At 45.8% G+C, this 144,179-nt stretch overlaps 4 protein-coding genes and 1 long non-coding RNA gene across 15 annotated transcripts; 3 read left to right on the top strand and 2 right to left on the bottom strand.

The window, feature by feature from the left end:
- Positions 1-42,990: 42,990 nt before the first annotated feature.
- On the bottom strand, positions 42,991-44,692 carry LOC542080 (knotted interacting protein 1). 2 transcript variants are annotated; one of them, NM_001111714.2, is made up of 4 exons: positions 44,115-44,692; positions 43,613-44,019; positions 43,459-43,519; positions 42,991-43,330 (listed from the first exon to the last, which is right to left on the bottom strand). In NM_001111714.2, exons 1-4 carry the CDS (start codon positions 44,568-44,570, stop codon positions 43,190-43,192), a joined length of 1,065 nt encoding a protein of 354 aa, NP_001105184.2. In that variant the 5' UTR covers positions 44,571-44,692; the 3' UTR covers positions 42,991-43,189. The 2 variants fall into 2 exon arrangements, with proteins under 2 accessions (NP_001105184.2, XP_035816863.1); XM_035960970.1 differs by having other exon boundaries at positions 43,015-43,330; positions 43,455-43,519; positions 44,115-44,684.
- A 23,941-nt stretch (positions 44,693-68,633) lies between these two features.
- Positions 68,634-74,976, bottom strand: LOC100281572 (BEL1-related homeotic protein 30). 5 transcript variants are annotated; one of them, XM_020551250.2, is made up of 6 exons: positions 74,108-74,976; positions 73,021-73,123; positions 71,411-72,352; positions 70,229-70,605; positions 70,086-70,146; positions 68,634-69,636 (listed from the first exon to the last, which is right to left on the bottom strand). In XM_020551250.2, the coding sequence occupies exons 3-6, from the start codon at positions 72,254-72,256 to the stop codon at positions 68,965-68,967; spliced, it is 1,956 nt and encodes a 651-aa protein (XP_020406839.1). In that variant the 5' UTR covers positions 72,257-72,352; positions 73,021-73,123; positions 74,108-74,976; the 3' UTR covers positions 68,634-68,964. The 5 variants fall into 5 exon arrangements, with proteins under 5 accessions (XP_020406839.1, XP_008675010.1, XP_008675002.1 ...); XM_008676788.3 differs by having other exon boundaries at positions 73,021-73,080; positions 73,170-74,951; XM_008676780.3 differs by having other exon boundaries at positions 73,818-74,943.
- Positions 74,672-76,096, top strand: LOC103643758 (uncharacterized). Its single transcript, XR_561266.3, has 2 exons — positions 74,672-75,008; positions 75,693-76,096. It is a non-coding gene; the product is annotated as an uncharacterized lncRNA (long non-coding RNA).
- Positions 76,097-79,470: 3,374 nt separating this feature from the next.
- Positions 79,471-80,932, top strand: LOC100383768 (uncharacterized). Its single transcript, NM_001176403.1, has one exon. It carries the CDS (start codon positions 79,487-79,489, stop codon positions 80,339-80,341), a length of 855 nt encoding a protein of 284 aa, NP_001169874.1. The 5' UTR covers positions 79,471-79,486; the 3' UTR covers positions 80,342-80,932.
- Positions 80,933-89,979: 9,047 nt separating this feature from the next.
- On the top strand, positions 89,980-135,440 carry LOC100274014 (uncharacterized). 6 transcript variants are annotated; one of them, XM_035965033.1, is made up of 23 exons: positions 89,980-90,480; positions 91,777-91,888; positions 92,371-92,631; positions 93,238-93,503; positions 93,804-94,026; positions 103,465-103,633; positions 103,721-103,798; positions 103,890-104,124; positions 104,826-106,910; positions 110,514-112,344; positions 112,503-112,603; positions 115,459-115,815; positions 115,929-116,047; positions 121,749-122,001; positions 122,090-122,311; positions 123,922-124,055; positions 124,266-124,338; positions 130,961-131,059; positions 131,335-131,520; positions 133,340-133,693; positions 133,770-133,937; positions 134,414-134,780; positions 134,877-135,440. In XM_035965033.1, the coding sequence occupies exons 7-23, from the start codon at positions 103,785-103,787 to the stop codon at positions 134,975-134,977; spliced, it is 6,699 nt and encodes a 2,232-aa protein (XP_035820926.1). In that variant the 5' UTR covers positions 89,980-90,480; positions 91,777-91,888; positions 92,371-92,631; positions 93,238-93,503; positions 93,804-94,026; positions 103,465-103,633; positions 103,721-103,784; the 3' UTR covers positions 134,978-135,440. The 6 variants fall into 6 exon arrangements, with proteins under 6 accessions (XP_035820926.1, XP_035820928.1, XP_035820930.1 ...); XM_035965035.1 differs by having other exon boundaries at positions 93,238-93,542; XM_035965037.1 differs by having other exon boundaries at positions 93,238-93,542; positions 103,873-104,124.
- Positions 135,441-144,179: the final 8,739 nt, after the last annotated feature.

Genomic DNA, 144,179 nt, shown 5'->3' with positions numbered 1-144,179 from the left:
ATTCGAATTCGAAGAAAAATATAAAAATAAATATGCTACAATCAATATCCGTTCGTATTTGATTTGATTACACTCCTAACTGTTGCTACTAATGAGTATCCATGTTTTACAGTTAACACACACTGAACATCATCTATTTGACCCCTACTTTGCATGTAGACTACATCTGCACCATAATTTAATTTCTGTCATATTTTTATTTGATCTATCTACTTAACATGCCCCGTTATGTTGTATATACCGCTACTCTTACTTATTTGTTCGTTAGGGATGTAGGGATTGGTTGTTGTTTGCTCTGGTTCTGTGCCAAATCGCTTAGTGCCAACCCTCCATTCTTTTTTATTTGTCGCGGTTTAGTTTAAAACTAATTTAGCGGACGACAAATATTTAAAACTGGGTAGTATAATATATATACAGATACTGATAAAATCTTTACAAACAGATTTACAAAATATTTAATTTCTAGCGCGCGCAAGCGCGCCCATTACTAGTTTTACTATAATGAATGACAGACGAGATACCATATGGGAGTCTTGGCTTGCATAGTCTTGCTACGGTTTAATTAAGTTAATTTAGTGATCAATGATTTAAAAATGAACTTTATTCTAGTGGTGAAAAATATGGGATGTTACAGTCAACGATATGTCTATTTTCCTAGGCGTGTAGAGCAGCTACGACACGGATCCTTGACCTCTTGTGGAGTTGCTCGAGGTCGAAGGTGACGCTCGTTATCTAGGAAATGAAAACATACCATGAAAAATGTAAAATCTATCTCGCACAATGAATATTTGCATAGGCCACTAAAAACCGTGTATCTCATGATTGTCTATCAGTAGCATGTACGAAAAAAGTTATGCACTCACTATTCATGACGTATAAAGTTTAATAGTAAGTGATTCTAGTCCCCTACAAGCCCCTTCGGTTTTGTGGCTGTCAAACTAATTTTTAATCCCTCTATATTATCTTATTTTAGTCCTTTAATTGTTAAATATAGAAACTCAAACATCGTATTTAATAATTTAGGGACTAAAATGAAATAAAATAGAGAGACTAAAAGTTAGTCTCTAGAAACCAAACATCCCCTAAATACGAAAACTAAACTAGCAATTTTAGTTTTCGGATTTAAAATGAAATAAAATAGAGGGACTAAAAATGAGTCCCTAAGAGCAACTCCAATAGTTATGTAAATTTTAGCTCTCTAAATCATAGATTTAAGAAGTTGCTAAATGGCTATTGGAGTAAAAAAATATGAGTTCTCCAATAGTTCTCTAAATATAGGTTGTAATTTTGTTTTGTATCTATTCACATAAAAAAATAAGTCACAAAACTACATAATGCAGTCAATATTTTTATTTAGGGAGTTTTTAAATGATTGCCAAATGTAGAGAGAAAATGAGGTTAGATGACAAGTTGTTAAATTTAGAAAGTTCATTTAGAGAAATGTTGGAGAATAATTTTTATGTTAACTACCAAAATTATTGATTTAGGAAGTCTTTTAGAGAACTACTGGAGTTACTCTAAACAATTTAAATCTAGCAAGTTGTTGCTAAAAATGTAATTTTGTTTCTAAGTAAGCGAAAAGAAAATTTCTAAAATTTAGTTATATGGACTTTATTTTTATTAAAATGATGGTTATTGTATATATTTTATATTAACATTATAATTTTTAGTTAGTTGCAATTTCAGTGCCCTATAATATGTAATTTTTAGTTTGAAAAATATAAATGTTAGACAAAACCATAGATATAACAAAATCTGATATGTATTAACATAAAAAATAGTGTGTAGTTATTTTTAAATAGTGTGTAGTTATTTTTATAGTCAGATAGTAACAAAAATTGATATATCACAATATAAAGACAAATAATAAAACATAAAGGTTATAATTTACATACATTGATTGGTGGTAAGAGTGTCAACTAAAATCATTCTAAAATTTAGACAGCTGAAATATAGAGAAGTAATTAATAAAGCTCTCTTTTCTTGAAAAAACAATGTGTGTTGACCTTAGCAAGAATGGAATCAAGTTAAAGGAAATAAAATCGTAATTAACCTTCAAAGCATGAGAATGAAAAATATCACCCAAAGCGGTGCTAGCAAACTCTTTTAAACTATACTCTATGAACAATAGATAAACATGATCTGTTGCAATGCAACATATCATATACTTATACGATGCTCACATGCACATTTTAATTTAGAACATCCGTCTCATATATCCAACAGTAGCATAAATTTTATAAAAATCTCATTTCCCTCTCTCCTCTGGCATGAGAGTTTCTTCGTAAAACTAGTTGGTGTCATTGAATACAAGATGTATATCACAAATCAGTGGCGGATCCACGGGGTATGCCGGGCATGCACTGACATGCCGTGCAAAACCAGCACAACACATAGTATATATAAACATGTAATATATAACTAGATATGTGCCCGTGCGTTGCCACGAGAGTTAAAAATCTGTATAAAACATGATATGTAACAACAACTATCACTATGATATGTAAAATCTGTGTAGCAAAATATCACCTTAACACTAATTTATACTAAATATAGACTGAATGCTTTGGTATCTATTCACAGTCGAAGATTTAACTGGAAAACTTGATTAATTATTCACTGCCCAGATGCAACTGAGAACACAACAAAGAACCTAATTTAGAAGGACGAGAAAGAACCAAATGCATATGGTTCAGCTCATCCTTCCGAATTGAACATCCATCAAAGCTAGCATAGCATAGATATATGCATTGATAAGTAGGTTAAAATAGCTCAAACAATTTGGGAGATAAATAATGTACTCCTGTGAGTAGCTAACACGACATTTGATATTAGTTTCATATACTTACTTTTCACATATGAGCATTCATATCTGCTAGTTATAAGCAGCATGTTGTAAAAGTGTTGTGGAAATGATTGAGTAAATTTGACAGTAGTTGATAGTTAGTCACCATTTTCTATATATTGTGCACAAAGAGAAGTATGCCTAAGAATCTGGGTATATCTATTAAAAAAACTTGACTAACATAGAAGGGTTTTAAATTAAGAACACATCCAAAAATTTGCCTCGACAATGACTTGGACTTGAGGGGTCGAGTCTGGGAGTACATGCATACTATCGACCAACTGAGCTACACTCAACTTCTTCAAATTTTTATTTTAATTAAGAACACATGCAAAAATTTGTCTCGACAAGAACGCATGCAGCGCGAGCGGAGGGAGCCACGGGGCCTATCTTTGACGGCTTCCATGCAGCATGAGTGGATGAGGGGGGGCACCCGTAGCTTGCATAGTTGCATGCTTGCATGCAGCGTGAGTGGGAGAGCAGGTGCATGCTCCGTGTGATAAGGTGAGCGGGGGCATGTCTTGGTCTACGTTACCTTCTTAATAGTTAGCTACTCACAGGAGTACATTATTTATCTCCCAGATTGTTTGAGCTATTTTAACCTACTTATCAATGTATATATCTATGCTATGCTAGCTTTGATGGATGTTCAATTCGGAAGGATGAGCTGAACTATGTGCATTTGGTTCTTTCTCGTCCTTCTAAATTGGGTTCTTTGTTGTGTTCTCAGTTGCATCTGAGCAGTGAATGATTAATCAAGTTTTCTAGTTAAATCTTCGACTGTGAATAGATACCAAAGCATTCAGTATATACTTAATATAAATTAGTGTTAAGGTGATATTTTGCTACACGAATTTTACATATCATAGTGACAGTTGTCGTTTACATATCATATTTTATATAGATTTTTAACTCTCGTGGCAACGCACGGGCACATATCTAGTTAGTAAATTAAGCAACCGGCATGACCAATCCCACCCTCCGTGTGATCCCGTCCCATCCTATCCCATGTGGTAGGCAAAAACAACTACGCAGGAGGTCGACGAAACTGATGATGCCCGTGGGCGGTGTGTGTGGGGGATGGATATCCCACAGGTCCACCGGAAGGATAAAAGACCTCACGAAAGGCCCGTGGGCCCAATAATTCGCAAGGTCGTCCCTTCGTGGGCCTGGGGAGGAACGTCTAGTGAAGCGGATTGACACAAGACCGGATCGACGCAGGCCCAGACGGCCCGATGAGTTTGAATGGCAACCGCAACAGGGACCCGACCTTCCCGCGCAGGGGCCTCATACATCGGAACTGAATAAGGGATAGGTCGGCGAATTATAGGAAGATAGGCTCAGTTGGTTCACTATTACTTAGGCGCACATTGTTATCATATCCACATGTAATGCCCCACGGTCGAGTATATAAGGCCTAGGGGGCACCCCCTCGAAAGCATCTCATTACTTAGCCATCCACCCGGCTCTCTAACATCCTCAACGCTAGAGAGCCTCCTTGTAATCCACCGCATAAAGTACTCACGCCAGGACGTAGGGTGTTACGCATCTCAAAGCGGCTCGAACCTGTACAAAACTGTCCACTGTCTCTCGTGCATCTAGCGCGAACCATCGAGCTACAGTCGGTAACACCGTCCTACTCCAAAAAGCACCTTGAGGGCAACCCCGGGTGCGCGTTCGGACCCAAAACACCGACAGTTGGCGCGCCAGGTAGGGGGTGTGTCACGGATCCAAGCTAGCTCCATGGCCGTCACTTTCCAGCACAAGATCGTCCTCCGCCCCGGGTCCATGTTCTGTTTCGGAACCATTTCGTCCATAGCAGATGAAGAAGGAACTCTACATCGCATCGCGGATCCGCCGGAGAGAAAGTCTTCCTCAAATATCTCCGAGAAAATCGGAGCGAAGCAGGAAAAAGCGCAACCTCCAGCGCTCCGGGCAAAGACCACCATCCGCAAGCTAGGAGCCGAGAGTCTGTCTACCTGGAGAACTCCGTTGTCCACCTCTTCGACGGAAAAATGTACACGGATCACAAGGAAAAAGGAAGCAAACAAGGCAAAGGATTGTCAAACTGCTCTTTCGGTGCCTTCGTCCTCAAAGGAGAACGGAAAGAAGCTCGTCACAACAGCAGTTCCATTCTACCCTGACGTCCTCTTCATCGAGAGAGTGGAGTCACCCCCCATCTCCGACGATGAACCAACTGCACCCGGGGAAGAACCTCCTCAGCGGGAATCCCACCGACGAAGGAACCGACGCTGAAATGTTCAGCGACATCACGAGGCCGGAGAGCGAGACCCAGCGCAGCCCGTATCACGAGACAAGGTCTCGGAGATAGGAGAAACTCTAGAAGAAATGGTCTTCAGGGAAAGGAGGAATTCCCGACGACGTGACCGTCGGCAAGCTCAAGAGCAGGCTGAGCAGGAAGCGAGGCAACACCGAGAGAATCCACTTTTCGGACGCAACCTGAACCCTGACTTCATCTGAGCCATGAACACACCGAGTGAAGTTGGTGGAGTATTGGCTCGGATAGCCGATGGCCTCCCCCGGACTCCAGACGATGAGGGCTATCGGCGGCTGTTCACTCAAGCAGCCAACCACCTTCTACCTCTCGCTCATCCGCCGAGCGATCTACGGCACGCCACCAATAGTCGGCGAGACGCGCGGAGCTCCATCAACGCCTCGCGCGCACGACGACACGAGAACAAGACCGGCGCCGGGAAGAATATGACCGGGATCACGGCATCCCTGCGCGGAGTCAGGCCACCAGAACTGAGTCGGCAACGGCTTTGACTGGTGGCACAACCCGGGGACGGTCGAGGCACCGCGACAACAACTCCCCTCCCCGAGACAGACATCATCATCGACGACAGGAGGACACGTGTGGAGTATCGGCACTCACTCCACGCCTCAGGGCCATTCAATGGCCCCCTAACTTCAAAGTCTCCAACGTCGACAAGTACGAGCCTAAGCAGGATCCGGGAGGCTGGCTGGCCGTCTACACCACCGCCGCCCAAGCCACTGGGGCAACCGAAGACGTGATGATTGCATACTTACCTATCGTCCTCGGGCAAGATGCACTGCAATGGCTGCGACATCTACCCCGACACTACTTCGACGACTGGAGCGATTTCAGTCAGCGCTTCACCGCCAACTTCCAATCTCTCTCCGACAAACCGGCGCAGCCATGGGACCTCAAATCCATCAAGCGCCGAGGGGATGAGACTCTCCGGTCATACCTCAAAAGATTTCAGACCATGAGAAATCATATCCCCGAGGTCGCAGAAGCAGCAGTGATCGAGGACTTCTACCAGGGATCTAATGACTTGGCCTTCGTCCGCGCCATACTGCAGAAAACGCCGACTACCTCTGAGCAACTGTTCCGGGAATCCAACCTCTACATCACCACCGACGAACGAGCTCAGGACCTCATCGGAGGAGCAAAGCCTGCACCGGCGGCGCCGCGACGCGACACGAACCAACAACCCGACAAACGTTGGGAGAAGAGGCCTCGTGAAGAAGTCCACGCCGCCGGACCACCCGCCTCTCGCGCCCGAGGAGGACCTCGTGGAGGCAAACGCACGCTGGACGACATCCTCGACGCCCAGTGCCCGTACCACAAGGACATGTGCCACACCCTTCGGAACTGCAGAGACTTCAAGCATTCCGTGGGGAACGGTCGACCCTTCCAACCTCTGCCGCCTCCCCCCCCCACGATGAAGACCTGGAGAACCTCGACAACCCCAGCAGGAGGAGGGGGGAGGAGGTGGAGCCTTCCCACGCGTCGACGGAGAAGTCAACGTCATCTTCGGCGGACATGGGTCGCAAGAAAGCAAGAGGCAACAAAAGCTCAACGACCGTCAGATATTGGTGGCGACCGTTGGACCTCCTGCCCCGTATCGATGGTCCGAGCACCCGATCACCTTCGCTCGGGCGGATCAGTGGCTCAACTTTGACCACCCGGGCAAGTACCCGCTCCTCGTCGATCCGGTGATCCGAGAAAGCAGGGTAAAAAAGGTACTAGTGGACGGGGGAAGCAGCATCAACGTCACCTTCCCTCAGACGGTCCAAGGCTTGGGAGTTCCCCTCAAAGAGCTCCATGAGTCGGACACTCATTTCTTTGGCATCGTGCCGACTGAGGGAGAATATCCACTGGGACGCATCTACATGTCGGTCACCTTCGGAACTCCAGAAAACTACAGAACCGAGTTCCTGAGGTTCGAGGTGGCAAACTTCAACTGCGGGTACAACGCCATCATCGGCAGGCCAGGATTGGCAAAGTTCATGGCCATTCCACATTATACGTACATGATATTGAAGATGCCAGGACCACAAGGAATCATAATTGTGTGCGCTGACTTCCAAGGCGCCGCAGAATGTTTCCGAGTAGCCATTCAGGCGGCCCTCGCCACTAAACCGTTGGCGGCTTCTTCTGCGCAGGCGATCTCAAAGCCTGAGGAAGACCTCGCGGTACCCGCGAATGAAGCTCAAGTCGTGACCTCTATGCGGCTGACCGAAGAAACCAAGAGAATCAACCTCGGGTTCGCCGATGAGCGCAAGACTGCCATCATCAGTTCCAGCCTGAATGACAAATAGGAAGGTGTGCTCGTCCGGTTCTTGCAAGATAACCGAGATGTATTCGCATGGCAACCTGCGGATATGCCGGGAGTCCTGAGAGAACTGGCCGAGCACAAATTGAAGGTCTACCCCCAGGCGAGACCGATCCGACAAAAATTACATCGCTTCACGCCCGACAAGAGAGAAGCCATCCGTGCAGAGTTGGCTCGCTTGGTCGCAGCCGGATTCATTAGAGAAGTGTTACATCCTGAGTGGTTAGCAAATCCTATTCTTGTACTCAAAAAGAATAAAGTGGATTGTCGCATGTGCGTCGACTATACGGATCTCAACAAACATTCTCCGAAGGATCCCTTCGGACTCCCTAGAATAGACCAGGTGGTAGACTCAACTGCTGGGTGTTCTATGTTGTCTTTCTTGGATTGCTACTCCGGGTATCATCAGATCAACCTGGCAAAAGAAGACGAAGAAAAAACAGCATTCATCGCCCCGTTCGGAGCCTTCTGCTATACCTCCATGCTGTTTAGCCTCAAAAACGCTGGAGCGACTTACCAGAGGGCATGCTTAGCCAACCACTGGGGCAAGCGTGTGGAAGCTTATGTGGATGATGTGGTGATCAAGACAGAAAACTCAGAAATTTCATTGAAGATTTATAGCTGGTCTTCAACAGTCTACGGCAATATCGATGTAAGCTTAATCCTAAAAAATGTGTCTTTGGAGTACCAGCAGGAAAATTGCTCGGGTTTATTGTCAGCCACCGGGGAATTGAGGCCAATCCAGAAAAGATCGAGGCTATCATGAGAATGGAAGCACCACGATCACAGAAGAAAGTACAAAGACTTACTGGATGCATGGCAGCTCTAAGCAGATTCATATCAAGGCTGGGAGAAAAAGGCCTACCGTTCTACAAGTTTCTCAAGAAGGTAGATATATTCCAGTGGACTTCAGAGGCTCAAGAAGCTCTAGATGCACTGAAGAAATTCCTGACAACACCACCAATGCTGAAACCGCCGCGCCGAGCCACGCCGATTCAACCGGCTGAAGATTTGTTGTTATACATCTCTTGCACGACTCACGTGGTGAGCACCGCGTTAGTAGTCAAACGAGCAGAAGAAGGACACACATACCCAGTGCAACATCCTATCTATTTCATCAGTGAAGTCCTGGGTCCCTCGAAGAAGAAATACCCTCAAGTTTAGAAACTATTATATGTAGTACTTCTAACTGCACGCAAGCTCTGTCACTACTTCGACGATCACAAAGTCATAGTAGTCACTAGATTTCCAATAGGGAATATTCTCCACAATAAAGAAGCCATCGGAAGAATAGCCAAGTGGGCCTGTGAACTGGGAGCTCATGACATTGAGTTTTGACCTCGTACCGCAATAAAGACAAAAGCACTAGTTGACTTCGTATCAGAATGGACCGAGCAACAAGTGCCAGATAACCCGGAAACTGTGGAAGTATGGCGAATGTATTTCGATGGCTCGTTGAAGCTGCAGGGGGCAGGTGCAGGGATCCTCTTCATTGCACCTGGAGGTGAACAACTCAAATATGCTCTTCAATTGCTATTCTAGCGTCCAACAATGCAGCAGAATACGAAGCTTTGATTCATGGACTAAACATTGCCATATCACTGGGCATCAAGAGACTGATGGTATATGGGGATTCTCTGGTGGTCATAAGTCAGATAAACAAAGAATGAGATTGCTCGAATGATTCCATGGGGAAATACTGCACTGCCGTCCGAAAGCTAGAAGACAAGTTTGAAGGTTTGGAATTTCATCATGTGGAGAGAGACCGCAACACGACAGCTGATGCATTGTCAAAGCTAGGATCCAATCGGACTCAGGTCCCGCCTGGAGTTTTCATCCAAGAAGTACTGCACCCGAGCATTTCACTAGATCGGGTAGAAAATGCAATATTCTGAGCCAACCAAAGTCAGACTCTTATGACTGGAGGGAGCCAATCATTAGGTACAAAAAGAATGAGGAGGAGCCGGATGACAAAAATGCAGCAAAGTGCATTGCAAGGCAGTCATCTCATTATACTCTCATTGGGTAAACGCTATATAGAAGGGGCGCATCAGGAGTCCTCATGAAATGCATTCTTTCGGCTACTAGGAAGCAACTGCTAGATGAGGTCCATACTGGGCAATGCGGGATACACGCAGCATCCAGGACTCTGGTTGGGAAGGTCTTCAGGTCTGATTTCTACTGGCCAACGGCAAAGAGTGATGCAACCGAGTTAGTCCAGAGGTGCGAAGCTTGTCAGTACTTATCAAAACAGCAGCATCTACCAGCACAGCAACTGCAAACCATACATGTAACTTGGGCGTTCGCGTGCTGGGGACTGGATATGATTGGACCTTTCAAGAAAGCTCAAGGAAGATACACTCATGTACTGGTTGCTATTGACAAATTCACTAAGTGGATAGAATTCAAACCCATTGCTTCTCTAACTTCAGCTAAGGTAGTGGAATTCATACAGGACATAATATTCAGGTTCGGGATACCGAATAGCATCATAACCGACCTGGGATCCAATTTCACAAGCTTAGAGTTCTTCGATTTCTGTGAACAAAAAAGCATTCAGATCAAATATGCCTTGGTGGCGCACCCAAGAGCCAACGGGCAAGTAGAAAGAGCCAACAGAATGATACTGGAAGCACTCAGAAAGAAAGTCTTCGACAAGAATGAAAAGTTTGCAGGAAAGTGGATCAAAGAGTTGTCGTATGTGGTCTGGAGCCTAAGAACTCAACCCAGCCGAGCTTTGCATGGAAACACTCCCTTCTTCATGATCTATGGTTCGGAGGCAGTACTACCCGCTGATCTCAAGTTTGGGGCACTGAGATTAATCTTTGAAAACATAGCAGAAGCTGAGGCTACTAGACTGGATGATGTTGATATACTAGAAGAAGAACGATTGAATACGGTGATTCAGTAAGCCCGGTACCAGCAAACTCTGAGGCGCTATCATGATAAGGCCATACGACATTGATCCTTCACAGTGGGAGATCTTGTCCTCCGCCGAATTCTAACGGGGGAGGGACGGCACAAATTGTCGCCACTATGGGAAGGGCCATTCATAGTAGCAGAAGTCACTCGGCCTGGATCATATCATCTTACTCAAATGGATGGCACGGAAATTGGGAACTCATGGATTATAGAACATCTCAGGAAGTTTTACCCCTAGCTAGATTTCAAAAGCTATTGGGACGGCCTTGTATTCTGTAAATTCGGAAATACATCATCAATAAAAAGACTTTATTCTCAAAGGCACTCAAACTGTTTACTGTCAACATGCATGCTTACTCGACTCAGGGTGACCACTATACCCTACTAACGGAGCAATCGACTTAAGTCGGCGACGACTTAAGGCGGTGTGACATGCTCACGCTTACTTAACTCAGGGTGACCACTATACCCTACTAACGGAGCAATCGACTTAAGTCGGCGACGACTTAAGGCGGTGTGACATGCTCACGCTTACTTAACACAGGGTGACCACTATACCTTACTAACGGAGCAATCGACTTAAGTCGGCGACGACTTAAGGCGGTGTGACATGCTCACGCTTACTTAACTCAGGGTGACCACTATACCCTACTAACGGAGCAATCGACTTAAGTCGACGATGACTTAAGGTGGTGTGACATGCTCATGCGTAACTCAGGGTGACCACTATACCCTACTAACAGAGTAGTCGATTTAAGTCGGTAGTGACTTAAATCGGCACGGCGTGCTCACATCTACTCGATCCAACACAAGCATGTTTGCGATTACTCATCTTAGGGCGATCTCTATTCCTCGTGAAATAAGAAGAAGTTTCAAAATCATCACACTGCATTTACTTCCGCAATTATAACTACTGTTGGATTCTAACAACAGGAAAATAATAATGGCACTCAGTACTGAAAACACTTTCTGACAGAATATTCGAGCACACTAACTACAAACACAATGCATTCAGTGTTTCTACTTGGTAATGTTTTTCTCAGGGGCGACCGATGAAGAAGGGCGACTCGAAGAATCAGGAGCAGCATTCACATCTGCAACTATGTCATCAGGAACAATCACACCAGGTCTCCTCATCAAGATTCGCCCCGCACAAATGGCTTTATCCATAGCCTTGTCGCGCTGGGCCTTCAAAGTAGCGGAAGTGTCTTCAGCAGCCTTGACAGCAAGCCGAGCAGCTTCTAGCTCCTGGACGACTGATCTCTTGGAAGCGCGCAGATCCTTGATGATAGAATCTTTGCTCGACACCAATTGCCTAAGACGAATCATATCATCCAAGGACTCTTGTATCTTGTAACGGTGATTATCCAAGTCCTCCATGGTGAACCGATGGCTCCTCTCCAAGATAGTCGAAGAATTGCTGGCATCGCGATACAACTTGTCAAGGTTGTCACGAGAAGTCGCAAGGGCACGTTTTTCCTCATGCACACAAGAATCAGTTCTTAAACATCATGCAGGCAGTAAGAACACAACAGAGAAAGTCAAGAAAAGCTTAATTCATTGGTCACCTTTTCAGAGCCAAGCTGAGCATTGAGAGAGGAATTCAACATGTTGGCATCATTCAGGGAAGCAGAAACCCGGGCCAAGTCCGTCTGACCTTGAGAATATTTCTCTTCAAGATCAGAGTACCGCCGGGCCATGTCTAGCAAGAAACGGTTAAACAAGGATAGTCAGCCAAAAAGCAGATTAATCAAGTAGCCAATGAGGAAACAAAGGGCACTAACCAGCATTTGCCATCTCCAACTCAGATACTCGCTGCTGAAGCAGCACAGGATTCCAATGTGTTAGAGACAGAGCTCCTTCCGGGACAGAGGCTCCCTGTGATCTCAGCTGACCAGCCATCTCATCAACCAAAGCCTGACATTGGAAACAAATGAGTGCAAGGACAGCATTTCACCCGGAGTATAGTCAGATCAGGAAAAGCCAAATTACCTGGAGATTGGAGAAGAACGAAGGAAGCCCCAAATCAGGGGAAGTCAGTTGGTGACTTGACGAAGGATCACCAACCGAAGCAATCTGCAGAGCATCATTGGGGACCAATCCAGCATCACCAGCAGAAATCAAAACTCTAGCAACAGGTGCGCCGGCCTCTAAGGCAACTTCCTGACCCAAAGCTTGTGCTACAGCCACGCAACCAGAATGTGGAGGAGAAGACCCGACGTGGACATCCATGGAAGTATGAGAAGGGGAACCCGCTCGGACACCCTCGGGGGCTGGGTCATAGCTCACGCTGCCCACCCGAGCCGGATCATCACCGGCAACACCCTCAGGGGCTGGGTAAACGCCAGCGCCATCCTCAGGGACTGGGTTCTCTGTAGCAGCCACCTCTAAGGCTGAAGGATTTTCAACCACTTCCATGGGGACGGAGCAATCTAGATCAGCCTCTTGACTCTTAAGACCGCGCTCCAAGGTTGATGAGGCACGAGACGCTGCTCGGGATAACTCTAACCCGACATCACGCATATCAGCGCAAACTTCCATCATTCCACCATCTATCGGCTAGGACAGCAGATCCTCAGGGACCATATCTTCGAGAGTCTGATCAAAATTTGCCAGAGACAATTCTTGCAGACCAACGAGAGCAGACAAAGCTGGAGAAGGAACACCACTACTCTCCCCACTGACTATATAACGATGACTGTTTTTCTGAATTAAAGGGATTCCCTCCTCTTCCTCATCCTCGTCAATAATACTAACAACACACCCATTGGGATCAACTCTGGCCGGATTGCACCCATTGGGATCAGCATCATCAAGGTCACACCCATTGGGGTCAGCATCAGCCAGGTCACACCCATTGGGTTCAACAATAGTAAAAATTTCCACTGGCACTTCCTCGGCAGCAGGAGCAGAAGGGTCGGCATCCTGATTCAAGCATGACACTCGTCGAAGCCGTCTCTTTTTCTTTTTCTTCCCCTCAACAGGAGAAGTTGGATGACTGGCCTGGCGAGGACGCTTCGGGCGAGTGCTATCAGATCTTTGAATGTCCAATGTCTTTCCATGCTCTGGGATAGGTGCTACAGCTAGTGTTTCAGCAGGGACCGAAACAGAGGAATCCTCAGCCAACATGTCCAACATAGCACTTATTTCTGCGTCGCTCGGGTTTATAGGCATCTCAAAATGAACCTGCCTCTCGTCATTGGGGATTTCACCAAGCGAAACAACCAAAGCCTCAACCTCTTCGGGAGAGGGTCGCACTCTAAGGCCCAAACCACTATCACCAGCAGGAGGATTTGACACAAAACTGATGAAAGTCTTGGAAGGAGGCAGATTCCAGGTTGAATACGCAACAGGAGCACCGATATTCGACACCTTGCCTCTAAGAATCATTTCAAGCCGGCTTACCAGATCCACAGCAGGAATCCTTCTGTTGGTAACCTGGGTCGAGTCAGTGATGCCACGATACAGATAAGCTAGGTACGCTCTGTCCTTCAGTGGCTGAATGTTCTTAAAAACAAAATCGGCGACCACAGCTTCAGCAGTCAGACCTTTCTCCTTCAACAAGCCAACCTCGGCAAGCAGAACCCTGGCCTCGGCTATCTCCAAGTATGTGGGGGATTCAGTCCAACTTAGAGCGCGAACATCCGGTTGTCTCCCTGACCGAGGGGGTAGAGAATTGTCGTGATTCTCTACAATAAACCATTCCAGGCGCCATCCTTTGATGTTGTCCTTGAGTGGGATGTCGAGGTACTCTGTCTTCCTCCCATGGTGCATCTATAAACTCCCTGGGTGCCTTCTGCAAGGACCGACGAGGTCCAGACCCCACACAGCAAACGGCTAGGTGATGGGTATTGTCTGCAGGGTCTGAGCGGGCAAGTGCGTCTGTCTCACGTAGAATTGACACCCTTGGCAGGAGCGTACAATCCTAGTGGCGTCGGCCACCGCGGTTGGCCAGTAGAAGCCTTGTCGGAAGGCGTTCACCACGAGGGCTCGAGGTGCTGCATGGTGACCGCAAGCCCACGAGTGTATTTTTGCAATAGCTCCTGTCCTTCGGCGATGGATATGCATCGTTGGAGAATGCCTGAGGGGCTGCGGTGGTAGAGCTCATTTTCATCACCCAGTAAGACGAACGACTTGGCGCGCTGCGCCAGTCGCCGAGCTTCGGCCTTGTCGAGGGGTAGCTCTCCTCGGAGGAGATATTCCAGGTACGGGGCCTGCCAGTTCGGGTTAGTTGTGACCCCATTCCGCTCTCCCTCGACGCGCAGGGCCTCACCCTCGGCGACCGAGGATACCTCGGGATGGGCCGAGGCCTCCTTAAGCTCGGGCGTGTCGTCGATCTTGACGGAGGGTTGATGTATGTCTCTGGAGAAGATGTCAGGGGGAACCGTTGTCCGCCCCGAGGCTATTTTCGCCAGCTCATCCGCAGTCTCGTTGTACAGTCAAGCGATGTGGTTGAGCTCCAGCCTGTAGAACTTGTCTTCCAGGCATCGAACTTCATCGCAGTAGGCCTCCATCTTCCGGTCACGGCAGTGGGAGTTCTTCATGACTTAGTCAATGACAAGTTGCGAGTCGCCACGAGCATCGAGGCGTCGAACCCCTAGCTCGATGGCGATGCGCAACCCGTTAACCAGAGCCTCGTACTCGGCCATGTTGTTTGACGTCGGGAAATGGAGGCGCAGCACGTAGCGGAGATGTTTCCCGAGGGGTGAGATTAAGAGCAGGCCAGCACCTGCTCCTGTTTTCATCAGCGACCCATCGAAGTACATGGTCCAAAGTTCCGGTTGGATCGGAGCTGTTGGCAATTGGGTGTCCACCCATTCAGCCACGAAGTCCGCCAAGACTTGGGACTTTATGGCCTTTCGAGGAGCGAATGAGATTGTCTCGCCCATAAGCTCCACTGCCCACTTTGCTATCCTACCCGAGGCCTCTCGGCACTGGATGATCTCCCCCAGGGGGAAGGATGACACCACAGTCACCGGATGAGACTCGAAGTAGTGTCGCAACTTTCGCCGCGTCAGAATTAGTAGCTTCTGAATTCGCGGGTAGCGGATCTTGGCCTCGGATAGCACTTCACTGATGAAGTAGACCGGCCTCTGGACGAGCAGTGCATGCCATTCTTCTCGTCTCTCGACTACGATCGCGGCGCTAACCACCTGAGTGGTTTCGGCTACGTAGATCAAGAGGGCTTCTCCCGCAGTGGGGGGGACCAAGATGGGCGCGTTTGTAAGGAGCGCCTTTAAGTTTTCGAGGGCTTCCTCAGCCTCGGGGGTCCAAGTGAAGCGCTCGACCTTCCTTAAGAGGCGGTACAAGGGTAGGCCTTTTTTGCCGAGGCACGAGATGAAGCGGCTCAGAGCCGCAAGGCATCCCATGACCCTTTGTACTCCTTTCAAATCTTTGATAGGCCCCATGTTGGTGATGGCCGCGATTTTCTCCGGGTTGGCCTCGATGCCCCGCTCGGATACGATGAACCCCAGGAGCATGCCTCAAGGGACTCCGAAGACACACTTCTCGGGATTGAGCTTCACGCCCTTCGCTCTCAGACACTTGAGTGTCGTTTCAAGCTCGGAGAGGAGGTCGGAGGCTTTCCTCGTCTTAACAACGATGTCATCGACGTAAGCCTCGACCGTTCGGCCGATCTGCTCTCCGAACACGTGGTTCATGCACCTTTGGTATGTTGCACCTGCATTCCTTAAGCCAAATGGCATAGTAGTATAACAGTACATGCCAAAAGGTGTGATGAAAGAAGTCACGAGCTGGTCGGATTCTTTCATCTTGATTTGGTGATAACCTGAATAGGCGTCGAGGAATGACAGGGTTTCGCACTGTCGATGTTTTGGGTCTGACCACGCACCCAGGGTTACCGCTCAAGGTGCTTTTAGGAGTAGGACGGTGTTACCGGCTGTAGCTCGATGGTTCGTGCTAGGCGCACGAGAAATAGTGGACAGTGATATACAGGTTCGGGCCGCTTTGAGATGCGTAACACCCTATGTCATGGCGAGAGTGCTTTATGTGATGGGTTACAAGGGAGTTCTCTAGTGCTGGAAAACATAGAGAGCGGGGTGGATGGCTAAGTAATGAGTGATCGTTCTGAAGGGGTGCCCCATAGGCCTTATATACTCGACCGTGGGGCATTACATGCAGATATGATAACAACGTGTGCCTAAGAAATAGTGAACCATCTGAGTCTATCCTCCTATAATTCAGCCGACCCATCCTCGCTTGGTTCCGTTGTACGGGGCTCCTGCGCGGGAAGGTTGGGTCATTGTTGTGATTACTGCTCGAATTTGTTGGGCCGTCTGGGCTTGCGCCGACTCGGCCTTACGTTAATCTGTTCCACTGGTCGTTCCTCCCAGGCCCACGAGGGGATGACCTTACGAATTATGGGGCCCTTGGGCCTTTCGTGAGGTCTTTTATCCCTCTAGTGGACCCAGGGGATATCTGTCCCCCACAAGCCCCCGATCTTTGGGTTGATTTTGAAATAAACGGCCCAAAGATCCTAGGTCCAGCTTGCAGTCTTTGATTTTAACAGGGAATGCTTTGGAAATAAGTCTGTCGGGCCACTGCTTCTGAATTCTGAGTGATTCGGTTAAGACGATTTTTTACTGTCTTCTTCTGCCATTATTCCTCGAAATTTGGTGTTGTCTCAGGTTCATGCTTCGAAGGTCAGCATTTTGTATTGTTGGACTTCGAACTTCATTGGGTGCACCGAAGGTGCACCCAATGGGTGTAGCCCCTGAGCTTCGAGTGGATTTTTGGAAACAATCCACTCAAAGGTCTTCACTTCAAGTATTATCAGAAATCACTTTTATCTTCCACTTGTGCTTTTTCAGAGGTCAGCCTTGTCTTAATTTTGCCTTATGCTTTAGAGGTCAGCATTTTGCTTCTTCGGGGATGATGATTCATTGGGTGTAGCCCCCGAGCTTCGAGTGGATTTTTGAAAATAATCCACTCGAAGGTCTTCATTTCATGCCTTTTTCTGGGAATCATCCTTTTCTTTTGTCGAATGCCTTTAGAGATCAGCATTATATTATTAACACTATGCTTTAGAGGTCAGCACACATTTTTGTCTTTGAGGCTGAGTACGCGATCTGCCCATATCTTGCTAGGTCCTGCAATTTATTTGATTTGCGACTGATTGGACGTTCGATAGATGGCCCTTGACTAGTCTTCATGTCACTTCGTGCTTTGATGCTTCTGTCGATTAGACTTGTACCTTATCGGCTATATTTGGCTTTCCTTTGATCCTTGCTGATATCTCTCTTCTGTCTTTGAGTATTCATTGCATATACTGTACGAATGTGATAGTTTTGGAAAATATACTGATAATTCCTGGGCGTCCCCCCAATGGGTGTAGGCAAGGGACGGCTTGGTACACTGAGCATTTAGCAAACTGCTTCTGAGTAGTAACTTGATGTGACCGCGGGTGTAATCATATTGCCCGCACAGTTGACTGGAGTCCCAATGGGTGTCGTGTTACGTGAAACGGCGTCAGCCGCCTGACGTGTCTTCAGACGGTTTGAATTGCATATTGAATTTTTGCGGCTGTTCAGTGGCCGTGGTAGGAGGTGAGCGGTTGCCTTCTTCTTCTATAAATAGTGTTCTTGCTTCTCCGGCATTTTCACATTTCTTGTTGCTGCTTGTTGTTTGATCTCCTCTTCTTCCTTCCACTCCACCATGGGCAAGAGCAAGAAAGGTGCTGGTTCTTCGCATCATTCCGGCGACAAGCGCAAGCGCGAGCCGACTCCCCCCTCGGAGGACTTCGGCGACTCGGAGTACTCGGAGGAGGAGTTCTCCTCCGAGTCCGAGGGCTCTCCGGCTCCTGCCTCTCCTCTGGCGTCGTCTGATGATTCAGACGACTCCCAGGGGATCGCTGCGGAGGTAAGGACTTACATCCGGGCTGTCGAGCGCGCCGGGCTCGAGGGCTCGGATGAGTCGAGTACTCCTCAGACGGGGAGAATTCCTCCGACCCGTCCGAGGAGGGCAGCGGCGGCGACGGCGGTGGCGGCGACGGCGGTGACGGCGACGACGACGGAGGCGACGGTGATGGCGGCGACGGCAGCGGCAAGGGTGGCAGCGGCGACGGTGGCGGCGGCAGCAAGGGCAGCAACAAGGCCAGTGGCTAGACGCCACTGGTTTTAGATGTTAGTGTAGATTAGTAGAAATAGTATAACCGAAATAATGTAGTAGTAGCTAGTAGTATAGTTAGTGAAATGTAATGTAGTAGTAGGGAAGGCATCAGCTCATAATGAGTTAATTTGTAAATTCAGTAACGCTTCCCTTATGAAGAATGATTTCTCCCCACTTCTGTGTGTATTATTTTGCCTTCTGGTCAGTCGTCGATCGTTTTAATATTTACCGCCAATGATGTTTTCTGTCAGCAACGCTTGAGTAGCAACTTGGGGTCATCGGATCATGCTTCAGACTGCTTTATTTGCGATGTCAGTGCTTTGGTGGTAGCGGCCGAGTTATTATTGGCGATGTTGGCGCTTTTGAAGTAATGACCAAGTGATAGCGGGCCACGCCGGTGTTTTAGAAGTAATGACCGAGCGGTTACTGGTGATGTCGGTGTTTTAGAGGTAACAGCCGAATGCTTTGGAGCCACGTTACCGCTTTTAGGAATAACAACCGAGTGACTGATGGCAACATCGGCGTTTTATAGGTAACAGCCAAGTGATCGATGGCGACATCGGCGTTTTAGAGGTAACAGCCGAGTGATAACGGGCCACGCCGACCGCTTTGGAAATAATGGCCGAGTGAAGTCTGGTAACGTCAGCGTTTTTAGAAATAACCGCTGAGTTAAAATGGGCCGCGTCGACCATTTTGGAAATAACGGTCGAGTGACGATGTGGCACGCCCGCGTTTTAGAAATAACGGCCGAGTGATGACATGGCGTGCCCGCGTTTTAGAAATAACAGCCGGGCGATGACATGGCATGCCAACATTTTGGAAGTGGCGCCTGGCCCGGGAAAACCCCATATGTACTGCACTGTCGCACGCCTCCGCGTTCAGTGCTCTAGTTTTTGCTTTTCTGCATCCAGGCCTTCTGTGCTCTCCTGCAATATTGCTTCCGCTCCGCTCGCTAGCAAGGTTGAGATGGCGCCCAAGCGGAAAGCTTCGAGTTCGTCTGTCGCAATCATTCCCCCAATCGATCCCAACAGTCAGTTGCCCTTCGCAGGTAACCATATGTCCATTGTCTCTAAATCCGACCTTCTTCATCTCGTATCCATCGGAGTTCTTCCTCCGAAGGAGCTCTGTTCCTGGCGGATCTGTCGTGGGGTTACTGTTCTAACAGAAGACACCCACGAATCCGTCATTTATGTTCCTTTTCTTATCTGCGGCCTTGCTCTTCCCATTTCTCCTTTCTTCCGCGGTCTCCTTGATTTCTATCGCTTGAATCTGACCCACCTGAATCCCAATTCCATTCTGCAAGTTTCTGTTTTTGTCCATTTATGTGAATCCTTCCTTGGCGTTTTGCCTCACTTCGGCCTTTGGAAGCATTTGTACCACTGTCGGCCCACCAGCTTGTGGGGGCGCGAGTTTGGAGATGCGCCGTGGGAGGAAGACTAACTATCTCGACATCCCACTCAAGGACAGCATCAAGGGGTGGCGCCTGGAATGGTTCATCATGGAGAATCATGGGAATTCTCTCCCCCCACGGTCAGGAAGACAGCCAGATGTTCACACTCCAAGCTAGACCGAATCCCCCACGGACCAGGAGGTGGCTGAGGCAGGGGCTCTGCTTGCTGAGGTTAGGCTGCTGAAAGAAAGGGGTTTGACTGCAGAGGCTATGGTTGCCGATTTCATTTTCAAGAACATTCAGCCTCTGAAAGACAGAGCATACCCCGCATATCTGTATCAAGGCCTGGCTGATTCAACCCGGGTAACTAACAGAAGAATTCCTGCTGTGGACTTGGTGAGCCGGCTCGAGATGATACTCAGAGGCAAGGTGTCGAACATCGGCGCTCCTGTTGCATACTCGGCCTAGAATCTGCCTCCTTCCAAGGCCTTTACCAGTTTCGTGTCAAATCCTCCTGCTGGTGATAGCGGTTTGGGCCTTAGAGTGCGACCCTCTCCCAAAGAAGTTAGTGCTTTGGTTGCCTCACTCGAAGAAATTCCTGACGACGAGAGGCAGGTTCATTTTGAGGTGCCTTTGAATCCAAGTGACGCAGAGATAAGTGCCATGCTGGATATGTTAGCTGAGGATTCTTCTGATGCCGCTCCTGCTGAAACACTGGTGGTGGCGCCCATCCCTGAGGCCGACAAAGCTTTGGATGCTCAGAGGTCTGACAGTGTTCGCCCGAAGCGTTCTCGCCGAGCCAATCAGCCCACTTCTCCTGCTGAGGGGAAGAAAAAGAAGAAGAGACGTCTTCGTCGAGTGTCTAGCTTGGATCAGGATGCCGGTCCTTCTGTTCCTGCTGCTGAGGAAGTGCCAGTGCCTACATTTGCTGAAGCTGACCCCAATGGGTGTGACCCAACTGCTGTGGATCCCAATGGGTGTGACCTAGATGACATTGAACCCAATGGGTGTGATCTGGCCAAAGCTGAACCCAATGGGTGTACTGTCCGCGTTGTTGATGAAGATGAGGAAGAGGAGGATGAAATCCCTCTAATTCGGAAGAACAGCTGGCGCTACCTAGCCAGCGGGGAAAGTAGTGGTGTTCCTTCACCAGCATTATCTGTCCTCATTGGTCTGCAAGAATTATCTCTAGCGAATTTTGATCAGACTCTTGAAGACATGGTCCCAGAAGATCTGTTGTCAGAGCCAGCAGACGGTGGCATGATGGATGTTTGCACTGATGTGCCTGATGCTGGGCTGGAGTTATCCCGGGCAGCGTCCCGCGCCTCATCAACCTTGGAGCGCGGTCTTAAGGGTCAGGAGGCTGGTCTGGATTGTTCTGCTCCCATGCAAGTGGGTGAAGGTTCTTCAGCCTTAGAGGTGGCTGTTACAGAGAGCTTGGCCCTCAAGGATGGTGCTAGCGCTTACCCAGCCCCCGAGGGTGTTGCCGGGGATGACCCTGCTCGGATGGGTAGCGCGAGCTATGACCCAGCCCCCGAGAGTGTTCAAGTCGGTTCTCTCTCTCACACTTTCATGGACGTTCACGTAGGGTCTTCTCCTCCACATTCTGGTTGCATGGCAGCAGCCCAAGCTTCGAGTCAGGAAGTCGCCTTAGAGGCCAGCGCTCCTGATGACAGAGTTTTGACCTCTGATGATGATACTGATCTGGTCCCCACTGATGCATTGCGGGTTGTTCTGGTTGGTGATCCTTCATCGAGCCATCAACTAACTTCCCACGACTTGGGAGTTCCTTCGTTCTTTTCTAACCTCCAGGTAACTTGGTTTTTACTGATCTGGCTGTACCCCAGGCGTGATATTGTTCTGATATTCATTTGCTTTTAATGTCAGACGTTGGTTGATGAAATGGTTGGTCAGCTAAGGTCACAGGGTGCTGCTGTCCCAGAAAGGGCTCTATCTCTGGCACATTGGAATCCAGTGCTGCTTCAACGGCGGGTGTCTGATTTGGAGATGGCAAATGCTGGTTAGTGCCCTTTGTTTCTTCTTTGATTACTTGATTAATTCTGTTTTTTAACTGAACACCTTTGCTTGACTATTTCTTGACAGATATGGCTCGGCGGTATTCTGATCTTGAAGAAAAATATTCTCAAGGTCAGACTGAACTGGCTCGGGCTTTTGCTTCTCTGAATGATGCTAGCACGCTGAGCTCCACCCTCCGTGCTCAGCTCGACTCTGAAAAGGTGACCAGTGAATCTTGGCTTTGTTTGCTGTGTTTTTATTGCTTGCTTGACATTTGGAGAAACTGATTCTTGTCTGCAGGAGGAAAACTCGCCCTTGCCACTTCTCGTGACAACCTTGACAAGCTATACCACGATGTCAATAACTCGTTGACCATCTTGGAGAGGACTCATCGCTTCACCAGGGAAGAGTTGGGTAATCATCGTTATAAGCTGCAAGAGTCCTTGGATGATGTGATTCGACTCAGGCAGTTGGTGTCGACCAAAGATACTGTCATCAAGGATCTACGTGCTTCCAAGAAATCAGTCGTCCAGGAGCTAGAAACTGCTCGGTTGGCTGTCAAAGCTGCTGAAGAGACTTCTGCTACTTTGAGGGCCCAGCGCGACAAAGCTATGGATAAAGCTATTCACGCGGGGCGGATCCTGATGAGGAGACTCGGCGTGGTTGTTCCTGACGACATAGTGGCTGGCGTGAATGTCGCTCCTGATTTCTCGAGTCATCCTTTTTCGTCAGTTGCTCCTGAGAAGAACATTACTAAATAGAAAACACTGAATGCTTTGAATGTGTGGTTAATGTGCTCGGATGTTTTGTTAGAGAACACTTTTGAATACTGAATGCTACTATTGTTTTCCCATTGTTAGAATTCAACAGTATCTACAATTGTAGAAGTAAATGTAGTGTGATGGTTTTGAAGTTTCGTCACGGGGCATAGAGGTTGCCCTAAGATGGGTGATCGCAAACGTGTCGAGTGTGTCGTGCCAATTTAAGTCAGTGCCAACTTAAACCGACCGCTCCGTTAGTAGGGCATAGTGGCCACCCTGAGTTAAGTAAGCGTGAGCATGTCGCACCGCCTTAAGTCATTGCCGACTTAAGCCGATTGCTCTGTTAGTAGGACATAGTGGTCACCCCGAGTTTAGTAAGCGTGAGCATGTCGCACCGCCTTAAGTCATTGCCGACTTAAGCCGATTGCTCCGTTAGTAGGGCATAGTGGTCACCCCGAGTTTAGTAAGCGTGAGCATGTCGCACCGCCTTAAGTCATTGCCGACTTAAGCCGATTGCTCCGTTAGTAGGGTATAGTGGTCACCCCGAGTTTAGTAAGCGTGAGCATGTCGCACCGCCTTATGTCATTGCCGACTTAAGCCGATTGCTCCGTTAGTAGGGTATAGTGGTCACCCCGAGTTAAGTAAGTATGCCAATTGACAGCGAACAATTTGAGTGTCTTTGAAGTCTTTTTATTGATGATATATTTCTCAATTTACAGAATACATCGTCGTCCCAATAGCTTCTGGGATGTAGCTAGGGGTAAAACTTCCTGAGGTGTTCTATGTTCCATGAGTTGCCAATTTCCGTGTCGTCCATCTGAGTGAGACGATATGATCCCGGCCGAGTGACTTCTGCTACTATGAATGGTCCTTCCCATAGAGGTGACAATTTGTGTCGTCCCTCCCCCGTTAGAATTCGGCGGAGGACGAGATCTCCCACTGTGAAGGATCGATGCTGTATGGCCTTATCATGATAGCGCCTCAGAGTTTGCTGATACCGTGCTAATTGGATCACCGTATTCAGTCGCTCTTCTTCGAGTACATCAACATCCTCCAGCCTAGTAGCTTCAGCTTCTGCTATGTTTTCAAAGATTAACCTTGGTGCCCCGAACTTGAGATCAGCAGGTAGCACTGCCTCCGAACCATAAACCATGAAGAAAGGTGTGTTTCCATGTAGAGCTCGACTAGGTTGAGTTCTCAGGCTCCAAACAACATACGACAGCTCTCTGATCCACTTTCCTGCGAACTTTTCATTCTTGTCGAAGACTTTCTTTTTGAGCGCCTCCAATATCATCCCGTTAGCTCTTTCGACCTGCCCGTTGGCTCTTAGGTGTGCCACCGAGGCATATTTGATCTGAATGCTCTTTTGCTCGTAGAAATCGAAGAACTCTGAACTTGTGAAATTGGATCTAAGGTCGGTTATGATGCTATTCGGTATTCCAAACCTTAATATTATGTCTTGTATGAATTCTACGGCCTTAGCTGAAGTTAGAGAAGAAATGGGCTTGAACTCTATCCATTTATTGAATTTGTCGATAGCAACCAGTACATGAGTGTATCCTCGTTGAGCTTTCTTAAAAGGTTCAATCATATCCAATCACCAGCACGCGAATGGCCAAGTTACAAGTATGGTTTGTAGTTGCTGTGCTGGTAGATGTTGCTGCTTTGATAAGTACTGGCAGGCTTCGCACCTCTGGACTAACTCGGCTACATCACTCTTTGCTGTTGGCCAGTAGAAACTCAACCTGAAGACCTTCCCAACCAGGGTCCTGTATGCTGCGTGTACTCCACATTGCCCAGCATGGACTTCATCCATAAGTTGTTTTCCAGTAGCTGAGAGAATACATTTCATGAGGACTCCTGATGCGCCCCTTTTGTATAGCGTTTCCCCAATGAGTGTATAGTGAGCCGACTACCTTGCAATGCGCTCAGCTGTATTTTTGTCATCTGGTTCCTCTTCATTCTTTATATACCTGATGATCGGCTCCCTCCAGTCGTCAGAATTTGACTCTGGTTGGTTCAGAGTGTTACATTCTTCTACCCGATCCATTGAGATGCTCGGGTGCGGTACTTCTTGGACGAAAACTCTAGGCGGGACCTGAGTCCGACTGGATCCTAGTTTAGACAATGCATCAGCTGCCGCGTTGCGGTCTCTCTCCACATGATGAAATTCCAAACCTTCAAATTTGTCTTCTAGTTTCCGGACAGCAGTGCAGTATTTTCCCATGGCGTCATTCGAGCAGTCCCATTCCTTGTTTATCTGACTTATGACCACCAGAGAATCTCTATATACCATCAGTCCCTTAATGCCCAGTGATATGGCAATGTTCAGTCCATGAATCAGAGCTTCGTATTCGGCTGCATTGTTAGATGCTGGGAATAACAATTGAAGAGCATACTTGAGTGGTTCACCTCCAGGTGCAATAAGGAGGATCCCTGCGTCTGCTCACTGCAGCTTCAACGAGCCATCAAAATACATTCGCCACACTTCTGCGGTTTCCGGGTTATCCGGCACCTGCTGCTCAGTCCATTCTGATACGAAGTCAACCAGTGCTTGAGTTTTGATAGCAGTGCGAGGTCGAAATTCAATGTCATAAGATCCTAGCTCACAGGCCCACTTGGCTATTCTCCCGATGGCTTCTTTGTTGTGAAGAATATCTCCTATCGGAAATACAGTGACTACTATGATTTTGTGGTCGTCGAAGTAGTGACGGAGCTTGCGTGCAGTTAGAAGTACTGCATATAATAGCTTTTGGACTTGAGGGTATTTTTTCTTTGAGGGACCCAGGACTTCACTGATGAAATAGACAGGGTGCTATACTGGGTATGCATGTCCTTCTTCTGCTCGCTCGACTACCAATACGGTGCTTACCATGTGAGTCGTGCAAGAGATGTATAATAGCAGATCTTCAGTCGGTTGAGTCGGTGTGGCTCGGCGTGGCGGTTTCAGCACTGGTGGTGTTGTTAAGAATTTTTGCAGCGCATCCAGAGCTTCTTGTGCTTCTGAAGTGCACTGGAATTTTTCTACCTTCTTGAGCAACTTATAGAATGGTAAGCCTTTCTCTCCCAGCCTTGATATAAATCTGCTCAGAGCTGCCATACATCCGTTAAGCCTTTGAACTTTCTTCTGTGATCGTGGTGCTTCCATCCTCATGATAGCCTCGATCTTTTCTGAATTGCCTTTAATCCCTCGGTGGCTGACAATAAACCCGAGCAACTTTCCTGTTGGCACTCCGAAAACACATTTTTCGGGATTAAGCTTCCATCAATATCGTCGTAGACTGTTGAAGAACAGCTGTAAATCTTCAATGAAATTTTCTGAATTCTCTGTTTTGATCACCACATCATCCACATAAGCTTACACACGCTTGGCCCAGTGATTGGCTAAGCATGTTTGAATAGCTATCTGGTAAGTCGCTCTAGCGTTTTTGAGGCCGAACGGCATGGAGTTATAGCAGAAAGCTCTGAATGGAGTGATGAATGCTGTTTTTTCCTCGTCTTATTTTGCCAGACTAATCTGATGATACCCAGAGTAGCAATCCAAGAAAGACAACACAGAACATCTGGCAGTGGAATCTACCACCTGATCTATCCTAGGAAGCCCGAAGGGATCCTTTAGACAGTGTTTGTTGAGATCTGTATAGTTGACGCACATGCGCTAATCCACTTTATTCTTTTTGAGTACAAGAACAGGATTAGCTAGCCACTCAGGATGCAACACCTCTCTAATAAATCCTGCCGCGACCAAGCGAGCCAACTCAGCACGGATGGCTTCTCTCTTGTTAGGCGTGAAGCGACGTAACTTCTGTCGGATCGGCCTCGCCTGGGGGTAGACCTTCAATTTGTGCTCGGCCAGTTCTCTCGAGACTCCCGGCATATCCGCAGGTTGCCATGCGAATACGTCTCGGTTATCTTGCAGAAAGTGAACGAGCGTGCCTTCCTATTTATCATCCAGACTGGAACTGATGATAGTGGTTTTGCGCTCGTCGGCGAACCCGAGGTTGATTCTCTTGGTTTCTTCAGTCGGCCGCATAGAGGTCACGGCTTGAGCTTCATTCGCGGGTATTGCGACATCTTCCTCAGGCTTAGAATTTGCCTGCACAGAAGAAGTCGTCGATGGTTTGGTGGTGAGGGCCACCTGAATGGCCACTCGGAAACATTCTGCGGCGCCTTGGAAGTCAGCGCGCACAGTTATGATCTCTTGCGGTCCTGACATCTTCAATATCATGTATGTATAATGCGGGATGCCCATGAACTTTGCCAATCCAGCCCTCCCGATGATGGTGTTGTATCCGCAGTCGAACTTTGCCACCTCGAACCTTAAGAACTCGGTTCTGTAGTTCTCCGGAGTTCCGAAGGTGACCGGCATGTAGATGTGGCCCAGTGGGTATTCTCCTTCAGTCGGCACGATGCCGAAGAAAGGAGTGTCCGACTCGTGGAGCTCTTTGAGGTGAACTCCCAAGCCTTAGAGTGTCCGGGGGAAGGTTACATTGATGCTGCTCCCCCCGTCCACTAATACCTTCTTTACCCTGCTCTCTCGGATCACCGGATCGACGAGGAGCGGGTATTTGCCTAGGTGGTCGAAGTTGAGCCACTGATCTGCCCGGGTGAAGGTGATCGGGTGCTCAGACCATCGGTACGGGGCGGGAGGACCGGTAGCCGCCACCAGTATCTGACGGTCGTTGAGCTTTTGTTGTCTCTTGCTTTCCTGCGACCCGTGTCCGCCGAAGATGACGTTGACTTCTCTGTCAACACGCGGGAAGGCTCCATCTCCTCCCTCCTCCTGCTGCTGGGGCTGTCGCGGTTCTCCTGGCCCTCCTCGCGGCAGGGGAGGAGGTAGAGGTTGGAAGGGTCGATCGTGCCCGACGGAATGCTTGAAATCCCTGCAGTTCCGGAGGGTGTGGCGCATGTCCTTGTGGTATGGACACTGGGCGTCGAGGATGTCGTCCAGCGTGCGTTCGCCTGCTCGAGGTTCTCCTCGGGCGCGAGAGGAAGGCAGTCCGGCGGCGTGGACCTCTTCACGAGGCCTCTTCTCCCAGCGCTTGTCGAGTTGCTGGTTCGTGTCGCGTCGCGGTGCCGCTGGTGCAGGCTTCGCTCCCCCGATGAGGTCCTGAGCTCGTTCGTCGGCGGTAATGTAGAGATCGGCTTCCCGGAACAGCTGCTCGGAGGTTGTCGGCTCCTTCTGTAGTATGGTTTGGACGAAGGTCGAGTCATTGGATACCCTCTAGAAATCTTCGATCACTGCTGCCTCCACGACCTCAGGGATAGGATTCCTCATGGTCTGGAATCTTTTGAGGTATGACCGAAGAGTTTTGTCCCCCCGGCGCTTGATGGATTTGAGGTCCCATGGTTGCGCCGGTTTGTCGGAGAGAGACTGAAAGTTAGCGGTGAAGCGCCGACTGAAGTCGCTCCAGTCGTCAATGCAGTGTTGGGGTAGGTGTCGCAGCCATTGCAGCGCGTCTTGCCCGAGGACGATAGGCAAGTACGCGGTCATTACATCCTCGGTTGCTCCAGCAGCTCGGGCAGCGGTGGTGTAGACGGCCAGCCAGCCTCCCGAATCCTGCTTAGGTTCATATTTGTCGACGTTGGATACCTTGAAGTTAGGGGGCCATTGAATGGCCCTGAGGCGCGGAGTAAGTGCCGATACTCCACATGTGTCCTCCTGTCGTCGATGATGTTGTCTGTCCCGGGGAGGGGAGTGGTCGTCGTGGTGCCTCGACCATCCCCGGGTGGTGCCACCAGTCGAAGCCGTGGCCGACTCGGTCCTGGTAGCCTGACTCCGTGCTGGGATGTCGTGATCTCGGTCGTACTCTTCCCGGCGACGGATCTCGTTCTCATGTTGCCGCTCGCGTGAAGCGTTGATGGAGCTCCGTGCGTCCCACCGACTGTTGATGGTGTGTCGTAGATCGTTCGGCGGGTGAGCGAGGGGCAGAAGATGATTGGCTGCTTGAGTGAATAGCCGCTGATAGCCCTCGGCGTCGGGAGTCCGGGGGAGGCCATCAGCTATCCGAGCCAATACTCCACCAACTTCACTTGGCGTGTTCATGGCTCGGGCGAAGTCGGGGTTCAGTTTGCGCCCGAAGAGTGGATTTTCCTGACATTGCCTTGCCTCCTGCTCGGCCTGTTCTTGAGCCCGTCGACGATCGCATCGTCGGGAATTCCTTCTTTCCCTGAAGACACGTTCCTCCGGAGTTTCTCCCATCTCCGAGACCTCGTCTCGCGATACAGGTTGCGCCGGGTCCCTCTCTCTGGCCTCGTGATGTCGCCGGATATTTCGGCGTCGGTTCCTTCGTCAGCGGGATTCCCGCTGAGGAGGTTTCTCTCCAGGTGTGGTCGGCTCGTCATCGGAGATGGGGGGCGATTCCACTCTCCCGATGAAGAGGACGTCGGGGTAGAATGGAGCAGCTTTCACGGCGATCTTCTTTCTGTTCTCCTTTGAGGATGGAGGCACAGAAAGACCAGCTTGATGATCCTTTGCTTCCTTTTTCCTTGTGATCAATGTCCATTCCTCCGTCGGAGAGGTGGACAGCGGAGTTCTCCGGGCTGAAGGACCCTCGGCTCCTAGCTTGTTGAGGGTGATCTTTTTTCAGAGCACTGGAGGTTGCACTTTTTCTTGCTTTGCTCCGATTTTCTCGGAGCACTTTGAGGAAAACTTTCTCTCCGGCGAATCCGCGATGCAATGCAGAGTTCCCTCCTCATCCGCTACAGATGAGATAGTTCCGAAGCAGAACATGGATCCGGGGCGGAGGATGATCTTGTGCTGGAAGGTGACAGCCATTGAGCTAGCTTGGATCGATGACACACCCCCTACCTGGCGCGCCAGCTGTCGGTGTTTTGGGTCCGACCGCGCACCCGGGGTTACCCCTCAAGGTGCTTTTAGGAGTAGGACGGTGTTACCGACTGTAGCTCGATGGTTCGTGCTGGGCGCACGAGAAATAGTGGACAGTGATATATAGGTTCGGACCACTTTGAGATGCGTAACACCCTACGTCCTAGCGAGAGTGCTTTATGTGATGGGTTACAAGGGAGTTCTCTAGTGCTGGAAAACGTAGAGAGCGGGGTGGATGGCTAAGTAATGAGTGATCGTTCTAAAGGGGTGCCCCCTAGGCCTTATATACTCGACCGTGGGGCATTACATGCAGATATGATAACAACGCGTGCCTAAGAAATAGTGAATCATCTGAGTCTATCCTCCTATAATTCAGCCGACCCATCCTCGCTTGGTTCCGTTGTACGGGGCTCCTGCGCGGGAAGGTCGGGTCACTGTTGTGATTACTGATCGAATTTGTTGGGCCATCTGGGCTTGCGCCGACCCGGCCTTACGTTAATTCGTTCCACTAGTCGTTCCTCCCAGGCCCACGAGGGGATGACCTTACGAATTATGGGGCCCTTGGGCCTTTCGTGAGGTCTTTTATCCCTCTAGTGGACCCAGGGGATATCTGTCCCCCACAGCCTCCGCCTCCAGCTCATCACAGAGCAGCTGAAGGTCCGCCACCTCGGAGCTCCGTTGGGCTAGGCGTTCATTAGCCTCGGCAAGCGCGGCCCTCTAGGACCGCAGCGAACCCTAGACGCCGCTCTCGCGGCGGATGAACAGCGACTTGGTGGTGCTCACATCCGCTAGTTCCTGAGGAAGGGAAGCAGGGTGTTACAAAGAATGCCCTGGTCACGCTAGGGGTATGCCTAAAATCCTTACCAAGAGGACCCTGGGAACGTCCCTGGAAAGGATTTCCATGGTCGACCGAAGCGACCCCATCGCCGCCTCGGCATACTCACGGAGCTCATCCCGAGACTGCTCCTCCCGCTCATCGTTGAGGATGAAGAGGGGTTCCGAGGCGCTGCGGCTCCAGAACCGGAGCGCCTGCCCACACTACTCATTAGGGTTGCGCCGCGTGGGGATAAGGTCGCCGCTCCCCAAGATGGGTCGCGGTTCTGTGTGCCCCTCATCCAAGGCGTCGGGACCCCCTGCAGTCGACGCATCGGGTACCATCGCTGTCGACGTACTGGGCCTCCCCTCGGCTAAGGAGGCGGGCCTCCGATCACCAACCTCGGCAACGGCGGTCGCCCTCTCCTTATGGCCGAGACTGGGGAGGTCGGGGACGACCTCGAGCAGTGGCACCTCAGCCATCCCAACATCAGCGGCGACAGGCGGCTCCACGGGCAAATCAGTGACGGCCTCGGCAGGAGCTGATGCCGGCGTCGGCAACACGTCAGGTGGGCTCGAGGCCGCGACCACGTCAGCAGCCTCCTCCAGCACGATGGCTGCCCCAATGGAGGGGTCAGCCTGGGAGGCTTGCCCCATGGCAACTCATGCCGCCTGGGCCCCCGCTCGAGGGCGTCTTGTGCGGAGGCCAGCCAACCGGCATGGCGCGCTGCGGCACTGGCTGCAGAAGTCGGCACTGTCTTAAGGGCCTTCCAGGGGGCCAGACCGGCTGAACCCTGCCTCCATTTGCTGAAAGGAAAATATAAAGCAGGATCAGGGCACACGGAGAAAGAGCCAAAATAGAGGTATCCTCAGATACTTATCCGCTCTGGACCAAGGCCAATCGTGTCTGCGGGGAGGCCCCTCGGGCCTCGGTCCCCGCAGGCGCTGCTGAAGATTGCCCCGCTGCTGGCTTCGGCGCCGTTCCTGCCTCGGGCGCCCGAGGCGCCGAAGGGACGACCTGCCCAGGCGTCGTCACGACGGCCCGAGGATCAATCTCCTGTATAGCCAGCGCGGGCGCTTGCTCTTGCGGAGCGAGCGGATCGACCTGACTCCCCAAAGTCACCTCAAATACTTCGGCCAAGGGGTCAAGTACCCCCCGGCCTGCCTCCGCTCCTCAGACCGGGACCTTGATGTTTCAGCCCCAGATGCTGATGGCGCCAGCCCACTTGGCTGGCTCGGCGACCCCTGGCCCAGCCTCAGATCCGGGCTGAGGCCAAGACGGGCCGCCATGTCGTTGCCCTCGTCATCATCATCATCATTGTCATCATCGCCAGGCGTCTCCGGCGACGGCTCCCTCGGGAGCCCGTCCCTCTCCTGCCTCCGACGACGCTTCTCCAAGGCTGCCCGAGCCCGCATCCGCTCGTGGGCCCGGGCCTTTTCGCGTCCTTCTTCTCCTTTTTCTTGTCCGCAGCAGTCCTCCGCGCGGCTCGGTCCACCGCGTCCTCCGGGACCGGTGGCAAGGAGGGTTTGTAAAACCTCAAACCCTGAGGACGAACAAAAGCCCCAACAGTAAGAATCAAAGGCGACTCGATGCAAAACAGAAGAAGGATCGGGCACTTAGCAGAGAAACGTACCCGTGGTCGGGGCGCATCGCGGGCTGGGTAAGGGCGCCAGCATCCAGCCTCCCTACCGTACCCGCTACCCGCCTGCGGAGGTCGTCGACGGGGAGGGAAGCCGAGGACGTCTGCGAGCCCTCCAAATCGACCCCCGGCTTCATCTCCGAAAGCGGCAACCGCCGCTCCGCCAAAGGAAGCACCCTCCGGCGATGGGTAGCGGCAACGACCCCCGCGGCGGTAAGACCCCCATCTCGTAACCTCTGCAAGGCCTCCAGAAGAGGCTGGAGCTTCTCCTGTTTCTCGCGTGTGGCCCCCCAGCGCCAGTTGCTGTCGGCGGCGGTCACCACTCGTTGAGAAAACGACGGGAGCCTTCCGTCGTCGTTCCGGAGGTAAAACCACCGGCGCTTACACCCCTTGTTCGAAGACACAAGGATGGCGGGGATGTACTGCTGCTCGCGCCCCTGCCTCAACTGGAGGGTGCAGCCACCGGCCCGCACCGCCATGCAGACCTTCTTTTCCCCCATCGTCAAGGCGAAGAGCTCCGCAGAGAAGAGATGGGTCCACAGATCCCAGTAGGGGTCAATCCCCAAAAAACCCTCGCAAACCGCCGCGAAGATGGCCGCTTGCGCAATGGAGTTGGGGTTGAAGTTGTGCAGCTCCACCCCGTAGTAGTGCAGGAGCGCCCGCATGAAACGGCTCGCTGGCACTCCGAACCCCCGCTCGTGGAAGGAGACGAAACTAACCACATACCCCGACGGCGGAGTCAGGTCGGCCTCGCTCGCAGGGGCCATCCACTCCGGCTACGGGTCACCGGAGAGGAGACGGAGCAAACCATCGGCAACGAGGGCCTCCAGATCGTCCACCGTGACGGTGGAGAAAGGCCACGGATCGCGCGGCGGAACGACGGTCACCTTGTCAGCCATCGCTGAACGAAGGGGGTGGAGGCGGAGGGGGACCAAGTGCGTGGTTTTCTTTTCTCTGGCTATTCTCTTAGGTTGCGGAAACCAAAGCAGAAGGCAAGCGCAAATGGCAGAGTAAAGAACCACCGTCGGCCCCTCTTCCGGGTATATAAAGGCCCGGGCGAGATCCATTCAAAACTTCGCCTGAACCCGCCGCGAAATTCAAACTCGAAGGCAAAACGCCCGTTCCTCGAACGACTCGCGCACGCGCAACGGCCACCCCACGAATCGCCTGTCCCGTCGCATTAACTCCTCGGCAGGGCAAGCGACACCTTTAGCAGGCAAAGCGGGCGTCGTTTCACCTCCGCCATAATGACCACGTCAAAAAAGGTGCGCCACACCATTTAAATTCATATCCTTTTCCTCTTCCCCTTTCTCTCTCTTTGCTACAGGGACCGGGAAAGGGGATATTTCGAAAGGGATCCTTCTCCGTGAAGGAAGCGGGCCCCGAGCCCTCCTACTGCTCAGGGGTTCGAAAGCTGGCCCCTCGGAAGGGTTCGACAGCCGCCCTAGAGCACTCGGGCTTCAAGCTCATTACTCTGATCAGGGGTTCGAAGGCTGGCCCCTCGGAAGGGTTCGACAGCCGCCCCAGAGCACTCGGGCTCCGCGCCCACTACTGATCAGGGGTTCAAAGGTTGGCCCCTCGGAAGGGTTCGACGGCCGCCCAGAGCACGCAGAGTGAGGGATGACTCTAGGTACGTCCGTTACATGGCCGAGGCTCGGGCTACGCTCCCGAGGTACCCTAGGACATTTCCGAGACCAGTAGGAGCGATTTTGTAACGAAATCCTACCAGAGGGAGGCATCGAGCCCTCGGACCCTATCGAACGGGTCCGGGTGCGGCAAATCACCTGCAGGTACTTTTGGAGCGCGCCTCTGGGCCACCGGCCGACCCTTATCGAACGGGGCACGGGCGTCCACTTGGATCACCCGTTAGCAACTCATTGGAGACACCATGTTCGGCGCCCTCCGAGGGCAACATGGCGCTTCCCCCCCCCCCCTTCCTCCTTGCGGAAAGGCGACAAAGGGGCGTATAATAAAAGTCGAGACAGTCCTTGATCGTCCTCTCGCTCCGTGCAGAGGCTCGGGGGCTGCTCTCGCAACCCGGCTACGGCCAAACCGTTGACAGCGTCAACAAACCACCCTAAAAACTCGGAACCTGACCATGCACCCAGGCTACAATCAGGTCGCATGAGGGAACAACCAGGCCGGCCAAGGCATCACGAAAGGCATTAAGACCTCAGAGGAGTCAAACCACTCCTCCGAGGCCTCGGGGGCTACACCCGGCGGGTGCGCTCGCGCGCACCCACCGAAACAAAGTATAACCGAGAAAGGTCGCTCCCCTCGCAAAAAAGTGCGGCAAAGCCTCCAAGCGAGTACCAACACTCCCTTCGAGGCTTGGGGGAAACTGTTGCGTAGCATAATTAGGGGTACCCCCAACACACCTAAACACGGCTGGTAACCACCATCAGCACAAGCTGCAGAGACTGATGGGCTCGATTCAGGTCAAGGATTCGTCTACCCAAGGGACGCGATCTCGCCTCGCCTGAGCCCAGCCTCGGGCGGGAACTGTAGTCCCGGACGAAGTTACGTCTCGCCCGAGGGCCTCCACGGGCAGTGGGCGAACCCTCAGCACGCCTGAGGCCCAACTCGGGCAGGCTTCGTCGCGAAGCAACCTTGGCCAAATCGCCTCACCATCCGACCGTATCGCAGGCGCATTCAATGCGAGGATCGCCTAACACCTTATCCTGACACACGTGCCTCAGTCGGCAAGGTCGAAGTGACCGCAGTCACTTCGACCTTTCACTGACCGACCTGACAGGAAAACAGCGTCGCTCGCCCTGCTACGACTGTTGTGCCACCCACCATTGTGAGGCTGACAACAGCCAAGTTCAGCCTCGGGCGCAACAGGAAAAGCCGCCTCGCCCGACCTTAGGCCTTGACCTCGGAAGGAGGTCTCCGCCTCGCCCGACCCTAGGGCTCGGCCTCAACCTCGGCCTCGGAAGGTGGTCTCCGCCTCGCCCGACCCCAGGGCTCGGCCTCAACCTCGGTCTCGGGAGGAATCGCGTCCTCGCCCGACCCCGGCCTCGGCCTCAGGAGAAGTCTCCGCCTCGCCCGACCTTGGGCTCGGACCGACCGCGCCACGGGGGATACATCATTACCCTACCCCTAGCTAGCTCAGGCTACGGGGGAACAAGACCGGCGTCCCATCTGGCTCGCCCCGGTAACAAGTAATGATGGCTCCCCGCGTGCGTCAATGACGACGGTGGTTCTCAGCCCCCTACAGAAGCAAGGAGACGTCAGCAAGATCCCAGCAGCACCGACAGCTCTGCTTCTACAGGGCTCAGGCACTTCTCCGACGGACATGTTACCGCGTACACAGGGCTCTAGCACCTCTCCGACAGCCACGTTGGCATGTACACAGGGCTCAGACACCTCTCTGCCAGACACGTTAGCGCATAGCTACACCCCCCCATTGTACACCTGGACCCTCTCCTTGCATCTATAAAAGGGAGGTCCAGGGCCTTCATGCGGGAGGGTCGCGCGGGGGAACGAGCTGACGAACAGGCTCTCTCTCTCGCGCGAACGCTTGTAACCCCTACTACGAGCACACCCCCTGGTGCGAGATAACACGAGTCGCGTTTCCCTCTTGTGTTCCATCTTGCGCTAACCCATCTGGGCTGGGACACGCAGCGACAAATTTACTCGTCGGTCCAGGGACCCCCCGGGTCGAAACGCCGGCAGATGGCATACTGGCGAAGCCACAAATCATAATGGCAAAATGTCAATGTCTCAGCCCATTACATAGAGAGGTATACAGGTAATTGCAAGGGACTAGCCCCAAAACCCTAACAAGGTTCTAATACCTAGACTCTCTGCCAGCCAACCAAGCAATGTCCTCCTTTTATATCCTTTCCCCCTTTCCACAAAAAGCATCTTCTAATGAGAATTTTCCACTGGTCATTTCTTCGACCTGTTTGGGAGCACACAACACGGGGGGCACAGCCCAACCCCAAGCCTTTACCAGGGTAAAGACGCTCGACCTATCGACACCGAGAAGCCTTCCCCGTTGACCGTCCCTCTCATCTCGCGTGCTGGAGGCCTTCACCGTTCCCTCTGTGACCTCCTGCGTCGTCCGCTCCCTCCGCGTCTCCTTGATCGCTCGCTCTGCGAGCTCCTCTGTCGTACACTTCACTGCCGCCCGGGTGAGTTCATGCAAGTTTGTGTGAGCGGATAGTTAATTAGCGCCACACGTTTCTTTGTTTCTTTCTCCCTACACTACACGGACACCTCGTGACCTATCAGTCTCCCAAATGGCCACATGGTATTTTCCCTAGAAAGGCCTTTCCACACGGGGAAACGAATTTGCGTGAAAATCACCCGGTGAGGTTAACTTCCCTGGGTTAATTAGCCAGTAGCTACCAAACTAGAACCTGTTGTACAACCTCAATCTGCTACGCCTCACATCTAATTGGGGTAATGGTACTTTCCTCATGTTTATGACCAAACCAGTAACCTCTCCAAAAAAAGTTGAGTTTTTTTTTACCAGCAGTAACTCATTGTCTCGTGGCTGCATGAACAACACCACACCGTCTGCATATAATGAGAGCCTCTGCCCCCACTCAATAAAGGCTGCAGCAGACCAAGCTCAGCCTTCAAAACCAAGGAGTTCAAGACATCCATAACCAAGATAAAACGCATAGGGGATAGAGGATCCCCCTGCCTAAGGCCCACATAGGTGGTAGATTAAGTCCCCTAGTTCCCCATTGACAAGAACACGGGTGGAGAAAGAACACAATAACTTGGACAAGCTGTTGCACCAAATGGGACCAAAGCCTAGTTGCCTCAACAGTTCCATAAAAAAGGCCAAGAGACGGAGTCAAAACCCTTACTAATATCAAGCATGAGGAGCACTCTGGCTTCTGAATATGAAGCACTTTGGCAGTTTGTCGCCCTAACATGAAATTACCATGTATACCCCTTCCTTTTACAAACGCGCTTTGATTTATCTTCGCGAAGCTGTGGATTAGGCATATGGTGCGATAATCTTTAACTTCCAAAGCATCAACCGACTTGGGCAATAGAGTGACATATGCTGAGTTGATAGGATGGTTTCATGGGTTTGTTAATTTGCTGCTCATGTTTTCTTTATGATACAGAATAAGTTAAGTGATGAAGATAGGAAGGGTCAGCTGAAATTACATGGTGGACAAGCAGTTAAAGAAAAGGACTATGTCTGTGCTTTAAAATTGTACACTGAGGTATACCATTTTATACTGTATTTTTCTAAGCATTTTTCAGTTACATATTATAGTGCAGAAATCACACAAATAGGTGAATAATAAATAAATTGAAGTGAATAACCACCTAGTTGATGGTGGTGGTGTGGGCACGACCCTGGCTAACGCTTGTCGGCACTGGGGGAGGGGACGTCACGCGCGTTGCTGGGTAAGGGGAAGCCGCGCTCACCGGTATTTGTGGAGGGGACGCCAGCCGCGGAGGAGCCGGTCAGTGCAAGGCTAGCACGAGGGTAGGAAGGTGTGCCATTGCGTAGAGCAGAGGAACGGGGCGTAGACGTGGGCGCGGTATCGAGCACGTGCGCCGACGTGGGGGGAGGTCGGGCCAGGCGCGGGGAAGATTGAGACGGTGGGAGGCGAGCATGTAGGCGTGGCTGTGGACGCAGGCGATCGGACCGAAGGCAAAGGTGTCGGTCCAGGTGGAGACAAACAGTGGTGAATCTAGGATTTAAAGTTAGGGTAGTGCAATCTTATAAAAATCAATAAATAAATGAGTTTGCATTTTAAGTTCTACAACAACGTATGAGAATCAAAAGAAGCAAATAAATCAAAATCATCGATATAATTTAGCAGGACCAAATCGGAGGGTGCACCCTATCCACCCTCTAGATCCGCCAATGGAGACAAACCGCTGTGAGTCGGAGTGCGGGACTGCAGAGTTGCGCTTGCACGCATGCGCCTATTAGTTGTTGAACTCGACGTGGGAGTGTGACGTGGAACTAGAGCCAGCCGCGGCAGAGAAGCACGTCGGGGGTAAGCGGGCACGTGCGAGCGCCTAGGAGCTTGACCTCCTTGCACTCGAGCAGCTGGAAGCCCGGGTGGTCCCGCAGCAAGTCGGTCGTGGCCGTTGGGGGAGGGAGCAGCAATAGGGGGCACGATGGGGGCTGCGCAGGGGACACGTCGGCGGCCACCCCTCATCATGGGGAAGGTGACCAGCGGCTGTTGCTGCTAGGAGAGAGGGTGAGAGAGAAGAGGAGTGAGGCTTGATAGAAGTAGAAACTCTAAACCTTAATCAGGGTAGACATGTATATACATATTAAAGAGTAAAATGCACTAGCGGTTCTTGAACTTGGCACATTATGTCACGTGGGTCACCGAACCCAGAAAACCAGCAAAACAAGTTCTCTAACTTAGTCGGCCCATACAAAACTGTTCAAAACTAGGTTTCCTTAAACTGGATGTTGACGTGGCATGCCACGTTGGAGTCACTTGTGTCCCTGGACTTGACATGTTGTGTCACTTGGCTCTCCGAACTTGGCATATTGCGTCAGTTGGGTCCCTGAACTTTGATTAGTGTCATCTAACGTGGCACGCCATGTCGGCATCCGGTTTGAGTCATGTTTTGCATGGGACAACTAAGCTAGAGGACCCGTTTTTCTGGTATTCTGAGTTTGGTGACCCAAGTGACACACCGTATCAAGTTCAAGTACCGTTATTGTATTTTACTCTATATTAAGAGTATATGGGCTGGGCCTTAGCCCATTACAAGAGATAACTGTATACACTAATCCAACACTTACATAAAGGATGATCATTCAGATTTTACTCAAAAAGGATCATACTGTGATAAGTATTAACAAAATCGATATGGCCAGTTTGATTTTTGGGTGTTCTCTCACGATTTGATTTAATCAGGCAATCATGTTGGACCCTGCCGATGCCACACTGTATTCAAATCGGAGCTTCTGCCATCTGAAAATTGGCGCAGCCAGGGATGCTCTGGTTGATGCTAATGCTTGCATAGGCCTGCAGCCTGACTGGCCAAAGGCTTACTACCGTAAAGGAGCTGCCCTCATGTCGCTTAAGGTCAGATGATGCAATTCCTAGTCTAGTTCTGCTTTGGACACTGCTCCCCTTGTTGATCATATCCTCCATTTTTTTTTTGTTCTTAGGAGTACAAAGAAGCACGGGATGCATTCATGGAGGGGTTGAAACTGGATCCTTCAAATTTGGACATACAGAATGCTTACAGGTACAATTCTTCCTACCGCTTTTCATATGTGATATTCACTACTCTTGAAAGGTTGCTTGAAATGGCATTCGACATTTACATTTCAACACCAAGCTTGTGTAATCAAATGAAACATGTTTCAAAAATCGTAGTTCTTGTTCGCTTTGTCATGATATATTGTTGGTGTAAAGTGTGAACCTATGATCTATGTGGACATTCTTTTGCACAAGATTGTAAACTGGACATATTGAGCAGAACGCAGTCGATTTTCAAGGGTTTTTTAATTGCTGATTTTTTTCAGGGAGGCAGAAGAGGCAATGATCAAGAATCATTCTACTGGACAAAGTGTCGAGCCACTCGAGTAGGGTTGGGCGAGTCACCTGTTTGTTTCACGTGTTTGTCGTACTTATAAGGGGAAAGTGATACGCTCTTATGTTACCTGAAATGTCTTTCTGTTTGTCGGACATGCTCGCATACAGAAGGTGTTTCTGAACAGTGCCTGCACCTGTGTTTCTGCCGCATTCTACTCGACGGTCTCCTTTTGCAACCAAAGAACTTTATTTTTAACATGATGGGCAGACGGTTTATTGCTTCACTTTACATTCTGTGGCTTGGATGGCTACCATGCGATTCATCATCGTATCGTTCGTGTGCGAGTGCGACAGAAGAGCTGACGTCACCTCCCTTAGCTTTGGTATGTTTAGAAGTGTTAAACTAATTCATTATTGCTTCACTTATTAAGAAGGTAAGAGTAGTCTGTCGTTCTGCCCTCCCGCGTTCTGCCGTTCTGCCCTGCCTCATTCCGCGTGCAGAAAAAAAAATTAAATTGTAGCTACTCAAGGATCGAACCTTGGATCTATTGAGATACAACTTCAACTAAGACGTCTTTTGTGTTTAACCCGACGGCCACTCTGTATGCTCACTGAGTCTAGAAAAACATTTATAGCTTGGCCCCTGATCTTTCTGGAATTTGGGACGCAGTCCAGGAAATAAAGAAAATAGGGAAAAGGAGTTTAGAAATTGATTTTTAGTTTAAAAATAATTGCAGAAACACATTTAATTCATGGAAATTTCATATTAAATTCAAATGAGTTCATTCCAATTTCTATAATTCTATAATATTATTTTTTATCACATAATACCTCTATTTTGTCATGAAAACAACAATAAAATTGATTTCCTAATTAATCCTATATCAAATACATAGAAACTTTGGAAATTCGTAACTTCCCTATTTTAATTCCAAATTGAACCGTTCCAGTTATGTTAGTCTCGTATGAATATTTACTACGCAGTAACAACATTGATTATACCATGTTTCATACTTTTATAATTAGATATTTATTTATCCTATGTTAATTGGGTTAATCTATCTCTATTGGATTAATTTATTTAATATATTAATATAGTATTCTAACTTTATGGTTATACGATGTTTGACCATTAGTCTTGCAAACACACACACTTACCTTTTTGTTTAAGCAAAAGCGTATGGTGGTACGTGTCCGATGACTAACGATGTACGAGGGAATTTCTTCCGGTATGTGTGAAACGTGCTCTCCAATAATGAGACCATACAAATCGTGACATATATCGAAGTCTGCATGATACTGATGGTTGCAATGTAGTGGTGAAACAGATAGATTATAAATAACAAAATTTATGTATGGTCAGAATCACAAATTGATTATGAAACATTTTCTCATAACGGTATAACACATATTTTGTATATAAGTTATCGTAGTATACTGGTATTATATATTCCCGTTGCAACGCACGGGCATTCAGCTATGATTGATATAGACATATAGAAACAGTAATATCTACTAACTATTAAGAATTTACTGTAGAATGCCCCCGCCTCCCTACGCCCGCCCACCCGCACGCCGCAAACCTGCAAACCCCGCCGCGACCAAGGCGAACCGTCCTCCCGCCCGCACACTGCAAGCCCGCAAATCCCGTCGCGACCATGACGAACCGCCCCTCCCGCCCGCCCTACCGCCCGCACGCCGCAATCCCGCCCGCCCGACGCATGTCGCACGCCCACCTAGCACGACCCGTGGAACCCTGCAGCCGCCCCCGAACCAGCCCAAAGCGAGACCGGAGGGGCACGAGCGCCACCTCCTTGATCCCGCCCGCTCCTCCCCAGATCTCCTTGCCGCCCTACTGCAGATCCCTATTTCTTATAAATCTTATCTCTACTATTCCATTCACCTCTCTCTCCTCTCCCACATTTAAACGGTAAAAATCTAAAATTATGCAAAAATAAAGATTAATAATTTGTGAGTGGTGGCAACGCACGAGCACCTGAGTATGTTTGGTTAATGCATGTCTGATTTCTATTGACGAGTGTTTCAAACAACAGCTGTAGGTTTAGGGCAGTCAACTTGTGTAGGCATTGGTGGTGACCCGTTCAATATCACATATACACATTTTGAGATTAAGGCCTCATATTTTAAGCAAAAGCCTTCCTTTTTTAAATCTATTATGAAATATCTTGTCATGGATTTTGTACTTTGCTCTGTGGAATTAATCCCTTGTCTGACATTATCTGGTACTTGAATACTTAAAGTGTATTTTTTTTATTCCAAATGCTACATACATATGTTTTTCAGTCAACACAACTCCATCTCATTTTGTAGTTTTCTTAGTGTTCAATACTATTTGGATTCTATTAAGTCAGAAATAGCAAAGATAACATAGAAATGTGGACTTCCAAATGCAGAAGCAATTAGAAAATTGTACATCTTATGCAACTTGATCGAACTGTTATATTTTAGATCTTTTGTTTAACATTTTTTAATCCACATGTATTTCTCTATCATATAAAACTCTATATTGATTCTTTAAAATAATTTATATGAATTTGATAATGTTTGTCACAACTCACATGAATTCTGTATATCATAATGAATTGATGGTTGAGAGACTATGCACGAGACATGCAAATTAACAAGACTCATACAAGCGTCGAACAGTGTGCTGATGATGATCAGAGACACAAGGGCAGCACATGATCAGGTCTTAACATGTTTGGCTTCTGAACAGGCTTTCCTCTAGATCCCCAAGGAAGAAGAAGATCCGGTCAGATATATGTCGATGCTCATCCCAACATACATAAGCTATCAATGGTATTATATGTTCCCGTTGCAACGCATGGGCACACAACTAGTTCATTATACAGATGAGAACTATAAAAGGCAAGACGAACACATTAAGCCTAAATAGTCTAATAGTCTATGATTTGTCTGTGTGATGCTGTAATAAATATCTGCTAATCATATATTACTTAGGCTTAACAATAGCATAATAGCTTAAGTATATAGGAACTGACTCCGAGAGTCTTAGCCAGATACAACCATATTTAAACTAAATTCTACTATATCTTAAAAATAGATCTATTCAATTACAATTCCTCGTTCCTACACAATACTCCCTACATCTTATAAAATAAAGTGTATATTTTTTGATAAAATCTTTAGAGCGAAACATTGACCATTAATTTCTTTTAAAGACACCAAAAAAATACAAATTGTGTATCATATTATAGTTTTTTTGAATACAAATTCAAATATATAATAATCATACACTATAAATATATGTTTTTCTGAATTGTTGATCAAAGTTTAAAAATATTGACTTTTTAAAAAAAACATGCACATCTTATTTTATGGGATAGAGTGATTGTCTTAACATATTTGGATGTTAAATAGGCTACTATTCAAAAATGGCGATAAAAGGGCTCCAACATAGATTATGCTATGTTTCCTCTTATTCATTTTTTTATGCGACGTCACATGGCGAACATGAACATCGTGATATAGAATGCCTCAGTTGAGAACACAAAAACGAACGCTTAGTTATGGGCTTATAGCATTGCACATGAATTCGAAAAGTCGCTAGATTTTGAAGGAGTATGTCCTTTTCTAAAAAAAATACAAGAGAGGCACATGATTAAGCATGGATATAAATAAATTAATATAATCCCAAAGCAACAGGACCAATCAACCGAGTGATGAATTAGCTAGATAAACGCTCTCGAGGGCGAGGTGGTCAAGACTCAGGAGGATGAGGAGGCGCCGCTGGCGCTGGCGTCGTCGTAGCTGGAGACGGCGGAACCGTCGGAGAACTCGTCCTTGTACATCTCCTCGATCATGGGCTTCCACAGCCGCACGCGCGCGTTGATGAACCAGTTGGATATCTGCTCATCAATCATAACCACCCAAGCGTGCAGCCGGTTAGTTATGCAGCTAATCCCGACGCCAAATGCAGATCAACTCATCTATGGAGTGCGTGCTCGCGTCGTGTCGTGCAAGGGCACTTACGGACCTGGCGCCTGCTCAAGCCGGTGGTCACCGCCAGCCTCAGCTTCTCGCCGTCGTTGGGGTACCTGTTGCGTCACAGGACGATGCGCCGTGGATTATTATGCCGCAGTGCGAGCACAGGTGACGACGGGGTTTGGTTTCGTGCACAGTGCACTTACGGGTGGAGGAAATGGTCGAAGAGCCACGCCCGGAGCACGGCCACGGAGCCATCCGGCAGACCACGCAGCGGCCGCCACGCTTGCTCCGCCCGCGCCGCCGCGGCCAGCTTCGTCCGCCGAGCCAACCTGTCCACCAGCTCCTCGGTCACCTCGCCGTCGCCGTCGCCGTCGTCGTCGTCGTCGTCGTCCTGGTCCTCGCCGCCGCGCCGCAGAGACCTCCTCGCCGCAGCGGCGGCTTGGAGCCTGAGCCTGCGCAGTATGGCGCGGCGCAGGTTGCCGAAGTGGCGGCCCATGGCCCGCGCCATCAGGGTTGTGTACGCCGCCGCCGCGCCGCCGCCCAGCGCCGGCTCGAACGACGACACCACGCGCTCCAGCTCGCCGAAGTAGCGCTCCCGCCTGCTCTCCAGCTGCGACGCAACAAGCGAACACCAATCAGCATTCAGTAAACACAAACGTCGCAATGTATGCAATGCAAACGATGCAAGGCAGCGTCCGCACGGACCTCGCTGAGCAGGTAGAGGAGCTTGGCCTGGACGCCGTCGCCGTCGTTCCCGGCCGCCCGACGCGCCGCCCGGTGACCGCCGCCCTCGAGCCGCTCCGCCGCCTGGTCCTCGTCTTCGTCGTCGGCAGCCGCCAGGTCGGCCACGCGCACAGCCTCGCCCAGCAGCTCCTGCGCCGGCCTCATGTACCGGGACCCGCGGAGGACGGCCACCGTTGCGGGCGCCGCCGGCGCCGGCGCCGGCGCGACACCGCACGAGCAACGGGGGCCGGCGGCCGAGCCGAGCGGGCCGAGAGTCAGGTGCAGCGGGCCAGCAGACCCAGCAGCATCCATGGACTCGTCGTCGGCCTGACGGTGGGCATCGTCGCAGCGGCAACACTGCTCGAGCCGGAACGGCGCGGGCTCATTGCGAGCTTGCTTCGGCAACCCCTTGTCATGGTGCTGCTTCGCCATGACCATTGGTAGCAAGTAGCAACACCAAGGTCCACGGCACGCACGCCTATTTATGAACTGGTACCCACAGACATCCTAAACGGCAGAAAGTTATCATAAACAGTAGAGCAACTAACCACATCTATCCGGGTGCTGGGAGAACCGGTGTTGGCGATTAAAACTGTACTTATATCTCTACTACTTAAAACATCATCAGTTTCATGCATTGTGTGCCACGTGTAAAGAGCGTCCTCACTTCTCGATAATAATGGGCTGTTACATTATAGATGGGACCTGAAAAACCAATCAAACCTAACATAACAAGAATCCACATACAGCGTAGCGGCCCACGTAATACCACATTGCTAACTCAAGAAACACGAGCAATCTATAAAAAAGAGGTTGGGTTCTCTTTCAACTCATACATTTTTCGGCCTAACTAAGATAATATGTAGTATTTTTTATCAGTCTAATATATGATATGTGAACAAATTAAATTTATTTTTATTTTATTTTATGAGTAAAAAATGTGTTTATGTGCTGGTGTAACGTACGAGCATTATACTAGTTAAGGATTTGAGGCCAATTGTTTCCTAGCTTCACTTAAACATTTTTTTATTTTTTGACAGAAAATGACTCCTAAAATAGGTGAAAAAAACGTGTCAAACTGAATCAAATATCAATAGATGCGTACAACATTACCTTTTTCTTCGGTGGAGAATGGTAACAACTAACAAAGGACTGGGGACTAGAGGGGAAACTGGGGAAGGACCGAAGGGAGTTTCTTTGGAACCAAGCAGCTTTCATTACTGGGCTTCTGAAAATTAGTATCCCGAACGTGGTAATTGAGATTGTAGTATTATAACACCTTCTGTCTTGTTCTTTTGGTACTCAAACGCGCTTTGATTCCTCTACCTGTGAATTGTTCGTTTACTAGGAGGTGTTACGCCATGGTTTATCTGACCCGCTCCACAAAACGGATCGGCTCCATTGCTCCTCGCGGCAGGACGTTATCTTCTTCCTCCTACATTGCTCCCCGCGGCGCTTGTTTCTGGCGACGCTGAGTTCGGCGGCACTTGCTGGTTTCCGTCATTTGGTCCTCCTCGGTAGCACTCGCTCGTTTCCCCTCTGAGTCTTGCCCCCTCCATTGCTCCTCCTCGGCAGCTGTGAGGTCTTCCCCGCCGCGCTAATTTGTTGTCGTCGAAAATGGATACCCCGACTGAAGAGCCGCCGCTGGTATCGGCTCTGGGCACAGCTACCGTGGGAGGCCCGCTGGACACGAGTAACATTATTTATGGCACTAGCAGATTACGTCTGCGCCATCTACTCTCCAGCACACATGATCCGGTATGTTGTTTAACCTTGTTTGCAAAAGTAAGATCTGGTGTAACAATAATATATAAAGAGTGGACTATTATGAATTCATAGTTTTTTTTGCAGGCACAGAGACCCTAGTGAAACTCATTCTTAGTTTTTTGTAGGCGCAAAGATGTTTGGAATGGTCTTCTCTAGACACCATTGAGAGCACCTAGAGGGGGGGTGAATAGGTGATCCTGTAAAACTTGAAAACTTAAGCCACAAAAACTTGGTTAAGCGTTAGCACAGTAAATGCCAAGTGGCTAGAGAGGAGTCTCAACAAAACACAATAACCACAAGAAATCAATCACAGAGATGGCACGGTGGTTATCCCGTGGTTCGGCCAAGACCAACGCTTGCCTACTCCACGTTATGGCGTCCCAACGGACGAGGGTTGCAATCAACCCCTCTCAAGCGGTCCAAAGACCCACTTGAATACCACGGTGTTTTGCTTTCTTTTCTCAATCCCGTTTGCGAGGAATCTCCACAACTTGGAGCCTCTCGCCCTTACACTTGAAGTTCACAAAGAAGCACATAGCAAGGAAGGATTAGCAACGCACACAAGACACAAGAATCAGAGTGTCAACACGCACACAAGTCGCAACAAGAGCTCGCAACACAACTCAATGAGTTCACAACTCCACTAGAGCTCTATATGCTATCACAATGAAACAAATGCGCGGAATCGAGGTCTTGGTGCTTAGGAATGTTGTAGGAATGCTTGGTGTCCTCCTCCATGCGCCTAGGGGTCCCTTTTATAGCCCCAAGGCAGCTAGGAGCCGTTGAGAGCATTCTAGGAAGGCTGATCTTGCCTTCTGTCGACTGGCGCACCGGACAGTCTGGTGCACACCGGACACTATCCGGTGCCCGATTTCCTTCCAAAAATGGCGCAGTCGACCGTTGGTAGCCTGAGAGCCGTTGGCGCACCGGACATGTCCGGTGCACACCGGACAGTCCGGTGCCCCCTTCTAGTCGTTGGCTCGGCCACGTGTCCCGCGCAGATTGCGCGGCCGACCGTTGGCCCGGCCGACCGTTGGCTCACCGGACAGTCCGGTGAATTATAGCCGTACGTCGCCGGTGAATTCCCGAGAGCGGCCACTTCGCTCGAGCCAGCCTGGCGCACCGGACACTGTCCGGTGCACCACCGGACAGTCCGGTGCCCCTAGACTCAGCAGAGTCTTGGCTGCTCGAGCCAAGACATTTTCAATTGGTTTTTTTCTGTTTCCAGCACTTAGACACAATACATTAGTCCATAAAACAATGTACTAAGTCTGAGAAACATACATTTATCCTTGATTTGTACTTTGTCCACCTTTTTACACTTAGGCACTTGTTGGGCACTAAATCACCAAAATACTTAGAAATGGCCCAAGGGCACATTTCCCTTTCAATCTCCCCCTTTTTGGTGATTTATGCCAACACAACATAAAGCAAGTAGAACAAGTACAAAATCAATTTAAATAAGAACCCAAAATTGTTTTGATTCAATTTTGACATATATGGATCATCCTTTGCCACCACTTGGTTTGTTTTTGCAAATCAAACTCAAATTCCTATCTCTAAGTCAAATCCACTTGTAGAGACATAAAGAGAGGTATTCCAAAGAAATTTGATCAAGGATTTCAAAAACTCCCCCTTTTTCCCATAATCAACACTTCTCCCCACAAGAGGCCAACTTTTGGCATACGAGACAATAAAAGAGTTTTGACAAACCAAAAGCTCTAATCTACTATTTTCAAAATTTCTCAAATGGTAGCTGATCCATCTATTGCTTTGGCCTTTACTTTCTCCCCCTTTGGCATCAAGCACCAAAACGGGATCGATCTTGGCCCTTAAACCCCATTGCCTTACCAAAATCTTTAAATAAGAACACAAAGGCAATAAGAGTACATGAGATGAACTTGGAATAAGTTACCCTCTCATCGGAGTGCAGTGGAAGTCTTTCATGGTCCAAGTCCACCTTTTCCCTTTCAAACCTCCTTTGAGACTAAATCAAGCAAACTCAAGCAAACGGTTAGTCTCAAAGGGTCAAGTTGTAGTACAGCTCCCCCTAAATATGTGCATCACTTGCAAAAAGGACTTGTTAGGTCTAGGGAGTGTTTGTACAACTTGAGCACCATAGTAAGCAACAAAATGCATAAGGAACATGATCAAAGGCATAAACACATGTATGCTATATATCAATCCAAGTTCCGTGAATCTAGGATATTTAGCTCACTTCGCAGCCTGCAAAAGGTCTTTTCATCTAAAGGCTTAGTGAAGATATCGGCTAGCTGGTTCTCGGTGCTAACATGAAACACTTCGATATCTCCCTTTTGCTGGTGGTCTCTCAAAAAGTGATGTCGGATGTCAATGTGCTTTGTGCGGCTGTGCTCAACAGGATTTTCCGCTATTCGAATAACACTCTCATGTCACATAGGAGTGGGACTTTGCTCAGATTGTAGCCAAAGTCCCGGAGGGTTTGCCTCATCCAAAGTAGTTGCGCACAACACTGTCTTGCGGCAACGTACTCGGCCTCAGCGGTGGATAGGGCAACAGAAGTTTGTTTCTTAGAGTTCCACGACACCAGGGACCTTCCTAAGAATTGGCACGTCCCCGATGTACTCTTCCTATCGACCTTACATCTAGCATAGTCGGAATCTGAGTATCCAATCAAGTCAAAGTTAGACCCCTTTGGATACCAGATCCCGAAGCAAGGCGTAGCGACTAAATATCGAAGAATTCGCTTCACAGCTACTAAGTGACACTCCTTAGGATCGGATTGAAATCTAGCACACATGCATACGCTAAGCATAATATCCGGTCTACTAGCACATAAATAAAGCAAAGAACCTATCATGGACCGGTATGCTTTTTGATCAACGGACTTACCTCCTTTGTTGAGGTCGGTGTGTCCATCAGTTCCCATCGGCGTCTTTGCGGGCTTGGCGTCCTTCATCCCAAACCGCTTTAGCAAGTCTTGTGTGTACTTTGTTTGGGAGATGAAAGTGCTGTCCTTGAGTTGCTTCACTTGGAACCCAAGGAAGTAGTTCAACTCGCCCATCATCGACATCTCGAATTTCTGCGTCATCACCCTGCTAAACTCTTCACAAGACTTTTGGTTAGTAGAACCAAATATTATGTCATCGACATAAATTTGGCACACAAAAAGATCGCCATCACAAGTCTTAGTGAAAAGAGTTGGATCGGCTTTCCCAACTTTGAAAGCATTAGCAATTAAAAAGTCTCTAAGGCATTCATACCATGCTCTTGGGGCTTGCTTAAGTCCATAGAGCGCCTTAGAGAGCTTACACATGTGGTCGGCGTACCGTTCATCCTCGAAGCCAGGGGGTTGCTCTACGTACACCTCCTCCTTGATCGGCCCGTTGAGGAAAGCGCTCTTCACATCCATTTGGTACAACCTAAAAGAATGGTGAGCGGTATATGCTAGCAAAATACGAATTGATTCTAGCCTAGCCACAGGAGCAAAAGTCTCCACAAAGTCCAAACCTGCGACTTGGGCATAACCTTTTGCCACAAGTCGAGCCTTGTTCCTTGTCACCACCCCGTGCTCGTCCTGTTTATTGCGGAACACCCACTTGGTTCCCACAACATTTTGCTTGGGACGAGGCACCAGTGTCCAAACTTCATTGCGCTTGAAATTGTTGAGTTCCTCCTGCATGGCCAACACCCAGTCCGGATCTAGCAAGGCCTCTTCTACCCTGAAAGGCTCAATAGAAGAGACAAAAGAGTAATGCTCACAAAAATTAACTAATCTTGAACGAGTAGTTACTCCCTTGCTAATATCACCCAATATTTGGTCGACAGGATGATCCCTTTGGATCATCGCTCGAACTTGGGTTGGAGGTGCCTAAGGTGCTTCTTCCTCTTCAACTTGATCATCCTGTGCTCCCCTTGATCATGCGCCTCCACTTGAGGTACCTGTTCGTCATCTTGGGTTGGGGGATACACCATAGTTGAGGAAGACGGTTGATCTTGCTCCAATTGTTCCTGAGGCCATACATCTCCAATCGCCATGGTGCGTATCGCGGCCGTTGGAACGTCTTCTTCATCTACATCATCAAGATCAACAACTTGCTCTCTTGGAGAGCCATTAGTCTCATCAAATACAACGTCGCTAGAGACTTCAACCAAACCCGATGATTTGTTGAAGACCCTATACGCCTTTGTATTTGAATCATAACCTAATAAAAACCCTTCTACAGCTTTGGGAGCAAATTTGGAGGTTCTACCTTTCTTCACAAGAATATAACACTTGCTCCCAAATACACGAAAATAAGATACATTGGGTTTGTTACCAGTCAGCAGCTCATATGAAGTCTTCTTGAGGAGGCGGTGAAGGTAGACCCTGTTGATGACGTGGCAAGCCGTGTTCACGGCTTCCGACCAAAAGCGCTCGGGGGTCTTGAACTCTCCAAGCATAGTCCTCGCCATATCTACGAGTGTCCTGTTCTTCCTCTCTACCACACCATTTTGCTGAGGTGTGTAGGGAGCAAAGAACTCGTGATTGATCCCCTCCTCCTCAAGGAACTCCTCCACTTGAAGATTCTTGAATTCGGACCCATTGTCGCTTCTTATCTTCTTCACCTTGAGCTCAAACTCATTTTGAGCTCTCCTTAGGAAGTGCTTGAGGGTCCCTTGGGTTTCAGACTTATCCTGCAAAAAGAACACCCAAGTGAAGCGGGAAAAGTCATCAACAATAACTAGACCATACTTACTTCCTCCTATGCTCAGATAGGCGACGGGTCCGAAGAGGTCCATATGCAGCAGCTCCAGAGGTCTTGAAGTGGTCATCACATTCTTGCTGTGATGTGCTCCTCCCACTTGTTTACCTGCTTGACAAGCTGCACAAGGTCTATCTTTTTCGAAATGTACATTGGTTAGACCTATCACGTGCTCCCTTTAGAAGCTTGTGGAGGTTCTTCATCCCCACATGTGCTAAGCGGCGATGCCACAACTAGCCCATGCAAGTCTTAGCCATTAAGCATGCATCTAGACCGGCATCTTCTTTTGCAAAATCAACTAAATAAAGTTTGTCGTCTAGTACACCCTTAAAAGCTAGTGAACCATCACATCTTCTAAAGGCAGACACATCTACATTTGTAAATAGACAATTATATCCCATATTACATAATTGACTGACAAATAGTAAGTTATATCCAAGAGACTCAACTAAAAACACATTAGAGATAGAGTGCTCATTAGATATTGCAATTTTGCCTAAACCTTTCACCTTGCCTTGGTTCCCATCACCGAATATGATTGAATCTTGGGAATCCTTATTCTTGACGTAGGAGGTAAACATCTTCTTTTCCTGAGAGCACCTAGAGGGGGGGTGAATAGGTGATCCTGTGAAACTTAAACTTATCGCCACAAAAACTTGTTAAGTGTTAGCACAATAATTGCCAAGTGGCTAGAGAGGAGTCTCAACAAAACACAATACCGCAAGAGATCAAACACAGAGATGACAAAGTGGTTTATCCCGTGGTTCGGCCAAGACCAACGCTTGCCTACTCCACGTTGTGGCATCCCAACGGACGAGGGTTGCAATCAACCCCTCTCAAGCGGTCCAAAGACCAACTTGAATACCACGGTGTTTTGCTTTGCCTTTCAATATCCCGTTTGCGAGGAATCTCCACAACTTGGAGCCTCTCGCCCTTACACTTGAGATTCACAAAGAAATACGGAGTAAGGGAGGAACTAGCAACGCACACAAGACTCAAAATCAGAGCAACAGCACGCACACAAGTTGCAACAAGAGCTCGCAACACAACTCAATGAGTTCACAACTCAACAAGAGCTCTAGATGCTATCACAATGAACCAAATGCTCGGAATCGATGTCTTGGTGCTTAGAAATGTTGTTTGAATGCTTGGTGTACTCCTCCATGCGCCTAGGGGTCCCTTTTATAGCCCCAAGGCAGCTAGGAGCCGTTGAGAGCAATCCAGGAAGGCTGATCTTGCCTTCTGTCGACTGGCGCACCGGACAGTCCGGTGCACACCGGACACTGTCCGATGCCCGATTTCTTTCCTTAAATGGCGAAGCCGACCGTTGGCCGCCAGAGAGCCGTTGGCGCACCGGACATGTCCGGTGCACACCGGACAGTCCGATGCCCCCTTCTAGCTGTTGGCTCGGCCACGTGTCCCGCGCAGATCGCGCGGCCTACCGTTGGCCCGGCCGACCGTTGGCTCACCGGACAGTCCGGTGCACACCGGACAGTCCGGTGAATTTTAGCCGTACGTCATCGGCGAATTCCCGAGAGCGGCCACTTCGCTCGAGCCAGCCTGGCGCACCGGACACTGTCCGGTGCACCACCGGACAGTCCGGTGCTCCCAGACTCAGCAGATTCTTGGCTGCTCGAGCCAAGACATTTCCAATTGGATTTTTCCTGTTTCCAGCACTTAGACACAATACATTAGTCCACAAGACAATGTACTAAGTCTGAGAAACATACCTTTATCCTTGATTTGTACTTTGTCCACCTCTTTACACTTAGGCACTTGTGTTGGGCACTAAACCACCAAAATACTTAGAATTGGCCCAAGGGCACATTTCCCTTTCAATCTCCCCCTTTTTGGTGATTTATGCCAACACAATATAAAGCAAGTAGAACAAGTACAAAATCAAATCAAATTAGAACTCAAAATTATTTTGATTCAATTTTGACATATATGGATCACTCTATGCCACCACTTGGTTTGTTTTTGCAAATCAAACTCAAATTTCTATCTCTAAGTCAAACACACATGTTAAGACATAAAGAGAGTCATTCCAAGAGAAATTGATCCAAGATTTCGAAGACTCCCCCTTTTTCCATAATCAATACTTCTCCCCACAAGAAGCCAACTTTTGACAAGAGAGACAACAAAAGAGTTTTAACAAACCAAAAGCTCTCTTCTACTGTTTTCAAAATCTCTCAAGTGGTAGCTGATCCATTTATCGCTTTGGCCTTTATTTTCTCCCCCTTTGGCATCAAGCACCAAAACGGGATCTATCATGGCCCTTTAACCCCATTGCCTCACCAAAATCTTCAACTAATAGCAAATAGGCAATGAGAGTATAAAGATGAACTTGGAAGAGTTACTCTTTTCATCGGAGTGCAGTGGAAGTCTTGCATGGTCCAAGTCCACCTTTTTCCCTTTCAATTCTCCTTGGAGACTCAAACAACCAAACTCAAGTACATGGTTAGTCTCAAAGGGTCAAGTTGTAGCACAGCTCCCCCTAAATATGTGCATCACTTGCAAACAGGACTTGTGAGGTCCAGGGAGTGTTTGTACAACTTGAGCACCACAATAAGCAACAAAATGCAGAATGAACATGATCAAAAGCATAAACACATGTATGCTACATTTCAATCCAAGTTCCGCGAATCTAAGATATTGAGCTCACTACGCAGCCTGCAAAAGGTCTTCTCATCTAGAGGCTTGGTAAAGATATCGGCTAGCTGGTTCTCGGTGCCAACATGAAACACTTCGATATCCCCCTTTTGCTGGTGGTCTCTCAAAAAGTGATGCCGGATGTCAATGTGCTTTGTGCGGCTGTGCTCAACAGGATTTTCCGCTATTCGGATAGCACTCTCATTGTCACATAGGAGTGGGACTTTGCTCAGATTGTAGCCAAAGTCCCAAAGGGTTTGCCTCATCCAAAGTAGTTGCGCGCAACACTGTCCTGCGGCAACATACTCGGCCTCAGCGGTGGATAGGGCAACGGAGGTTTGTTTCTTAGAGTTCCACGACACCAGGGACCTTCCTAAGAATTGGCACGTCCCTGATGTACTCTTCCTATCGACCTTACATCCAGCATAGTCGGAATCTGAGTATCCAACCAAGTCAAAAGTAGACCCCTTTGGATACCAGAGCCCGAAGCAAGGCGTAGCAACCAAATATCTAAGAATTCGCTTCACCGCCACTAAGTGACACTCCTTAGGATCGGATTGAAATCTAGCACACATGCATACGCTAAGCATAATATCCGGTCTACTAGCACATAAATAAAGTAAAGACCCTATCATTGACCGGTATGCTTTTTGATCAACGGACTTACCTCCTTTGTTGAGGTCGGTGTGTCCGTCGGTCCCCATCGGAGTCTTTGCGGGCTTGGCGTCCTTCATCCCAAACCGCTTCAGCAAGTCTTGTGTGTACTTTGTTTGGGAGATGAAGGTGCCGTCCTTGAGTTGCTTCACTTGAAACCCAAGGAAGTAGTTCAACTCGCCCATCATCGACATCTCGAATTTCTGCGTCATCACCCTGCTAAACTCTTCACAAGACTTTTGGTTAGTAGAACCAAATATTATGTCATCGACATAAATTTGGCACACAAACAAATCACCATCACATGTCTTAGTAAAAAGAGTTGGATCGGCTTTCCCAACCTTGAAAGCATTAGCAATTAAGAAGTCTCTAAGGCATTCATACCATGCTCTTGGGGCTTGCTTAAGTCCATAGAGCGCCTTAGAGAGCTTACACACATGGTCGGGGTACCGTTCATCCTCGAAGCTAGGGGGTTGCTCCACATACACTTCCTCCTTGATCGGCCCGTTGAGGAAAGCGCTCTTCACATCCATTTGGAACAACCTGAAGGAGTGGTGAGCGGCATATGCTAGCAAGATACGAATTGATTCTAGCCTAGCCACAGGAGCAAAAGTCTCCTCAAAGTCCAAACCTGTGACTTGGGCATAACCTTTTGCCACAAGTCTAGCCTTGTTCCTTGTCACCACCCCGTGCTCGTCTTGTTTGTTGCGGAACACCCACTTGGTTCCCACAATATTTTGCTTGGGACGAGGCACCAGCGTCCAAACTTCATTTCTCTTGAAGTTGTTGAGTTCCTCCTGCATGGCCAATACCCAATCCGGATCTAGCAAGGCCTCCTCTACCCTGAAAGGCTCAATAGAAGAGACAAAGGAGTAATGCTCACAAAAATTAACTAATCGAGATCGAGTAGTTACTCCCTTGCTAATGTCACCCAAAATTTGGTTGACGGGATGATCCCTTTGAATCACTGCTCGAACTTGGGTTGGAGGTGCAGGTTGCGCTTCTTCCTCCATCACGTGATCATCTTGTGCTCCCCCTTGATCACTCGCCTCCTTTTGATGAACCTGTTCATCGTCTTGAGTTGGGGGACACACCGTTGTTGAGGAAGAAGGATGATCTCGTTTATCTTGTTCCTGTGGCCGCACTTCTCCAATCGCCATGGTTCGTATAGCGGCCGTCGGAACATCTTCTTCATCTACATCATCATAATCAACAACTTGCTCTCTTGGAGAGCCATTAGTCTCATCAAATACAACGTCGCTAGAGACTTCAACCAAACCCGATGATTTGTTGAAGACTCTATACGCCTTTGTATTTGAGTCATAACCTAACAAAAACCCTTCTACAGCTTTGGGAGCAAATTTAGAATTTCTACCCTTCTTCACTAGAATGTAGCACCTGCTCCCAAATACACGAAAGTAAGATACATTGGGTTTGTTACCGGTTAGTAGCTCATACAAAGTCTTTTTGAGGAGGCGATGAAGGTAGACCCTGTTGATGGCGTGGCAAGCCGTGTTCACGGCTTCCGACCAAAAACGCTCGGGGGTCTTGAATTCTCCAAGCATCGTCCTCGCCATATCGATTAGCGTCCTGTTCTTCCTTTCTACCACACCATTTTGCTGTGGTGTGTAGGGAGCGGAGAACTCGTGCTTGATCCCTTCCTCCTCAAGGAACTCCTCCACTTGAAGGTTCTTGAACTCGGACCCGTTGTCGCTCCTTATCTTCTTCACCTTGAGCTCAAACTCATTTTGAGCTCTCCTGAGGAAGCGCTTGAGGGTCCCTTGGGTTTCAGACTTATCCTGCAAAAAGAACACCCAAGTGAAGCGGGAAAAGTCATCAACAATAACTAAACCATACTTACTTCCTCCTATGCTTAGATAGGCGACAGGTCCGAAGAGGTCCATATGTAGCAGCTCCAGGGGTCTTGATGTGGTCATCACATTCTTGCTGTGATGCGCTCCTCCCACCTGTTTACCTGCCTGACAAGCTGCACAAGGTCTATCTTTTTCGAATTGTACGTTAGTCAAACCTATCACGTGTTCTCCCTTTAGAAGCTTGTGAAGGTTCTTCATCCCCACATGTGCTAAGCGGCGATGCCACAGCCAGCCCATGCTAGTCTTAGCAATTAAGCATGCATCTAGACCGGCCTCTTCTTTTGCAAAATCAACTAAGTAAAGCTTGCCGTCTAATACACCCTTAAAGGCTAGTGAACCATCACTTCTTCTAAAGACAGACACATCTACATTTGTAAAAAGACAATTATATCCCATATTGCATAATTGACTAATAGATAGCAAATTATATCCAAGAGACTCTACTAAAAACACATTAGAGATAGAGTGCTCATTTGAGATTGCAATTTTACCTAACCCTTTTACCTTGCCTTGATTCCCATCACCGAATATTATTGAGTCTTGGGAATCTTTGTTTTTGACGTAGGAGGTGAACATCTTCTTCTCCCCCGTCATATGGTTTGTGCATCCGCTGTCAATAATCCAGCTTGAACCCCCGGATGCATAAACCTGCAAGGCAAATTTAGGCTTGGGTCTTAGGTACCCAACTCATGTTGGGTCCTGCAAGGTTAGCACAAATATCTTTAGGGACCCAAATGCAAGTTTTGTCTCCCTTGCATCTTGCCCCTAATTTTCTAGCAACAATTTTCCTATCCTTTCTACAAATAGCAAAGGAAGCATTTAGAGCACAATAAATTGTAGAAGGTTCATTCACTACTTTCCTAGGAGCATGAATAATAGCATTTCTTTTAGACATATTTCTATCATGCATATAGGAAGAACTAGAAGCAACCATGGCATGAGAGTCAAAATCATTATAAGCATTATAACTCCTATAAGCATTTCTAGTTTGTCTCCTATCATGATACATAAAAGCATGGTTCTTTTGCACACTACTAGCCATAGGGGCCTTTCCTTTCTCCTTGGCGGAGATGAGGGCCTTATGGCTTGTCAAGTCCTTGGCTTCCCTCTTGTAGCCAAGTCCATCCTTAATTGAGGGGTGTCTACCAATCGTGTAGGCATCCCTTGCAAATTTCAGCTTATCAAAATTACTCTTGCTAGTCTTAAGTTGAGCATTAAGACTAGCCAATTCATCATTAAGTTTGGAAATTGAAACTAGGTGTTCACTACAAGCATCAATGTCAAAATCTTTACATCTATTGCAAGTTTCAACAATTTCTACACAAGATGTTGATTTACTAGCTATTTCTAACTTAGCATTCAAATCATCATTAACACTTTTTAATTTAGAGATGGATTCATGACAAGTAGATAATTCACTAGAGAGCATTTCATTCCTTTTAATTTCTAGAGCAAGAGAATTTTGTGCACTAACAAATTTATCATGCTCCTCATATAAAAGATCCTCTTGTTTTTCTAGTAATCTATTCTTGTCATTCAAAGCATCAATCAACTCATTAATCTTATTAATTTTAGATCTATCTAATCCCTTGAATAAGCATGAGTAATCTATCTCATCATCATCACTAGACTCATCCTCACTTGAAGAAGCATAAGTACTAGTATCATGAGTGCTTACTTTCTTCTCCCTTGCCATGAGGCAAGTGTGATGCTCGTTGGGGAAGAGGGATGACTTGTTGAAGGCGGTGGCGGCGAGTCCTTCATTGTCGGAGTCGGAGGAGAAGCAATCCGAATCCCACTCCTTTCCGATATGTGCCTCGCCCTTGGCCTTCTTGTAATGCTTCTTCTTCTCCCTTTTGTTCCCCTTTTCCTGGTCACTTTCATTATCGGGACAGTTAGCAATGAAATGACCAATCTTACCACATTTGAAGCACGAGCGCTTCTCCTTTGTCTTGGTCTTGCTTGGCTGTCCCTTGCGACCTTTAAGCGCCGTCTTAAAGCGCTTAATGATGAGAGCCATCTCCTCATTATTTAGCCCGACCGCCTCAACTTGCGCCACCTTGCTCGGTAGTGCCTCCTTGCTCCTCGTTGCCTTGAGAGCAATGGGTTGAGGCTCATGAATAGGACCGTTCAACGCGTCGTCCACATATCTTGCCTCCTTGATCATCATTCGCCCGCTTACGAACTTCCCCAGAACTTCTTCGGGCGACATCTTGGTGTACCTAGGATTTTCACGAATATTGTTCACCAAATGAGGATCAAGAACGGTAAAGGACCTTAGCATTAGGCGGACGACGTCGTGATCCGTCCATCGCGTGCTTCCGTAGCTCCTTATTTTGTTGATAAGGGTCTTGAGCCGGTTGTATGTTTGAGTTGGCTCCTCGCCCCTTATCATCGCGAACCGTCCAAGCTCGCCCTCCACCAACTCCATCTTGGTGAGCAAGGTGACATCATTCCCCTCATGAGAGATCTTGAGGGTGTCCCAGATCTGCTTGGCATTGTCCAAGCCGCTCACCTTATGGTACTCGTCCCTGCACAAAGAGGCTAGCAACACAGTAGTAGCTTGTGCATTTTTATGAATCTGTTCATTAACAAACATGGGACTATCTGTACTATCAAAGTGCATTCCACTTTCTACAATCTCCCATATGCTAGGATGGAGAGAGAACAAGTGACTACGCATTTTGTGACTCCAAAATCCGTAGTCCTCTCCATCAAAATGAGGAGGTTTACCAAGTGGAATAGATAATAAATGAGCACTAGTACTTTGAGGAATACGAGAGTAATCAAAAGAAAAGTTCGAATTGACCGGTTTCTTTCTCTCGGATTCGTTGTGGTTGTCGTCCTTTTGGGAGGAAGTAGACTCATCGTTGTCGTAGTAGACGATCTCCTTGATGCGTCTTGTCTTCTTCTTCTTCCCATCTTTGCATCTGTGGCCCGAGCCCGAGTCGTTGGACTTGTCATCCCTTGGCTCGTTGACGAAGGACTCCTTCTCCTTGTCGTTGATCACGGTTCCCTTCCCTTTAGGATCCATCTCTTCGGGCGGTTAGTCCCTTTGTGAAGAGAACGGCTCCGATACCAATTGAGAGCACCTAGAGGGGGGGTGAATAGGTGATCCTGTGAAACTTAAACTTATCGCCACAAAAACTTGTTAAGTGTTAGCACAATAATTGCCAAGTGGCTAGAGAGGAGTCTCAACAAAACACAATACCACAAGAGATCAAACACAGAGATGACACAGTGGTTTATCCCGTGGTTCGGCCAAGACCAACGCTTGCCTACTCCACGTTGTGGCGTCCCAACGGACGAGGGTTGCAATCAACCCCTCTCAAGCGGTCCAAAGACCAACTTGAATACCACGGTGTTTTGCTTTGCCTTTCAATATCCCGTTTGCGAGGAATCTCCACAACTTGGAGCCTCTCGCCCTTACACTTGAGATTCACAAAGAAATACGGAGTAAGGGAGGAACTAGCAACGCACACAAGACTCAAAATCAGAGCAACAGCACGCACACAAGTTGCAACAAGAGCTCGCAACACAACTCAATGAGTTCACAACTCAACAAGAGCTCTAGATGCTATCACAATGAACCAAATGCTCGGAATCGATGTCTTGGTGCTTAGAAATGTTGTTTGAATGCTTGGTGTACTCCTCCATGCGCCTAGGGGTCCCTTTTATAGCCCCAAGGCAGCTAGGAGCCGTTGAGAGCAATCCAGGAAGGCTGATCTTGCCTTCTGTCGACTAGCGCACCGGACAGTCCGGTGCACACCGGACACTGTCCGGTGCCCGATTTCTTTCCTTAAATGGCGAAGCCGACCGTTGGCCGCCAGAGAGCCGTTGGCGCACCGGACATGTCCGGTGCCCCCTTCTAGCCGTTGGCTCGGCCACGTGTCCCGCGCAGATCGCGCGGCCTACCGTTGGCCCGGCCGACCGTTGGCTCACCGGACAGTCCGGTGAATTTTAGCCGTACGTCGTCGGCGAATTCCCGAGAGCGGCCACTTCGCTCGAGCCAGCTTGGCGCACCGGACACTGTCCGGTGCACCACCGGACAGTCCGGTGCTCCCAGACTCAGTAGATTCTTGGCTGCTCGAGCCAAGACATTTCCAATTGGATTTTTTCTGTTTCCAGCACTTAGACACAATACATTAGTCCACAAAACAATGTACTAAGTCTGAGAAACATACCTTTATCCTTGATTTGTACTTTGTCCACCTCTTTACACTTAGGCACTTGTGTTGGGCACTAAACCACCAAAATACTTAGAATTGGCCCAAGGGCACATTTCCCTTTCATTTCCCCCGTCATATGGTTCGTGCATCCGCTGTCGATAATCCAGCTTGAACCCCCGGATGCATAAACCTGCAAGGCAAATTTATGCTTGGGTCTTAGGTACCCAACTCTTGTTGGGTCCTACAAGGTTAGTTACAATTGTTTTAGGGACCCAAATGCAAGTTTTATCACCCTTGCATTTTGCCCCTAATTTCCTAGCAACTATCTTCCTATCCTTTCTACAAATAGCAAAGGAAGCATTTAAAGCATGATAAATTGTGGAGGGTCCATTCATAACTTTCCTATGAACAATATTCTTTCTAGGCACATGATGAATATTTTTCCTAGGCATATCTCTACCATGCATATAGGAAGAACTGGAAGCAAACATAGAATAAGAATCATAGGCATGTGAATCAAAAGCATTACAACTCCTATGAGACTGTCTTCTATCATTGTACATAAAAGCATGGTTCTTTTTAGTACTACTTGCCATAGGGGTCTTCCCTTTCTCCTTGGCGGAGATGGGAGCCTTATGGCTCGTTAAGTTCTTGGCTTCCCTCTTGAAGCCAAGCCCATCCTTAATTAAGGGGCGTCTATCAATCGTGTAGGCATCCCTAGCAAATTTTAGTTTATCAAAATCACTTTTGCTAGCCTTAAGTTGGGCATTAAGACTAGCCATTTCATCATTTAACTTTGCAATAGAAGCTATGTGTTCACTACAAGCATCAATATCAATATCTTTACATCTATTGCAAATAACAACATTTTCTACACAAGTTGTTGATTTACTAGCTATTTCTAACTTAGCATTCAAATCATCATTAATGCTTCTTAAGCTAGAAATTGTCTCATGGCAAGAAGATAATTCACAAGAAAGCATTTCATTTCTCTTAACTTCTAAGGCATGAGATTTTTGTGCTTCTACAAATTTGTCATGTTCTTCATACAACAAGTCCTCTTGTTTTTCTAAAAGCCTATTCTTATCATTCAAGGCATCAATCAATTCATTAATTTTATCTACCTTGGTTCTATCTAGGCCCTTAAATAAACATGAATAATCTATTTCATCCTCATCACTAGATTCATCCTTACTTGAAGAAGCATAAGTAGAGTTTCGAGTACATACCTTCTTCTCCCTTGCCATAAGGCATGTGTGACGCTCGTTGGGGAAGAGGGATGACTTGTTGAAGGCGGTGGCGGCGAGTCCTTCATTGTCGGAGTCGGACGAGGAGCAATCCGAATCCCACTCCTTGCCAAGATGTGCCTCGCCCTTTGCCTTCTTATAGTTCTTCTTTTTCTCCCTCTTGTTCCCTTGATCCTGATCACTATCATTGTCGAGACAGTTAACAATAAAATGACCAAGATTACCACATTTGAAGCATGAGCGCTTTCCCTTTGTCTTGGTCTTGCTTGGCTGCCCCTTGCGACCCTTTAGCGCCGTCTTGAATCTTTTGATGATGAGGGCCATCTCTTCATCATTAAGTCCGGCCGCCTCAATTTGTGCCACCTTGGTAGGTAGCGCCTCCTTGCTTCTTGTTGCCTTGAGAGCAAGGGGTTGAGGCTCGTTGATCGGACCATTCAACGCGTCGTCCACGTATCTTGCCTCCTTGATCATCATTCGCCCGCTTACGAATTTTCCAAGGACTTCTTCGGGCGACATTTTGGTGTACCTGGGATTCTCACGAATATTATTCACCAAATGAGGATCAAGAACGGTAAAGGACCTTAGCATCAGTCGGACGACGTCGTGGTCCGTCCATCGCGTGCTTCCGTAGCTCCTTATTTTGTTGATAAGGGTCTTGAGCCGGTTGTATGTTTGGGTTGGCTCCTTGCCCCTTATCATCGCGAATCGTCCAAGCTCGCCTTCCACCAACTCCATCTTGGTGAGCAATGTGACGTCGTTCCCCTCATGAGAGATTTTGAGGGTGTCCCATATTTGCTTGGCGTTATCCAAGCCGCTCACTTTGTGGTATTCATCCCTGCACAATGAAGCTAGAAGAACAGTAGTAGCTTGTGCATTCTTATGAATTTGCTCATTAATGAACGTGGGACTATCCGTACTATCAAAGTGCATTCCACTCTCTACAATCTCCCATATACTAGGATGGAGAGAGAATAGGTGACTACGCATTTTGTGGCTCCAAAATTCGTAGTCCTCCCCATCAAAGTGTGGAGGCTTGCCGAGAGGAATGGAGAGCAAATGTGAATTTGAACTTTGAGGAATACGAGAGTAGTCAAAAGAAAAGTTCGAATTGACCGGTTTTCTTCTCTCGTAGTCGTTGTGGTCGTCGTCCTTTTGGGAAGAAGTAGACTCATCGCTGTCGTCGTAGTAGACGATCTCCTTGATGTGCCTCGTCTTCTTCTTCTTCCCATCTTTCTGTCTATGGCCCGAGCCCGAGTCGGTAGGCTTGTCATCCTTCGGCTCGTTGACGAAAGACTCCTTCTCTTTGTCGTTGATCACGATTCCCTTCCCCTTAGGATCCATCACTTCGGGCGGTTAGTCCCTTTGTGAAGAGAACGACTCTGATACCAATTGAGAGCACCTAGAGGGGGGTGAATAGGTGATCCTGTAAAACTTGAAAACTTAAGCCACAAAAACTTGGTTAAGCGTTAGCACAGTAAATGCCAAGTGGCTAGAGAGGAGTCTCAACAAAACACAATAACCACAAGAAATCAATCACAGAGATGGCACGGTGGTTATCCCGTGGTTCGGCCAAGACCAACGCTTGCCTACTCCACATTGTAGCATCCCAACGGACGAGGGTTGCAATCAACCCCTCTCAAGCGGTCCAAAGACCCACTTGAATACCACAGTGTTTTGCTTGCTTTTCTCAATCCCGTTTGCGAGGAATCTCCACAACTTGGAGCCTCTCGCCCTTACACTTGAAGTTCACAAAGAAGCACAGAGCAAGGAAGGATTAGCAACGCACACAAGACACAAGAATCAGAGTGTCAACACGCACACAAGTCGCAACAAGAGCTCGCAACACAACTCAATGAGTTCACAACTCCACTAGAGCTCTATATGCTATCACAATGAAACAAATGCGCGGAATCGAGGTCTTGGTGCTTAGGAATGTTGTAGGAATGCTTGGTGTCCTCCTCCATGCGCCTAGGGGTCCCTTTTATAGCCCCAAGGCAGCTAGGAGCCGTTGAGAGCATTCTAGGAAGGCTGATCTTGTCTTCTGTCGACTGGCGCACCGGACAGTCCGGTGCACACCGGACACTGTCCGGTGCCCGATTTCCTTCCAAAAATGGCGCAGTCGACCGTTGGTAGCCTGAGAGCCGTTGGCGCACCGGACATGTCCGGTGCACACCGGACATGTCCGGTGCCCCCTTCTAGTCGTTGGCTTGGCCACGTGTCCCGCGCAGATTGCGCGGCCGACCGTTGGCTCACCGGACAGTCCGGTGCACACCGAACAGTCCGGTGAATTATAGCCGTACGTCGCCAGTGAATTCCCGAGAGCGGCCACTTCACTCGAGCCAGCCTGGCGCACCGGACACTGTCCGGTGCACCACCGGACAGTCCGGTGCTCCCAGACTCAGCAGAGTCTTGGCTGCTCGAGCCAAGACATTTTCAATTGGTTTTTTTCTGTTTCCAGCACTTAGACACAATACATTAGTCCATAAAACAATGTACTAAGTCTGAGAAACATACCTTTATCCTTGATTTGTACTTTGTCCACCTTTTTACACTTAGGCACTTGGTGGGCACTAAATCACCAAAATACTTAGAAATGGCCCAAGGGCACATTTCCCTTTCAACCATTAGAAAGATGCAAGTCTCTGCCGATGATTTGAGGAGGTTGAGCAGACGCAACCATGTGCTTGCATATGTTGACCATGTTCACAAGAATAGCCTGGTTAATGCCATGAGTGTTGTTAATGAAATTGCAGAAGGTCTAGACACTGTGAGCACGGATCTGAAGGAAGTTCTTATTGGTCCACAACCTCTACTTGAAGATTATGAAGTTGTTGGCTTGTACGATGATTTCCAATGCGATGGTGATGTTGATGGTGACTGTAATGAGGACTGGGTTTATGATGAAGATAGCTCTCTAGACTCGGATGAGATCAATGATCGCCGTCTATCACATATGAACGAGCGTATATGAGATATTAGTTTGTGAGAGAGTTTAGATTGTGCCTATTTTAAGACAACCATCGGATGAGTTAACTTGTTTGCACTTATCATGTGGAACCTTGTGTAATATGTCTTATGGAACCTTATGTAATATATCTTCTGGAACCTTATGTAATATGTCTTCTGGAACTGTGTAGTTTATCTTCAATGACATATGCTTTGTAAACAACCAAGTTCAGTCAAGATAGTTTCTATTCTGTCCACGGTGTTAGAATCTAAATTGTTAACAACCAAGGAAGTTTAGCCAACTATGTAGTTTCTCTTAACAGCCAATATATGCTTTGTAAACAGCCAAGGAAGTTCAGCCAGAAACAAGCGCCGCGAGGAGCAATGTAGGAGGAAGAAGATAACGGCCTGCCGCGAGGAGCAATGGAGCCGATCCGTTTTGTGGAACGGGTCAGAGAAACCCTGACGTAACACCGCCTAGTAAACAAACAAACACATGTAGAGGGATCAAAGCGCGTTTGAGTACCAAAAGATCAAGACGGAAGGAGTTATGATACTACAATCTCATTTGCCACATTCCGAATACTAATTTTCAGAAGCCCAGTAATAGAAGCTGCTTGGTTCAAAAAAACTGGACCGGAGGAGAAGCTAGCCAAGAGAGAGGGGGGGTTGTTTATATATGTGGATAGGTCATAGGTGGACATATAAAGTTGCAAAGAAATACGACACAAATAAAAGTAGGCCAAAAGGGGGTGCTTGGCAGCGGCATACATGTACGCAGCCGTGCACACTCGAGTGGAGTACTAGGATAGGCTGGTGGCCTGTGCTGTGCCTACCCACCAGAGACCGTGTCTGTACTGTGGACGCTTGGACCATCTGTCTGTGCGTTGCATTGCACTGCATTGAACCAGGATGCACCAACCGCAGGACCCGTTCAAACTTTGCAACTTTAAGTGCAAGGCTCGCCTCTTTTGTGTGTGGTCTGGTCTGGTCACTCCAAACATGTTACTCGGCCTACCTACAGCACAGTGGCTCACTGGGTATAGCTTTTTCTTGGGGACTGCAACTGCAAGCTTGGTCCGTACCTAAACATGTACTCCTCGGATCCTTCATCCCAATGTACAATTCGTTAAGTTTGACTGGCTTATATTATTCAATTTTTTTGCGACAAAATAAAAAAATCAAAGTCATACTTCAAGTATATTGTATAGTAGACGATATCACAGCAAAAACTAACAATAATTATGATTTTTTTTAATAAGATGAGTTGGTCAAACTTGTGGTGAAAAAATCATTGAATTATAAATTAGAACGGAGGGAGTATAAAACATCTCGGTCATCAGCAATGCAAACTTATTTGAAATATATTTTTATAATAAATTTATTTGAAGTTGTAAAAATTAATATCATTTTCCATTTGTTTAGTTAAGTATATTTTTTTTAAAAATGACTCATGGATCAATAGATGTTCGATGTTAGACCACCTCCAAGAGCTCCCCATACCTCCCCCCACCCCATATCCGGTTCTGGTGTACTATAGGGGAGAGGACTCTCCAAGGGTTTCCCCCACTGTGCCCTATATGGGCTTATTCGGTTACAAGGGAGTTAAATGAAGTTCTCATTCTATTTAATTTTGACTAGAAGAGAATTTAATTCCTTTAAATCCTACTCGATCCAATTATAACTGAATAAGGCCTACATGGGGAGGGAGGTTGCCCCCATATATGGGAGACCTCTAACCTTCTCCCACATATTAATTACTCCATTTTTATTATATTAATTCTTTTTAAGTACGGTAACTTGATACCAATGTATATTATGGTAGTATAAATAGTATGTAATTTTTTTAAACTTCAAAAACTGATGAAAAATTGTTAAATAACTACATTATAGTATATAGAGGGAGCTGGATAGGATGATTGGTTGAAAATATCCCAAAAAAATGTGAGAAAGTATATTTTATGATGATGTAGTAAAATATAGTAAATAAAGATAGGGAGAAAAATGTGAGTGAATGGTTTGGAGATGGTCTTAACTGCTTTCTACTACTGCTCCTATCTCTATGCAAAATGTGTATGCGTGCCGGCCGGCCGGCCGGCGGGCTGCGGCCTGGCGCGCCTGGGAAGGCATGCATGCTAGTGCACCAGTACCGCTAGGCGCTAGCTGTAGCTGGCTGCCTCAGCCTGAGCTCGGTGTGTAGAATCTCAAGAAAGGCCAGGCGGCCAGGGCTGTCAGTCTCAGGGGAGGGCCAGCACAGGCACAGCAGTTCAGAGCGGCTGCCGCACGCCGTGTTGCGCGTACTAGCTCGTTGCCTATCCTGACCCACGGAAAGCCCAGAGCCTTTTTCTGGCAATCTACTACTACTGTCTACTCTTGCTGCGCGAGTTGGTTGGGGCTGCACTCCCATCCAAACAATAACACATGGCTCGGCGGCTTCAATTACACCCTGCCCAAACCTGCTGCACACTGCTGTACAGTATCAGTACGTAGCTTCACTCTCGCTGTAAAAAAAAAGGTTACTTTAGGGTTTATATACACTGATCGATTTTTTTTTTTGAAGTTTGACTGAACTTCATTCGTATAACTTTTTTCTCAAGTGTTGAAGCCTTTTCGAATCCTGTAGTTTTCTAATTTCCGATATTTTCTATTCCTGTTTTCTCCCCCTTTGTTTTGTATTCCTACGTCCCAAACAAACAAGCCAATTAAGTAGAGAGAGAGAGAGAATCATGTATTTTTTTATGTGAAATCGATCTCATTCGAAATTTCGAATGAAGCATTGGGTCATGTACGATGGACTGCTCACCAACACGCGCGCGCGTGAGAGATGCTCGGTATCGCAGTGGATGGTCGGTGGACACACGGATGTGATGGGTGGATGCATGAACACATCGACGTGGACCGATCTGGACAGAGAGAGCAACTGAACAGTGGTGGAAAGGAGTTCCAGTCCAGTCAAGGTGGATACTACAGTTTTGGGAGGTGCCATTGCGCGACTGATGCCGATTGGACATGTCCTAACAGAAGGGGAAGGCAGCGACGCTGCTGCTGTTTGTTTTTGGGGAGCGGTTCTGCTTCGATCAGGTGATGGATGAGTGATCCTCCATCCATCCATCTCTACAGCCACGAACCAACCCGCTGCATGCATTCTGCTGCTGGATTCGGTTTCGGTTTGATTGAGCCCCCACGTTTGACCACGCCACTCGCTCTCGCACTTCTCATTTGAAGGAACCTGAATATCTATCTATCTGCTGTATGGTACGTACTAGTATCAGACACTTATTATTCCCAATAAAATAAGCTAAGGAACTTCCTTCTGGTTTCGGAAGATGATGAAACAGAAACAGGCTGGCAAATTTGCAGCTAAAACTATTATATGCCCGTTTAACTGGCTCCAAAATCTAGATGCGAGCTTAGTTCAGTTTCCCTTGCAGACAGAAGGAAAAAGGAACACCAAGCCCAGTTTTGAACTTCACTCGAGAAATGTAAAGACCTGACCACTGATCAATGAATCGTCATAGGTCCGATTTTGCGCGATGGCCGATGCTGATCTGACAGCAACAGACCCACATTTACTCACGCAAATACAAAATACTACTACTTTCACACTCTCATCCCGAATGCAATTCTAGCACAATATCATGGTGTACTATCTTATGTTTGACAAAATATAGATAAGAAAATATTCATATTCATGGTACCAAAATTGATACGATTGGAGTAATTACGAAATATATTTTTACGATAAATTGGTTGAAGAACATAAATATGAATACCATACGGAAGAATAGAGATGGATGGGTCTTTAAAAATATACCGCCAACAACTTCAACGTGCAAAGACATTTGTGTCAAAGAAATGCTTTTAATTCGTTATAGAGTGAAGCCCCAAATAGTAAGGGATATTAGAGCATGGCTTCAGCAGATATTTTTTGTAATCCTTTCCCAATGCCTCTATTTGAGACTCTGTACATATCATCTTTAATAAATAAAAAATACTGTAGAGCCGCCCTACAGTAATTGCTTCAAAAAAAATGAGTACCATCGGCTGTAGATTTCATCAAACGTACACCATTTTAAATTACCACGTAACTCATAGTTGTATTTTCCTGGGAATAGAGGGAACCTTATCCTCCACCGACTCGGGGTACCAAGTCAAAATTTGTCGTGAAAATGACTTGCCTGACAGACGCAAAAGTTTCAAGAAAACATACTCTACTAGTATAAGAGTAACGTATTGGTTTCAGACTTTCAGTGAGAACACGAGAGTTTCAGTCCAGCAGCATAAATACAGCTTCGCATTTCAAAAACGATCAGCATGCTTTAACTCATATCGCCAGTCGATACTAAAGGTAGGGCATCAGCTGGTCCTCACCCCAGCACCAGTGACATAAAGCCTGAAGCGTGCACATGCAATCGAAGGCTGAAGATTCTCCTGCAATCCATTTCAGTTTACCCCCACCCCCCTCTTCTTTTTTTTTTTTTGGTTTCAACAACGTGCACAGTATATATACTGGATCATAAGTACTCATTACAGGTAAATCTATTTTTACAGCATGGCCCTTAAATACACGTATAAATGCATTCCATCTTTACAGGATTTCTTTACCGCTATCACCCCCACTAAATTTACATCACATTTACGCTATATACCTCCTGTACTGTACCCCCCAAATCCCCAATCGTTAACTACAGCTAACAGTCCCACGCCTGAAAATTCAGTCCAGGCAAGTTATTCGTCCTGGCACACACTACAAATTGGCAGTAGTTTTCCCCCACGTTTTCCAGTGGGCGAGCTGAAATTCAGGCCACGAAATCATGCATCAGAGGTGACGGCTCGAACCGCTGCCGTTGCTGTTGCTGATCAATTTGGCTCGCCGAATCATACTCTGAAGATGTGGAGGCGACGTTGAGAGGAGGAGCCGTGGCGTTGTACATGTCTTGGTCTCTGACGCCGGGGAAGCCTGGCTGAGTGTTTGGTGGGACTGCGAGGCTGTTCTCGGCGTGCTGCAAGCCCAGCGTCAGTGAGACGTTGCTGCTGTTCCCGTACCTCCCGAACTCTGCCAGGTGGTAGGCCATGAACCGGGCGCCGTCGTCCGAGTGGTGAGCGACGGCATCGTGGAGGAGACCGGTGCCTTCGGTTTCACCAGGTCTCTGGGCCTTTAGCATCAGGCTCATGAAGCTGTCGTCGGGGTTGGCCTCGGTGTGGAAGCCGCCGGCTAGCACTCCACTAAAGCCCATCACTCCACCAACGATGGCTTTGGACTGGCCGAGCTGGCTGGTTTGGCAAGCCTGGCTTGTTGGGGTCTGCAGGTCCTCATTTTCTTCGGGAGATGGTGCTTTGTCCTTGTTTCGCTGCCCGTTGTCGGAGGAAGAGTTGGAGTCTAGCTCCGCTTCACCAATCTCTTCTTTGTACATGTCTTCGATCATTGGCTTCCACAGCCGGACACGGGCATTGATGAACCAGTTTGAAATCTAGAATAGAAGGACGCATGTGAGTTTCAGTAAATATGGTTTCCATTATTTGATACGGAATACAAACTACTAATATGACAGCAAGTCATCAGATCACAGGTAATCCTCCAAATCCAAATACCAACAGAATTGGTGTACCTTGTTCTGGAAAAGAGCAACTGCAGAGTTTGTTTTAAAGTTTTTTGTCGATGGGAAAAGACTTAAGATGTAAAGACAGGATGAGATTCGTACATATATACATGCAGACAAGCAGCAACCCTACAGCACTTACAATATGTTTGCAGCACAATAATATACAGCTGAAACAACCTAAATTAGTTCTTTCTACAAAAAAAAAACTACTAAAATTATTCCTTTTAACATACCCATCACTTTTAATAATACTAAGGCATTCCAATGATTTGCAAATTTGATAAGAGAAAACATATCTTAAGCAAATAAAAAAATACCTGACTTCTTGTCAACCCAGTTTGTCTCGATAACATTAGCTTTTCAGAATCTTTTGGATACCTAAGATTGTCAGCATGGCATGAGAACAAATAAAAAAGGGGGGGTGAGTGAACATATCTCTAAGTTAAGCGGAAAAACTTACGGGTGAAGGAAATGTTCAAAAAGCCAAGCCCGGAGAATCGAGACTGAATTTTCAGGTAGTCCTCTCTGTGGCCTCCAAGCGTTTTGCTGTAGCATACCATACTGTTGGAAAGCTCGCTGTTGCCTTATTTGCTGATCAATATAACGAAGGCGGGTTAGTTTGCCCTCTTTGCCGGATGTATTGTCATCCTCTCCAAGTTTCTTCCGGATAACACTAATTTGATCATTGATAGCATCCTTTAGACATCGGAAATGCCGTGAGATTGTCTGGAGGGCAACTGCAGTATAAGGCTTGGCAGCTCCAGCACCAGCAACCATATTAAACGATGACATTACAAGTTGCATCTGATGATAATAGTGTTTGTACTTCCTATCCACCTGAAAGCAAATTTCAATTTGGTCTTAAAGATTCAGACATACCAGATGGTGCATTAGTGAAACAATCAAAACACACCTAGCTCATTCATCTGATCAGTCCCATGTTAAGACCAATTTTGTCTTTCTAAGGGAAAAATATATTTATGCACCCATCTGACAAATATGGATAACGTGACCTGCATTTGGTGGTGACCTTGTCCTGAATAACAGTTTTGTGGTTCCTTTTCCAAATATGCTCATTGCTTGTTTGGAGGATCTTCAGCTAAAAACATGCTACTATAGGTTCAAGCCTTGTTAAATAGCTATAATTGTTGACGCCTAGGCATTATTAAGAAGGCTAGAACCACCTAAACTAATAACCTTGAGTACTCAATAACCTTTGACTAGTCCTCCCAGTTTTTTCAAGAACTCAACTTGTGAAGCTCATGGAGCTGAACCATTGTAAAGAACCTTTGGATCAGGAACCAACTATTGGATTCAGTAATTAGGCCACAATTCAAACAGAACTGATGGGGTTGGGATTCCTTAAGTATTTTTCAAAGAACAGAAGGCAGAAAATGGAGTAGACTTCTGATAAATGAGAAAAAGGTAATATGCAGCCGTCCCAAGATGAAGTATTAGTTTATTAAAATTCATATTAGAATATCAAATGGATTATAGGTGAAGCTAATCTTTGGGGAAAAAAGCCTACAGATCTTCACACGGATTACCTCAACACTCGATAGCAACAAATCGAGCAAAACAAACATATAATACTGTAAGTTTTGTTAAAATGATAAGGTACAAGTGCGGTAGACACACACACCTCGTCCAACATAGTCATAAGTTTTGCCATCTTATTCTGGAGCTCTTGTTTCTCAGCAGTTGAAAGCTCAGCTGCTGCATTGGCACCAGACTCTTGCGGATTGGAAGATACCCCCTCACTTTTAATCCCCCCATCAGTCTCTTTTCCATCAGCCTTTCCTGCTTCAGCAGGGCCTTTATCTGTTTTCTGTTTAACACACTTCCAAACACTGACAATCTCATCAAGTAACTCCTGTGCTGCCTTCAGATACTTAGAGTTCCGGATTGCCTGTGAGGCCTCAGACTGCATATTCTTCATTCTGTTGTCATCACCCTGGTAAGAATTTGGTGTTAGTAAGTCTTGCTTTGCAGACCAGTGTGGATAGGAAGGCGCCAAGATATGTGTATTGAGGCTCAGAGACAGCCCTTGGCCTGGTGCTAATGGAACACTTGTTGAGTTGTGGTTGTTTAACATGCCAAATTCGAGCTGTACAGTGCTATGAGCATCATTGTGGATGAGATCACTGCCACTGCTGTGTGCTCCATCCATCAAATGCATCAACATCTCATTTCTCATATCTTTCAAAGGACCAAAAGAGCGCTGTTCAGTGAGTGAACTGCCCATGTTGGTAGCTTCATTGGATGACGAATCATGTGACATTGCTGAAGGATGGCCAGTAAGTTCCATGAAATTCTGCTGAGGCTGGACAATTCCACTAAATTCTGTATAAGGTCCAGAAGATGCATTGTTCGTATAAAGAAAGTTCCCTAGGGCTGATGGCACGGGATATGATACATTGCCTGACTCTGCTGAGTACATTGTTTGTGAATCTCTTTCACTGCCAGGGCTCGAGTAATAAGTAGCCATATCCAAGCTTTGAGTTGTCAAGATCAGCGCAAAGGCATAGGCGAGCGTGGATAAGCAACTACAGAGCCCTCGGAACCAATATTTCAGCTGACTTGCCTGCACTTTGGGGAATGGAAACAGTTAGAACAAAATTCACTAAATTATTAAGAAACTATTCAGCAGCATAGCAGATGACGAAACAGAACTTTCATTCGCTGTAAAATAATAGGGAAAAGGCCTCCAAGAAAAGGTAGGATGGAAGAGCTAAACCATAAAATGGTTCAACCACTATTTTTTAGATAAATGAAACTGATTCCTGACTCTGAGGAACTGCATACAGCGTTAGAGAGATAAAATCATAAGACTGCACACAAAGGCCAGTCACGAGTGTGAGACCTAGGGACAGACCCTCAGTTTTAGCAGTAATTATCACTTCTTGTTCTTTTCTCTACTATTTCTGGAGAACAAGCAGACCCGATGTTCATCGTATAGGAAAATATAACTGACAACATAAGACGTTGGTTGGACCTATAGCTATAGGTGGTAAAAGTGGTCCTTCATCCATGACATTAGCTAAAGTTGTTGGCTTTTTTGCTCTTCCTTACAAGAGGATAAGAATATGGTTGAAAATTCCTTCTTTCACCAAAAAAATGCAGCCATTCAAGGCGTCCAACCAGAAATTCAATTCTATAAAACATAGGCGAAATTGCAAGATAGCTGACAAAAATTTATTTCGAGGAGGGAAAGTTTTTTTTGAACAAGACATGTTTGTAAGATATCAATACCCTTTTCAATCACTTGGCTGATGACTGAAGTGCGCACTAGGCTTATTAGAGCTCCTGCACCTGCTCAGCACGCCAGTAGAATGAATACTTCTGCAGAATCACTCTGAAAGGAGAGATGAAATAGCATGAGATCTCTAGTTCGAAGTTACCTAGAAAAGACGGGGATGTCTTGTTCAAATGACTGAAGCAGCTGTAACTTTCAGTTTTTTAATGATATGAAAGAGGTGAGATCAGGAGAAATGTCCTAGGCAAAACTTTGTTTTCACAGACAATGAAAATAAGACTCAACTCGGATTGGATAAAAAAAAGGAGCTAAGATTTTTGTCATATAAAGTATATAAGAGAGTAATTAAGGGAGTAATCCAACACAAGAGCCACCTCCAGAAAAGAAATGAGTAAACTGATAGGAAGAAAAGAAAAGGAACCGTGCTTTAAGAGCATGGCTTTCATGCAGGCATCCAAGGAGAGAGAGAAAAGAAAAGATTCAAGAATCGGCTGCAAATCCAAAAGGGCTCCACCGCAATCAAGCTCAATTCTATCATCCCGCAAAAAAGACACCTCTACCGGTTGCTGACGAAGCAACTAGAAACTCAGGACTGTGCAATATCAGACGGCAATAATCAAGCACCACCAAGAAACGCTGAATTCAAGAAATTAAGCAAGAATTATGAGCCCAGGTTGAGAAGTGGGGATGGTTTCCCCGAGCACCCACATAAAAAATCAAGAATTTTAATTAAAAAGGTTCAAGAATTTTGAGGTAAATGAGGACCATGAATTCAGCAGCCTGAGCTCAATACCTGCACTTCCACAAGAAAGGCCACTCAACACAACCGCAAGAACCCCCCCAAGCCGCAGGAATTCCCCGATGAAGCTCTCAAAGCTACAGATCCCCAAGCCAGCTCAAGAACCCGGCGGACAGACACCAAAAAACTGGACAATTCGGAGAGACCAGGTATGCCCGCACAGCCCTCAAGGATCAGGAAAACCCTGAGCTCTAGCACAAGCAGCATATAATCGAGAGGAGACCAGCCAATCATTGGGGTCATAACAGCACCCATGGGAACGAAAAAGGATCGGTTGCACCCACCGAGGTCGGACGAGCCACAATTCTAGAAAAGCAGAGAAGAGCGAGAGCCCAAGCAAGCGAGCCGAATCATGTAACCGGGGAATATGCGCCGAAAAGAATTCTCTGTCACCGCTGCTGGTGCTGCAACCAACAGGCGGGAGGGAGGAGCCAATGATGCGAAGGCGATTGATTAAGCAATAGGAAAATGGAGGCGGACCTGACGGTGTGCTCCTCGTGGGGAGCATGGCAAGACGGCAGGGATTGCTGTCCCCAGACCCGAGCCGACGGCCAGTCAGCCTTGGGAGGAGAAGAGGGTGAGAGGGGAGAAGAAGAGAAGAGAGGAGAAAGAAAACCCAAGCCCCCTTCCCTCCCGCTCGGTATGTATGGGGACAAAATCAGATCCCAAGATAACAATACCAAAAGCAAAAGAAGATAGGAGAGCGCTCTCTCTATCTCTCGCTTGTTCCTCCTCCTCGTCCTCCTTCTTCCTGCCCCCGGAATAAAAAATTCCTGCACCACCACCCACTAGCTGCAACAAACACCAGCACCCAATATAAAAGTAGTCGGAGGGCCTGCTAGAAGAAAAGCTGTTTCTGCCCTCCTCCTCCTCCTCCTCCTCCGTCTCTGCTTTGATTATTGTTTGCTGCCCGGAGTGGACCGCTGGTGATGGTTGATTATTGTCGTGGAGGGATTATTCGGTGGGGGTGGGGGTTTGCGTTGCGGGGTTTAAACCTACTGTACTCAACTTGGCAGGTCTGGATGGGATGGAGCTCTGCTCGGACTTGGCTGTGCGTCCATCCACCACCACATCTTCCTTCCGGTTGCTTCTTTCTTCACGATAACGCGTACTGACATGGGCCGCTCTCATTCGCCGTCCGCGTTGCCGCAGCCCCCAATTATGCGGCTATTCTATTCGTCATAGGTGAGTACGCATAATAAAATTAAAGCCCCGTGGTGTACCAACTCCTTATTAGACTTTTTTTTGTGGTTAGCTCCTCGGTCCTCCTCTCCTCTCATCTGTTGGGTACATCCATCCTACACATCACCCTTCGGCTCAGCTGCTACACTAGTATAGTAGAGTAGTCCTAGTTTAATGCTGTACAGGCACCGGACCATCTAGTAATCCAAGTTTTAATACTGTACAAGTAGTGCCATCATCATCATCATCCATAGTAGAGCTCGAAATTATGCAAGCAGCTTCGAACAGTAGGTCGATATGGCCTATGGACGGGGAAAAGGAGAAGTAGCAGCCATCTTTTGAACTAGCAAGGAGAGGGAAGTATTGGCATGTGCAAGTCCGAGAAATTGGAGTTGGTCCGGCCTCCTATATTATGACCGGAAATGCGTTTCGTTTGCCTTTAATCCGTACGGATTTTTATTATTTCTACAGCGTTTTTTGTCTCTAGATTATACAGTCCAAATAGATGGTTTTAATCAAAAGCGACCTGAGCGGCGCACGGAAACGGAACTCGTTGCCAGCCTGAATAATTGGAGTCCTCTTCTGTTCGCCCCCAACGTCTTCGCACGCGCTCGGACGCTCGGTGACCGTCTGACCGACGCTGCAGGTTCGCAAGTAGAGAGATCTCACAGTCACTGGATTTTGTAGGAGCCGGCGTCGGGGGAGTGGAGCAGTACTCCTGGGCTCCCCGCCTTGCCGCTCTGCGCATCGTGAGGGGCCGGCGTCCGGCGAGGGTGTCACGACGGGAAGCTCAGAGTGGAGAAGGGACCAAGGGACACGAGCACACGGCGCCGGACTCTGTTTCGGGATTCTCTCTGTGTGCTTTTTCTCGTGAGCCGGGAAAGATCCAGACGGCAGAAATCATAACGGATCATGGCTTTTGTTGTACTAGCTCCGAATCTCGTGAGATTTTCGCAGGACAAGCACAAGCTAGTGGCATTCTACTGTTTTTTTTTCCATAGCTCTAAAGTCATAATTCCATGGATTTTGTAACTTACAGGTTGTCTTTTTTTCTGTTTCAGAAAGAAGAAAAGAAAAACAGTTTTTTTAGAGGTAACGGATCCTAGCCTGCCTGTTCTTCTATTCCTCGTGCGAAGAATCAGAGCTAAATAAATAAGCATGTCCGGATCGCAAGTTGAGAACTGCGCCTTTTCAGAACATATGCCGTCCAGAGTTTTGTCACGTGATCGCTACAAAGGACAGCAACTCTCCCGAACACAGACATCGACATGAGCTGTTGAACACACGAAGGAAATCGTTTTGGTCACAACAATTTAGGCACAGACGCCGCAGGTGGTGGAAAATAACGCCGGCCCGGGCCTGCTAAAATTCCCACCCGTTTATTCGTCCCACCAAATTAATGGCGTACGCGCCCATGATTCGGCGACATGCAGCGCGCCCCCACAGATACGCCGGATCGGCGACGGCGAATCGTTTGAGCACAAAGACAGAAGTCATGGGCAGGGGATAGATATATCGCATGTGACATCCGAACTCCCCATGACAAACACTGCATTGTGCAGTGGTGGGGGTGGGGTCGTGGGGGACCCCAAGCAAATGCTATGCTACGCTCACACGTCACAATGCATCGGGAAAAAATAATGGTAATGCTATATATTTCTCCAAGCTGGAATTTGAAGGGTATATATATAAATACAAGGCCTTCTTTTTTATGGTTGCTTTAGAGGTTTGTGTTTTGTCATGATTGCTTTCGCTTGATTCTTTTCCCCCCTGGCATAAATGATTTTTAGGGCAAGTCTCTCTTTATCGTGATTGCTTTTGCATGGTTTTTTTTCGACCGAAAAGAAAGTACGACGCAACTACATTCGTACGGAAGATGTTTATTTGTGATTATAATTTCGTGTCGCATGAAAATACAGTATTAATAAATAAATAGGTACACGAATCTGGTACGCATTGTATCGTTGCTTACTGCCAGTTATAAATAAGCAGTTTCCCTTTTGTAATTACATCGATGACAACATCTATACATACATGTGGGAATTAAAATGATTAGAAATTGATGATGTGGTGCTAATAATGTGGTAGTACGTACGTCTTTTTTATTTATTCTGGGTCCGCTGCCTTCGTGTGCATGTAGAGATTATATGGAGAAATAAATTTCGGGGTTGTGTGTGGTCTCCATACCGTATGGCATATTGGCATTGCACGATTGCTTGGGTCTTCCTCGTGCCCTCTTGCTGGGAAGAGTAGCGTGAGGTCGTGATTGTTCAGCAGCCCATAGAGATGCATGGATGAACAGCGGCGTTGCAAGAGGCACATGCCATGTTGATGGATTTATCTAGGGCCAAGGCCAATATTGGATTGCTTTAGTTTTCTTTTAATTCAATTTCATGGGTACAGACATGCACAAACACACCATATGTATTTTTTTTATAAATACACGCACATAAATCTTACATTGTGAGTGCATTAGTGTTAATAGTTCACAGCTAAAAAATTAGCAAATGGAAACCCAAACAGATTTATTAGATACATATGTTAACTGGGCTACAAATAATTAGTTCATATATATGCACTCCAACCAACTATCCAACCGCCTATTGGTACGCACAGACCAACACCGCTAATAATCGAACTCTATTTGGTCGCAGCGCTCACATCCTTCTCCTGTTTGGTTTGCATGAACTAGTTCATCATCTTCTCGCTCCTTTTTTTTGTTTGCTCTGTACAATGAAATAAGTTTATCCATCACCAACTCGTTTCTCATAGCTAGTTAGTTAGTCCTAATGTGAGTAACGGGGATCATCCCATCAAATTTGAGAAATTGACTCACGATGCACTATCTCATTGTGAATAGAGTGATTCGTCAAACCAAACACCCTCCCTAGCTACTCTAGTTCTAACTCCACTCAAATATAACTCCCCTACCAATTCCAATGTTTAGAGTGTCTGTATCATACGGTATAAGGTAATAATCTGTATTGTTGATTACATTGTTTACAAAGTGAATTTGGAATAGAGGATGAGATAAAGTAGTTGTTAGAGACTAGATGTTTTCTTGATTATTCTAGTACTCATTTATTTTTGTTTTAAAAAATCATCATTTTTTATAAAACTATATATGAATTTTGTCGGAAAACACGGGATTTCATCAAGAAATCCGAATTCCTTTTTTAATAAAAGTATATACACATTGCAAGCAACGAATTTCGAGAAAAAAACGAGAAACGACATTTCTCGGTTATAAAACAACAGTTCTCAGCCTAGAAAATTTAAAAAACATTTTTAAAAATTTGAAAATGAAAATCTGTCTAAAAATAAATAACAGACGAAAAGTGACCAGTTTTCTTAGCAAGAAATTAGTAAAAAAAAACATGATGGTTAACCCTGGTGAAGTGGTGAACCTCGACTAGGGCCCCTAACCTCAAGTCCTCAACTCACCGAAAAGATGTCATTGGCCAACCTCGGCGCAATGGGGGTGCGACACGGGTGGACGTGGACCACTCAATTGCAGATTAGCAGGTGGCCAACAGGCATTGGGTGTAGTGTAGTGTAGGCGATATTTTCTTAGCTCCCTACACTTCGGTCTAAAATGTGAAATGCTTTCATTCGATTCTGGCAGGGAAGAAACGTCGGGGTTTGATGGCGATCACCCGATTGGCACATGGACCAGAGGTCCATATGGAAGGGAACACTACTAAACATAGCTTTAGCCACCACTATAAATCCAAACAAAGATATAAAAGTCAACAAAGAGAAACGTTTGTTTTAAGTTGTGTTTATGAATTTATTACCTGATGTATGTCGTAATTATTGGGCATAGTCTATTTTAAATTTAGAATAATTCATAGAAAATCTTAAAAGCCCATCGACGAAGAGATATATGACGACATTGAGGTGGAGGAAACCTAACTTATGTCATCTCCATGGTCTTGTATATGTTGGGTGAGAGGTAGAAGAAAGAACACACATATGCGTGCTTGCCACGCCTTATCGGGTACAGGTTGCGGGCACACGACATACAGCTTCCTTTTGCAGTTTTGTTTTGCCGCTTATTCCAGAGCTCTTATCTTAAAAGGGTCATCAACATCTTTATCTTTATCTGGTGTGGCTTTTTTAGAAACAAACTCGGTTTCCTTCTATATATCTCTACTACTCCTTAAGTCTCTATTGTAGGCGTCCACACAGCACCGGTTCTGCCCGTCGTTTCAACACCCGCGCTCCCTACCGCCGCCGCAATCAACGCCCACGCATGGATCCTCCCCACGATCCCCACGCCGCACACCCCCACCCTTCCATCGCCGGGCCTCTGCCGCAAACCCCGCACGCGTCGCCTCCGCCGCAATCAGCTGCTTTCCTCTTCACGCCAGAAGTCGCTATCCCCTCCGATGGCGCGAGGTCGCGAACAGGAATAGCCTTGGTCTCTCCTCCAACGGGGCAACGACTCACCGGCTATCCAACCTACGAACGGGATCCCGATGCCCATGGCGGCCTCGGTTCTTCTCGCCGCACCGGCTCCTCTTCTCGCCGCGTCACATCCACGGCCCACGGGCGAACCCGCCGCCTCCCGCACCGTGCCTGCGAGCGCCCGCTTCTCCTCTCCGGGTCTCCTCTGTTCTCCGCGATTCCTCCGCCGCCCCGGCAATAACCCACTTGATCCTGCAGAAACCCCTCACGCGATCCACGCCAATTCAGCCACCGCCGATGTAGGGTCTCGCCCCGCCCACCTCTATCTCCATACACCGGCACCTGTCGGTCGGGTCCAGGCCCGGGCCTCCAACTCCGTCAGGTTCTCGCTCCATGCCGCAGAGTGCCTCCAGGCGTCGTTCCACGCCGACCTGCCGGCGCCGTCCAAGAAGCCCACCACCATTGCCGTCCCTAGGCACGCTGCGGCGCCGCGCAAGTCTGGCGGCGGCGGCAAGAAGCAGCTCAACCTGTTCCAGCGCGCGGCGGCGACCGCGATAGACGCGTTCGAGGAGGGGTTCGTGGCCAACGTCATCGAGCGGCCCCACGGGCAACCCAGCACGGCCGACCCGGCCGTGCAGATCGCCGGCAACTTCGCGCCCATCGGGGAGAGGCCGCCCGTGCGCGGGCTCCCCGTCTCCGGCCGCATCCCGCCCTCCATCAGCGGCATCTACGCGCGCAACGGCGCGAACCCCTGCTTTGACCCCGTCGCTGGGCACCACCTCTTCGACGGCTCTGCCTCAAAGTTGCAGCCCGCTACACTGGAGCTCTGTTCAGTCGCACCCCTCGGGCCCCAACCACGGCAGCGAAGCCGTCCTCACCGGTCCCCTCCTCCTTCCCCTCCCGCAGTCCAGCAAGCAGCAGCATGACCCTCTCCCTGGCGTCTCCAACTACCTTGGGCATCGCCATCGCCCTCAACGGTGAACCCGCCCAACGAGGCATGGCCGCCGGATCAGGTGCGGCCCGACCACCGGCTAATCAGCTGCCCTTCCGCGATGGCAACGCCCGGTACCATCGCCCTCGACGGCGAGCCCGCCCAGCTAGGAGTGGCCTCCAGATCAGGTGCGACTCGGTCGTTGGAGAAAGTAATGTTATTTGATACAGGTTTACTCACCGCCACAGACCCATACTCGCCCCTAAGAGCAGGAAGTGACTTGTTACGAGGCAAACACTTGAGACCTATCACTGCAAATAGTGCAAGCAGTGTACCAGCAGATATAATCTTCAAGGCGTCATTTCTGGAATCATGGATAGCGTCGCAACACTTCCTTGGGCGAGTTTTTCAAGAGATTTCTCAAGATCATCACTTGGGGTATCCTTGCCTTACATGTCTAGCTGTTCTATCAATGGGAAAACCTTACTGAAAGCTTGAAGAGCACTTGATTTTACAGTACCAAGCGCATCAGCCACGACCCCTTGATTTCTAGCTGTTCTATCAATGGGCAAACACTTGATTTCTGAAGAGCACTCGATCTGTGGGGCATGGCACATTGGAGCACAACATTGAAATGCTTTGAAACAATGATGGTCCTTCAGAAATAACTAGCAGTGTTGGGGCCTGTTTGTCTACAGTTCCATGTTGTCTTGGGGCTTGTTTGGATCAGCCACGGCCTAACAATTAGCCCTTGGTATCCAAACATGTCCTTAGTCAAAAGAAATAACTACCAGTGTGTTATGAATCATATGCAAAATGAATACCGATGGTATTAAAGAGTTATCCCTGGACCTTTCATTTGCAGCAATCAAGTTTTCAGGAACACTATAAGTTACAACTGATGGTGTTCCGTTCTATATCTTTCTTCAGGTCTTAAGCAAAAAAACAAATGCCTTAATTTCTTTTGTTGATTTAACCCTTTTGTTCCAAAACAACGTGATCAATCATCACATTTAAATGCTTAAAAAGAACAGATGACCCATGGAAAAAGAAACTCACAGAGAACAGCAAGTGCAATCAGTACTGCTGTCACTAAACGGATTTGAGGATGATTATGATATGTAAAATAATCAGATCTACATAATCTCCTCTTAATTACTTCAGGCCAGAAATGCTGCATAGATATTATGCATTGATTTTCGATTTTGTGAAGTCCACTGCATTTTCAAATAATGTATCATCTTCATGAGTGGTGTTGGTTATTATGCTTTGGAAAATAAAGATGATCTTTACATGTTTTTAGTAGTTGTATATTGGTGAGTTATTTGGTTCATTCAAAGTACTTAGTCAAACAGTTTGTGCTGCTCAAGCTATTCGTGCAATTAAACCTCTCTATTTGGTAGACACTGAAATTTTCTCATTCGGTCATTCCTCGACTGGAATTCATTGTTCCACTAATTGTTTGGTTGGTTGAGAGAACTCTCTATTGGATCCAATCCGTGTGCTGATTGTGAACTCAACAAGGCTACACAAAAATGTGTCTTAACAGTATAACACATGTGCTCCATAATGATTGTGTGTGTGTAATCATGATTTACCCAAATAGTGTGAATCGGATGTCAGCGGCTCAGTGCCTTTAAAAATATTGTCATTTAAGGACTTTCTTTAATAGTACCATCAACCGACAATGCAAAGCTTTTAACAATGTTATGTCGTATGAATAATTTATTACCATATTGCTCTCACCGAAAGAGTAGTACCATTCGGTAACAGGATCTTTCGGTAACAATGTTAGTATAGTATATGATGTTACTATATTGAGTTCTCTGCTCTGCACTGTCATGGCACTTGTTATGATAGGCGTTTTCTAAACCTTCCGTAGGCGTCAAGGTGGCAAAGTATCCCAGGTGCAGCCATCCAGAGCTTGTGATGGGTCTCAGGGAGCACACTAACGCTGGGAGGATCATACTTCTATTTCAAGATGAACTGATCCTAGGTCTGGAGTTTCTGAAAGACGGTAGGTGGATGGCAGTACCTCCAACACAAGGCAACAGGATCTTTGTAAACCTTGGAGATCAGATTGAAGTGATAACCAATGGAACCTACAAGAGCATTATGCCACCGGGTCCTTCCCAACAAGAACGGGAGCCGCCTATCCATTGCAACATTCTATAACCCTGGTGCCGACGCCATAATCTGCCCAGCTTCAAAGCTCACATATCCTAGCCAATATCGTTTCCAAGACTACCTTGATTTCTATTCTACTACCAAGTTTACTGATAAGGTATTTAGGTTCAGACTACAAAGGCAATATTGAAGTGAATAATCACAGCAGAAGCCTGGAGAAAAGAAGTGTCTGACTTGTTCTGCAATACTGCATCAGTGCATAGATGTGCTTGTATTTACTGCTAGCTCCTAAGGAACAGTGAGGTGTTAAAATATATATTTTTACTTTCAGTGGTTTTCTGTTTGAAGACTAAACAGCCTGCACTACTTGTACTTAATGTAATATATTACATGTGGGTTCCTTCAGACAGTGATATGACATGTTAATTATGAAGGTGCCAATGATACTACTTGTACTTAATGTAATATAGATCTGAACTGTTGTAGTAATCCAGACATCCAATTATGAGTGGGTTCCTTCAGATTGTAGTAAACTTGTCTAGCCTTTTTCAACTAAATGTTTCTTTCAGCGGAGTGTTAAACCACACTATAAGTATTGGCTCAAAGCAGAGTGATACTGAGTGGCATGTTAGATATGCCGAGCTTGCATACTCATTTGTTGGAATGCATTGCATCTTTGACAACTACAAGGCCTCAGTTTTTTTATCTTATGAACCCATGATCATGTCTTGTGTTTTGTCTCTTTTAGCGATCAAGTATTTTTATCTAATTGATTTGGTTAGTTTACCGATTTTCTCATTATTGACTGATTTTATTATTGGCAGTTACTATGTTGAAATTTGGCCGCGCAAGTTCTGATCTGCTTGCATATGGTGCGGCAGATGGTAGCTTGACGGTCTGCTAGGTTTCTGAGCCACCATCTGTTCTTCAAAACATAATGGGCATTCTAAAAATAGCATAGGTTAGACCACACAACTATGTCACATGAAAATACCTTTTTGTGTAGTCCATAATATTACCTTTTGGCGCCCTCTGTACTCGCCAGCTCCAAAGCCCTCGCCCTCCTGCAACTGTCACCTCCACCTCGAGCTCGCACGCCCCATGCCTGCGGCCTCCGTGTGGTTCGGCAGCGCCGCGCGCGTGGCGCCCAGTGGCCTCCTGGTGCTCACCAACGTCACGGTGGCCATGATGGACCATGCGCTGCACCTGATTCCGCTCCCATTCTGTGAGTCGGCGTCCAACAGCACGGTGTGGTCCTTCTCCGTGTTGTTTTTGTTCACCATTGTCGGACAGTCCTTCCACCTAAGCAGTCACGAGCTAGCCTTCTTCATCTCGCGCACCCGGAGCCTCTCCACCACGATGTCGATCCAGTACCGAGGCCTCCTCAACATCACCGATGGTGCCGAGGCCACCAGCAACCACATCTTGGTGGTGGGGTTCGACACAGTGCTCAACTATGAGTTCGGCGACATCAACCACAATCACGTCGACATTGACAGCCTCTGGTCCGTCATCTAGGTAGTTTTGCAAGTTCTTGGAATTAATTAAAATCTCCTAAATGTTCTTTTTTGGTTATTTATTCATGAAGTGTTTTTCTTCTTTTTTGGTGAGAATGTTTTTAACAACTGGCTATCTTGTTATACCAACCGCAACTTTCTGTTGGACTGTCTAAAGTCCCCTTATCCATCATGATGTCCTTGTCGTCGGTGGCTAGCGGGTCGGGGATCCCGGAGGTCAAGGACTCAAGGCCTACCTCAATGGGGTCGATACACTAAACATCTTCTCATTGTGGAGCGCGGACCCTCGCTGTCAAGGTGTGTCGTGCATATCCCGTTCCTATCCTCCTGCCCTCGTCGTCGCTTAAGCTAAATAAAGATTAACAACAATGCTAGATGCACTAGAGACTCCCAAGAAACATCTTTGAATACGTCTAGGGGCTGGGGAATCTTTTATGAATAAATCCATGACTAATCTAACCCTGTGTTGATCATTGCTTCTTTTGCTAGAACATTTATTTTGTTGCCAACGCCGCTCAGATCAGTCACTGCTCACCTACATAGGCCGACCCCTTCCATGAAAGACGAATGGACGCAGGTGCGATTTTGTTAGTGGTGAGATATGAGATTCTCTCTCCTACTTTCTTGCTCCATGTGTCCATTTTCATCATGTCTCTATCTCCTTATTCATAGTTGCCTACCAATTTTATTAGGATAAACGCTATTATTCTTATTGTTCTTTTACACTAGAGCTATTTGTTCGTTTGCTCTTCTTAAATTCGTTTGCTATCCTAGATCATTGATCATACACTATCGAAACAAACCACATGGCATCACTGCCTGCTACTGCCAGTGGTGGTAGGGGACGACTAAGATAAGAACCAGAGAAGCATCTTGCCCAGCAATCAATCAGGCATTCAAGCCTATGTCCTAGCAACTATAAGCAACAACATTAAATCGTTGTACACTAATATTTATTGAATAATTTGTACGCCGTCGCAACGCACGGGCACACAACTAGTAAATACATACGAGTGTTATCATCGGAAAACACAACAACAACTAACACGTCTAATCTCGCATCTTCTTGTCTACTGCACCGCCGCGTGCGATACTTCATCCTGATTGTCGACTGTCGACGTCTACTGGAAAACGAGATACAACGCTGAGCATTGGCGTCGTCTTCTCTACCCGATCGTTGCAAAGTAAACGTATAGCTATATCCCTTTCATTATGCTTTTCTTAATGTTTAGTTTAAACTGTTTAGACATGGCTCTCTACTACTATAAGTTATAGTCTTAGTTGATATGATGTGCATATTTAGGGTTTGTTTGGTTGTCTTACTTGCCACACCTAAGATTTGGTAGGTTTCACTGTGTTATGCATGGGTTTTGTTTGTAGCAATATTTTTCTCCTGTTGCGTAGGTCTCACACGTCACTACGTCACTGAGTCGTAAAAGTGTGACAGGATTCTTTTAGACGTGATAAATTATGATGTAGAATTTGAACGTCTAATCATAAATAGGTGTCTTATACAAGTATGACATAAAATATGTGACAATTTTTTGGCACCTCAAGTATATAATCAAACATGCCTTTAGATATCTGTTCGTTTTCTGGGCACATTTGTCGTCATGGTAATGTTTTTGGAGTAAATTAAAACCAAATGTTCCAGTTTTTTCCCCGACAATGTTCGGCTAACAATTCAGCGAAGACGCGTACCATCACCTGCTGTAGACAAACAGTTCTCAACCGAAGTTAAATTAACTTTAATTAATAAGTAGTTGACTTTAATTAATTTGAATGCCTTTTTTTATTTGCGAGTTATGGAAGCAAATAGACACATCATGCGTCCAACCGCCAACCTAAAAGGTAATAATGCTGGTCCAGTTTTTTGTTCTCTCAAGAGAATATCATAAGATTCCTTGACAAGATTATGAGGGAAAAAAAGGTTTCTTTTCCGTCAAAATGCCTAGACAAGAATTTCCACAGCGTTAGCTTTTTAGGGTCCGAAGAAGTAAAGCCATCGAAGTTCAGGTAAAAGTCACACCATCGCTCCTTTACACAACAACAAGCTACAGAGCTAGCTAGCTAACCACAATGGCAAAACTTTTTTTTTTCTTTCGTTGCCGACTCGTGGCTAGCATATGTTTCTATCGAAACAAAAAGGTCACAGGTTAATTAAGATCATAATCCATCAAAAGTAAAGTTTAGCCCGGAGCACCCCGACGTGTCTGGCGATTAAACTGACAACTATAAGATGAACAAGTTGGGCGCTTTACAGTTACGGACGATGATAACGCTCTTGATCTAAACCGCGCATGGATGATTGATTTTAAATTTGATCCAGACAGAGAAAATAAACAGCTCTTGAAATGAAATCCAAGCCACGTACGCACGAGGCTAGCGACGCACACATTGAGGTTGGGAGTGGGCGTTTTGGTTAGCAGCACGGATGGATGGATGGATGGGGCAGCCAGGCTAGATACGGAGACGGCAGACGGTGGATAGGTAGATAAATGGATGGATGGATGGTCTCCATCTCCATATAACAACCAGTTGGTGGACCTAGAACGGCCTCTCTTGGCTTAGGGCTTCAACAATGACCGCACCTCACCAATCTTTCTTTGTATCGATATCTTATCCCCACGTTTTTTTTCCTGTGTTGCCTTTTAGTTTATCTCCCTCTCATAGCCTTCCTTTTCTTAATTAGTTTTGCAATCATGGTGCGTGTATGTGTCCCACTGATTTGGTGTATGGGCGCGCGCTATGTAGCCAACCGGAAGACATATATACTATTGAAGCTATAACCGTCCCTCCAGATAACTTAGTTAATCTAACCAGCAGATTTGATACTTTATTTATAGACAGATTCTCTCTTAGCTAGTCTCTAGATTTAATATAGTAGAAATTGATGGTTTAAATAAATAACACACATAGTACACGCTAGGAACAATTATATATAAGATGTATATAATTATAAATCTAGCACCAGCAATAGATACAAAAAAAAAACTAGAAAATAAAAGAACATGTCCAACAATTCAGTGTGCAAACACGAGTTTCTTTTTAAGCCAAGCTAGCTTCTCGATTGAGTTTCGTAGCTAAACTAAATAGTTAGTCGAGCAAAGACGATTGGAATGTTTATTATGGTTTTGAGGCATTTTCTATCCATCAAACATGAGCCCTCCAAAAAAAATGCCAAATGGGCAATTGGTGTCGTACTACTTTGTTTGGTGGAGCGACAAAATACTCCCCTATACAAGTTGTAATAACGAGATTATTCTTCCGCCGCTGTGACGTAACAGTGACGCCTTCCTGATGAGACAACAAGAGGCGGCAGATGTTGCTTTCAGGCCCTTTGAATTCAGTGCGGGACGTTTCTGGTTGCTCGCCTGGCAAAATCGACTGGTTGCTCGATTTTTTTTTCTTCTTCTTCTCGCGTCTACTGTCTGTACTGTACTACTACTAGTATGTGCTAAGCATATGTGTCGTATTTCACGTCCGTTTCTGTTTGTGTTTGGACGGCACAAGAAGTTTCTATTTTATATTTTGCATCGTCGCTACGTGGTTTCAGTTGCTTTTTTTTTATTTTTATTAGCTCACTAGTACAAGCTAAAGCACAAGTGGACCTCGACCATCCCCCGTAGGCTCTGCTGTTGTCTCCTTTTGGCCTTTTGACACCATGGAGAGCATTGGTGCCATCTGTCACGCACGAAGAGGTACCGGCCGGTTCTCTCTGCCCGGCCTCTAGGTTCTCTGAATGCAAATGGGAATGGGTGATTAGACGCTACGCTAGCTAGCGGCTTTAGTTAGGTTAGGCAGTCAACAAAAACAGCATTATATAAGGGACAAAAAAATTATAATCTCCAACCCATTGGTTCTACCGGCACCGATGCACATTTAGTCATTTACACTCTCAATGTCATCATCTATTATTAGTAGTATTATTTTCTATCATCAACGTCTACTTTTAAAATCAAAAGTTTATCCTCTACATGCATGCTACATTGTATTCTGCGATGATGTCTACTTTAAAAAATGAAAAGTAGAGGATAAACTTGGTAAACTAGCATGGCATATATCTCCATGATGCAAACTTGGTTGATGTGCAATCCGAGACGCCGACAGTGGCCGGCCACCACCAACCAAGACCTTCCCTTGTGAGGATAAAACCTGAGGATCGCCATCAGAAAGAAGATGACCTCTGTGACTCCGTCGCCAACGGGTGCCATCACGCCCAAACCCTACCAACACCAACCGTATCACGACTCGAGTAAACAAACGTTGCCCTCGCACACACGATTAGATTAGAAGAAGCCTCTAAACACGCGCTAATCGTGGCATTGGTTTAAGCCGCATGTCGACGAACCAGCAGCTTCCGATCCAGATCCGCATCCTGGAAGTCTATGTGCAGGACACGCACGCAAGAAAAGATACAGTTTTCAGCTTCTTTTTTTTGTCTGTTAAAATAGGGAATCAAGCGAAGATACTCTTGGAGATACCTAAAAAGAACTTAAGATTGTCGATGGAGACAATGGCGGCCTGACTCGGATGCATGTATCCACTCCGGGCAGCAGGAAGCTTCTTGCTTGTCGTTCTTCCCTCTGGTCTAGACTCATCATGTAACAGTACAAAGTATAAGGCACTGTTTGCTTTTTAGGTTCAGCGACGGCGGCAAAATGACTAGGAACCAGTGTTCTGTTATCCATTACATTACAACAACCAACAGAAAACTGCATTTATCCGGTTACCTTCCCGTGGAGCGGAGGTTGCAGCGACAGTGGACCAAAATTGCCGAACCAAACGGCTCTGAAAGGTGCTCTTTGGTTAACAAGCGTGAGGTTGTTTCATTGACTTCTGATTAGTTAGGTTTATCCGTAGTGGATCATGCTTTGAATCAATACGGTCGTGTACAACAAGCATACCGCTCCCCTTGAGTATTATCCGACGGCTCCCTCGTAGTCACAGCAACAAAAAAAAAAAAACAGCCATCGCTAGATATTTGCGTGACTGCTGTCTCGTGTGCCGTGCAATATGAATGAATCAGCTTGAGATAAGAGTCGTAAGACGCGAGGTAAGGCACGCTGGAGATAAACATATGTGTTCTAGCGGTTAAAGTTTAGCCCGTATGATATCGAATTATTGAATGTTTTTATGAGTATTAAATGTAATATAATTATAAAACTAATTACATGACTAAAGACTAAACACCGAGACAAAATTTTTAAGCCTAATTAATCTATGATTAGCAAATGTTACTGTTGCAACACATGAGCAAATCATTGACTAATAATTAGGACTTAATAGGCTCGTCTTGTCATTTAGTTATGATATGTACAATTAGTGTTATAACTAGACTACATTTAATATTTCTAACTAGTATCAAACATTTGATACGAAATGGACTAAAATTTAGCATGTAACCAAACCACAGTATAAGAATGAATCAACTTGATAATGGCATCCTCGTCGAGGCTTAGGTTGGTGCTTGGGAAACTTGTCCATATTATCCTCCTTCAGTAGGAGGAAGCAGATGGCGACGAGGCAGAGCTTGTCGTAGATGGACGCAGGCGAGACAGACGCCGTTCTAGAACACGAGGGCTGGATCAGGGTGGCTCTGCATTTTGAAGGGCCCTAGGTCAATCTTAATGTTTGGGTCTTTTTTTCTTTTGTATCCTCAATAATCATAGCCTCTCTTTTAGACTGGGATATAGGGACTGTTTGTTTTGATGCCTAACTTGCCACACTTTGCCTAACTTTTCTGCCTAAGATTAGTTATTCAATTTAAACGACTAACCTTAGGCAAAGTGTGTCACATTTAGCCACGAACCAAACAACCCCATAGTCTCTCTTTATTTTTGTTTCTGCTCAACGAGTCGGACGGTCTATATTATTGTTTACTCCTAGGACGAAAAGTAAAGAACGAAAGATAAATTTCTAATGTCTCCAATCTCTAGCATTAAAAACCTAAACTCTGAAATCCCGTAATGCTCATACAGTGTCCTAGACTCCATTTGTCAACGTCCTACACACAGTGAACATTTTGCGTCTTTCTCTTGTATATTGTACCGAGTTCCTGGACCGTCGCCGTCTTCGGAAGTGACGAAAGGCGAAAAGCCCAAGAAGGCCTCCGCCCGCCTGATCGCCTCTCTGCTCTAGTTGCTACTCCTGCTGCTACAGTGCTGCCCCTCTCGCTCTGACTTGTGAAAAGTCCTGAGGATACAAGGTAGTAAGCGGCATCTCGTCTCGTCTCCCCAGTCCCCACCCCGAGATCGCTCGTCGCCGCCGCCGTCTCTTTACTGAACAGGGATTCCCTCGCGGACCGCGGCCCGACCGCCTCCCCGAAGCTAGGGTTCGAGGGAGGTTATGCCGGCGCTGTCGCAGGCACGGATCCGGGCGGCGTGACGCGGATCCGCCGGACGCTGGCAGGGTCGGCCATGGCGTCCTCCCCAGTCAAGTTCTTCTCGGTGTTCCTGGCCGTCTCCGTCGTCGGATGGATCGTCTTCACGTAAGCCTCTCTGACCCTCTTCCGCCTCTGCGCCAGCGCTGCAGCGCAGTAGAACAGTAGGATCTCTCGGCTCTCGCGGAGGCGCGGGCGGGTGCTACCCGGATTTGGGACTCGCGGGGTGGTGGAACTGCTGTGGACGTAGGGGGAACCCGACATTCCATGGCGATGGACGGGTTGCGTACTATTGCCGCCGCTCGTCGGTGATGGGATTCTGTGGCGAATTGCGGGTTTTGGTAATGCCCATTGGCGCTTGGACACTGCGGTGCCTCCTTTTCCGTTATCTGAGCTTTTGCTCCTGCAGTCCTGCCTGCTAGCACGGTGGTGTCGGAAGAGCCGCTGCAGTGTCCAAGCGTCAATGGACATCAGGAGCTGTTTTTTTGGGCTGGAATCATGTTTGTCTTTTGAGATAGCATGCACATTCGGTCTGGTGCATTAAATGTTTCTGTGATAAAAAAACCGATTCAATTAGATGTGTAAATGTTCATAATATGATAACTGAGGTTTTTTATGGCAAGCTTAAGCATTGCGGTGGGCCGGTGTGTGCGATGTTCATTGACTGGTTGCTTTGTAGGATGCATAGTAAAATCAAGACCTTGGATTCACTCTGTGTATTTTGGAGTTTGCAATTGTGGTGGGTTGAATTGTATAGTGAAAGTTACCTTTGGTTGTAACTGCGGTGACATATGAGTTGTTTCAGTCATATACTTTTTAGATAGTCATTCCAGCGAGTTGTTGTGGATTGTTCTATTTTGAGCCGCTCAGTTTCAAAGTTCTTTCAGATCAGCTTAATTATTTTGATCATGACAGTAGCAATTTGTTCTGAATTCTGATGTGTTCATTCATATTCTTGCTCTTTGGTGCAGAACTGGATCATGTTATGTTATATTTGAACATGGATTCGTGGCCACTTAGTTAAAATCGTTGTTTTCTGCGTAGAGATTGAAATACGTTAGTTTTCTCCTCTTATATGTTGCATGGCATTGTTATGTCCAAGTTCAGCGCGCCATCGATTTCGTGCTATTCTGATGCCACATTGTGGGTAAATCTGGAGATCTATTTTTTAAATAGTTTTTTTTGTAGTCAATGAAATATTTATGTTGGTTACTTGGTTGGAGTTTTATATTTCTGTCACTTTATGTGGGAAAGAACATTGACTGATCATTACTCATTAGATATCATTAAGCCCATTTTGATTCTTCAATATTACAATCTAGCACGTTAGTATTGATCTCTGCAGGAAGTAATCATCCAAAGGTCCAACTAATGCTGCACTGGTATGTGGCTTATCGTTTGCAGGTTTGCTTCAAGATTGTTAGCTTGGTTCTTGAGCCGTGTATTCTCTGCTTCTGTCGGATTTCGAGTTGCTGGTTTCAACTGTTTGAGGGATGTAACAATAAAGTTCTGTAAGGTTTGTCTTTCATCTGATGCTGCAAGGTCCTAGAGCTATAAGAAGTTAATGATTGTCCACGCTTGTTTTCTCAATTTAGTAACATTTTGGTTTGGTGCCCTTTGCATCTTACAACTGCCAAACTGCTAATAGTACTATTTAAAGCCAAAAAAAAGATGACTTGCACTTCTTGATATGATTGGGAAGCATCTTAATATTACTTTGACATTTAGTACACTATCTTGCAGCTATATATATTTTATCTGTTAAAGTACTTATTGTTTTATAATGGAGGTGTTGTTTTTCATGTTTTTTTTATTTTTCTGCTTTCACAGTAGATAAGGAGACCCTGACCATAACATTTCTTTCTGTTATGAAATATTGATGTTCTTAAGACTCACATTATCTGTGTTATGTTGAATATTTATGTATTTAGTTATATTTCTCCTTCAATTTTATTCCTTTATTACTAATCCATCTGCTCACACTACCCAACTTCTCAGGGTTCAGTTGAATCTGTTTCGATTGGTGAAATAAAACTAAGTTTCCGCAAGTCTCTAGTCAAACTAAGTTTTGGTGTTATCTCAAAAGACCCGAAGTTGCAATTGCTTATAAATGATCTCGAAATTGTAACTAGATCATCTTCTGAAAATAAAAAGATACGAAAGTCAGCAAAGCCTCGCTCTACAGGAAAAGGGAAATGGCTGGTTACATCAAGCATGGCAAGACTTTTATCAGTTTCCGTGACAGATCTGATAATCAAGGTAAGAAATGTCTTAATAATTTCGTATATAAACAAATGTTTTGTCTGCACATGGAACTTTTTAAGATAGGAGATAGATTGGCCCTTTCAATGTGTATTAAGATGAATTTTGTGCCCCGTCACATGATTAATCTGCCCATCATGGTATTCTAAAAATTGATTGCAGTTAATCTTAATGTAGAATGAATGAGAAAATAAACAGTGTTGGAGTACCTCACTTTTTTTCTACATGCTGCAGACACCTTTGTACTGTTGTGCACTGTAGACCAATTGAAACTTGGAATGTTGTGCAACCCCTGCCATATGCTATGCCTGTAACTTCAAGCAAATTTACTCAGAATGTATTTGCATGTGCTAGCATTCAGCATGATATCTGTTTAGCTCTGTTGATGTGTTGTATATGCAAAATTCTTGTGAAAAGCAGTAAAACATCTAGCAGAACACATCACTTACCCTTACAAATGTGATGGTGTGTGTGTACAGTTATGTTGAATGCTTGACTGGAAGCACTATACTATTCAGATTATCTGTTTTCTCTTGAATGTGATGTCTGGTCCATGCTTCTACCTATGATTTTTTCATCTTAACTTTGCAAACAATGGTGTAGGTACCGAAAGGCGCTCTTGACATCAAAGAACTAACGGTGGATACATTTAAAATTGCTGGGCCTAATCATACTCTTGGTGTCAAGTTGCATCTTTTACCTTTGAATATACTCCTTGGAGATTTGGGATTGACTACTGATCCAATGGGCAGTTGTAGTCTGTTTGATGCTTTCCAGTCTGATCAAGCTTCTGTATCTAACTCAGAGAAAAGCTTGGCCCCATTTGTTTGTGAAGATTTGTTGGTTACTTGTAACCTTGGCCATGAAAAGTGAGTTTCTCTTCTGCTCTTGGCAACTGATATATTCAGGTGAAGGTTGTACCATCAACAAATAAATCACTTCCACAGTAAAATCATCAAATATGTCTGGGATCTTACATAGTATTCTTGACTTTCTTTTTGTTCAAACCAGTAACACATTTCTGTCAAAATTAGAGCTTACATATGCAACACAGATTGTGCATTTGATTGCCCAAGAAGTGTTTCATCTTTCATACCAGTACCATAACAATTTGATGTTCCTATAGTATTACATTTTTGCATGTATTTAAAACTGTTTTTTTCCATCAGGGAGAAAGGTATTAAAATCATTAACCTGGAATTGAAATGTGGGTATGCTATTGCCAACATTGATGAAAGGATGTTTCACAAGAAGCGCACGATTCCAGAATATAACACTGTCTCTTTGAACACCGGAGATTCTATCACAGATACTTCAGCGCTCAAACAAACATCGAAAAGCAAATCTATTCTACCGCTGTTAAAGAAACACATGCTCACATTTCCAGATAAGGTTGGTGTGCCCAAAATTGACATGGAATTTTCTATTTATCTGTGTGAAAAACTGTTATGTTCTGTCATCTGCGAATACTTTTTTCAATGTTAGCACTCTAACCATTTTGCTGGCATCATTTGAATTCTGCCTTGAAGAGTCAATTCATATTCATAGTCTTCTCAATTCTTGTCATTAGGATTGGGTAGTATTGTCTCCTAAAGGTTCAGTTTTATTAGATGTGGTTAACATGAGTGAAATGCCTTCAGGTTAAAGAAGGGTTTCGAAATATTAATTTAGCTTTTTTTTTTCGTGAACGCGCAGGAGAGCTGCACATCATTAAATTAAGAGAAGAAACAGTCCAAAATGGACCAAAGTACAATGGCACAAAAGGCCATAATTTAGCTAATGCACTGTATTATGTTATATAGTTTATTACAAGCAAATCACTTGGTTCATAATTTTTTGTTAGAACTGTGTTGATCCCTCTCCCCACCATTGTGGCATAATTCAATCAATTCATCTTGTTTCTTAAGAACAAGGTTTTCAAGTCGATAAGTTGAGTCGACAAGGTACCGACTTGGTGACTAGTCGATAAGTCAGTCGACTAGTCGTCGACTTGCCAATATAGTGGCTGTTTTGCCTATATAATGGCTTCATATAGACAATATAGCATTTATATATGAAGAAAAGGCATGTTTTACCTCATTTGAAGCCTGAAATTGAACAAAACTGAAATAAACAGCAAGCCTCAAACTGAACCAAATCAGCCACATAAGTGATAAGTCATAAACTCATACGTCATAACAGCCATATATAGACATATAGTTCAAATTGGAAATCAAATAACATCTTTCATCTCCCTAGAGCTTGCTGTGAGGGTGGCGCAGGTTGCTGTGAGGGCGGGAGAGGGGGAGCAGGACTCAGCAGAGCTTGCTGTGAGGGCGTGCAGAGGAGGGGCGGCGTGCAGAGGAGGGAGGCGGCCAGAGGAGCTGCGGCATGCAGAGGAGGGGATGGAGGCGGCCAGAGGTGGGCGGCGTGTAGAGGAGGGGCTGGAGGCGACCAGAGGTGTTGGAGGTAGGGTTTATGTTGTTTAATGGGCCTTTGGGCTGCTTGGGCCGAACTGGGACACAAGTCGGCCGACTTGCCAGACCAAGTCGACGACTAGTCGACTGAGAATTTTAAGTCGTTTCCAAGTCGCCCGACTTGCCAGAAAAGTTGAGTCGACCTCACCAGTCGAGGTCCCAGGGCCGATCCGACGACTAGTCGACGACTTGAAAACAGGGCTTAAGAAATTAAGCCTGTAGTTTGATGTATTGAGTCTTGGCTTTTAGATTATTGTATTCTGTTTAAGTGTTATGGGCCTTGGCCTAGCCCATGTCACTGTATTTATTGATATAAAATGCTCAGCCCACTCTTGAGGGCTAGGGTTTCGTTCCAACATGGTATCAAGCTTGATTCCTTTCTCCTCCCTTCCCCTCCCTTAGCTGCCGCTGGATTCCCCTGTAGCCGGTGCCTGGGGCCATGGTTGGCTGCCCTCATCACTTCCGCTCCTCTCCCTCCATAGTTTTTAAGGCAATAAGGCGACGTAAGGCGACCACCCCCCTTTTTACCTTAAGGCGTAAGGTGACGCCTTAGTAATATATTAAAATAAGAAAAATATAGAGGTTTGAGAAAGATTTACTGCCCAATGCATGGTGAAGGAGAGAAAAAGAAAATAAAGAAGAGGTTTAAAGTGATAGCCTTGCTAGCCTGCTCACCAACCAACGCATTTTCAAGCAGCCTAGTTCACTACACTTAATATTTCGGTCCAGGTAGGCCTCCCGATGGCCCACAACCAGCCTGACCTCATTCCTTGTGCCCTTATCGCCTCCTCTCCCATCTCCTTCTACCTCCGGGCAGCTCCATTCATGGCCACATCCCCACCACATCTCATCTGGAGAGATCAGGGAGGGGCAGAGGGCAGAGCCGTGCAGGGGAGGAGGGAGCTGCCCGCCCGACTGCTGGACCGGGTTGGGGGGGGACTCGTGGCCGCCTGGAGGAGAGGCGCACAGTCGCCGTCTGGAGCTCGTAGTCGTGGGAAGAGCTGTCACCTCTTGAGGTCCCCCGAGCGTCGCCTCTTTGTTCGTGTCTCTCCTTACGCCCATGACCACATCTCTCTGTATGCGCCGCCATGCTGGAAGTCCCCCAAGCACCGCCTCTCTGTCCGCGTCTCTCCCTACGTCCATGACCACATCTCTCTTTACGCCCGCGCTAAAGCTCTCCTACCCCCAAACCCTACATCCCAAGGCGTCCGCAAAGCGATGCCTTGCAGACACTCAAGGCGCCATGGCGACGCCTTAACCCCTAAGGCGAATGCCTTACGCACAGTCGCAAGGCGAGGAGGACGCCTTACCTGACGACCTTGCCTTACCGCTTAAGGGTTGCTCAAGCGACGCCTTAAAAACTATGCCAGCCTCCCTTCCCCTCCTCTCCCATCGCTGAGCGGCGGTCGTCGTTCCCCCATTTGCCTTGCCTGGACCACCTGACAGCGTTGCCTCCCCTCCCCTCGGTGCAATTGTGATTGTGCTCGCCCTGGCCTCTACAGGCGCACCCACCCTAGAACCTGCAAGCGCTGTCGCCCAGACCGTCGGAGCCGTTGCCGCTGACGGTGCTACTCCGCTCGTGGGCGCACACGCCCATGCCATTGCCGACACACTCGCCCGGGCCGCCGAGGCCCATGTCGCCGGCGCCCTCCCATCGCCCCTACTGCGGACGTCGCCGTCCGCCCTGGCCTGTCCTCTAGTGGCCTGGCCTCGGCCTCATTGACGGCACCCCCACGCTGTTGGCGTTCCTTCGAGCCTCCTGTCCTTGGCTCCAGCTCATGGTGCCTCCTCCTTCGCCCTAGGTTTCCACTTTGCGCCTTTACCCATTGCCTTCCCACCATTGATGTTGTGGCTGCCCACTCCAACCTCACTGTGGCCCTCACGGCGGCCAATGCCGCTATGGATGCTGCCTGGGAGCATGAATGTGTCGCTGCCCTTGCTTGGGAGCATGAATACACTGCTGCCGATACCCTCGCTCCTCAGCTCGCTGAGGCTGAGCGCCATCTGCTTGGCTCTCCCTACCTTGAGCGCCATCTGCTTGCCCCTTCCTTCGAAGCACGAGGCCGCTGTCGTCACCAACCTCCACACCTAGGGGTTGGGTGTCCAGAACATTCGTTCTCTGGTTCCTTGTTCCACCTACGTGCGCTGGCGTGACCTCGTCTTCCTCACATCCAGCGCTATGCCCTGGACGACCATGTCCTCACCGACACGTCTTCCCTCACTATCCCCTCCTGGCAGCGGATGGATACTGTGGTCCTCTTCTGGATCCTTGAGACCGTCAAAGTTGAGCTGCAGGATGTTGTTCACGAGCGTGGAGGCATTGCCCGTTAGGCCTGGGTTGCCATCGAGGAGCAGTCCCTTGGCAATCGCGAGGCTTGCACTCTCCACCTCGACGTTGCCTTTCGGACCTTTGCCCAAGGGATCTTTTTGTCACCGTGTACTGTCGCCAGTTGAAAGACATGTTGGCCTCACTTTGTGACCTCGAGAAGGGCATCTTCGATCGCACTCTTCTTCAACCTTCTCCACGGCCTCGACGAGCGTTGCGATCACCTTCATACTTGGATCACTTGCTTGGTCCCATTCTCGTCTTTCCATAAGGTCTGCAACGAGCTCATCCTCGAAGACCTCACCAAGGGCCCCCTCCTCGCTCCGATGTCGCTACCGCTCTCTACAGGTACATCTTGGGGGGCCAGACTTCGCGCCCGCCCTCCTCTACCCTTGCCGTGGGGGCTCGCCACACTCGTCTGTCCCTACTGTCTTCGACTCTACATGCTCCCCACCCTCCTGGGCTTATGAGAGGTGGTTGCCTTTGGCGAAAGGGTGACTGTGGTGGTGGGCGTGGCCAGGGGACGCTTCTTGGCCCTCCATCTACAACCCGTGGTCCGACAACATCTCTAGGGCTGGGCTCGTCTACTCAACGAACTGCAAAAGGAGGCTCGACTTGGCTCGCGAGTTGCACCTTAATAAATAACTAGGTGTGTGCCCGTGTGTTGCGACGGAAGTTAAAAATTAGTATAAAATATAGATACAAAACGACAAACATCAATATGATAGTTAGGTGCCCGTGCGTTGCTATGATTTCACTGAGATCGTCAAGTCACCCGCAACAAGATGATTATGTATTCCTAGATATGATTGCTTCATATCACTTCGTTTACCAATGCAATGAAATTTCTAGCCATCCTCATCAACATACCCATTCATATGAACTCCATAAAGTAAATAAATTAAGAGCAGGAAAGGGCAACTTAAGCAAGTGTCAACTTTTGTGCTAAACTTTTGATGATTTATGTGTAATAGCCAACAATTGGTGTGGCCTTTAATTATGAAATTATGCGTAATGGGAAAACACTTCCTGTAATGGTCGAAGCAACTTATAACTACAGATAGAATTAGCCCTTATATGTTTTTCTAAAACACTAACATATCTAATGGCAATATTGTTTCTGTCAAGAATCCATCAACAACTATTGTTCCAATACACATTCTTTGCACCACTGAAAGTCGCCTAAAGGGGGGATGAATAGGCGGAACCTGAATTTTACAACTTAAAACACAACTACAAGCCGAGGTTAGCGCTAGAATTAAATTCGAGTCCGAGAGAGGGGGAAAACAAATCAAGAGCAAATCAAGCGGATGACACGCTGATTTATTTTATCGAGGTTCGGTTCTAAAGAACCTAGTCCCCGTTGAGGTGGTCACAAAGACCGGGTCTCTTTCAACCCTTTCCCTCTCTCAAACGGTCACCTAGACCGAGTGAGTCTTCTTTCTTAATCTCACAGGTCACTTAGACCCCGGAAGGACCACCACACAATTGGTGTCTCTTGCCTTGCTTACAAAGCTCTTGAGAGTAAGAAGTGAGAAAGAAAAGAAAGCCAAGCCAAGCAAACAAGAGCAACAAAGAAACACAAGTGATCCTCTCACAAGTCCTAATGCACTAGAATTGAATTGGGGACTTTCAGTGGATCGATCGCTTTGATTTGTGTCTTGGAGTGAAGTCTATTGCTCTTGTATTGAATGCAAAGTTCTGAATGCTTGGATGGTTGGAGTGGAGGTGGTTGGGGGTATTTATAGCCCTCAACCACCAAACAACCGTTGGGGCAGGCTGTTGTCGATGGGCGCACCGGACAGTTTGGTGCGCCACCGGACACTGTTCGGTGCGCCAGCTACGTCACCCAACCGTTAGGGTTCTGGAGCAGTTGACCGTTGGAGGTTTTGTCTTCTAGTGACACCGGACAATCCGGTGCCGCACTGGACAGACACTGTTCACTGTCCGGTGCGCCTCTGGCTTCTGCGCTCTGACTCTGCGCACACTGTTCTTCACTGTTCACGGAGTCAGCGGCTTTTGCAGTCGACCGTTGCGTCGAGTAGCCGTTGCTCCGCTGTCATACTGGACAGTCCGGTCATGGGTGGCGGCCGGGTGGCTAGGCCGCTGGGGCAGGGACGCAGGCGGCACCGACACCGCGGCAGTACGGACCTTGATGGCAGGGTCAACGCCGTAGAGGAACTATGGAGATGGAGCCATGGACATGGAGGTAGCCAGGCAGGAGGCCGGCGCTCGGTAACTCAGTTTCTGGCGGCTGCTGGTGGTGGTTGAGAACCTGAGAGAGACGCGTGAGAGACTAGGGTTCCTGGAATCCTGGGTGAATAAAGATGGACATTGGGTCGGTTTCTGGTGGGCTGAAAACTGAAAGTAATTTCGGATATCCGCCAGGACCCGCGGGTGAAGGATAAAACCTGTACCCGACCCGATTTTATCACGGGTCGGGTATGGGTGAGACCCGCGGGTTAAATTTCGTACCCGAACTCGAATCCGACGGGTCGGATATCCGTGGATACCCGAACCCGCGGGTAAAATTGCCATCCCTAACCAACAACATCATGCACTCCCTGCTATTTTAGGCATCTATTCCTGCTTGCAACTGGCCTGAGAGCCTTGACACCGCCACCTACCTCCTTAATCATCTTCCTAATAAGGCGACTTGTGCCCCCACACCCCATTTTGCTCTCTTCGCCACCACTCCCTCCCATGACCATCTTCACATTTTTGGTGAGCGTGCTATCCCAACCTTTCAACCACTGCTCCCCATAAGCTTGCTCCTCGCTCCATCCGTTATGTCTTCCTCGGTTACTCCTTTGATCACAAAGGGTACTGCTGCCTTGACCTTGTCACTAATCATCTCTTGATCTTTTGTCACATCATTTTCGCTAAGATGAACATCCCTTTCTCGACCCCTCCCACTCCTCCATCGACTCCCATCCCAAGTTGGACTTTCTTCTTGACCCCGTGGCTCCCTCTGGATCAGTACATTTTGTTCTTTCCATTGTAGGTTCACCCCCACAGCTCCCACCTTTGGGATCAACACCCCAGACGCTCCCTCGGATTCCCTTCAGGTTTCCCTGCCGCCCCTGGTCGGCTCATGTGCCTCTTTGGGGCCCTCGATGGCCCCACGTTCGCCCTCGATGGCCCCATGTTCGCCCTCGGTGGCCCCAACTTTGCCTTTTTCCGCAACCCTGGGGACGTCCCCAGTGCCCTCACTGGTACTGACTCCTCTCCGCTAAGCCCAACCCGTGCATGTCTATTAGCGACATGCCCGAGTGGATGCTCCACCTCGCTCCCGCGTTGAGTTGGCGGTGTACCACCATTCTCTTCACCGTGACCCTCAACATGTTCACCCGATGGTGACTCAACATGCCATAGTGATCATTTGCTTTGTCGATCGTCTTGTCCTCTCCGCGACCTTCTCCCTGACGGTCACCCCTGCGTCGTCTTCTGTCCATAGCGCCCTTGCCGATCCTCACTGGCATCGTGCTATGGAGTAAGAGTACCAGGCTCTTCTTGCTAATCACACTTGGGATTTGGTGCCCCGTCCCCCATGTGGCAATCTGGTGACTGGCAAGTGGGTCTAGACCTACCAACGAAAGGTGGATGGTTCTTTGGACAGTTACAAGACTTGCTGGTTTTTTCGAGGCATTACTCAACGTCCTAGGGTTGACTACGATGAGACGTTCAGTCCCGTCGTGAAGCCCGCTACCGTCCGTGCTGTTCTTACACTCGCTCTCTCCCGTTCTTTGCCAGTCTATCAGTTGGATGTCAAGAATGCCTTTCTCCATGGGACTCTCATTGAGACAGTATATTGCAGTCAATCTACCGGTTTCGTTGATCCTGCTCACCTTGGCATGGTCTGCAAGCTCAACAAGTCTCTATGGTCTGAAGCAAGCCCCTTGTGCTTGGTATAGCCGGTTTGCCACATATCTGCTGTCCTTTGGCTTTACTGAGGCCAAGTCAGACACATCTTTGTTTATCTACAGGCGTGGTAGTGACACTGTGTACCTCCTCTATGTTGATGGCATTGTGTCCAGTGCATCGGATCATCACCACTCTTAAGCATGAGGTTGCCGTGGAGGATCTGGCTCCTCTTCACCGTTTTCTGGGGATTGCTGTTGAGCGTCGTTTGGATGGCCTTTTTCTCCAGTAGTGACAGTACACCTTTGATATCCTTGAGCGCGCTGGCATGTTGGACTGTAAGCCTTGTGTGGCCCTACTGGACACTCAAGCCAAGCTCTTCGACAACGTTGCCCCTGTCAGTACTGCCTACCGCGGTCTTGCCGACACTCTTCAATTTCTCACCTTTATCAGGCCTGACATCATGTATGCTATCCAACAGGTTCTCTACATGCACGATTCTCGTGACCCACACTTGAGTGATCCAGGGTATTGTCGACTACGAGCTCTATCTTTAGCGTTCCTCCACCCACGAGCTAATCATCTACATCGGCACTCGACTAGGTCGGGTGCCCGAACACCCGTCGGTCTAACTTTAGCTATGCGGTTTTCTTGGGGCCAACCTCATCTCTTGGTTTTCCAAGCGACAACCCGTAGTCTCCTGCTCCAGTGTTGAGGTTGAGTACCAGGTTGTTGCTAATGGGGTGGCTGAAGCGAGTTGGCTGCTCCAACTCCTTTAGAAGCTTTACAGCCCCTCACCAGGAGCTCACTAGTCTACTGCGACAACGTTAGCGCCGTCTACCTCGCCGGCGCATGAAGCATGCTGAGACCGTCCTTCACTTCGTCCGTGAGCGTGTTGCTGTCAGGGACGTCCATCACGTCTCGACGAGCTTGCAGTTTGCCAATGTCTTCACCCAAGGGTCTTCCCTCGTTGTTTTCGGAGTTTCGGTCTAGTCTCAACATCTGTCGCGGCTAGAGTGTCGACTGCGGGGGTGTTAGATTATTGTATTCTGTTTAAGTGTTATGAACCTTGGCCCAACCTATTAACTGTATTTACTGATATATACAATACTCAGTCCACTCTTGAGGGCTAGGGTTTCATTCCAACATTGGCCATGTTTTGATGGCACAAGTGAAATATAGGATGGCTGGTAGTCTTACGTTTGCTTACTATCAGAAAAATGCGCTGGATCCTGTGGCTTATCATTATTTGTATCTGTTATAAATTTCTGATTACTTTGTTATTGATGATTTGATGTTCTCAAAGATGTGAACTGCAATATACATTTTTTTTCTGCCTATCAAAATCTCTGAATGAACTACCAATTTTATTGGTTGCAAAGATATTTTTGAATATTTATATAAATATATTAGATATTAGATTTATGAAAATATGTAATTCTATTTACCATCTTGATACCTGGGACCCAAAAATAATACTGATGTCTGCCATCTGCAAATGAAGGGATAACTGAGTAAGGAATCACTCTTTGAATTATAAAGAAAGGGTGCACTAATGACATGACATGATAATCTGAACAAATCGATATTGACACATTGTATCATGCAAAGAAAGCTCGGATCATGCAATGATAGCTTGGGATGCTTTCCTGCAACATTCTAATGGTCTATGCCACAAATTTTCAAAATTATTATTTTGTTGACCTGGATACCACAGGAACACAGCCTTGTCTATTGGATACAATGATTTTTTTTTTGTTAAATTACACACACATCCCTATAAGTCAATCATTTCACTTTATATTAGGGAGGTACTTGCAACTTGAAGTGACTTATGGTGGTAGTTGCATTTTTGTGCGATTTTAAAAGTTTGAGGGTGCCAGATACCTGGTTCTGAAGTTGACGTTATATTTTCAAACCCAGCAAGAGTTCTTTTTTGTGTGTATGTGGGTGTTAATAAGACTTATTCCTTGATAACATGTTGTTATGTTTAATTGTTTATAGATACATTGCCATAAAAATAATGATCAAAATTATATTTCGAAAGGTTTTGTTGATCTCCAAAATGGCATGTTTGGTTACCAATGTCATGTCTTTGACTCTTTGTACACACTTATGTTCTCCCTCTGCTCTTACTGACAATTAAAAAATATTGCTATATATTGTGTTTGTTCTTTGGAAGGTTAGCTTCAGTGTGCCGAAGCTTGATGTGAAGTTCAGACACCTGCATGAAGGACTTAGTGTTGACAACAACATTACAGGGATCCAGTTTACTTGTGCAAAATCCCTACCACAAGATGATTTTGAAGAAGCGACACCACACTTCGATGTTCAAATTGATCTTAGCGAAATTCATGTAGTTCTCTCTCTCTACCTAGTAAGCTAGTACTCTTGTACTTATCATTAGCTGTTAATGAATAAAATTTTACTTTGTTCTTTTCAGTTAATTAGAGAAGGTTCTAGTTCTCTGTTGGAAGTTCTGAAAGTTTTTACAATAGCTTCTTTGGATGTCCCTGTTGACGTAAGTTTCCTGCACTTTAGTAGGTTTATTATAATTTATCATCACCTTTCAGAGCCTTAAAATATTTTTTTTAGCCATTTCTTCCAATCAGAGCTGAGATTGATGCCAAGCTTGGTGGTACCCAATGCAATATTATGTTAAGCAGACTGATGCCATGGATGCGGCTTCATTCTTTGAGAACCAAAGGAATGAAACTTTCTAAAAGAAACTCCAATCAAGAAATTTCTCAAAAAAAGGAGATGAAGCCAATTTTGTGGACTTGCACGGTCGCTGCCCCAGAAATGACTGTCTTGCTTTACAGTCTAAATGGATTGGTCTTGTACCATGTAAGTTCCTAGGAAAATACGAATAAGGCCTAGTTTGTTTATGAACTTTTTTGTCCTGTGGGATTTGGCATGTTACATGTATTACTAAAATGTCTTGTGCTGGTTACAAACCACATTTTTCTGTTGAAGCATTGTGCACTACTGCACTGCAGATATTTTGAAAAAAATGTGGGGGTGGCGATGGCCTTCCTGATGAATGCCAGTGTTTGTTGTGTGTGTCAATCTGTGTTCTTGGGTGTGAGCCTTGCCCCTTGGTGGCATTGCAGGGGACATGTCCTTTCTTTTCTCTCTCTAATACAAAGCTGTATAGCTCTCATGCGTGCTTGATTAAAAAAATGCCTACTTCTGGTTGGTGGTGTAGATGCTGAGCATAGTTCACTTTAAATACAAGTGCTGGTCTTGTAGCATTGGAAAATAATGGAGAAGTTCGTTGACGTGTGACTGGTGGCTAGTGTGGCTATTGTGGTTTGGCTCTCATTAAGTCATTATGGGTCATCTTTCTTTTTTCTTTTATCTTCATATGAGTAGCATTTATTATTTGTCAATAGAATGCTTGTTCCTCTAAGCTAGCATTTGCATTGGTTGTTTAGCCATTGTTTGTTAGTGATGTGATCTAGAGTTTATAAATGCATTAAACTTTTACCTGCTAAGTGTAATCACCATCTTGATTTGTGTTTTGATATGTTCCTTTTAAAATGCAGGCTTGTTCCCAGTCATCACATTTGTTTGCAAATAATATTGCAAGCAAGGGGATTCAGATACACACAGAACTTGGTGAATTGCTGGTGCACATGGAGGAGGAATATAGAGAGTTATTAAAGGAAAACATATTTGGTGTGGATACTTACTCTGGTTCCCTAATGCATATTGCTCGGATGAGCCTTGATTGGGGATATAGGGAAAGTGATGTCCAAGATATGGTTGAAACTAGCAGGAATGCACTTGTTTTTTCGATTGATATAAGTGATATGGAAGTGAAATTTGGCTTCAAGCATTTGGAATCAATTGTGCTTAATTTGATGTCGTTTAGGACTCTATTTAAGAGTCTCCAGCTATCTGGCGGAAGTGCTAAAGAAAAGAATTTGGAGCGTAAAGGGGAGAAGAAAATGAAAGGTGTGAAGAAACTGAAATTAAGCCTACAAAAATTCTCTATTACATACTGTGGTGATGCAAACATAATAAGTATGCCAATTGCTGATCCAAAGCGTGTGAACTACGGCTCTCAAGGTGGTCAAGTAATTGTTAGTGTTTCTGCTGATGGCACACCACGTAGGGCAAGTATAACATCAGTTTTACCAGACTGCCACTTGCGGTTCTCCGCATCTTTGGTAATATCTCATCTCTCTATGTGTATAGACAAGGAGAGAAAGACAACAGAAGCGGAATTGGAACGGGTGAAGGCAATCTATGAGGAATTACCTGAGGATCGCTCTGGTGTCAGAGTAACTTTACTAGATATGCAGAATGCTAAAATTGTTCGCCGATCCAGTGGTCATGCGGAAGTTGCTGTTTGTTCCCTCTTTAGTGCTACTGATATTTATTTGAGATGGGAACCTGATGCTCATTTAGCACTATATGAGACATTCATCCGCTTTAAGCATTTCCTACATCATAATGTGTCCCAAAATTCTGAAAAGATGATTAATACTGAAGTTGCAAGTACCAAATCAAATGAACATGGCAACATAACTGCCGGTTTCATTAATTCTCAGAAATCCAACAGAAAAGGGTCAATTTTTGCCATTGATGTGGACATGTTAAGGGTATCTGCTGAACTTGCTGATGGTGTTGAAGCAAACATGCATGTACAGTCAATCTTTACTGAAAATGCCAAGATAGGTGTACTGTCTGAAGGTCTTTCTCTTACTTTTAATGGCGCTAGAGTTCTAAAGAGCACCCGTATACAAATATCCTGTATACCTTTCAGCACTGGGAGTTTACTTGATGCAAAGATTGAACCATCATCCAAAAGAGACTGGGTTGTTCAAGGTCTAGATGTCCATATTTGCATGCCTTACAGGTTGCCATTGCGTGCCATAGAAGATGCTGTTGAAGATATGTTTCGTGCCCTTAAGCTTGTCTCATCTGCCAAAAGAAGTATAATCTGTCCTGATGAAAAGGAAAAATCTAGAAAGGTTAATTCTGGGGGATCCAAATTTGGATCTGTGAAATTTGTATTGCGTAAATTGACAGCAGATATAGAGGAAGAGCCCATCCAAGGTTGGCTCGATGAACATTACCATTTGATGAGGAACAAAATCTGTGAGCTAGGTGTTAGGTTGAATTATCTTGAGGAAGCTATATCAGGAAGTGTAGATCCGAGCAATCACAGCTCTGAGAGAAAAGTTCTCTACAATGGTGTTGAAGTTGACATTCATGACACCACAGCTCTTCAAAAGTTGCAGGAAGAAATCCATAAGCAAGCATTTCGATCATATTATGTGTCTTGTCAGAACATGGTACTTGCAGAAGGGTCAGGAGCGTGCTCAGAAGGTTTTCAAGCTGGATTCAGACAAAGCTCGCGAAGAGCTTCTCTTCTTTCACTTTCTGCTTCCGATCTGGATGTTACTTTGACCAGGATAGATGGTGGAGAGATAGAAATGGTTGAATTTATAAAGGGGCTTGACCCTGTCTGTCAGGAGCAAAACATACCATTTTCTCGGTTGTATGGTAGTGATGTTTCTGTCGTTGCTGGGTCCTTGGTTGTACAGCTAAGAGACTATACTTCTCCTCTGTTCTCTTCACTCAGTGGGAAATGTCAAGGCCGTATTGTGCTTGCTCAGCAGGTCAGTTTTGCAGCATTCTTTTTTGTGTGTGTTAGAACTATTGTTTTTTTAAAGATATTTATTACACTGAGAGGGATATGAATGTGCGCTTTCAGAAAACTCAAAACTGTTATAAGTTTGACACCCTCCTGTAATTTGTGCCAGCTTACCACTGTCCCAAGTTATACACATTAATTTGGTTTGATCTTCCACACATTAGTTTTACCTCAATTTGACATGACTGCAATGCATAGTTGTGCAAGTTGAGAAGAGGGAGTGGGTATGTTGTTTATCTGGTTAGCCAGCTTCGCTAGAAAGCAAATCAATCTCTAATTCAGATGCTATGTGGAGACCCCTTTACAGAAAGAAACGACTCTGCCTTGGCTGGTAGTTTGACTGGTTGCTACGATTAGACTGGCAAGAAGCACTTGACACCCAATATTAAGCAATTTGTCAGAACGTGTCTCACATTTTTTGACCGGGAGAATGTCTCACATTGTGAAGAACTATATTCGATTATGTTAGAAGGAACTTATGACGTACTCCACTACTCCCTTAGTTTTTTACTAGGGGCATCTTTTGTTTTATTATTTAGCTGCTTGGGAATTAAGTTGATGAGTCATACTACAAAACTATGAAAGAGTGTTATTGAGCATTGCCTGAGAGGGATAACGAGGATCTCTATGAACCAATTTGGTTTCATGCCCGAAAGGTCAACCATGGAAGCCATTTTCTTAATAAGACAAGTGATGGAGCAGTATAGGGAGTAGAAGAGGGACCTACACATGGTTTTCATTGTGTTGGAGAAGGCTTTTGACAAAATACTAAGGAATGCTATATGGTGGACTTTGGACAAACATAAAGTTCCAACGAAATTTTGAAGACATGTACAACAATGCTGTTACTAGTGGTCGAACAAATGGAGACACAAATGACTTCCCGATTAGAATAGGACTACATCAAGAGTCAGCTTTGAGCCCATACCTGTTTGCCACTGGTGATGGATGAGGTCATAAGAGAGATACAAGAGGATATCCCTTAGTGTATGCTTTTTACGGACAATGTAGTGCTAGCTGATGAAAGTTGTGTAGGAGTAAATAGAAAACTGGAGTTGTGGTGGGAGACTCTAGAGTCCAAAGGTTTTAGACTCAGTATAACTAAAATCGATTTTGTGAGATGTGACTTCAGCACTCCTACACATGAGGAAGGAGATGTTATTTTGGAAGGTCAAGTAGTGTTTAGAAAGGATATCTTTCGGTATTTATGATTGAGGCGTTAGTTTAGAAAGGATATCTTTCGGTAAAAAATTTCAGACCTATAAGTTTAGTTCATAGTGTTGCAAAATTGCTCACCAAACTCCTCGCTAATCGTTTGGCTGGAAGACTTCATGATATGGTCTCTCCTAACCAAAGTGCTTTTATTAAAGGCCGTTTCATTCAAGATAATTATATGTTGGTGTAGCAAACCACCCGCTATCTCCATCAGCAAAAGCAACCCAGGATGCTCCTAAAGCTTGATATCTCAAAGGCCTTTGATTCAGTCTCATGGCCCTTCCTCCTGGAAGTCTTACACCATTTGGGCTTTGGCCAAGTCTGGAGAGATATTATTAGTGGATTGCTATGGACTTCCTCATCTCAGGTGTTACTTAATGGTTTACCTGGGCAACCTATTCTTCATCGTCGTGGTCTCTGACAGGGGGATCCTCTGTCTCCTTTTTTGTTCATCTTGGTCATGGATACTTTGGGATTCTTGATTAATAAGGCCGCACAGGATGGACTGCTGCAGCCCCTTGCTCCTCGAGCACTGCAACACCGGGTCTCTCTCTATGCGGATGATGTGGTGATCTTTCTTCGGTCGGCAGCCTTGGATATCAATATTATTTTGGATTGTCTTCAGCTATTTGGAGATGCTTCGGGTTTACGTACGAATGTTCAGAGAAGCAGCGTGTACCCTATTAGATGTGGAGATCAAGACCTTGCTGTGCTGCAGAATATGTTGCCTTGTGAGTATGCTGAATTCCCTTGCCGTTATCTGGGTTTACCGCTTGCCATTAAAAAGATTTCAAAAATCCAAGTTCAACCCATTATTGATAAGATTGCAAATCAACTCTCTGGATGGAAGGCTCAGTTATTGACTAAAGCTGGTCGAAAGGTGCACGCCCAACATGTTCTCACAGGGATGGTCATCTACTTGGCCATGGCTGTTGACCTTCCAGCTTGGGCCCTTAAAGCCATTGATAAGATTCGTCGAGGTTTTCTGTGGAGAGGCCGAAGAGATGCAAAAGGTGGTCACTGTCATTTGGCTTGGGGAATTGTTTGTAGGCCTCGTGAGTTGGGTGGTCTAGGCATTTCCAGCATAAAAGAACTTGCTTGGTCTCTTAGAATGCGATGGCTATGGCTGGCTAAAACTGAGCTAACTCGCCCATGGGCCTCTCTTGCTATCCAAGTCCCTAAAAAAGTGAAAGATTTCTTCTCAATGGCTATGCAAACTGAGATTGGTAATGGGGCTACAACCTTTTTCTGGACCGATAGGTGGCTATTGGGTCACAGAATTGCAGACTTAGCCTCTCGATTAATTGGGATCATTACTAAGAGAAGGGTTAACAAGAGAACAATGGTGGATGCTATCTCTAATCAGAGCTGGATTTCTGACATTCAGGGAGCTCTTTCTGTTGGAATTATCAATGAATTTCTCATCTTGTGGGATTTAATTTAATTGACTGAATTGTTCTAAGACCTCAAGTTGAAGACAAGCATTTTTTCCGCCTAGCTGCAAACGGAAAGTTCTCCTCAAAGGAAGCATATAGGGGTTTCTTTATGGGATCTTCTGAGTTTGAGCCTTTTCATAGAATATGGAAATCTTGGGCTCCTCCAAAAACCAAGTTTTTTATGTGGTTGGTCGCACACAGGAAGGTTTGGACAACAGATAGGCTGCAGAAAAGAGGCATGGACCATCCGGAGAGATGTCCATTATGTGACCAGGATCAAGAAACCTTGGACCATATGTTGATTGGATGTGTTTTTGCTCGAGATTTTTTGGTTCAAACTGCTTCTTCAAGTGAACCTTCAGCTTCTTGCTCCCCAATCTGAGGATAGTGCCTTCCTTGAATGGTGGAGAACGTTATGCACTAAGGTCTCTGGAATTGCAAGGGATGGCCTCAATTCTCTAGTCATTCTGGGAGTTTGGACCTTATGGAAGCAGCGCAATGGCTGTGTATTTGACAATAAGAGCCCCAATATTGCTGATGCTATTAGAAGAGTTGGGTTGGATGTTGACCTTTGGGAGATGGCTGGTGCAAAGAAGTTGTCTTTGCTCACCGCCCCCATTCCGGGCCTTCCTGCTAGTTAGCTAGCATTGTGGTAATTCTTGTTAGTTTTTTAGTCATGGATGGGTTTCTGTATGCCTGTTATTGGCCATCATAGGGGCCCCCAGTTTGTTCTTGTATCTGTCCCTCTTCTTTAATATATTATCGCGCAGTTCTCCTGCGCTTTCAAAAAAAATGCTGATTATAATGAGAATGAAAACTTAGGTTGTCTAAATTTTAAATTTGAGTTGTATAGATCGAACAGGTTTTTTTGGATCCTTTGTCCATCCTCACTTTTCTTCCTCTCTATTTACTTTCAGGCAACATGTTTTCAACCCCAAATACACCAAGAGTTGTATATTGGAAGATGGCAAAAGGTCACGATGCTACGTTCTGCCAGTGGTACTACGCCAGCAATGAAAATGTACTCTAATTTACCTATTTATTTCCAGAAGGGAGAGATATCTTTTGGAGTTGGTTATGAGCCATCTTTCGCTGATATAAGCTATGCATTTCAAGTAGCCCTGCGGAAAGTTAACCTTAGCACTAGAGCAAGCTGTTCTGGTCTAGCAGTCCAACTGCCTAAAAAGGAGCGCAGCTTACCATGGTGGGATGACATGAGATACTACTTGCATGGAAAGATAATTTTATATTTCAATGAGACCAAATGGAAGTTCCTGGCAACAACTAATCCTTATGAGCATGTGGATAAACTCCAAATTGTCTCTGAATACATGGAGATCCAGCAAACTGATGGTCGTGTGGATGTTTCTGCGAAAGAATTCAAGATATACATAAGCAGCGTAGAGAGTATTACAAAGAACCGCCGCATAAAAGTTCCATCTCGTGTGCCCAGACCTTTTATATATGCTCCTCTATTCTCCCTAAATGTGGTTATTGATTGGCAGTGCGAATCTAGGAATCCATTGAATCATTATTTGCATGCACTCCCTGTTGAGGGGGAACCTCGGAAGAAAGTTTATGATCCATTTCGATCTACTTATCTCTCTCTTAGGTGGAACTTCTCCCTCAGACCATTGCAATCCCAGTATGGTAATGGCCCACCACCTCCCTTTTATGGAAATAATTCAATGCTCCGTGGGATCATGTCTGGTAGTCCTTGCAAAATGACTGATGATGACTTCCCTACCATGAACCTGGGAGCTCATGACCTTGCTTGGGTTTTCAAATGGTGGAGCTTGAATTACAGCCCCCCTCACAAACTTCGTTCCTTCTCTAGATGGCGTCGTTTTGGAATTCCTCGGGCTACTAGATCTGGTAACCTCTCGCTGGACAAAGTTTTGGTTGAATTCTTTTTCCGTGTTGATGCTACTCCCTGTTGCATAAGGCATGCACCTTTAAGTGAGGATGATGACCCTGCTTTTGGTTTGACGTTTAAGATGTCAAATTTGAAGTACGAGTTATGTTACAGTCGAGGTAAACAACAGTACACATTTGATTGTAAACGTGAATCACTGGACCTTGTTTATCGTGGTCTGGATCTTCACAGGCCGGAGGTTTATTTGATGCGAGATAACAATTTGTCTTCAGTTGAAAATGTATCCAAAGTAAGGACTATGGTCCAACAGTCACATGGAAAATTTGTTCATGACAGATGCAACATGGGTAATTTCCAAGAAAAGCATGAGGATGGCTTCCTCTTGTCTTCAGATTATATCACGATAAGAAGGCAAACACGTAAAGCAGATCCTGAAAGACTTATGGGATGGCAGGATACTGGGAGGAGTCATGAGATAACATATGTTAGGTCTGAGTTTGAGGATGACAGTGAAAGTGACCACACTCTATCTGAGCCTAGCGACGACGACGATGATTTTAATGTGGTGCTTGCTGACAATTGCCAAAGAGTATTTGTTTATGGCCTTAGGATTTTATGGACTATTGAGAATCGAGACGCGGTTTGGTCGTGGGTTGGAGGAATTTCCAAAGCATTTGAGCCTCCAAAACCCTCTCCTTCACGACAATATGCACAAAGAAAGATGATTGAAGAAAGGAATGCTGAGGGCTCCAAGGTGCCGCAAGATTCCAGCTCTTCCATACATGTGGGTTCTCCATCAGTGCAACATCTGGATGCTTCGGGTTCATCTTCCTCGTTGCATAGTAAAGCCAATCGCTCCTCTGATGTGGCTGGTATGCTTATTTTTGCTATATATGTTTTTCATAGTGGGGCATAAGTGGAAAGTTTTGGCCATCTCATTTCTGTCTGAGTCCATCATCAAAAGCTAAAACTGTAATTATTTTAAACTATTCTGAACTTAGTTGATCTTGAGCTTGTACTGTAAATGCAGTAAATCATGACATTTTTGATGATTCGGATAAAGGAGGGACAGCCCAATATATGGTTAATGTTATTACACCCCAATTCAACCTACACTCTGAAGAAGCAAATGTAAGTTTTTTTCGTAAATATGATTTCTTTTGTTATCACTTCATGAGTTTCAGTTATGAATTAGTTTGTTATTTTTTTAGGGGTAAAGACTGTAGGGGAAACCCCTACAACACACTTTTATTTAATCTTAAAAAAGTATAAAGGGAGGCAATGAAAAGAGAGAGAGAGTGTCAGGGCCTAAGGAGGCCCACGGAGGGGCTGCGGTAGCAGCAGCGATGGGCCCTCTAAGGAGGATTAGATAAGGATAATTAGAGATAAGATTAGTTGAGATTATCTAGAAGATTAGTTGAGATTATCTAGGAAGGTTATCAGTTAGTAGTTGTTGAGAGTTTTTAGGAGAGTTTTAAGGAGATAAGGATCTCTATCTAGATAGGGACGGCCAGCTGGCCTATTTATGTAATCAATGGATGAGAAATAAAGTAAGCAAGAATTAGAAGGGAAAACCCCCTCTCTTGCTCGGCCGTGGGCAGAGGCCCCCGGCCGACGTTCCTGCCCATCGATATCCCTCTCCAATCCCTCACCGATCTAGCGACCATAACATCTGGTATCGGCTAGCTTGGGTTTCGATCTGATCCCATGGCTTCTGCTGCCAATTTCGCTGCGTCATCCTGGCAACCGACGTCCCCATCTCCATGGACTGCGCCGCATGTCACCTTCGTCACGCCGTCCTGGCAACCGACGTCCCCATCTCCATGGGCTGCGCCGTATGCCACCTTCGTCACGCCATCCTGGCAACCGGCGTCCCCATCTCCATGGGCAGCATCGCATGCCAATTTTGTCACCACATCCTGGACGCCGGCGTGCCCATCTCCAGGGACAACGCCAAATTTTGTCACATCATCTTCGTTGACGGCATCTCCGTCCCCATGGGCGACGCCACTAGGGGCAGCCACGGCTCAGCAATCACCAGCTCCATCGATGGGGGACTTGTGGACCAACGTAAGGGCTGATCTCGCAAAGATGCAAGCCACGCTCCAGAAGGTTGAGCAAGGGCTGCTGCAAATCAAGGTAGCAGTGCAACATGAGCAGCACCGGCTGGCGTTGTCCGCACGGCTCCAGACGTCGGCGGCTGTGGGCATACAAGCTGCTGCTCGTGGCTTCCTTGCACGACGGAGAGCGCGTGAGATGCGCCGGCAGATGCTCGAGGCAGCCTTGGTCACGGTTGACCTCGGCACACGGGGGCGCGACCTCCCCCTGTCGGATGGCCATCAGCAGCGGCATCGGGCCGCTATCTCCAAGTGTGAGCATGGTACGTGTCCCGCGGGCGATGAACTTCAACTCTACGGCAGCGGCGGTAAGGAAGGCACCCCCCTCGTCATTGGCAAGGGCGCACTACTTAGCGCCACCACATTCCGCTACCGGCCGCCACGAGGGCGCCTTCACTGGTTATTGTTGCGACCTATTCCAGGTGCCCGTCCATGTGCTCCCCTTTCGTCAAGATGGCGTCCATGGGATCCAGGTGGCTGCACACGTACAAGTCCAATGCGCGGAGGGTGTCCGCCTTATCTTATGGGATTAAAAAAAATTCAGATTCGGAATAATAAGATAAGCCGAAATGTAAAAGGCTTGTCTTCTAGGTGTCTGGTTTTAGGTCAAGTAGACTCGGTATTTGAGCACTCGTCATGCTGCAGCTCGAGGACGAGCTGCTTGTCCAGGAGGGGTGTAGTGTCAGGGCCTAAGGAGGCCCACGGAGGGGCTGCGGTAGCAGCAGCGATGGGCCCTCTAAGGAGGATTAGATAAGGATAATTAGAGATAAGATTAGTTGAGATTATCTAGAAGATTAGTTGAGATTATCTAGGAAGGTTATCAGTTAGTAGTTGTTGAGAGTTTTTAGGAGAGTTTTAAGGAGATAAGGATCTCTATCTAGATAGGGACGGCCAGCTGGCCTATTTATGTAATCAATGGATGAGAAATAAAGTAAGCAAGAATTAGAAGGGAAAACCCCCTCTCTTGCTCGGCCGTGGGCAGAGGCCCCCGGCCGACGTTCCTGCCCATCGATATCCCTCTCCAATCCCTCACCGATCTAGCGACCATAACAGAGAGAGAGAAAGAGAAAGAGAGGAAAGAAAGAGAAGCTATCGAGAGTTTAGCCAAGACAACACTCTAGCTTTTAGAGAGGCATTAAGCCTCAGCGTCTGCAGCTTCAACATATCAAATGCATGATGCAGATAACCTAGACAAACTACATAGTATGATTATTTATCATGGCATACATAACAAGTTATCTGCATCATGCATTCATGCTTTTCATTTAGTTTTAATCCATTGTATCAGATTTCTAATTTGAGGACAGTCCAATATTTTTTTTTTGAGAACGCGCAGGAGAACTGCGCATCTTATATATTAAAGAGGGAAAGAAACATTACAAAAGAGGAGATGTTGCAGAGCAAATCTCCCAAAGACCCACAGTATCCCGAAAGGAATTACATAGAAGTACTGAAACTAGACCCGACCTCGCCCAGGGCAGCAACTAAGCCCATACTACCGATCTCCTTAGCTCCTGCTAAAACCCAGCAAACACACTCATCCGAGAAACACCTAAAAATCCTGGGCAATGAAGGAGACTCCCCATGAAACACTGCTCTGTTTCTCTGAAGAGGACAGTCCAATATTCAACGTTGAAATATGACCTTGATTCTATTTTCACCTGTAGACTTGTTTCATAAATCAGTTTTCCATATTAGCAACTACAATTATTGTTTTCAACTTGCATCTTTTCTAGCAAGTTACATTTTTACTGCCATAAAAGCCACTAGATAACCATAACTGGCAACCCGATGGTTATGGTTGCCAAATTGAGTAAAACTACTCTAAAGTGTGGAACTAAAAAGTATATTCTGATCTCTATGTACCAGGGAAGGTTTCTACTTGCTGCAGCCAGTGGTCGTGTACTGGCTCGTTCATTTCATTCAGTTGTTCATCTTGGGAAAGAAATACTAGAACAAGCACTTGGAACAAGCAGTGCACAGATTCTTGAGTTACAACCTGAAATGACCTGGAACAAGTCGGAACTCTCGGTGATGCTTAAAGATGTTCAAGCTCATGTAGCCCCCACTGATGTGGATCCTGGTGCTGGTCTACAGTGGCTCCCTAAGGTTCTGGGTAGCTCTGAGAAATTGAAGCGCACAGGTGCCTTGTTAGAGAGAGTGTTTATGCCTTGTCAAATGTATTTCCGTTACACTAGACACAAGGGTGGAACTGCAGACTTGAGGGTAAATTAGATCTGATACCTATGTGTTTGTATTGGATGCACTTCAGTTAGAAAGCTAAACACATGAAATAATTTTGTTGTGATGGTTAATTATTCTCATATTCTGCAATCCAGGTTAAACCACTGAAGGAGCTACGCTTTAACTCTCCAGACATTACTGCAACGATGACCTCTCGCCAGTTTCAAGTTATGTTTGACGTGCTTAGAAATCTTCTATTCGCAAGACTTCCCAAGTGAGACTTCTTTGAGTTTCATGAATTGTTTTTTGTTTGCTGATAATTGGTACTTTAACGGTTTGATACTAGTTTTTGATCCAATATGTTCTTCTATGTCCATTATTTAAATTTATTAGAACATAGGGTATGTAAAACAGTAGTTTGGAATCAATCTGCTTGCGATGGGTGTTTTAACTTTTGTTTTCTACCATGCAGGAGTAGAATTAGTGATGAACTAGAAATGTTTGGTTCCAAATGAGCACATATTTCCTTAAAAAAGCATTTATAAATTATTCCACAAGATTGAAATTATCATCCTTTAGTGGTGTTGGCATTTAGCATTTGATTTATGCTAATTTTTTTTTTCCGAATACGCAGGAGAGCTGCGTATCATTGAATTAAAATAGAGGAAAAACGGCCTGAGGCCCAGGACAAACAGAACACACACAAAACAAAAACACACACTCACACCCACAAAACACACACAATACAGACACATACAACCCACTAACACCCCAGTCTTTCAATAGGCTTCAAGACTCTCCTTTATCTAGGGTTGAAAAGAGAGTGCAGGTTCCTGGCTCCAGCAGCAACCCACAATCTCATCTCGTCCTTAAATCCGTCTTCTAAGGTTGAAAGGCAGGGTCGAGCACCATCAAAAACACACCTGTTTCGCTGCTTCCAAATATTCCAAGCCCCAAGTATTACCATACTATTAAATCCCTTTCTTTTGCTCTTAGGAATCCTGGATGAAGCCTTTCTCCACCATTCAGCAAAGTCTGAATCTCTTCTTTTAGGACCCACAGAAGTGAGACCAATTGGAGTTAAGATACTATGCCAAAAGTGTCTTGTGAAGACGCAATTAGATAAAATATGCTGCACAGTTTCATCCTCTTGGTCACATAAAACACAATTTTCAGGATGATCAAGCCCTCTTTTTTTGAGTCTGTCCGCTGTCCAACATTTATTGTTTATAGCCAGCCAAACAAAGACCTTACACTTAGGGGCTGCCCAGCTCTTCCAAATTCTTTTCCAGGGCTCAAAAGATTCCGCTCCAATGAAAAAAGCTCTATAGGCAGATTTGGAGGTATACAATCCATTGCTGCTAAAATTCCACACATGTTGATCATTTGAATTTTGAAGCTGAAAAGAATCAATTACCTCCCATAATTGTAAATATTGCTCAATCTCAGCCAGAGAGAGATTCCTCTGGATATCATGAACCCAGAAGTGAGAGGTAAGGGCCTGCTGCACAGTCCTTACATCTTTAATTTTTTTCGGAACTGCAGCAGCGATAAGGGGAGCTATATCCATAATAGAATATCCATGAATCCACTTATCCTTCCAAAAGAAAGTTGAAATACCATTACCAATAGTGGTAGACACTGCAACCTGAAATAAAGCACGGGCTTGGGATGATATTTTAAGATCCAGGCCACTCCAAGGCTTAGAAGGAGCAGTTTTTTGTAACCAAAGCCATCGCAATTGAAGGGCCCAATTCACCTTTTGGAGATTAGGAATTCCGAGGCCCCCCAAATCAATAGGCCGAGTGATTTTATCCCAAGATACAAGGCAGTTACCTCCTCTAGCCTCCTTTCTTCCTTTCCATAAGAAGTTCCGTTGAATTTTTTCAATGGCTTTTATAACCCATTTTGGAGCATTAAGAGCAGTAAATAAGTAAACTGGGATGGCAGAGAGTACAGCTTTAATAAGAGTGATTCTCCCCGCAAGATTTAAAAGGTCAGCCTTCCATCCTGGAAGCTTGGCAGCAATTTTCTCTATCCAGTGAGTGAGGTCTCCAGCACTAAGTTTTTTGCTGCTCAGAGGGAGACCAAGATAGGTTGTGGGAAAGTTTTTTGAGGCACACCCAAAGGTCTGGACAGCCAATGTAGTTCTCTCAAAATTGCACTGTATTGGGTAGGAGAAACTTTTTTGCAAGTTAGTTTGAAGACCTGAGGCAACACCAAAACACCTCAAAATTTCTCTGACCACCACTAAGTCCCCAGAAACTGGTTTTACAAAAACAGCAACATCATCTGCGAACATTGAAACCCTTTGGCTAATGCTTCTGTCAGCAAGGGGGTGTAATAATCCACACTCATCTGCCCTGATGAATAGACTATTAAGAACATCCATAACTAAGATGAATAAAAGGGGAGACAGAGGATCGCCTTGTCTCAACCCACGCTTGAGTTTTATAGGCTGTCCAGGCACTCCATTAACAAGAACTTGAGTGGATGAAGTCCATAGTAAGTTCAAAATCAGATTGCACCAAACCTGTCCAAAACCCAAATGTCGAAGAATTTCCAGAAGAAATGCCCAATGCACTGAGTCAAAGGCCTTTTTAATGTCCAGCTTCAAGAAAATAGCAGGGATTTTCTTATGGTGCAGCATCTTGACAGTTTGACTGACCATAATAAAGTTATCATGAATACATCTACCCCGAATGAAGGCACTTTGATTTGTGCTAACCATTTTATCCAGTTCAGGAGCTAACCTGTTAGCCAAGATTTTTGTGATAAGTTTAGCAAAACTGTGAACTAGGCTGATTGGTCTAAAATCTCCCGGAAGAATAGCCTCAACATGTTTTGGAATAAGAGTAATATATGCTGAATTCAACAAATCAAGCCTTCCAGGGTATCCTTGTTGTATAAATAAGATTGCAGCCAGTAGGTCCCATTTGATTATATCCCAACAGCATTTATAAAAGCGCCCTGTGAAACCGTCAGGTCCAGGGGCTTTATCACTAGGAAGACTTAAAATAGCAGAATTAATTTCCTCCAAAGATATGGGATTATCAAAATGCGAGAGCTCCAAATTGCCTTTATGAAAATTAGCAAGGTTAAGACTAAAATTTCGCTCAAACACTTTACCAATCAGATCCTTGTAAAACTGAAACATAACCTGCTGTTTATCCTCTTGAGAAGAAACAATGTTCTCGTCAACCATCAGTTTATGAATAAAGTTCTTCTTTTTCCTGAACCTGGCTTGCGCATGAAAGAAAGCCGTATTTGCATCTCCTGTTTTGATAAAGTTCACTCTAGACCTTAATCTAGCAATGGTTCTTTCCAAAGAAGAAAGATGAAGACATAATAATTTTAGTTTTTTCCTCAACCACTCTTCAGCCGACCACAAGGTTCTGCTGTCTTGAGCAATTTCCAAAAGATGTAGGGTCATCTTGGCCAATGCAAGCTGAGTAGAAACATTACCCACAGACTTATGACTCCAGGAATGCAGATCCTTAGCAAGTCTCTTAAATTTAATAGATAATCTCTCCATGGGACAAGCAGCCAAGATAGAGGCATTCCAGGAATTAGCAACTACCTCCTGAAAGCCTTGCATCTTTGGCCAAAAACTCTCAAAATGAAAACGCTTCTTTCCCTTAAAGGTCACATTAAGCCTGAGGATCAGAGGGCAGTGATCAGAAATATTAGAGGCAGAACTCTGCAGAGAACAATCAGGAAATAAATCCTCCCAATCAGAAGTGTAGAACACTCTGTCCAGCTTGACTAAAGTAGGAACATCTCTTTGATTTGACCAGGTGAATCTTCTTCCAGTTAGAGGCAACTCCTTGAGGGAGAGATTATTAATCCAAGTATTTAAGCTATTCATGAGGGTTCTATTAATATTTGAATTACTCTTGTCTTCAGCACATCGGATCATATTGAAGTCCCCTGCAATCACCCAGGGGCCAGGACAACTGGTTCTAACCATAGAGAGTTCTTCTAGAAAAGCCAATTTCTCCTCATCTCTATGGGGTCCGTAGACACCCGAAAACCACCAAGCAGTGCTGTTTTCTTTCATAAAACAGACTGACACTGAATGATTAAGAATTTTGGAGTCTATAGCAGTAATGAGCCCTCTACGCCAGGCTATCAAGATACCTCCTCTAGTACCACTAGAAGGCAAGTAAACAAAATCCCCAAACTCTGAACCAAGACAGGAAGCAACATCCCAGTGAGAAATAGAATTCAGCTTGGTTTCTTGAATACACACAATAGTAGGCATCATACAGTTTATTAATGATTGAAGAGAATCCCTACGATGAGGGTCATTCAGACCCCTCACATTCCAAACCAGTATATCAAAATTATTCATTGTGAGATAAAATACGACCCTGTGGGATAAACCACTCTACGAAACTTGCAGCAGACCATCAGCTGGGCGAACGAGTAATTCCTCCTCAGGGATATCCCACCCAACTTTGTGCCAAGAAGATCCAGACGTGTAGCCAAACTTCCTCCCCTTGCTGGGAACTCTGCGGCTCACACTATCTGTCTAAAACTGGGATTGAAAAATGGGCAGGCTCCTGTTTCTGCGGATGATCTGGAACGCTGCGCTAGAGAATTTATGCTAAATTTTGTTCATTGTATAAATGTGGTTGAATTATATGAACCATGCAACTCATTCGTTATGTATGCATAGTTATTGACGTTGAGGCGATAATATGACATGCTCTTCTCACTGAATGTCCTCCATGTATGATTTCTAGGTGTAAATTTGTAGGGGGGCATCGTGACAATGGTTAGTAGGGGGTAAGGGTTGTGAGCCTTTGGGGCTGTGGGAAGCATGGTTGCACAGGAATGAAGTGGACTGGGCAATTTGAGGCTAGTGGTTGGGGTTTACAGTGTCTGAAGTCTTAAGGATAGAGGCTTTTGTGATGATTTTGTGGGTTGTTGTTCCTACGTGCTCTGAGGGGTCTTGAAGCTTTTTGTGATGCTTTGGTTATGAAGGTTACCAAAGTGACTATGGAAGGTACTAAGAAATGAAGAGAGACTGATTGTGACAGGCCTAACCAGAATAGACATCTCTCATTTACAGAACTGTGCCGGTGTGTACCTACATTGTTTGATTTACCAGTTCTGGGTATTGAACTTTTGGCCCACATTCCAACACATATGGTGTGCTGCACATGGAAATCATCATGCTGTGGAGTGTAAATTGGATCTTTGTAACACTGTTTAACGAAGATACTAATATCTATGTTTTTTTTGCGAAATGGCCTCTAGCTGAGTTGGTTAGGTGGTCCGAGTAGCACTCAGGTTCTAAGTTCTACTCCATGTGGGAGCAGATTTCAAGCTGGGGTTAAAAAAATCCCATCAACTGTCCCACACCAAGCATAGGTTTAAGGCCTGGCCCCGGTCGTTCTCACATGGGCTACGATGCCACTTTGTATGGGTGGGGTAGGGGTTCGGGGGGTTTTCTTGACCTATGTGAAGTCTTCTTAATACAATGCTCAGGGCTGTCTTACCACCTGTAGATCGAGTTTTTTTATGTTCACATGAAGGTTATCAATAACTTGGTTATTTTTTGTGGCCAGAAGCCTGTAGCACTGAGTATACCCATTTTTTTTGCCAGTAAATAACTTAAAAATAAAATCCGAAGTCAAATCAAAACTCCAAGTTGGCCTTCTTTGTGGTCTGGAGGTCGAGCAAAAAAGAATCACAACCTGTGATGCAAATATGCAAGTAGCAGGGATAAGACCTAAGATGCTACCAACTGGACAACTTTAAATTATTTTTATCTGTTTGAGGTGATAAGAGAAGGATGTTTACTAGCGCATGTATATACATGTTTGGTAGATTTCTCAAGGATGGTATCTCTTGCCCTTCTCTTTACTGACTTAATTGTTAATATCTTTGCAAGTTTGCATTGAATTTTAAGGTTACACCTTTTTATACAACATATTGAACTTAATAGTGTTAGTTTCCTGTCACAGGCCTAGGAAAAACAGTCTTCAGTATCCATCAGATGATGAAGATATTGAAGAAGAGGCTGACGAGGTAGTACCTGATGGAGTTGAAGAAGTGGAGCTTGCGAAAATTACACTCGAACAGAGGGAAAGGGAAATTAAGTTACTGCTTGATGATATAAGGTCTCTCACTGGAAATGGTGATAATGGGACCGATCACTGTCATTCTGCAGAAAAAGGTGATTGTTTATGGATGATCAACAGCGGGAAAGCTTCATTGGTAACCACTTTATTTCTGGAGCAATGGAACTCATCCACTTGTAGGATAATTCAAATACAATGTTTGATCAATATTGTACTGCTATCAGGTGGAAGGACTGAAAAGGGATTTCGCAAACCTACAAAAGTCTAGAATATTTGCATCATCAGCATTGAGGAAAGCACTTTCAAATGCTTCACAATCACATTTGGAGAAAGAAAAGAACAAAACCACTTCTTGTGCCATGCGGATTTCTATGAAAATTAGCAAGGTTGTATGGAGCATGCTCGCAGATGGAAACACTTTTGCAGAAGCTGAGATCAATGATATGGTGTGTGCTCAGCCTTTCTAGTTATTGTTTATTTTTAATTTCTTAGTCTTTTTGTTTGCTTCTTGTGCCTGCTTGAATGTTTCAGTTTTTGTAGTCCACTTATTATTGTTTTTCATTGAGGTTTTATCGTCATGCAAATTGCATGTTTGCCACTAGGTTGGCCCTCAAACTGGGATGCCGCTAGGAAAAAGGCCATTGAAACCCCTCCAATCAGGCCAGCTTGCCACTAGTTTGTGTAGGTGTTCAATGGTGTAAAATGTAAACATTATTTGCTGCGTGGTGGGAGAGGGTCTCTAAAAGAGTCCATAGGTGCAAGAGGAGGGGTTTCAATAGTGTCATTATCCTTGGAGCTTGGTGCTTGTGGCTCTCTCGTAATAGGGCTGTTTTTGATGGAGTGAGCCCTTCCATTAATTTGACAAAGAGGTTGTTTCTAGATGAGTTGATTAGTTGGAGTAAGGCGGGAGCGAAGCATTTAAACAGTTTGGGAATTATTGTCGCTTTAAATAGGGTCTCGTAGGGCCCGTCAGGCTTCCCCCTTGTGGGGGAGAATTGAGGGTTTGGTCTTGGTGTTGTAATTCGGTCCACTTTGGACCTTTCCTTTCTTAATATAATGATGCGCAGATCTCCTGCGCTTTCGAGAAAAAAAGAAAAAAGAAAAAATATTTTGTAAACCATAGACAGGAAAAAAAAGACAAGCTTATCCCTGTCACCTATCTGATGTGTCGAGCTCTTTTTCCCGATTCCAGTCATCATGGCCTGAGCAAGACTCGCCCATCTCCATCACTGGACCCTTCCTTCTCCCTGGCTCTGCAACTTCCCATCCCTGTGTTGATCCATGCTCCATTTAGGTGTCCTGCTGTTCCTCACTGATGGTGTCCGTGCTCTCTGCCGCCGCTACCTGCTGCAACCATCACACCACTGGGAGGACCTGAAGTTGTTTGGGCTATGGAGAGGAGCATGAGATTTTGTGCTAAAAAGCTGAGCCTCTGCATATCTGTGTGAGGGGAAGCAACCTTTCGTTGCATGCTGACCTTCAGTTCTATGGATGGTGACTGGTTGGAAGAGAAGGTTTAGGTGGGGAGGACATAGTTGGATATTGGTGGGCTGACGAGGAATTGGCTGAATGAGATTCCTGAATCACTGTGGCTGCCTGGTTTCGTGTGCGGACCCTTGGTCATATGGCTGCTTTTAGGTGGGGAGGACATAGTTTGAATATTGGTGGGCTCATGAGGATTTGGCTGAACAGGTCCCTTCACCTCTGTGGCTGTCTGTAGCTTCAATCGGGTTGGAGAGAGCGAGAGGCGTCAAGGAGGATGAACGGCGAGGATGAGAAGCAGCCGAGGATGATGTCTAGCACTCATGCCCTCCGACAGTCCAATGGAATGTTTGATGGTTGACTAACACACTTAGTGTTAAATAAGTATGCAATTATGTCTTATTTAGTGGCAAATCCACAATAACGATTCAAACTAGTGAAAAAATTGCATGGTCCATATTATTTATGGATGAATCTTCACCTATATATAAGTACCTTTCTTTGAGATCTGGAGAACTGTTCTCATTTAATAACCAATATGTGCTTCAATTTAACACTTTAAAATTGTTTGCAGGTGTATGATTTTGATCGGGATTACAAAGATATAGGCATTGCCCTGTTTACAACTAAATACTTTGTTGTGCGGAATTGCATGGTTAATGCGAAATGTGACACCTTATTGTCTGCCTGGAACACACCTCCTGGAAAGTAAGAATTACTTTTCATTTCATCTCTTTGCTTGCTTTTCAAACTGTTCTGTTTGACTTTTGATCATATCATTGAATATTCTGTGGAACATGTTTATTTTTTTATGCCACTGGATCTGTGGAACATGTTCATCAAGAGCTTTTTGTTCCTTTTCTTCATAATGTTCTGGATTCACAATGGATCCCTCTTAAAAATTTGATTTTTTTACAGAATTAACATGCTTCGTGTGGATGCCAAGCAAGGTGCTCCTAAGGATGGAAGTTCTCCACTTGAGCTCTTCCAGGTTGGTCAATTATGGTTCTGTGGCTGCCATTCAAGTATTAAATTTGGCCTTGGCAACTTCCAATGAAGTTTGTTAGCTACTAAACATTTTGTGAGCGAAAGGGCCTCTAGCCTAGCGGTTAAAGGCTTCCGAGTAGCACCTCCAAGTCCTGGGTTCGATTCCCCTCGGGAGCGAATTTTCAGGCTTGGTTAAAAAAATCCCCTCGCTGTGCCCCATCCGCTCTCGGGTTGCGATGTCTTGTGCGTCACCCTCCGGTTGGGCCGTTGCAGAGTGGACAGTTGACGCCGGCCCGTTAGTGATGGAGGGCCAGAGTTCGGGGATTTTTCTCGGCCGGAACCATTGTTTCGGTCTCTTCTTATATTGAATACCGGGAGGGCGGTCTTTTCCCTCCCCGGCCGAGTTTACTAAACATTTTGTGGGTGTTAGCTGGCAATCAGGTGCACACCCTCATTCTCTCTTTCTCTCTCATACACACACTTGAGTTGGATTAGTGAAGAGAGAACAGAGATAGCACGAACACACTGGAGTGCTGCTGCTGCTGAACTGGTTTTCAGCTAGTCCATTCAATTGGATATGTACATGTTCTACTCCAGTACAAGGTGATGTTTCACCAACTACAAGTACACCTACTACTACTATGGCAGTATGGCTATACGGCTATACCAGCCATACTACCAACTACAAGGCCATACCAGCCATACATATCAGCCCTCTGTCAATGGCCAGGGGCTGAGGGCAGTACAGAAGACAGTAACGGGTAGGAAGCAAGAGCTGACCAGATTATACTAACAGTGGAGACGTTAGTGCAAGAAAACATATAGCATATTTGTAGGGATGTCTATGGTCAGGTGGTAGACATGAGGAGTGGCAATAGATGGAAGTGAAAGGAAAAAAGGTCTAGAAAAGACCCAGTACAAAGGTGCCAAGAAAGCACTCAAGGAAAAAAGGAAAAACAAAAACAAGCTACAGCCAAACCTGCCGAAGAGCAGCGGCCCCACCAAGGCCCCATAACAAGGCCTCATCATGGATGGACAGCAAAATTGCGTGGATGTTTGGGGAAACATTGTCAAACACACACGCATATCTATGCTTCCAAATCTGCCAAGCTACTAAAATTACAGGATCAAAGTCCAAACGTTACTAAATTTCAGCTGTATGTCTGAATTTTTTTCTCTGCCAAGGTTTATTGCTTGAATCAGTCTCAATAACTGAAAAATAGTGCTGGTGTACTGTGGGTCTTGAATCTTGATAATGTCTAGGCCTTATGTGCACCTGTTGCATGCTCATAAATTCTGTGCATAGACTATTATGCATATTTGCTTAAGCTAACCAAGCTAGGTTATGGTCTTTGTGGAAACTATTTTATGCATGTTTTGGATTCTCATGGCGCTGTGGAGTGAGGAATTGAAGATCCAAAGTAAGGTTATAGAGTACCCAATGGGGGATTTTTCATGAAATTGTTAGATCATCTTATAATTTTTGTAGTTTGTTTATGTGCTACCTTTTGACTGGTCTTATCATGAATCACCATGTAGTGGTTTTGCTTTATTCATTTAATTTTGTTCTCCAGCTGGAGAGCTGCACATCATTATATTAAGAAGAGAGAACACAGCCCCAAAATGGGACGATACAAGTACATGAACATGGGACTGACATTTTACGGTGGCCAGAACCGAACATACAAGAACTTATCCATTACTAAAACAAAGACAAACCACTAGATCTTGGCCAGATCCCTGCTAAACCCGTAGCCCCGGCAAGACACCAATTCCTTGCGTCATCCTTGATGTCCTAGAGCACCTTCGAGATGTTCGACATGCCATCATCAAACACACAAAAAAAAATCGATGTTTATATAACCACCAAGCCACCAAAATAACCACCGAGTTAGAGTTAAACCCAGTCTGGAGGGAGCTATTAGAAGAGCTGAAGAAGAAATTATTGTATGGAAGTTCGCGGGGGCCAAACACCTTGCCCTTATTACAGCTCCCATTCCAGGTGTCCCTCAGGGATCTGGTAGAGGGATCAGTCGCTAGCTCCATAAAGGAAGTTTTTTTGTGTCTGGGGCTGGACTGGTGCGTTGGGTTTGTGGTTGTGGTGACCTTTTAGGTAGTCATCTTGTTTTGTTGTGGCCGGATGGCCATGATTATTTTTTCTTCTTCTTTCTTTCTTTCTTTTATTTTTTGTGTTTGTATTTGGTCTATTTTTAGACCCTCCTTTTCTTAATTCAATGATACGCAGCTCTCCTGCGTGTTCGAAAAAAAAGTTAAATCCCTTTTGCTGCAATTTGGGGGTGTTCTTCTCTGCTTGAAGCCACCAATCCTGAAAGTTGACGTCCCCAGGTATCAGGCAGAGCTGCTGCAAGTTTATTAAAGAGAGGACCTCAAACCAGACCTGCCTAGAAAAGGCACAAGCCGCTAACAGGTGCTGAACTGTTTCCTCATCTTGATCACAAAACACGCAAGTTTGGGGTGGTCAAGCCCTCTTCTTGCCAACTGATCCGTGGTCCAGCACCTATTAAGACTTGCAAGCCAGATGAAATACTTGTATCTCGGAGGTGCCCAAGACTTACACACCCTATTAGCCGGTTCAAAGCCCACCGACCCGATGAAAAACCTTTCATAAGCCGACTTAGAGGAAAAACACCCAGATGCTGAGGGGGTCCATAGGTGCACATCCTGAACTTCTAGAGTAAGATTTACGTTAGCTAGAATGTCCCAAAGATGCAAATATTCCAGCAGCGCCTGAACATCGGGGCCACCTCTTATATCACTCTCACCCACTAGTGATTGTTTAGAGCCTCTTGCACAGTTCTTCTCTTTTGAATTGCGCTAGGAATAAGTCTGATCAGAGAAGGCACCAAGTCTGGTAGAGCTTGGCCATGAAGCTATTTATCGAACCAAAACTTGTGCAAGCCCCGTTTCCTACCACATATACTGAAACAACGAAAAGAGCTGCTGCATTGGGGTTAACTTGGATGTCAAAACTTGTCAAACAATTATTAAGAAGTTTATGAGGGAGGATGGTGGTGACGGGAAGGAGATTCCCATTACCCTCAATAATGGACGAGAGAGTAACTGGAAGGGGGGAGAAAGTCGAAAGTATACCCGCGTCGGATGCCATGTGACTGGTGGAGCTTGTTGGTCCTGTTGGAAGATGAACTGTTGTATTGATAATAGATGGGGTTACAGTATATAGAGACACAGGAAACCCTAACCCTAATGGGCCGGCAGCCCAACAGTGGTGCCGGCCCACACACACTCACACACACATAGTCTAACATCCCCCCACAGTCGCAACGGGGGCACCACACACGATGAGACTGGAGTAGAGGCCGAAGGTAGTAGCCGACGGGTTGAAATCCCCCCGCAGTCGCAGCGTCGTGATGGTGCGAATGTTGCGGCTGGAGTAGAGAACGGTGTGTGCTCCAAGAAGACGATAGCCCCTAGATGCCGAGGTAGCCGAAGTCGAGGTGGTCGCGGTCGGAAGACGCGCAGCAAAAGTCTGATCTTCGGGAGGGGTCGACGTTCGAGCGTCAACAGTCGGCAGGGCGACACAACAAAAGGGCACCAGCAGGCCGACCTTCCTGCTTCTTCGATCGTCCAGGCGTCAAGGAGACTCGCCAGGGAGGCCGACGGCAGCGCACGCGTCTGCGCCGGTCAGGGTGTCCGCGCCCGCTGCAGAGTAGAAGGGGTATCGGTGGATCCGGCCGGGAAGGCCACGGCAGCGACGAATCCAGCCATGAAGACGGCGATCCGGCCAAAGGGATGGCAGATCTAGCCGAGAAGGCCGCAGCAACGTGGATCCGGCCGGGGAGGCCGCGGCAGCGACGGAACCAACGATGACGACGATGAAGGGGGAGGGCGACGGGGCGGGTCCAGCCGAGCAGGGGCCTGCGCCGGACCTGGCAAGGGGTGTTGGCAGCACCGGCGACGGGAGAAGTTCGAAGGGTGGTGCTACTGGGTGCTGCTGGTCGAGGTGATCGACACTAGGCGCGCGAATCTAGCGACGCAGACACAAGGGCGCGCGGATCCGGTGGCGACGACTTGGGAGGCCGGGAAGGGGAGGGCCGCGCCCACGTCCAGTGAGGCGGCATGCGTGCAACCAGGGAAGGGGAGGGGCTGGCCGAAAGGGGAGGGGCTGGCCGACATGAGGGAAAGGGGAGGGCAGCGGACCGACTGCGGCGGCTTGGGGGCGCCGCGCCAGGGAGGGTCGCCGGCAGGGGCCGCGCAGCAGGGGGAGCCGGACGAGCAGGAGCTGGAGTGGAGGAGCTCGGGCGTCGAGCGAGGGAGAGTAGGAGAGAGCGCGCGAGCAGAGGGGCTGCTCCGGCGCGCCATGGGGAACCGCGCCGCCGGGAGAGGCCGCAACCGCTGGGGAGGGGCTGCGCAGGGGGCGCGGACGCCGGAGAGGGGGGAAGAGGGCTGGCCGCAAGGGAGCCGGGCGGGTGGAGGAGAAGAAGCCGCAGAACCGGGCAACGCGCGGAGCTTCCGCCGGGCCGTTGCCCGCGTCGGGGCCGGGGTGGGCGCGCCCGCGCAAGGGACACGCGCACCCGCGCCGCGCGCCGTCGGAGCCGGGGGCTGCCGCGCCGAGGCTGGGCAGCCACGCCCGCAGCTCCCGAGCCTTCTCCTCCGTCATCACCCCCACGAACGGCCTCCGCGACGCCTCGTCCTGCGCCCCCGCCGCCGCCGGGGCCGGGGCCTCCAGGTAGTCGGCCAAGGGAGCTTGAGGGAGACCGACGACCATGGCTGGGACGAACGGAGGAGCTGCTCTGCCTGCTTCGTCGAGGGGAGGAGAGGAGCGGCTGGAGGGAGACCGTGCTCCCTGGAGGAGCTGCTCGCAGGGGAGGTGCCATGGGAGAGATGGTGTACGGTGGCTGGATGGAGGTGGGAGGCCGCCCCCGGGAGGGAAGGCAGGGCCTCCCGGGGGCAGCGATAGCAGGTGGCGGCTGTGGGGTGGGAGGAAGCCGACGACGGCTGCAGTGGGAGGTGGGAGAAAAAAAACCCTAAACCTAATCCTCTGATACCATGTTGGAAGATGAACTGTTGTATTGATAATAGATGGGGTTACAATATATAGAGACACAGGAAACCCTAACCCTAATGGGCCGGCAGCCCAACAGTGGTGCCGGCCCACACACACTCACACACACATAGTCTAACAGGTCCCATCCTTGCGAGTAGCGACAGAGATGGATGGATGGGTGTAGGAGGGATGCCCCACTGACCAGCCCATTGGCCGGGAGGACCGGCGACTTAGCACAACAGCTGGTAGGGTGTCTGACTGTCTGGGGACGCGGAGGTGTTGGAGTCTGTGGACCTGACCATATGTAGATGGCGTTGGTCCATGGATTCTAGTAGGTGTAGCCGATGGGAGGGGGGAGCTTCCAATGGTGTTGGCGCCGCCCCCTGAAGCACCCTGTGCACCATGGATGGAAGAGGTGGTGTCCTTGTTGTAGCGCTTGCAACCGCGTATGCCACATGGTTGCTGTTGTTGCTGCTGTGGAAGTCGTGGAGGCTGCTATTGAGGGGGTTTGGTCGGTGGTTTGGAGCTACCCCCAAGGTTGTGCACTCCAGCAGTGGCTTTCAAAATAGTGCTCTCAAACTCATTCCGATGGAGAATGACACCTGGGCCCCGCTTGTCATTGACTTTCTCGTCCAAAACACGGTGAATCAGGGAAGAATCACGGTTGAGGCCTCCCTCAAGTCTTGGTCGCAACATGGGGAGTCGCACACATGGGTGTGGAAGGGCCGAGTGGGAGAGGCATGGACAGAAACAGAAGAAACTGTCATTTGCGGGCTTGGCCTAGAGCCCTAGGAATGAGGGCCAGAGGGAGGCTTTGGGTGTCCATCCAGCTTTGAGGGCTCTATTAGTAGGGGCCCTGCTGGAGTTGTGTTTTCGTTTGAGCACACATATTTAGCTATGGGTGCTCAAGTAAGGGCCCTGCTGGAGTTGCTGGACATATCATGCAATTCTGAAATGCAGTGATATTGAAAGATTGAGCTACGCAGAGTAATGTGTATACTCTTTTCATGAGGAAAGTATATGGTGGAACAAGTTTGAAAAACTAATATTCTGACCCATGAATGGAACTGGGTCATGCAAAAAAGCAAGTCACATAGATTGGCAGCTTTCTTGACCTTTCTTGGTTGGGGCTCCGATTGAGCTTCTTAATATAATACCGTGGGGGCGGTCTTTCCCCTACTGGCCGAGTTTTTTAAATAGCATTTCTACATGGAATGACGTGTTCTTTTGGACACAGGAAGGATCCGTACAGCCCAACTTTGGAATTTGACCACTCACATATTATATATTTCGAGGGGATGATCCGATGATGACCAAATTCTTTGTAAACATATTTGTAGACACAAATGAAGCTAGAATATTATGAGGTTTATTTGCTGGTACTAATATTTTCGTGGCGAGTCTAAACATTTATAAAGATATATGTACATTTTTTTCGCTTGCACACTTCCTGCGTAGCAGTTTTTTTATGCAAATGGGTCATTTAATAATGGAGGTGATCTAAATATTTCATGATTCTACTTACATTGTCACTGTCTAGTCCCTACACTCTTGCTTTACTAGCTCCGTTATTTTTTGATATTAACTCAAGTTTTTTCAGGTGGAGATCTACCCACTGAGAATATATCTATCTGAAGCAATGTATAGAATGATGTGGGATTACTTCTTCCCTGAAGAAGACGATTCACAACGAAGACAGGTAAGCTGCAAGTCCCAGTTCAGTTTGGCTTCTACTAGCTTGTACTTGACTTCTAATGTGATGGGAGCCAATCGGACAAGCCTTCTTGTGAGGATCCCGTTTCTGCCGTCTATCTGTTTGAAAAGTGATGGCTTTTGAAATGAGCTTCTCAAAGACGACCTTCTCCGATTTCTTCCTGATACATTATTGAGCCAAGCAGAAACAAGAAGCCACCAAAACAATTCTGTCCTACATCCTTATTTCTGACTTTTTTCTTGGGGGGTGGGGGAGAAAAGGAAGTTTGGAGAGTTTCAACATCAACCGGGCCTAGAAGAACAAGAAGGCTCTCTTCTGGTGTCGATGCTGTTACTTCTAGCAGCTATTCTGTCAGAGATCATGAACTTCCTGGGAAATCAAGTACAACTGTATCTACATCAACAAATGTTTCAAGTTGGCAAGGTATACTCAGCGATAACTCACAGGTGAGTCAACTGGAACAATATAAGTAAATAGATGAGTTAAACATATGCACAATTTGTTCTTTGCATATGCATATACCATTTTTTGGGTATTGCATGTTTGTAGTGATCTTTTGTTACTGTGATCCCGCCTTCTGGAATTACAATGATTCCACCAGGTACTTGATGACTTCTGAATTTTTTGCATTACAAGCTAAGGTGTTTGGATTTGGAAAGGAAACTGTACATTATAAAATCAGATCGCATCGGGAATAAAGAAGTTACTAGTTCTGGTTGAGGAGTGGAGTCTGGGTGCGGGTAGTGGGGAGGGAAATGTCAAACCCAGGTTCGATACCCTGTACTGTGCGGAACTGTAAGAAGGTTAAATGTCCACAAATATTCATATATTCATTGTTCACTAGCTCATTTGATCACAGTAGCTGTTTTTCTACATGCATTTACTGAACCGAGCAGGAATCAACCCTTACTATTCCTTGGCCTTTGAATCACACGTCTATTCTGCCAATCACCTGTCTACATAGCCATGTCCATTCAGCAGAAAGGTGTGTGTATGTTGTTTTCCTTGTTAGTCAACTTCAGCTGAAAAAAGACTGAACGCCAATTCAATTGCTATATGTGGAGAACACTCTCCATAAAGGAACAAATGCAGCTTCTGGCAACGTACTTGACACCCAATATTAAGCAGTCCTGACCTGAATAATGGCCATTGCTCATTGGTAATGGGCTATGCCTCATGTTAAAAACAGCTATATTTTCTGTTCTTTCTGTATCTAATACTGTGCTTAGGCACTCCCAAGTTTTTTACCCTTATTGGCCTCTGATTCACACAACTATTCTGCCAACTACATATATAGCACAATGTCTGTTCATCGAGATGTGCTTATAATTTTCTCTAGGGTGTCATAGAGAGTTGTTTTTTCAATAAAAGAATGATATGAGAGGTAGGTATACTACCTCCAGTCATAAATACAGGCAGATCCTGTACCGTAGGCTCCCACATGAGGGCTTGTTCGGTTTGAAGGGGTTTAAGGGGGATTGGAGGGGATTAAATCCCCTCCTATTTAAATTTGTATAGAAGGGGATTGAATCCCCTCCAATCCCCATCAATCCACTCCTAACCGAACAAGCCCTGAGTGGGAGCTGGGGAACAGATAAACCGAGGCTAATCTTCCCCTGGCAAATGCGGGAAGGCTGTTCTGAATCCGCAACCAGGTGATTCGGTGAGACAAGTCTCAGCAATGCACCAGGTCTGCCCTCCCAGTCATAAATACAGGATTGGACTGAAATCAGCTCAAACTTTTAAAATCGTGACCACAAGGGTTTTCAAAATATTTAGTTTGTGAACATAAAATTCATATATAGATTTGTCTTGTAACATACTTTCTTAAATCTTAATCTCATATTTATTGGATTTTATATTATAGTAGAAAAATAGTGGTCAAGGTTGTACCTTGAGAACTGTAGAAGTAAACAGTGATCATTATTTGAGTAATCTTCTATTCTATAGCATAATCACCGAAAATGGGTACGCGGAGCCATTTTCGACGCCGCCGTGTAAAAAAATTCTCATGAGTAGCGTAACCCTGCCGTTGACCTGGGATCTTTGTGACTGTGGTCTTGAGTTTGTCCTGTTTTTCTCTCATGTATTCTATATACAGTGCCCATTGGGCCTCAATACAACCATAAAATTCAGTACCTAACATCGTAACATGGTATCACAGGTCTAGTTTATGATTCAGCTGCCACCCTAGTTCATCAATGCACTGGTCGCCACAACCCCCTAGTATAAACGAAGTTCTGTTAATGTTTAATCTACATGCAGGTGTCAAAGTTTCAGAGTATAAAAGCAAATATGGTATGTGGTTCGCATCAAGAGTTGCACCGGTCGTCTTCATTTGAAAGGAATTGGGAAGAAAGCGCTGCAGAAAGTGTTGCAAGTAATGATGTGGTATCACTCCTGAATTCTTCAATTGTTTCTTCAAAAGTAGATGCTAGCAATTCTGTCTTAGAGAACCCTGTTGTGGGAAGTGAGATGTGGAGAAGTAAAACGAAAGATTCTAAGCCTGCCAAGTCTGGACGTCTATCTCACGAAGAAAAGAAGCTTGGGAAGTCTAATGATGAAAAGAAGACAAAACCTCGGAAGTCAATGGAATTTCATAACATCAAGATTGGCAAGGTATTATCTTTATTACTGCATCCAGTGGTCCTATAACAATTCATTCAGATTGTCTTAAATGCTGCTGATGTTCTAGGTTGAACTTCTTGTTACATACGAGGGATCAAGGCTTGCTATTAATGACCTAAGGTTGCTTATGGATACTTTCCACAAGGCAGAATTTACTGGTACATGGAGGCGACTATTCTCTAGAGTCAAAAAACATATCATCTGGGGAGTTTTGAAGTCGGTAACCGGAATGCAGGCAAGTGCTCTGTGTGGGCACGGATTTTGTTATTACAAAATCTTTGCGCACAATGCTTAGATCCACATTATCACTTTATATATGTCAAAAGCACTTGTTCTGTACTTCTGTTAAGATTGTTGGTTCGACAACCTAAGTGGTAATTTCCATGTGGGTTTTCTCTTTCTGCAACTTTACTGGGCCTGTCTCTGAAAAATTATCCTTGCCTCTTAACTGTGTAATGCTTCTTGTGCTAACATCTAAATCTCTGCTGTTTCATGTTATTTTAGTCGATACTCAGTAGTCTTAAGAGTTACTGAAATCACATGGTACCTTCTCTGTTTGAAAAATCTAGACAACATAACTACTATTTTTGGTTATATTATTCCAAACTGTCTGGTGGTTTTGTTCATACCAGCGTTCTTCAGGTTTTTAGGGAAAACCCTTCCCCAATAATTACTTCAGAAAGGGTAACTAATGGTGTCAATTTTGAGCAGGGGAAGAAGTTTAGCAACCATAGGGAAACACTTGAGGGTTCTATTCCTGAAAATGATCTTAACTTGAGTGACAGTGATGTTGGTCAACCTGGAAGACATGATCAATTAACAGCTTCATGGTTGAAGAGGCCAGGCGATGGTGCAGGTGATGGATTTGTCACGTCAATTAGGGGGCTTTTCAATACACAGCGCCGTAAAGCGAAGGCCTTTGTGATTCGGACAATGCGCGGTGAAGGGCATAATGACGAATATCAAGACGAATGGAGCGAGAGCGATGGTGAATACCCTTTTGCGAGGCAGCTTACAATTACAAAGGCCAAGAAGCTCATACGAAGGAAGTTCCGTCCAAGGGTGCAAAAGAACCCAGGTACAATTCCTGCCATGCTGATACTTTGTATCACTTCTCTAGCACAATTGCAAATTCCACTCTGTAGGACTGGCCATATTTTCCCTTGCTCTTTAGGTCTGTCGATGCAAGATTCACTCCCATCTAGTCCGCGGGAAACAACTCCATATCAAAGTGACTCCTCCAGGTCATCTTACGAGGACTTCCATGAGCAGTAAAACAATCTGGTGATGCTGCTTTCAGCTTCTACATTTGGTCGATAAGATGCAGCCATTTATATTGGTTATAGTAGGGTGTATGTATATAGTAGGATGTACCATCAAAATCCAATGTATCATGTATAGTGGTTAGGCAATACTCCGTAATTATGTGCTTGTAAGTTAATAAGAGGCCAGCTCGTACTCCTAGAAAACAAAACCCGTGATCTATGGCATGGGGCATTCTCATTCCCTTGTACTTCAGGACTAGTATGGATTGTAAATTCAACGGTGAAGGTGTTGCAACATTTATTCAGTAAAGTATCCTTGTTGAAGAATTTGTAAAAACTATGGCAGAAACAATAGGGAAGGAGCAAGTGACTAGGTGCCTAGGTGTATTATGATTCTTTTGCTGACTAGTTGGAAGTTAGAAATGCATTGCTCCACGTCAAAAAGAAATGCGTGGCAGACAAGGTTGTTGCTTAACAGATCGGTGAGCTATGAAATGCTATCTGTTCACGTGTCTAGAGTCTAAAAGATTCAGCGTATTTATGCATCATCAATATGCTCATTGCAAGTTCTATTTGATATTAAAGTTTTGATGTTTGATTATCGACATAAAATATCAACTAAAATACTATTTGCTAGTGTTTATAAATATAGTTCAAACGATGCAACGTGAATTTGGACAAAGATAAAATGAGGAATCCAAATGGTCAACACCTTTAAAAAGATATTTAAAGACACTGAAATTCTACAAGACAATGTGTGAAGAAACAAAAAACATAATACCCAACATCATCTTACTTGTCTAGAGAAGCATCTGATATGAGCCTTACTATACTAAAGGGCTATAAAAAAGAGTACATAAGATATTCTAAGTGTGCACCAACGAAACATTAGATATGCCACAACGTGTTTTGAGAAATTCATAAGACGTCGAACATGAGTGTGCCTGTACAAGATACTCGGAGAGGTAGCATGACTGCATGACAACCCAAGATAGGCTATAACACATCAGGCGTGTACGATGTAACGCTGATCAAAGCACCAGACTCCCATACTCAAACGATCTATAACGACTAGCTGATGTGTATGCATTGAATATGTCTAGTGACAATGTATAATTCTTCTGTTATTTACAATGAGTAATTTTGGACTTAGGGGCCATATATACCATTTAACCAACCATATGAGAGGTATGGGAGCTAAAAACATACCAAGAGAGTTGATGTTCATGTTTATTAGCTCTAGATAATACTCAAAAATCATTCAGTAATTAGCATATGTGCTTTGCGAAGATATTAGGTTAGTTAAACCACTCTACAGCACATGTTGTATGTTTTACCTAGTGACTATAAGTGAGAAACAAACACCTCTCTTCGTGCTTGTGTGCACCATTGCAATAAGTTGCACTAAAGGGGCTTGTATATCTTGCGAGATCACACCAATCGTGTTTGTAGTGTTGGTCGTCGCCGTGTATCGGAGAAAACGAGGCCCATGATGTTTCAGCCAAAAACTCAATATTAAAAATGGTAGAGAGCGCTCGAAAGAGGCCACATCGAAGAGACAGAGACTCACTTGTGCATAGGAAATAACCGAGGCTATCCATGGAATTACCAACTGGGAGCTTAACCCTCATGTGGGCTTCCCTTATATGAGGGCTCCAATGATGGTTGGGGAAAGCTTACGCACTTTCCCATACCTTGGCAAAAATATTGGTATCTCGAGAGAAGTTTGTATCTTTATCATATTTAATCTTCCACATTTATATTATGCTACCTTGATTATATGCTTTATCTAAGTTTTAAATCTAGGTTGCATAACTCTTTACATTAGAGATAGCAACACTTAGTCAAAACCATAGTGTATATAAGATGGTTTATGTATTGCATAGATTTTGACTAGAATAAAAACAAAGGGCATAGTTTAGAGAGAAATGAAATTATCTAATTCACCCCTCTCTTAAGCATCATCATTTCTTTCAATTGGTATCAGAGGCGGTGACTCATTTGAAAATTTTGGCTTAACCACCGTTGAGACGACACTACTTAGAGAGGAACGAATGAATATTTCTAGGCCACCTTAATTTGATGGCACCAACTTCTCTTACTATAGTTCTAGATTAACTTACTATCTAGAAATTGTTGATATATGTGTTTAGAGAGTCATTCATGATAAGATGAAACCCCTAAAAATAATTCTAAAAACTATCGAAGAGTGATGAAAAGGAAATGCATCTAAATACTAGAGCTAAAAATTGTTTGTTTGAATATCTTAGTATAAAATTTTAACCAAATATTTACTCTTACAAAGGCCAACAAAATTAGGTTAAAATTACCTAGCTCTATGACGACACACGCAATATAGAAAGAAATGATCTTGTTAAAGATATGTATTCTCGTTTAAATCCTGGCTTAACAAAGTGAAAGTTGCCTAGAGGGGGGTGAATAGGCAAGTTAAAACTTTTTCAACAAAAACTAGAAGCAAACTGGGTAAACCTGAATTGATCTTGAAATTCACCTAGTTAACTTTGGAAATGAGATGTTCTAAATAATCCACAGGGTTCAAAGTAGTAGATCTGAGAAGGGCACTTCTCAAAATCCACACACCAAAAAGATATAAACAATCTTTCACGGAATGGTGAGAGAACGAAGAACACAAACAAACACAATGAGCAAGAACACAAGAGACACAAGATTTATCCCGAGGTTCGGTCACACCACCAAGGTGCCCTACTTCCTCGTTGAGGCGCCCACAAAGAGCCGGGTCTCTTTCAACCCTAATCCTCCCTTTGCCGACCACAAAGGTCAAGCCCACACAATAATCTTTGCTCAAATGAGCGGGTAATACAAACTTTCTTGTGGTCTTCCACAAGATTTGGAGACTCACAAGAGACACCTAGTCGTCTAGGAGCTAGAAGCTCCAAGAGTAATGAATCCACAAAGAACTCGATGTAGTACCAAAGCTCGAATCAAGAAGAGCAAGAGAGATTTGGAGATGAAGCACAAAAACCGCAGCTCTCAAACTCACTCAAAGATTTCTCTCCAAAGATTTGAAATGGGAGAGGCAAGAGGTGTGTGAGAGAGAGTGGGAGGTGTTTCTCAGGTTAGAAATGGAGTCCAAGTCGTGCTCTTCTGTGGAGGAGAGAGGTGGGAGTGAGTATATATAGGTGGGGCTCCAAAACTAGCCGTTTTTTACTTTTCTGCCCAAAAACCGGTTGAACCGGTCCCAAAACCGGTTGAACCGGTTTTTCAAAAAGTTGCGCACAGCTTTTTGGCTGACACAGCAGACTGGCAGAAAAAAAGTGAACAGTGCAAAAACCGGTTGAACCTGTTTTAAAACCGGTTGAACCTGTTTCCACCAGACAAAAACCGGTTGAGTGTCCGGTTGAGTGTCCGGCTGAACCAGTATTTTCAAAAAGGTGAACAGTGCAAAAACCGGTTGAACCTGTTTTAAAACCGGTTGAACCTGTTTTTCCAAAAAGCAATTTTGGCCAAGATAGACTTAAAAAGGTTGTACTACATACTTTCACTAAGGATTAACAAGGGTAAAATGGAAGTTTTAGATCAAGGATTTTGAGCTTTAGTACCAACACCAACCTTCTTTTTGGATCCCCCTTGATAGTACGACGATTCCTATACTCAAGTTAAATAAAATATAATTAAGTAAACTCCTTGAGTCATTGGTGTCTCAAGTGTGATTTCTCCATGATGTTGCTTCATAAGGATCACAAACATCTTTGTCTCACCTTTTGAAGCAAACACAAATCGAGCCTGTGACTTGTGCCATTTCACCATATATGAGTTCAAATCATGGCTTCAAGTCACCTTACTGATGCATCAACATGTTGTAACTCTTCATAGCTGATTAGTTCATCGACTTAGTGCAAGTACTCTCTTCTTCACCTTAGCCATGGTACCTCGGTCTACAAGCCGTCGCTTGGCCTTCACCTTCGCTTAGTTCCTCGAAGCCCTTTCCTTGCTATCTTCACCCTATCAAACCATTCTTGAGTCACATCCTATTGAGCATCCATTGAGAGAATCATTTCTTCAATATTGTGAACCTTGCTTGAATGTCATCTAGATATAACTGCTAAGATCAATCAAGCTCTAGTTTGATTCTCATATATACATATATGGACTAATAGTAATATGGTCAAGCCAATTCACGATTCCTCATATCTTATTCACTTTGGCTTGACCAATCCTCTTAATCACTTCAACCTCTATTATGATCATATTTATGCATAGTGATTTCTCAGGACTTGTCCATATATTCAAACCAATATAGAGACCATATTATATCCATTTGCATTGTCTCACTGGTTATTTGACCTTGTGTTGAACCTTGTTCACTGATCATTATACACTATTCAAGTATGTTCATCATACTGAATTTCCTGTTCAACACTTAGCAAACTTGTTAGACCTTTAAATGTGTTGTTATCTAAATCACCAAAACTCACAAAAGGGATGAATGCACTTTCAATCTCCCCCTTTTTGGTGATTGATGACAACACATTTAAAGCTTACATAAGATTTGATAAATAAGATTTTGAATCCTATGATATAGTTTCCTCCCCCTAAATATGTGCATTTCAGAAAATACCAATTTTGTACTCAAATGCCAAAACCACATATTTGGGTCAAAGAGTGAAGACAACATATATCATACTATTCATAGGGTGCTTTGTGTCATAAATAAACGTGATGCTCATGACATATTATGCACTCATCAATTTCCTTCATCTTATGTTTTACTTATGATTCAACCCCCCTTTTGTCAATTATTTCTCCCCCTTTTCAAAAGTCTTCTTACACTTAGTTACATAAGACTAAAGGTAAGCTTTAATGCACAATTTCTCCCCCTTTGTCATAAATCTCCAAAAAATATAAAGAATATAAAGGGTAGAAATTATGATTAATCAAGATTTGAACACACTATCATGAAAAGGGTCCTTATATGGCACAAAGGTAATGGAGAAGTGTCATAAGTGATGTACCTTTGCGTTTTACCTTTTCAAAGGGGTGTTCCACACTTGTGTTGTATTTAGAGTTCATTTTGCAATCTCTTGTTGGCATAATTGTGACATAGGTCCAAGATATCAAATGAATATTGTCATACTAATTGAAAGATAAATCTTGATACCTGGAGTCTAGATGTCACCTAGCATTTTCTTATCATAACAAGAGGCAGCATAAAAATTGCACAAGTATGAATTATACAACTAGTGATCATGTACGAAAAATATCAATTGAAAACCACCAATTGATACAATTTGATAGATAATCAGATCACTAATTGCATATTACACTAAGTTCTTCTCAAGTTTTAGTGCACACATATATATGAATTCAATTGATACCTGTTGAGAGTACTTATTTGCAACTTAAAGTACCATTGGCATAAAAGGAGTATCAATTGAACATAATCATGCAACATAAGAAACATGTGCACTATTTAATCAATTAAGTTCTAGACAGGAGAATCTATAAGCTATGCTACTTCAGATATTTGTAATCCAAAACGATGTGATACATATTTACCAATTTTAGATGAAGTTGGAGTAGCATATACAAGAGAAACTCATTCTCTTATGAAATGTATAGAAGATACATTTATTGGAGCAAAGAATCTTTGATACCCATCAAAATTTGCAGTGGAAGCGATTGTCTTTGCCCGAAGATTCCTTTCTAATTTGAGACTACACACATAATAGACTTGAAAATGAAGTTAGTCTCAAAGATTCAAATTATAGACCATTCTCCCCCTAAATGTGTGCATACAAGTGATGAATACTTGTTTAGCTTATGCACTTGAACTTGTGAGGCCAGGGGATTAAGTTCTACAATTTGAACCTTGGTACAAATAAAGTATGAAAATATGAAATTGCACCAATTTAAGGAATTACTCATAATCAAATGGTATACTAATAGACATGATATGCAATATTTTAAGCCAAGATTCAAGTGCAACCTTATGATGTGACTTAAGATATTTCATATACATGCATACACTAACTTGTAAGAGCCTAGATACACAAATGTAATACAATAGTTCATGGAGTGACACACCTTTGTTCCATGCCATATGGTCTTCATTATAATCATGAATTTCTATCTTAGCTTTTGATAGGCTTGATATTTCAAAGAGAAACTTATCCTCTTTAAACGATCAAGAGAAACTCATTCTCTTCAAAGAACTACACAAATTCACTAAAAGAGAATGTTAGTCTTTAAGGACACAAGATATAGAATGAGCTCCCCCTAAATGTATGCATCAAGTACTTGAATTACTTGTAACATGCACTTGATTCAATTAAGATTCTTAGAGGAGTTCATCATATATCTTGGTCAAGGCATAATATATTTGAAACAATTGAATTTATGCTAGAGAACACATATCGTTCCCCAATAGAACTAATCCATGGGGTGACATGTGGTAAATATTTGATCATTTCATTGGAACCACTCATCCTCATTTGATGTTCTCCAAGGTGTGAGACTACAAAACATGAACTTGAAGAAATCATTAGCCTCACAAGATATAGGCTAAACTCTTCCTCAATTTGTGCTTGCAAGAGTACACAAAGTACACTTATGCACATCAACAATACGAGGTTAAAGGTGAAGTTTGCGCTATATCTTGGTTTAACATAACATGCTTTACATAGATGATAAAAATCAAACCAATTGAAAGTTTAAGAACTAAAAGTATATCAATTGAAATCCTAAAGGGTAAAGCATGCTAAGATGAACCTCAAACCTCATAATGAAGGATATCATATAAATATGTCACTACATCTTCATTATTTGGTTGACAAAAAGTGTAACTCCCTTCTTGAATGAATGTGCTTTCTTTTCTTTTATGATTTCATCCAACCAAGTGATCTTGAATTTTATTCATCTTTGCTTGGTTCGATCATACTTGATATGAGACCCATTGAAACTCAATGATTGAAAGAACCAAGACTCTTATATCCGTAGATTTTGAATCCATCTTGAAAGCACTTGGAAAGACCTTATTGAAACACTTAGAAAAGAGAGCATTAGAAACACAAGGGAGGGTTTCACAAATGATGATCCTTATATGTGGATGGCAAATGAATCATCATTATTGAAACCCAAAAGGATAGACTAAATTCCTTTAAATTAGTGCACACATATAGTTGATGTCAAAGTTATATGCACTATTGAACATTTTATATTGCAAGGAATTTAACCTATACTATGGTACATCCCACTAAGGATAGAATACTAAAACAACTGAAGGAGAGGAAGTTTTCATACCTTGGCCTCTTATCAACTTTTTCTTACTTTAGTTGAATAGTATCCTTTAAGCTTGTGATTTATCCAATTTAAAACAAGCACCATCTCTTAACATAGATTTTCTATGGATAAACTCAACACAAGAGATGACATTAGTAGCACAAGCACTAGTTTCTTATTTAGCAACCCTTTATATGTGGAAGACAAGTGTGTTGCTAAAATAGAGTAACATCATAATATGGACTAAATTTCCTTGAACCCTCATGCACAATATATTTTGAATGACATGGATAATATGCATGGTTATTCAATGAAGTCTAAAGGGATGACTTAATCCATATTATGGTGAGTGTCTAATATAGAAGAATCAAATCCAAATTAACTAGATAGAGAATACGTCACATAATTTTGGATTGTTCACCATATGATAATATTCATTCAACTTCCAATTAGACCTTTATTTCATAATCAACATCTGATGTATATCCTCAAGTGCTTCTTTTTCCTTAGTGGCTACACAAGTCACAAAAAGATAAGATTTGAAAATAATATGCACTTGAGATTCAGTTGTTACCACCCTAGCTACTATCTCCAAAGATGATTTATACATTCATTATCGAGCACCCAACTTGATCCATTGAAGGAGTGATCCTGCAAAACAAGTTTAAGCTTCATATCTTGGTACCCAATTTGAATTGGGTCCTTTGAGATTAGTAGTAAGAGCCTTGAGTACCCACATATACTTGACAACCATCTTACATGGTTTCAAGTCAATATTTAATCACACAGATAAAAGCTAGAGTTAAGAATAGGAGCCTTTTCTCCTTTTTTTTGATACATCATGTGTTGCCTTCTTGATGATGAACCTAGCTTGACCTTGGGTGCACCTAGCTTATCAAGGTTAGTCGCACAAACATTCATATCATAAAGACAAGTTATGCATGGAATTTACAACTTAGTGATCCAGATGAATGTGAAGCATATGGATACCGATTGAAATAAATTTCTAAGATATAAAAATATAGGTTTACAAGATTTATGGAGTATGGATCACTAAATGTACCTTTTACAGTTTAAAAATCATATCCATGTTAGTGCATATGTATGTCATAAATATCAACAAAAAGGATTCTTATGCACTTTTAGATTTAATGATAAGGGAATTTTAAACTGCCTCAAGAGTAGCTATTTAGAAAACAAATATTACAATCCATATGAATGAGATACAAATTTACCATTCTAGATTGTCTTAGTATAACTTACTCAAGGGAAACTTATTTTCTACTACACAAGATATATAATGTTCTCCCACTAGATATGTGCATCAAGTATTTGAATGACTTGCCACATGCACTTTCAATTCAGTTAAGAGTCTCATGAGGAGTACATTACATATCATGGTCAAGGCATGAAAAATTTGCAATGAATTGACTTATCCTTAAGAATACTTACCACCAAGTAGAGTGTACCATTTGTTGTACTAATTTGAAAGATCTTACTATCGGTGGTGGTGTCACCTTAGTATTCTTCTTTTCATCATTTGTGGAGACTTCCTTCTTTGTTATCTCTTTTCCTTTTAAAACTAGTCGATAAAACACTTTGCCTTGAGCATTCCTAATCTTTCTTTTAGGTGAAGATTAACCTTTAAAGCTTGTGATTTTACCAATTGAAAGAGCACAATCTCTACTTATGAATTTCCATGAAATATCTTAAAAGAGATTGTATTGGTAACACAAGCAATAGTTTCCTATTTAGCAACCTCCAGTATATGTATGACAAGAAGGTTACTAAAATAAGGAAACCTCATGATATGAACTAAATTACCCTTAAAAGCATCATGCATAACATCAATTAAAAAAAATGAAAGTAGCATGATTATTTAATTAAGTTTATAGGGCAACTCTAATTCATAACATGGTGAGTGATTAATGGAGAAGACTCAAAACCAATTT

The sequence above is a fragment of the Zea mays genome, chromosome 1 (genome assembly GCF_902167145.1).
Source record: "Zea mays cultivar B73 chromosome 1, Zm-B73-REFERENCE-NAM-5.0, whole genome shotgun sequence".
NCBI lineage: Eukaryota > Viridiplantae > Streptophyta > Magnoliopsida > Poales > Poaceae > Zea > Zea mays.
The sequence above is the reverse complement of the archived record's forward strand: the minus strand, read 5'-3'. Positions and strand labels throughout refer to the sequence as shown.

What these genes read in the sequence shown, in the direction of transcription:
- LOC542080 (XM_035960970.1), bottom strand. Translation starts at nt 44,570, where the DNA reads ATGGTCATGGCGAAGCAGCACCATGACAAGGGGTTGCCGAAGCAAGCT. An exon ending in TCCTCTACCTGCTCAGCGAG is followed by an intron (nt 44,020 to 44,114) that starts GTCCGTGCGGAC and finishes GTTGCGTCGCAG; the next exon opens with CTGGAGAGCAGGCGGGAGCG. An exon ending in TTCGACCATTTCCTCCACCC is followed by an intron (nt 43,520 to 43,612) that starts GTAAGTGCACTG and finishes GTGACGCAACAG; the next exon opens with GTACCCCAACGACGGCGAGA.
- LOC100281572 (XM_020551250.2), bottom strand. Translation starts at nt 72,256, where the DNA reads ATGGCTACTTATTACTCGAGCCCTGGCAGTGAAAGAGATTCACAAACA. An exon ending in TTATGACTATGTTGGACGAG is followed by an intron (nt 70,606 to 71,410) that starts GTGTGTGTGTCT and finishes ATTTGCTTTCAG; the next exon opens with GTGGATAGGAAGTACAAACA. An exon ending in TTTGAACATTTCCTTCACCC is followed by an intron (nt 70,147 to 70,228) that starts GTAAGTTTTTCC and finishes TGACAATCTTAG; the next exon opens with GTATCCAAAAGATTCTGAAA.
- LOC100383768 (NM_001176403.1), top strand. Translation starts at nt 79,487, where the DNA reads ATGCCCATGGCGGCCTCGGTTCTTCTCGCCGCACCGGCTCCTCTTCTC.
- LOC100274014 (NM_001148399.2), top strand. Translation starts at nt 90,410, where the DNA reads ATGGCGTCCTCCCCAGTCAAGTTCTTCTCGGTGTTCCTGGCCGTCTCC. An exon ending in CTATTCGCAAGACTTCCCAA is followed by an intron (nt 116,048 to 121,748) that starts GTGAGACTTCTT and finishes TTCCTGTCACAG; the next exon opens with GCCTAGGAAAAACAGTCTTC. An exon ending in AAGCTGAGATCAATGATATG is followed by an intron (nt 122,312 to 123,921) that starts GTGTGTGCTCAG and finishes AATTGTTTGCAG; the next exon opens with GTGTATGATTTTGATCGGGA.